The sequence below is a fragment of the Amblyomma maculatum genome, chromosome 6 (assembly GCF_055883805.1).
Source record: "Amblyomma maculatum isolate TAMU_Amacu chromosome 6, ASM5588380v1, whole genome shotgun sequence".
Lineage (NCBI taxonomy): Eukaryota > Metazoa > Arthropoda > Arachnida > Ixodida > Ixodidae > Amblyomma > Amblyomma maculatum.
Genome location: NC_139349.1, coordinates 32911047 through 33041283, shown reverse-complemented (window position 1 = coordinate 33041283; position 130237 = coordinate 32911047). Strand labels below are relative to the sequence as shown.

The 130237-nt window shown below is 43.5% G+C and overlaps 4 protein-coding genes and 2 long non-coding RNA genes across 27 annotated transcripts; 1 reads left to right on the top strand and 5 right to left on the bottom strand.

The window, feature by feature from the left end:
• Window positions 1–5157: 5157 nt before the first annotated feature.
• LOC146185432 (uncharacterized) lies at window positions 5158–8434 on the bottom strand. The gene is made up of 3 exons (XR_014707799.1): window positions 8336–8434; window positions 5468–5540; window positions 5158–5351 (listed from the first exon to the last, which is right to left on the bottom strand). It is a non-coding gene; the product is annotated as an uncharacterized LOC146185432 (long non-coding RNA).
• Window positions 8435–12556: 4122 nt separating this feature from the next.
• LOC146185431 (aminopeptidase Ey-like) lies at window positions 12557–30316 on the bottom strand. The gene is made up of 12 exons (XM_084607820.1): window positions 29349–30316; window positions 27490–27645; window positions 26516–26618; window positions 25996–26119; window positions 25710–25867; window positions 18802–18915; window positions 17077–17211; window positions 16115–16180; window positions 14204–14367; window positions 13024–13118; window positions 12790–12920; window positions 12557–12616 (listed from the first exon to the last, which is right to left on the bottom strand). The coding sequence occupies exons 1-12, from the start codon at window positions 30314–30316 to the stop codon at window positions 12557–12559; spliced, it is 2274 nt and encodes a 757-aa protein (XP_084463946.1).
• Window positions 30317–32425: 2109 nt separating this feature from the next.
• LOC146185430 (inositol hexakisphosphate and diphosphoinositol-pentakisphosphate kinase 2-like) lies at window positions 32426–97213 on the top strand. 17 transcript variants are annotated; one of them, XM_084606380.1, is made up of 34 exons: window positions 32501–32874; window positions 33005–33122; window positions 33585–33884; window positions 37304–37480; window positions 40510–40655; window positions 43536–43621; window positions 44035–44189; window positions 47562–47663; window positions 47980–48141; window positions 49094–49317; window positions 50102–50188; window positions 50269–50344; window positions 50509–50618; window positions 50685–50770; window positions 53606–53728; window positions 60842–60886; window positions 63921–64042; window positions 66288–66400; window positions 67464–67539; window positions 70510–70651; window positions 71683–71906; window positions 73460–73602; window positions 75229–75343; window positions 75439–75546; window positions 77386–77505; window positions 79599–79736; window positions 81212–81359; window positions 81599–81664; window positions 82302–82412; window positions 94613–94714; window positions 94807–94863; window positions 95321–95410; window positions 96050–96253; window positions 96770–97213. In XM_084606380.1, exons 3-34 carry the CDS (start codon window positions 33777–33779, stop codon window positions 96994–96996), a joined length of 3993 nt encoding a protein of 1330 aa, XP_084462506.1. In that variant the 5' UTR covers window positions 32501–32874; window positions 33005–33122; window positions 33585–33776; the 3' UTR covers window positions 96997–97213. The 17 variants fall into 17 exon arrangements, with proteins under 17 accessions (XP_084462492.1, XP_084462506.1, XP_084462496.1 ...); XM_084606370.1 differs by lacking the exon at window positions 94613–94714 and having other exon boundaries at window positions 53606–53707; window positions 71659–71906; window positions 94774–94863; XM_084606373.1 differs by lacking the exon at window positions 94613–94714 and having other exon boundaries at window positions 67473–67539; window positions 94774–94863.
• A 4795-nt stretch (window positions 97214–102008) lies between these two features.
• Window positions 102009–104599, bottom strand: LOC146185429 (uncharacterized). The gene is made up of 2 exons (XR_014707798.1): window positions 104041–104599; window positions 102009–102316 (listed from the first exon to the last, which is right to left on the bottom strand). It is a non-coding gene; the product is annotated as an uncharacterized LOC146185429 (long non-coding RNA).
• A 6270-nt stretch (window positions 104600–110869) lies between these two features.
• On the bottom strand, window positions 110870–119716 carry LOC146185428 (interferon alpha-inducible protein 27, mitochondrial-like). 5 transcript variants are annotated; one of them, XM_084606361.1, is made up of 3 exons: window positions 119496–119716; window positions 112528–112570; window positions 110870–111177 (listed from the first exon to the last, which is right to left on the bottom strand). In XM_084606361.1, the coding sequence occupies exons 2-3, from the start codon at window positions 112559–112561 to the stop codon at window positions 110939–110941; spliced, it is 273 nt and encodes a 90-aa protein (XP_084462487.1). In that variant the 5' UTR covers window positions 112562–112570; window positions 119496–119716; the 3' UTR covers window positions 110870–110938. The 5 variants fall into 5 exon arrangements, with proteins under 5 accessions (XP_084462487.1, XP_084462486.1, XP_084462485.1 ...); XM_084606360.1 differs by having other exon boundaries at window positions 112528–112563; XM_084606359.1 differs by lacking the exon at window positions 119496–119716 and adding an exon at window positions 114014–114344.
• A 2781-nt stretch (window positions 119717–122497) lies between these two features.
• Window positions 122498–127513, bottom strand: LOC146185427 (uncharacterized). 2 transcript variants are annotated; one of them, XM_084606355.1, is made up of 3 exons: window positions 127336–127513; window positions 123836–123871; window positions 122498–122805 (listed from the first exon to the last, which is right to left on the bottom strand). In XM_084606355.1, the coding sequence occupies exons 2-3, from the start codon at window positions 123867–123869 to the stop codon at window positions 122567–122569; spliced, it is 273 nt and encodes a 90-aa protein (XP_084462481.1). In that variant the 5' UTR covers window positions 123870–123871; window positions 127336–127513; the 3' UTR covers window positions 122498–122566. The 2 variants fall into 2 exon arrangements, with proteins under 2 accessions (XP_084462481.1, XP_084462482.1); XM_084606356.1 differs by lacking the exon at window positions 127336–127513 and adding an exon at window positions 125114–125254.
• Window positions 127514–130237: the final 2724 nt, after the last annotated feature.

The window sequence follows — 130237 nt, the reverse complement described above, 5'->3', positions numbered from 1 at the left end:
AAGTCGGTGATATTCTATTGGAAATCAAGAAATGTGCATTGGCAGGACATGTAGCGCGAAGAAAGGATAACCGATGGTCGCTTAGGGCAACAAACTGGATTCCAATGGAAGGAAAGCGTAGCAGGGGGCGGCAAAAAATTAGGTGGGCGGATGAGATTAAGAAGTTCGCAGGGATCAAGTGGATGCAGCTAGCACAGGACCGGGTTAATTGGAGGAATATGGGAGAGGCCTTCGCCCTGCAGAGGGTATAGTCAGGCTGAGGATGATGATGATGATGATGATGATGATGATGATGATGATGATGATGATGATGAGGAGGAGGAGGAGGAGGAGGAGGAGGAGGAGGAGGAGGAGGAGGAGGAGGAGGAGGAGGAGGAGGAGGAGGAGGAGGAGGAGGAGGAGGAGGAGGAAAGAAAACTGCGCAGTAACAGCATACCTCCACTCGTTAGGCCGCTCAACCACGCTGTGAGAAAATGGAGTAAGGAGTAAGGAGGAAGGAGTAAGAGGACAGAAGCACCGTGGGGAAGGGGTACCTGAATGCTTAGCATACCAGTAGGCTGCGATAGGGTTTAAAGCCCCTGTGGCGGTGTGGAGGCCTCTGGCGAGCTTTTGACAGACATCGAGCCACTTTTGCCAAAAGACGCACCTTTATTTCTTTTCCTTTTTTTATATTCCTACCATGCAATATGACAAACACACGGCATCGCCTTAACCAAGTTGAACAGATGTGCATCAGAGGCCAAGGTGTACTATGTCTTACTGGGGATCCAAGGCTTCGGGGCATCTATTCCAACATGATATGGCCTTATGTTCATTCAGTCGAGTAAATGATTTACACTACCATGTGACTTAATGACACTTAAGATGCGTTAAAACCTCATAATTGCAACTTATGTAATCTTTCAATTGATGCAGCCCCCCCCCCCCCCCCCCCTGTCACGTCACGCCTGCCAGCCATATTCCTGGTGCGACGAGGACGAGAGCACATTTTTTTGTTGAAAGGGACCTATAACACTATCACGTTAGTAATCTAGTATACCTTAATATGCACCCAAATAGCAAGAGCAGGGTATCCAGTGCTGAAGCATTCATCGTCGACGGACGCGGTTGTTTCAACGCGTGTTCTCCTTGAAAACTTTTTTTATCGAGCAATGAACAGGTGGGGATGGTAAAAGAATTCACTTAGCGTTAGTATAAACAGTCCATAGCAGGTGGGGTTCTCAGTCCCGAGACTCTGAAGGCTGACGCAATCCGCCACGTCCACTCGATCGGCAATTGCTGGTCGCCTGAGCCAACACCGGACAGGGCAGCCTCCTAGGAGAATAATGAGGGGCGGGATAGAGACGAATGTTTTGTTCCCTTGGGGACTTGAGCACTACCAGACAGAGCGATAGGGTTTTGACTGGTAGCGGTCGACAGGTCCGTGCATTCTCCTATTCATGCTTCGTTTAGCCATAATGCGGCCGCCTCTGCCGGCTGTTGAACCAAGCTCCTCTGGTTCAGAGTTGATTTCTCTAACTACTGAGTTACCGGAGCTAGTATATGAATGAAGGATGAAGGCGACGCATTCACAAAACAAATGCAAACGCTTCCAAACAACGAGCCACGAGAGGCTATGGCGATGGCCGGGAGCTGGCTAAGTGGGTGAAAAATTGCGGTCATGGCCGAGTGGTTTAAGGCACGGGGAGTGCAACTGACAGCAGCGGCTCAAATCCCGCTATTAGCTCTAAGTGGGCTATGTTTCTTTCTTTCATTTACTTTACCGATGAAAAATTTCGGAATGTTTCGAATCAGTTCGGCTTCATGTTTTTTTTGTTCGAATTCATGTCGTTCTTAGGTACGGCTCCACGTTCTCCTCCAACTTCGGAAGTCGACGATGATAATGATGATGTCTTCAGTCAAAATGGCTATGTTGATGGAAGATATGTTCGCCTTGGTTTGCGGATTTGATTGGTTTCGTTTGTATTTATGGTTTTTAACCTACTAAAGTGACTGGAACCATGGGAGACGGCATAGTGGAGGGCTCCGGATAATTTCCACCACCTGGGATTCTTTAACGAGCTCTATAGTAAAGTAACGAGCTCGAAACCCAGAAGCCGCAGCTCGGTTCGAAACCGAGACCCTGACTCAGTGAGAGAGAGAAACAAATTTTATTGCCAAAAGAGTGTAGAGTGTAATCATTAAGGCATGTCGGCCTGGCGTGGGTCCCAGGTGGGGGCGACGCTCTGGGCCCACGAGACAAGTGTCAGCTGCGTCTTCTTGTCTGAGCAGGTAAGAAGTTGGTCCCAGCTTTCCTCGGAGGGAGCTGGCAGTAAGGTACGAGGGGTGGTCTTCCCCTATACATCCCAAAAGGGTGTGTGCCAATGTGGCCGTTACTGCACAGTCGCAATTGGGGCAAATAGGGTCATAATCCCCGTCCGTAATCAGTGGCAATCTCGAATAGCTGAGAATGGAATCTGAAGTTTACGCAGCATGGGGGCCTACGCTCTGTCAAGGTCAGGATAGGGAGGCGGGAAGCGTCGTCTCGTCTCTCTGTGTAGGTTAGTGATTTCGGCAAAAGTTAAGGGGGCCTCAGCGAAGGCCTCTGGATCCGCGGAGCCGCCCGCCCGGTTTGTTAGACCTCGGGCTAGTCGGTCGACCCCTTCGTTCCCAGAGTTCCCCGCGTGGGCGGGTACCCAGACTAAGTGGATTTTGTGATCAGGAGTGCGGTCGCGGAGTATGCGCGCGGCAGTTGGGCAGATAAGGCCTTTCGAATAATTTTGAATCGTACGTTTAGAGTCACTAATGACTGTGTGCGTACGCGGATCGGCGATGGCCAACGCGATCGCAGTTTCCTCCGCCGCGGTGGGAAAGGGAGCGCTAACCGTGGCAGCAGTAACACGTGTGGAGTGTGGCGTGGCTATGCATGCGACATAAAGATTGTCACTTTGTCTAGCTATATCCACGTATCATGCGTGGTCGTCTGTAAGGTAAGTGGTGTCAAGTTTATCGGCCTTGATTCGACGGCGTCCTTCGTGGCGCCCAGCCAGCTTATTCTTGGGAATGGGTTTAACCGTGAGGCGGCTATAGACCCCTATAGAAAGGGGAGCTTCGTGATATGTATCCCCGATAGGAGTTAGTGTAGGCGGTCAAGTATAAGGCGACCATACCTGGTCCGTGAGAGGCGGTGAATTTGGGCAATTTTATGTGCTTCGATGAGTAGTAGTCCGCCCTAACCACTGGGCCACCGCAGCATAATAAATAATGGAAGGTAAAAAAAGTTATGACGTTTTGTGAGTAGAGAAGTCGGTATGTACTAGTACATGAGTTGGGTACACATGTAGGGAATTCCTGCTTCTTTTCAACACAAATTATAGCAACAGCTATTGAAAGAAATGCCGCTGTACTCCAAAGAAGGCTGTTGTTGCGCCCTTGGATGCTGAAAACATATCACAGAAGAAAATGACTAGGATGCACAGGTTCGGCTCGCAATAATTGTCACGATTCTTTGGCGCGCCATCCATTGGTCACAGCCTTGAAGAAGTCAAGCATGCGCCGGTACTGTGGCTTTTTTGCTTGCTTTACTGCGACCAGATAATGCGCTCAGCTTGCGCGCTCAATCCCAGACGCTTGCTCCACGCATTTCGTTCCTTCGCGTTTGATTAGCTGCAGCGCGCTCGCTCAATTGGCCTTGGCTCGCCTCAGAGACGCCAGCGCTGCTGCTCGGACGCGCTGGGGCCCATACGTTTTTTCTCGTCTCGGAATAGCAGTTTGCGTTCGACTCTCGCACCCTCCGTCTGAACTCGATATGCTTCTTCCGGAAGACCGTCCCTGCTGCGGGATAGAAACCTAATTTTGTTGCGGATGCAAAAACGGAGGCACCTTCTACGCAGAAAAGCAACCTGATAAAAGCAAGAAAGCGAAAGGTGAGTGGAGAGGTGGTGCCATATGATGTGTTGAACCATTTCAGCTAACGGCCCTGACTTGTTTGTGCGTTGAAAAGGATTTACAGTGAGCGCACCTGTAGGCCACGTTTTACCCTCAAATCAAATTACTCGCAATCATCGAAATGAATAAATTAGAAAAGGGGCAGGGAGGAAACTTGATCCGTTTCAACTTTTTTGAAACCATTCGCGCCGTCAACTAAAAGGTCGCCATTTGAGTATTTGTGAAGTAAAAGTAATTGCTGAGCTTGTTGGTGCATTGCTCTTAAAAGGAAAGATTAACAGCGCTAACAAATACACTCAGCGCCTGTCCTGTGTGCCTATTTGTGAGTGTCTATTTGTTAGCGCTGTTAATCTTTCTTTTTATGAATGTTTGTGTTCGCTCGTACTTGTGCGACCGCGTTTGATCTATTCGGAACCGAAGGCAGCGCAGCAACGCGGCCTGTTAGAGACGGGCATCCATTCGTGACTGTTTTTTCCTGAATACATTTATAGTGTTGATTCGATTTAGCAATTACTCTGCGCCATTTCCGCCCCGGGGATCCGAAGCGGTGCGTGTACAAGGTCGGCAGCGGCAGAGGGGGAGACGCATCGTCTCTTGGGGGCTGGGCGATCCTGACAGACCCCAGTAATCGATGTTAGAAGCGGCGAGTTAACGAGGACGCCGCATACGAACCACAGAGGTGCAGCGTAGGATTACGTTTGCCGCCGCCGCAGCAGGCACATGAAACGATTTGCTTTGTTTTCATGCTTCACTTTCCTCCACCGTGAAACGCAAAAGACCGGGGTGCACTTCACCCGCCCGTGCATTGAAATATTATAGAAAGGAAGCAATCGGTGAAGGAGAGAGGGAGTACTGCCGTCTTTACGGTTATTCAGAGGACACATTGTTAGCGTTTGCCCCGCCGGGGTGGCGCAGTGGTTACGGCGATATCGGCTACTGTTCTCGAGGACGCGGGATCGAATCCCGGCCTCAGCAGCCGCTTTTCGATGGAGGCGAAAAGCAAGGTGCCCGTGTGCTGTGTGATGTCAGTGCACGTTAAACAACCCCAAGTGGTTGAAATTTCCAGGGTCCTCCACTACGGCGTCTCTCACAGCCTGAGTCGCTTTGGGACGGTAAACCCCACAAACCAACCAACCAACATTGTTAGCGTTTGTGTTATGCTTAGAAGGTACAAGCAACGAATACAGACGCAGCATTGAAGTGGATTCGTAGAAAACACTTTTACTCTTGCGTACGCGACGATGCCTCGTGCATTCGAGCACCTTAGTGCACCACTAGTAGTCATTTTCAGCCAGCCATTTGGCGATCTGCTTGTACTGCGACGCCATCCACGCAGAGCTCCGGGCAGAGTTTCTGTCCAGTTGCTGAAAGGCCCAGGTCACTTCAGCTGACGTGCCGTTGAAGTTGTAGAACAAATTGCGCACCTTTCCGGAGAAAAGGAACACCGGTAAGAATTAGTACAGACTGTGTCACAGGATTGTGAGAAAAAGGATGATGCACCCAGCCTTCCGACATCATACAATGTAACTGTATTGCGCACCTGATCGAGCTCCTGGTCGTTCACGATTTTCGCGGCAACGCGGATGAGTATCTGCAGAAACCGAGCTCGCCACCTGCGTGAAATAGTCGTAAATTAATGTCCATGGTTTACCTTCCCGTAAAAGGAACATAACGTATCGTACATGAAACGAAACTTTACGTAGCCAAAGAAGAAAAAAATGGTGGCCGATTTAGTGTGGTTACGCTGAATGCAAATTAGATGCACTGGCATTTATACTTTCACTTTGGTTTCAGTCTTGGCTCGCGCATACTTATTAGTGTAAACTCTTAATCTATTACATTCTGTGAAACACCAACTGACATAGCTATAAAGCCCTGTTTAACCAGGCCGTGCAAGCGGGCCTGCATACCATAGGAGGAGCGTGTCTAACTCGAGATGCCAAGGTCCTTTTATGTTTGATTCCAATCTCAATAGTGTTGCGAAAGTTATCATGTCCTACGAATTCGGCCATGACATGTGGGCTTGTAACGCCACAACCGCCAATCAGTGTACGGCCATGTCACCTGTCAGCAATCACCTGCCATAGCTATGCTCGTGAGGATGAGATGCCAAACCGAAAAGGTTTAATTTGGTGAAGAAGGATTTTTCTTACCTTATACATATTGAGTGCTTAAGAAAGTACTTGGCTCCACTGCCAAGAAACTAATTTCGCTGCCAGTGTTTTGTGCCGCCGTTACAGCGAGAAACGCGCAATCCAACAGCAACGTTTTACGTATGCGTCACGCCTTATGAAAGTTTGAGCACACACCGCTTCTGCTGCAAGAGGTTGAGTATGAAGGATGGGAATGTTTATACGTTCTACTTTTTTGAATCCTCCAACTTCCACACTTCCTTATGAGTTTGCCATAAATCCATAGTTTCAGTCATTTTCCTTTCGCGGCATTACGAAAGTCTGTTTTTAAGTTTCTTGAAGGTAGTAAATGGCAGTAGAAATTTCACGATCTAAGAGGCTGCATACGCGCTGTTGTGAGCGACCTCGCGAGAACTGATGATGCCTCGTTGATCGTATGCGAGTATCGCGGTGCTCGAGCACAGCGAATATCCCGGTATTGTTACATGTTCCGTCGATTAAAATTGGCAGTACCTGTCATTCCAAATCGGGCATGTTTTGGCGTTGACACCAACCATTTTGCCGCGTTTATTTTAGAGCGCAGCTCTTTGGCGCCCGTTCCGGCGTCGGCGTCAGCGTCGGCCTCGTAACCAGTTCCCCCCCCTTTCAGCCCCCCTCTTCCTGCGTAGCGCCGACCGCGTGTGTTATCTGATTGCTGCGCGCGCTCCCCCGTTCGCCGCTGCTTATACACCGCCTCCCTCCCCCCTCTTCCTGCGTGGCGGCGAGAGTGCTCTCGGGTTGCCGAAACGCCGGCTCGCTATCAGCGGATCACGGTGCGTGCATCCCAAGCCGACACGCAGAGTCACGTTCTCTTCACTCGCTAGCGTGCATCAGTCAGTCGCTGCTATCCGTCGCACAACGTTCCTATGGGCCCACGCGCTGCCTCCCGCCACCTCCCGTTAACTTAATTGCTCTCTTCCTTTCTTCGACCACAAAGCTTCTTTCATGACAGCCAAGAACTGTTAGTGGAGTATTTCTTGAAGGAATAAGTGCGAAAAATTTAAAAAAGTCTCTAATTGTACATACGTGTCTTGCTCGAAATCTCTCAATCCATCGAAAAGGTGAAACAGCTGATGAGCTGCGCTCAAAATTCGCATTAGGAAGTAACGTAATCACCGGCATTTTTTTTTGTTCCCCGCGGGAAAGCAGACACCGTAGTACGTCCTCGAAGATGAGGGGGGGAGGAGAAGGGGTATATTCATATACTAGAATAGACAAGCAAGAGAAGCTTTGAAGTGTTATTTATAAATTTTCGACAATGTAAACAGAATTCGAGCACCGCCTTCAAAATATTTGGTACTGAGTTAGGTCATTTCACTATTTATTTCTCATTATAACTGACAGCAAAATTACGCTATTCGGAAAAGTGCTGTGTGCTCAACCACATATTCAAGTAAAAGTGCCATAGCGCTGTCAGATGCGCTTCTACAACAGGCAGCTGACGTCGCCAGGGGCAGGAAACTCTCGCTAGCTTGTGTTTCAACTACTTCAGCGCGGCGCTGAAGTAGTTTTGTGACTGGAAGGGACCTCATGTTCAAAAAGGAATTACTCCTCCGAAGGCATGCGACGCGATAAGCAGCGGCGTTAGATGGGCTGTAAAGGAGCTGTAAAGGCGCCGGAATTCGGAAGTTCCTTTTCGCCCATGGCTCCGCCGGGGTGGTACAGTGGTAAGACGCCTTACTACTGTCCGGAGTTCCCGGGTTCGAACGCGACCTCGGCGGCTGAGTTTCGATGGAGGCGAAACGAAGTGGCGTCCGTGTGTTGTGCGACGTCAGATCACGTTAAATATCCCCAGGTGGTCGAAATTACTCCGCAGCCCTCCACTACGGCTTCCCTTTCTCTCTTTCCACTTTCACTCCCACCTTCATCCCTTCCCTTACGGCGCGGTTCAGGTGTCCACATAGCAAGTGTGACAGATACTGCGCCTTTCTCTTTCTGTGAACAAATTATTATTATTATTATGATTTTCGCCCATGACGGTTCGAAGCACACTCGAAGACGTAGTATATTTTTTCCCTGCTTTATACCGTTGCCATGAGAACAATACACCCCTTCAGTATATAGCTTTCTTCCGGCCATTATAAAAGGATTTGGCGCTGGTGTCTCAAATGAGAGGGGGGGGGGGGGGGGGGGGGCATGGTTTCTATCAAAGTTTCCTACCTCTGACGTCGCCATCAAGTACTACGTTGAGAATGCGGTCACTAGCTTTCGCAGGAGAGAGTGAAGTGATTTCGTACATGAAGAACATAGATGGCCAATTCTTGCGAATGAAATCCAGCGTTAGGTTCCTTCCCTCAGTGCTTCGCTCCGCTACAAGGCTGAATATACGAACGCAGTCATTCACGTTGAACACCTTCTCGTTCAGGGCCTTCCTCAGGAGCCTGCGAGTAAATAACAGCATTGTCGGCCGGTTGCCCACATTTGCACTGGAAAGGAAATATGCTATCAATGAGAAATATGAGTTCCACCCTGTTATTCAGTGCGAATTTATTTCAGAAAAGGCTCATTATTTAAAAAGCACAAAATCTTACTCGCTATCATGCACCTCTCATGGCACACTATAATCATGCCTCGGCTGCGTCTTCAATCCCCAACTGAAGAAAACGTGGTAAATGTCAACTGTATATTTATATGTAAGGAGAGCTCACTTATTCTTGCATAGAAGTTTTGTTACGAGCGGGCTCTACAAGTGGACTAGGTGGATGGGCTATATTGTATAATCGTATTATACAGCCAGACGTTGCAAACAGTACATAATAGGAGTGGTCTTTTAGGCACCTATTTACAAGTGGCTCGAGATTATGTGAGATCTACATTCAAGTGTATGTTTCTGTACTGACTTAATCTTGAGGTTAACACGTGAGTGGGTGCCGAGTTTTAAACATCGAATGTAGCAAAACAAAATGGACACTGACGTCCTGGTGATCCTCTGGTTAGACGAGCAGGTCAGGGCCCAGACGAGCTCTGAGCGTTCATGCCCAGGCTCGTGCGCGTGCTCCAAGAAGCGGTCCCAGACAAATTTCCAGTCGGAGTAATCGCCCCGCTGCACCGCGGTGCAGTACACGAAGCCGCGCTGGTTCCGAGGTATCCTGCATGTGGAGCACATACGCACGCACGCATCCTTTAGTAGCAAAGTTATTTCACCCTACTATACTACACGTCATTGGTACCAGCCCAAAAAATGCTCTTGCACGGTATGCTTTCAGCTGGAGCTTAGCAATGTCATCATTTCAGTGTTCTTGAGAATTGGGTGTTTGGGGCGTTCAAGTAACAATGGCGGTGCTTGGGTGTTAATCCCACCAATAATAAGAATTATAAATCCAACGTGTGGTGTGGTACTTATATTTTATTACAGTCAGTCACTTATATTCGAATGTAGTCACCAGTGGAAAAATCGCCTTCCATCCGACTTTAGCGACAGCAAAATAAAGTTGAGTTTTGTTTTATACTTTATATTCCAACCAAAGTAAGTTACCTATAATATTTTGAGCTCGCGTGCCTGTGTCCGAGAGCGTAACAACTCGAAAACTTTCTTGCGAATGTCGCCGCGCAGGCAGTGCAAACAGCGCAGCACACATTGGAAGTTGGAATTGGAATTGTCAACTCGAACGGCAGGCGAACACAGTTTGGCAACAACGCCAGTTCTTCGCGTTACTCAACTTGTTCTGCTGCCGAGTGGCGCTCTTGAACGCCTTGAAGTAGTTCAGCGCCGCTGACACGCATGGGGCGTAGTCGTAACGGCACGCCAGGGAGTAGATCTCGGTCCGGAGTAGCCTGCGATACGATGCAGCGGTTACCGCCGCGCGTGCTCATGTACGGCTTCTAAGGATGGAATCAATTTTTACAAGTAATCTGCGTTTAGACAAATCTCATCCAAGTATATGAATTTTGAGGTCATAACAGCCCCATGATTTTGTAGCATTGGAAGGCGTTTTGAGTTGTCACAGGGTCCATTCTTTTACGTCTGCTATAGCTGTAGGCATGCTAGCTATGGATGCAGAATGGATGCTAAGCACAGTTTTTCAGGCTTTCCTTACAATCGTCATCATCATCCTTAGCTGAACTATACCCACTGCGGGGCGAAGGCCTCTTCCATATTTCTCCAATTGACTTGGCCTTGTGCTAGCTGCATCCACTTGACCCCAGCGAACTTCTTAACCCCATCCGCCCACTTAACTTTCTGCCACCCTCTGCTGAGCTTTCCTTCCCTTTGAATTCAATTTGTTACCCTTTTCGACCATCGGTTATCCTCTCTTCGTACGACATGCCCTGCCCATGGCCATTACTTCTTCTTGATTTTCATTAGAATGTCATCAACTCGAGTTATTTCTCTGAGCCACTCTGCACGCTTCCTATCTCTTAACGTTACCTCTACCATTTTTCGCTCCATAGCCATCTGCGTTGTCTTCACCTTAAACGGAACCCTTTTTGTTAGCCTCCACGTTTCAGCCCCATAGGTGAGTACGGGTAAGATGCAATTGTTACATACTTTCCACTTGAGCGATACCGGTAAGCTGCTAGTCATAATCTGCGAGTACTTACCAAATGCGCTCCATCCCAATCGTATTCTCCTAGTTATTTCTCTTTCATGGTCCAGGTCTGCGGTTACTACCTGTCTTAAGTAGACATATTTGCCCACCACTTCCAGTATTTTGCTATCTGTTGTAAACTGCTGTTCGTTCCCGAGGCTGTTCAACATACCTTAGTATTCTGCCTATTAATTTTAAGCCTATCTTTCTGCTTTTACAGCGTAGGTCATCATTCTTTGCTATTCATCCCCTAAGTTACTTATCAAGACGATGCCATCAGCGAATCGCAGATTATGAGGTATTCTCCATCAACCCTTATTCTTAACTGCTCCTATTTCAAGTGTCTGAATACCTACTCTAAGCATGCTGGGAATAGTACTGGGGAGATTGCGTCTCGTTTCCTAACGCCTTTCCCTATGGAAATGTTATTGCTTTCTTTATGCATTACTATGGTTTCTGTGCAGTCACTGTAAATATCTTCCAGTTTTTTTTACATACGGCTCATCTGCATCCTGATTTCGCAATGCCTGCATGATTGCCGAGGTTTCAACTGAGTGAAATGCTTTTTCGTAACCAATGAATGCTATGTATAGGGGCTGGTTATATTCTAAGCATATTTGTATCACCTGGTTGATAGTATGCATATGATCGATTGTAGAGTACCCTTTCCAAAAATCTGCTTGATTCTTTGGTTGATTGAAGTCTAAGGTTGCCCTGATTCTGTTAGCGATTGATTACCTTAGTAAATACCTTGTACGTAACAGATAGTAAGCTGACTGGTCAATAACTAGTCTTTAGTGTCCCCTTTCTTGTAAATTAAAATAATTTTAGCGTTTTTCCATGATTCCGGCACCGTCGATGTCACAATGCATTGCGCATACAGGATGGCCAGTTTTGACAGCACGATATTCCTCCGCCCGTCCTTCGACAAATCTGTAGTTACCTGAGCAGCTTCCCAGCTGCTTTTCATCTTTTCATATATAGCTTTTAAAGCTTTCTTAACCTCGTCCTTAATTACTGGCAGAACGTCTGACTCCTCTTCACTACTGTCAATCTGGTTATTGTCCTAACTACTTTGGCTGCTGAATAGGTCAGTATAGAACTCCTCGGTTACATTGACTACAATATGTGTCTTACGGTATCTTTACAGTTTTCTTACAGTATAATCACACAAGTAAATGCTCCAACCTCTTACATTTTCGACCATGAAGCTGTCAATGTATTCACCTTGACTGAAACTGTCTTACACAGGAAAAAGCAAGCAAGCAATAGAGAGAGATATTGAACTTGCGTCTTTTGAACGTCGTCGGATGGCTTCTCTTCCCAGTTCAATGCAGTGTAGGCGGAAGTAATGAGGCGCACGACGAAAGCCTGCGTTTAAATATAAGAAATAAAAGTCATTTTGTGAAAAATTGTACGTCTGACTCATTTGCACTTGTAATGCATAACTGTAAAAGGTTCGTTTGCGACAGAATTCTGATCGTTTGTTGCTGCATGTGGTATCCTACCTTCCAGGACGGGAATATGTTGGTGCCCAGCAGGAGATTCTCAATGTTCTTCCACGCGTTCAAGACTGCTTTCCACGGGAGGAACTCTCTTTCTTTGGTCAAATAGCGACTGGCAGAGAAGGCCAAGCTCATTTGAAGGGCACCAGATCTGCGAACAACGACGAAGATATTCATGCAAACCTGAATTGATTTCAATGTCAACAAGAGGCCGAAGCACGATCTGCGCACTAACATTCTGGCGCGGGTTTGGCACTCGTGTCGAGCTTGGGGTTATGGAAATTGCCTTCATTCCCGAAAAGAAATGTAGATATTTGTTTTTCTTTTTTTTTTCATTAATATTCAAGTTTCTCTTTTGATCTTTTTTTTTTTTTCAAGACTATGCAACAAAGAACTAAAATATCCCGTGTCAAGAAAGGTCATTTTACCGGGCCAGGTCGTAGACGTCGCTCAGAATCTGTGCCCTGTTCGGGTGTGGTATAGCCTGCAAGGAAGATTGGAATATTTAAAAAGAAAACGAACACTTGAAAAAACTTAATTAGTCGTCTCGGCGCTATTAGCTGAAGAATTTTGAAAGTAGCAACTTATCACATGGTATGTAACAGATGGTAGCCCGGATGTAGTTTATATGCGCCAAAATAGCATCCGTTTCCTCACTGTGTGGTCTTTCTTGAGCTGTTCAATGAGCATCATCCAGTTCTTTCTGTCGTAGTTGACGCGGTAGAATCCCTTGGCCTTGAGATTTAGCAGGAGCCACGTTGCATTGAAGGGGATGTCCGTTAGTTTGCCTGCACCAGCAGAAGAGGCGGCACCCACCCAGTACTATCTGTCAGGACCCTGCTTTGGTTTCTCGAGGCCACACAGGCAGAGACAAAAGAAGCTCTTGTTCACCGTCAGCATTTGAGAGCCAGACGACAGGAGGGTGGTCCCTGAACTGCGAGAACGGGCCTCCGTTGGAAAAAGTGATGGGGATGTGCCACTGGTTGCTGAAAACGAAAAAAAAAAAAAAAGGAAACTGGCTGAGGTTTAGCTCTGCTAATTCTAGTAAGGCGAAGTGAAAGCTTCGTTCTGCTTGGTTTTGATTTGGTCAAGCTTAAGTTTAGACATCGGAAGACATGATTTTGCAGCGATTGTCGAGGCTATGGAGTTGGGGCCGCCGTCAACTACGAGAGAAAACGCATGATGCCGCCGTCAAATTCAAAGGTCAAGTGATGGTACACCATAGGTGGTGCCATGGTTAAACAGTATAGCCGTACTGTGACCTCCAATTGTTCAAGCTCAAGCGGCCACCCAAGTTGATATTGGCTTATACATGGCGTAGTGAAACTTTCGCTCGAAAAAGAAAGATGAGTTGTCAAGCGAAAAGACAAATAGAAATCACTAAACCAGGAACCTGCGTGTCACGCGTCTTTTTATTTAGGAGAGCAGAAAGTTGGGCAAGTTGGTTGACATTCATGGCTGAAAAAGCGCGAACTGGAAACAAGGACAGAGAAAAAAAAACAAGGACAGGTGCTATCCTTGTCATTTGTCGTTAACCAATTGATGTACACGCCAATAACCACCTCGCGTATGCATGGGAAGCCGCGTTCTGTGACAATAAGCTAAACTCGTTGAACTTGAATTTAGCACCAATGAGCAACTATACGTCATACAGACGATGATCTTCATATAAAAGATGGCAAAGAAGTATAATTGTGCGAAAAACACTTTCTCTGGACCGAATCACATATGAATAGCGTTAACGTTCGTTAAAGAATCGGATGCGAATATTCCATCTTCCCTACCAAATCGAACGCGAATCTATTGTTGGTATAGCACAATCGCCGAAAAATCGAATATTTGTACTAACTTTGGCAACTTTTTCGAATCTTACAAAATGGTCAATAGTGTCAAACGCCAAAGTTGAGCGCTGCGTTATGGTAATAGCTTTGAAATTAAATCTATGGCTGTTAAAACGTGACATTTTTTTTTTTTTTTTTTATGACGGCGGGGAAGCTGTGGTTAGTGCGACCGATATGGAATAGGCTGATACGCAGCCTATATTATTGTACATGTAAAGGTATTCAATTACCTGTTTTCAATGCGGGGTTCGTTCAGGTAGTAACGGCATTGGGAAACCTTTGCGGTTCCCGAGGCGTAGAACCTCTTGACGGTCACTAGGGGGTAGCCGTCTTGCCTCGTCCACGAGTGCATCACCGAGTTGAGGTCCATAGGAGTGCCCGACATGTTTTCAACCTGCCGGGACATCGGGGAGCGCATACGTATTTCAGACAGCGCATGTGTGTTTGCTTTCGCGTCGGCCTGTTTACACCTCGGATACAACTTCAGGATATCTTGCAGGCGACGTCGTCAGCTCGAGCGTTGTGCGAGGCCACAGTCGATAAAGGCGACGGTAAGTCCGTACAAGCCAAGTGTCATTTATGCGCTAAGAACATGGTATAAAAGTATCGATAATTTGGAATTTGCCCTCAGGAATTTTTCACTACAGTGATTTGTTCCGCGTGACGCAGCGCATGATCAATAATGACCTTTAAGTTTAGTACTGCTTTTTTATGACGAGCTCACTCCTGAAGTTGTGGGCACCGGGAATCGCGGACGATGCTGGGTTCATAACCTCATAGAGAACTAAACTTGAGGTTAAATTAATTCAGCCAGAATAGCTTTAACGAAACATTTGCTTTCTTAACAGCCATTCGGTTTATATTGTGACTGAATCATAATGTCATATGTCCAGCCTAGCGCATCGGCTGCTACATTTCGGTGGCAGTTGACGTCTGTACATGGGTCATGTGTACACGTAAACAAGTAATTCAACGGTTTACAATGCATATGGCTGGGCTTATTGGTTCAGATTTCGAATGATGCTGATAAAGCGTTATCTTTTGTGTCCCTTGCAAATGCGCTGTGCCCTCCTCAACTCCTCGAGTCCCGCAAAGCCGTGTCTAGGCTTCTGCTGTGCTTTACGACGGATGTTGTACAGGTATTGTTTAGCGGAAACTTGGCGTCGTCGTCCACGCGAGATTCATCCTTAAACCCTTGGATTCCCAATCATCCGACCCATGACTGCTTACATACATCAGCCGCTGCAACGCTCTCAACGCCGCACCCCCACAGCCTCACCCCAACCTTACACCTTCCTGCTGCCTCGGTCACTCCGGACGCCGCCAGATGCATGGGCGACCGTGTGTAACCGTGAGTGATGCTCCCCTACACAACTACCTCTCATGCCGCCGTGAAATCCAAATCCCCACATCGACATTCCATGACTTGATATACGGTAACCGGCTTAACAAAACTCCCAGCTAAGACGAAAGCTTACCTGTGGCGATAACACGCATGCTGAAGCGCAAACGCGGCACAGAACCGCATATTGACAATTGCTGAACAGCCCGACTGGACGTTTACCGCAACAGTAATCGATCAGTCGCCTTTAACGCCATAGCGCTAAAGACCCCGTTCACCAGAAAATCCGGCGTTGGCGTAGTCGGCGTTGTGAACCAAAAATCATGAGCATGACGCTGACACGTGGTAGCTGGCAGATGGCACGGCCACGCACTGACTGGCCGTAGGGTTGCCTGCCATTAGGTTTCGCAGGAGCTGACAACTCGGGTCTTTCCTTTCACATGGGAGAGTGATATAATAATCAGCCTGCCAGTACGTTTGAATACACGTGCCCTCTAGACGACGCAGGCACGTTCACACGGCTAGCCTACGCTATCGAATCATGCCCTTAAAGGCAGAGCTTATGTGTCCACCATAATTTTTATATATATTTAAGTGTAAAAAGCAGCGTTCAATGGAAAATCTTTCTGCATTCAGAAGCAAGCGCGTCGACCAAGGTACAATATACCTTTTCGAATGCCCTCCAGATGTCGTCTTCGTGTATGCGCTCGTGCCTGTATGTCTGCAAAAACTCCTGAAACAACAAAACCGCCGGTGTGGGTTAATACTCTAGTAATAGCTTTTATGCATCAGTACTCACGCTCAACCCTCTTCGGAAGCTATTGTTGCTTAGAGAGGCTTCCACCATCCTTATTAGAGCGATTCCCTGAAAATAAGTGCAAAGCAACATTTACCCTGTTTGCTAAGTGTTCGGTAAAAACTAGCTAATATAAAACGAGTATTTATGGTTTCTAATAACACTGACTTAATTTGTGGCGATTTGTGCTTTCTTCGAACTTTAATGTTTTTCGCTTCAAACTTCAAATGAAGTAGCATCAGTACAGGCATTTTTCTCCTTTTTAGAAACTTGCAAATTTATGACTGCCCAATTGAAATGCAGAAACTTTATAAAGTTACAGCCGACATTCTTTTACTTCGTTTACAGCTATTTTTCCCTTCTATATGAGTGCATAATACATTTACTTCCTATGTGCACTCGTTTGCGTGCCTCTCCTCTTGTCAATGAGTACCAATGCTAGACTAAGAAGCATTGTAAACGATATTCCGGTTGCCGTTTCCCTCCATGATGCTTGACTTATCCACGCATTCGAGAAATATTAAGTTTAATATAGATGAAGTAAAAGGCTACGTTCATTTCCGCACAAAACCATGCAAGATTAAGTACAGATAAGGGTATATTTGAAGAATGAGGTGGTATGCATGTTGGTACTAACTGTATGTACAAGCCGAATCAGGTTTTATTTGGTTTAGTTCGTAGGATTTGACGTCCAAAAATGGCATCGGCTGTGAGGAACTCCATGGTGGAAGGCTCCGGAAATTGAATATACCTGGGGTTCTGTTCTTCAACGCGAACTGAGATCGCACAGTACACGAGCGCCTTGCATTTCGCCTCTCCACCTATACGCAACCGCCGTCGCTACCATGTGTACCCGGGTTCAGCGGTTGACCGCCCTAACCACTGAGCTCCCACGGCCAAACTACCGTAGTAAGGACGCCTGTGGCGATAATTTTGATCAGACTGGTCGAATAAAAAAACCGTACCTTCTTCAAATTGATGTTCACAAGAGGGTTTTCAGCATGCGTTTCGATTGCGTCTTCGTCTGACATCGCATATTGAGTTCCGAGACTGTCCAAGTACATCGCATCGTGCACGTCGTAGACGAGATCCAGGTCGGCCTGTTGATAAACAAAAAGCGAAAAAAATTTAAAGCACCTTATGCGGGGAAATTCAAAAGCATTGCGAATTCTGGGCCTAAAGTTCCGTTATAGCTCGTCTTGTTTCTCTGCTTTTCCGATGTCTAGAGTTTATTTTTACTTTTAATACTGTCGTATTAAAATTCGCAGCCTGCGATCTCGAAGCTCAATTTTCGGCTCTCTGGTGAGATCCGTACGAAACTGCTGTGCTGTGTTGTTTTATGTCAACCTCGTTTGATGGCGCCACGCGTCTCTCTAACGGCAGACTCTTTGTCCTTGTTTTGTTTCGAACTTTGTATGCGCTGATTTCGAAGCGCTTTCGTTACCCTCCATAACCTATACTCGGGAATAACTTTTTAAATTTTATTCCTTTTTTTTTTTGAAGCATAAGCTTCTCTACGCCATATATCAGCCAAGGTCAACCTGGTAGGCCACTTGACCTTCAATGATCCAGAGGCCACCGTGTGGCTATATAGCTTAACCATGGTACCACCTATGATGTGTCACCCCTTGACATTTGACCTTAACCTTTGACGGCAGATACAGCTTCATGTGTTCCCTTTTGTAGTTTACGGTGTCCTCGATTCCATAGTCTCGGCAATTTAATCGCTTCTATGTCTGCCCATGTCTAAACCTATGTCTAACCAAAGCAAAACCAAGCAACACGATGCTTTCTCCTCGCCTAAATTTAGCAGGGTTAAACGTGAGCCATTTTTATCTTGCTGGTACCGCTGTCATTTCCCTCAGCGCCCTTCGGCGCCCTTACGCTAGACGAGAATTGCGGACTCGTGCTTAGGAAGTTGGCGTATAGTAGTGGTTCGCACGCTCGCCTGCAGAAGGGAAGAATGGTGGTACGATTTTTGGTTTGGACACAATTTTTTTGTTCTTATTATTTACTGGCAGTTCGTTCGGACACGCTCTGCTGGCATATCCTGTCCACGCCACTCATTGGGCAAGGCATGCTTTAGCATTAATAAAGGCAAATTGAGCTGTTGTTTGTTTGTTTGTTTGTTTGTTTGTTTGTTTGTTTGTTTGTTTGTTTGTTTGTTTGTTTGTTTGTTTGTTTGTTTGTTTGTTTGTTTGTTTTTAATGCGCGAGCATTCGTAGGCGACTGCCAGAGCAAATTCGATTAGATTCCAGCAGGGGATCAAACAGGCAAGGAGGAAAACAAAGAAATGTCTAAAAGCTTTTGTGTACAAGCTTAACAGCCTCAAAATAATGCGCAAGCGTATCTAGAATAAAAGAAAACTGCAACATTCCGATAGGTTCATTCACTATCCGGCGAAAAACAAGAAGTTCGTTGTCCTTAGGCTTCAGTATCGCAGTTATGACCTTACTGAAGCGCTTCTAGCCGCTTTCTAGCCGCGTCCGTAAATAAGTCAAGCTATAGTATAGAGGTTGCTTTTCTGCGACGTGGGAGCGCCTGATGTAGGGTTCGAGCATTCTTTCAGCGACTGCTGCTGCATAAATCGCAACTGCATTCATGATGTATTGCTTGCTAGACAGATACACGATTTCCATATTTGTAGGCTTATATAGTGAGAGAGAGTGGGATAACTTCATACAACTTACGGAGTCCCAGTAAGAGTCGACTTTCTTCAGTGCTGAGTACTTGTTGAACCCAGCCAAAGCTCGACTCAACCAGATGTTGTTCCATCCAGACAGAGTCACGTGATTTCCAAACCACTTTAACGAGAGAAAGAGACAAATTTAACTTGATTGTGACATTTAGTTCCATGAAATAAAGGTCGCAGTGTTTCTAACACGGCATTAACTAGTTCGAAGGATAGTAACCTGTCTCTTTTATTGAGCACTGCATCAGTCAATGGAAACAGGCAACAACGAATTATTCCAATATTTATGGTGCGAGGAAAAAAATGAAAACTTGAATACATCCGCCCGTACAAAATAGTATGTTAGTGAATTCGGATGATGGTGTCGAGTAAGCCTAGGCGTTGAACGAGAGACAGACAGGATGAAAGGCCAATAGCCAAATAGAAAGTAACCGCAATCGCAAGTTTTTCCTTCGCTGTGCAAGAAGTTCAAAGCCATTATCCTACATTATTTGTATGGGGGAGTCGTATCGAGAGAATTTTGAATAGATAAATCGCACACTTTTCTTCTGTACCTTTTCAAGACATTTTATATTTTGTTTAGTAAACGCGTCTCAAACAATGCTTGCATATTCAAGTTTACGTCAGATTAATGAACAATTTAAGCGAGCAATTTTACGTTAGGTGAAGAATTGCCACACAACAAAATATATTTACGCAAGGCCGAACAGCAGATATTATCAGCATGTAAATTGCATGAAGAATAGCAATTGTGGTATTCAAATCTTTATATTTGTTTTTGTCTTTCATGAGCGATATTTATTGCTACTTTGGTTTGTTGGGTTTAACGTACCAAAGCGACTCAGGCTATGAGAGACGCCGTAGTGGAGGGCTCCGAGAATTTCCGACCACCTGGTGTTTTTTTTTTAACGCACAGCACAAGGACGCCATTTCATTCCGCCTCCATCGAGAAGCGGCCGCCGCGGCCGAAATTAATAATAATTGGTTAACAAGAAAGGAAAAATGCAGTATCAGTCACACTTAATTGTTGGCCCTGATTCGCGGCCGCTTCTCGATGGAGGCGAAACGAAATGGCGTCCTTGTGCCGTGCCGGAATAGGCGGACCACCCACAAATCCGAGAACTCCCATGCACTCAATAAAGTTTTCAATCAATCAATCACACTTGTTCTGTGGACACCTGAACCGCGCCGTAAAGGAAGGGGGGAAGGTGGGAGTGAAAGTGGAAAGAGAGAAAGAGGAGCCATAGTGGAGGGCTCCGGAGTAATTTCGGCCACCTGGGGATCCTTAACGTGCAATGAAATCGAACAGCACACGGACGCCATTCACCTCCATCGAAACGAAGTGGCGTCCGTGTGCTGTGCGATTTCAATGCATTTTAAAGATCCTTAAAAATCACTCCGATCCGGCATCTTCATGCCCAGAAGTCGAGCACCCTAACCATTTCGCCACTGTGGTGGGGCGATATTCACTGCCTCAGGACGTCAGGGGGTTATATAATGAGCTATATAATGATTAAATTATAAGGGGTTTGCTGATTTTATGAAGTTCAGGAGTGAGCGATGGTGTGGTTCCAATGTATGCAGCATGATTCCAAGTTGAAAGACCCGCTACCGTGAGGCGCCTAATTCTAGTCGGTCTCAATGCTGGGCAGTCTCACATAAGTGGAGAATGTCGGCTTCAATGTACTCGCATTTGCATAGCGGACGCTCTGGGCGGGGATATAAATGCCAGAAATGAGGTCATGTCCCTCCTGGAAAGGCGACAAACCTAACGTGTACGTATAGGATAGCGGAGCTTTCTGACGAGAGAAGCGAAGAAAAGGCGTCTTTTCGGTGTTAAGCCGCATCCCCCAACTTATTCACCAATCAAAAATGCCAACAAGAAAATCATTAAAATTGATTTCACCGTTTGTTAAGTGATTTCACGAAAGAGCACACGATCGCGCGCAAACAACTTGGTTTGCACAGTGGAATTAACTGCAGCAGTAATAACATTAATCTAGAGTAAAGAAAGCAGTAACTTTCCTTGAGGGACTCCCGAGTTGAGCGGAAGAGAGTCATACAGTTGTTTATTAATTGCCACGAACTGGTGGCAATTTTGTTACATAGTTTGTTTCCCGGGCGGTCAAAATTTCTGATAGCTCGAGATGTCAAGTTTTAATATTAATTTGTCATGTGGGAACATATCGAAAGCTTTGTTAAAATGAAGGAATGTAGCATCAATCGATCGTTTTTATCAAGGCATGAGGTGAGGGAACGTATTACTGTGACTAGTTCTGTAACTGTTGAGTAGCATTAAATCACGGTTGAAAATTAGATAGTACTGAGTGTTTATTCAGAAACTCGTTAATCTCATTGAAAACAATATATTTAATTAGCCTAAAAGATGAGAATGTCAGCGATTTTGGACGATAATTTCCTAACAATGAACGGTCGCCCTTCTTGAATACCGGCACAGCACTGACAACCTTCAGTCATCCGGTAATTTTCCAGCAAGCAATGAAGCACGAAATCATATACAAGAAACTGCAATAGAATCAGCATGTCGTTGCAAAAAAAAATGTTTGCAAGGTTCTCATGATCCCATGAAGATTTAGTTTTTAAGTTTAATAGCATCGAAACTATGCCATGGTATGAAATAAAATTCGCTTCAGGTTGGCGAAGCATTTTTTCCTTGGATAAGCAAATACCAAAATTAGAAGATACATATAAAAATAGTAATTTCAATGACACGCAATATCTGATGATCGGGAACGATGTATCTATCAATGAAAATGTGTGATAGATTCTTTTTTTTTGTCCTTCAAATAATTCCAGAACTTTTTGGGCTGTTCAACAATAAAGTTTGGTAACACTGTAATGAAGTAGCGTTCTTTCGGGGCCAGTACTGCCCGTGCAAGGTTTCCTTTCATTTAGCGTGATCGAGTTGTAAGGCGTTTTTCCTTCAATCTTTTCACCTTCCTGGTCATGTGAATAATTTCACGTGTCAACCACGCCGTTTGTGAACTATTTTGAATATATCAAGCGCAAACTTATCAATACAGAACTGGCACATGTCTTTAAAACGGCGTCAAAGTGTTATCACGGCATTGTCGTTGAAGTCTGCGCGGCACGTTTCCATATATTCTATTATGGCTGCAACATTTCCACATTAGTAGCCCCTGCAGAAAAATTTCACAGGTTTCTCAGATGGGGCGAAAGCGACTGTAGGTACACAGACACTGACAAGCCGGTGATCAGGTACACCTACAACTGCAACAGTAGAGAGATTTAACTTACCGTGATCAGCGATCCGCCACCGTGACCCGCTACCATGCGTGGGCGGGGCGCACAAGCTGATTGGTCCCGACGCGGCAGGTCTATGTGCCGACATCTAAAGTCCCTCGATAATTTGAAAGTAGCGACACTCTCCTCCACTCCGGCACTTTCCTCCTCGAATATCCTCGCCCGCCGCCTGCGCGCGCTGCACACGGCACGCTTTTTTGGGCAGCGCTCCTTCGCCGTCCGGAAATTGGCTGGCACGCGCGCGCGCTCTTAAGTTTGCGCTTTTTCCACGCTCTGTTATCGAATAAAGACACGAATAAGACATACGACTTGCTTGACTGTACCGCGAGCCGCATAAATTAGCGTCTCGTACGCGCATGAAAGTGGAAATTACGAGCGCTTGCCGTATGAAGAAAAACCGCTGGCTGCATACACCTCTCATTCCTTTTGACTTTTCATTACCGTGTGTCTCAACCCGTCATAATATGTTAAGCATAATATTTACTATATATTTGAACATTCCTGAATATTCTCAGCATACCGATGCTGAGTTAAATGTATTTTCAACTCAAACTAATTTTAGCAGAAGTGAAGTTTATGCAGTTGTTAACGAGCGGAGGTTTATTAATGCGATGGTTGCTAGCAAGAGGCTGGAACAAATGCTTTGATGGTCATCCTAAAATTTTTTAATAAAGTTTAGACTGAGTTTGGTACCACGCAGTGCACATGCAGCTGCTTAGTTGTTTTCGTAGTTAAAAATTTTCGCGGCTGCTTGAAAACGATCGAATATCAACTTTTTTTCTGTTAAGAATGAAACGGATCTAGCTCCTGCTGTCGGCAGCCTTGAAGTGACGTCGAGCCGAAACCGAGAGCCAAGATCAGCGCACCGATTTCCCGTCTTCCGTACCCCAAAATTTGGCCCTGTCGACCACCGATACTTCACCTTGTCGGAAGTTCATCCACACTGGTGTCAACTCTAATTTTAGTATGACCAATATTTTTTTTTTCTTTTGCTTTGACTAGACTAAAAAAACGTGACCCACAACGCTTTCAACTCTTTAGTGACAAAATGTGGAAGAAGTACAGGCCTTATGTCGATAACTGCGACAGGATGCGCACGTACAAAATACTCCTATGTCAACTCAAGACCAAACAGCATTGTTTTCTTTGTATACACTAGACCTCCCGGGTCCAAGGCCGACGGCAGGCTAAGCAGTGTACGAGTGGGTACTTTCATTTTTTTTTTTTGCCTAGAAACCTTCTTTTAGTAGTGATTATTATTGCGCATGTCTCGTTAAATTATTGCATGTAAAGCAACTTTCATAGACATATGCTGATAGTTCTTGTATGCTGTTCCTTCTATCAGCTGCCATCATTATTGCTACAAATGTTCAAAGACACGCCACGCTCTGCAAGCCTTCAATACCTAAACCTCATGTAAAGGTATACTTGCAAGGCCATTCAGACTAGCGCGGCAAAATTTAGAACAAATTGCATGCTTATATAAAAAAAAAACCTTCGTATCTTTTTCTGATATGTTCTCACAACATAACCTGCGAGAAAAACTTCTGGTGCTACCTCATCGTGTTCATCTCATCAGGCTAAGCAGTGTACGAGCGGGTACTTTCATTTTTTTGCCTAGAAACCTTCTTTTAGTAGCGATTATTATTGCGCATGTCTCGTTAAATTATTGCATGTAAAGCAACTTTCATAGACATATGCTGATAGTTCTTGTATGCTGTTCCTTCTATCAGCTGCCATCATTATTGCTACAAATGTTCAAAGACACGCCACGCTCTGCAAGCCTTCAATACCTAAACCTCATGTAAAGGTATGAAGTTAAATACACTCAACTCTTACTCTACGCTACGAAAATGGACATGACGCCCGTTAACTAGGCAAATAATTAAGCAGGCCCACCTAAATTCGGAAGTCAAGACTGAGTTGGCCATACGCAAATTAGGTTATAGACACCAATTTCCGGTCAGACTCGGACCAGGTCAAATTTTGGGGATTCAGAGGGCCACATTTCGGGGGTGGCCCTCCTAGATTGGTAAATAACCACTGAATTTCCCATACTCAAATAGGTCGGACACCAATTTTGGTCAAATTCGGGCGAGGGCAAATTTCGGGGGTTCAGACAGCTAAATTTTTGGAATAGGCCACCTAGGTTTGGAGGCCACCACTCAATTCGCCATACGCAAATTAGGTTGGACACCAATTTTGGTCATATCGGACGAGGTCAAACTTCGGGGGTCCAGAGAGCTAAATTGTGGCAATGGCCCACCTAGGTTTGGAGGTAATCCCTGAATTCGCACTACGCAAATGAGATCGGTCATTATTCTGCCACCTTTTGAAGTGGTCAAATTTAAGGGGTTTCTGGGGCTACATTCTGAGGGAGGCCCAGCGAAATTTGGACGTAACCAGTAAATATTCAAATTAGGTTGAACATCAATTTTTGCCAGATTAGGACGAGGTCTAATTTCGAGGGTATAAAGAGACAAAATTTTGATGTGCGGATATATATACACTCTTTGGACAAGTTCTGCGAAAGAGTCCTCTACACGCTCCTGCGACATAAACCTACTAACGAATTAACAATCTCCCTCATTGCACTCGTTAGCGCTGAAAAGCGAGACATTTAGTTCAGAAATTAAAGCGGCTATTGTATGCGCATTGTATGCACCCGCTGTCGCTATTATATAGCACGTTGAGCGGAATCATGAAGTCAAAACAATAACACGTATAACGGCGCAAAATGATCAGTGAAATAAGTGAGACTATCAGCTTTGTGATGCGCTTGCAAGCAGTTTCATGTCGCTTGGAACAAATGCACAGTACGTCGCAGAGGCAGCAGAGGTGACTAGTCTTCGTCGGGGTGAAGTGCTTGCGGCCGATGTTGTTGAACCACTTTTTTATTCGAATGGTGGCCTTCTTTCCGCTCGGAATTGCGAAAAGAATGAAGCCTTTTTCACGACAGCTTGTGCAAATAAATATGCAGCAGCTCGGTATAGCGCTGCATTAAAACAGCGCGAATAGCGCGAAGTGCAAGCGCGGAATGCTAGGGAGCTCGCTCCTACAAACAGCGGCTGCCTAAAAAATGGCGCCAGCTAAAAATGAAAACACAAAAAGAGCGAACTTTTCGCGCGCTTTTCCCGGCGACGGCCCGCGGAGCCAATCACCGTTGAGAAGAGCGCCGATGGGAGAGTTGAGAGAGGAGGACCTGCGAGGGGGCGCGGAGCGGCGGCAAAGTTCACAGAAAGTCGCTACTTTCGTTTTATCAAGGGACTTTACCGACATCCAGTATATGGCGCCATCTATCGGCGTCAAGGGATCAGGGCATGCGCAGTGGAACGTGCGGTGGCGGATCACAATAGCGGATCGCGGATCACGGTAAGCTAAAACTCTCTTATATATGCGATTATCGCAAATTTGGTTACCGCCGTACAAAACGTGTAGCGCTATTGTTTCGGGAAGCTATGTGGGTAATTATCGAATTAAGCGGCAGAGTGACAGCAAGCGTCAAAAGACTCTTTTTTTTTTTTTTTTTTTGAGCCCGCAGCTTGGCAAAGCATCATAATTGCGCAAGGCTATGGAACCAGGTATCTACTCGTGCGCCAGTCGCCTAGACGTCTTCCTCACCTGGCCTGATATGGCCTGTGCCAAGGAAGACAGCCTTTGAATAGCGTCCTTGACCATCGTCGTCCGGGGGTTGTGGAGCACGAAAGTGGGCTCCTTCATGAAGATCAGCCCGAAGTACCCGGATGTGAGTATGGAGCAATTGGCGAGGATCACAATATCTGTAAAGCAAAAAAAAAAGGGGAGAAAACGGCTATTTATTAGGCGTCTAGCACAATGAAAAACAGTACATCACAAGGCAGCATTCGCAAATTTAACGTGCGGCCAAGTGCATAATCCAGGTGATCACCGAGTTTTGGCATGGGGTACTTTGTCTCGTAGTAATCCTCGTAGTGCTCGAGTAACTTCGGCACGATGTCCAGGGCTAACTTTTGGGCCAGGGTTGTTGCGGACGCTCTAATCCATACCCGCATCTGAAGACAAGCGGAAATAATGGAAAGTCATATAACAAAGCTGTTTCTTGCTCATAAATTGGTTCTGAAATGTACACTACATATACACAACCTGCCTCAAGAACAAGAAATGCCATCTTCCTTGATTTGCTTCCAAGGACACTAGACCGTATAGAATCTTTATAAATTATGATATCTGCATTCTGATATTTGCAATCTATTTTTTGTACCTGACACACTTGCTTAAGCAAGGATGTCATGCTTCTGCCTGATATGTGATTCCATATGTCCTTGAGGCCAGTTCAGCCTGAGGCAAACCTGAAATGATCGGGCTCGTTGTGGGTCTTTATATTTATAAAAGAAGGAAAAATGTAGCGCAGAATACTATTCCGAACTGTAGTCAGGATCGCAGCTCACCGTGCCTTTGCCGAAAGACGGAAAGTCGTTGAGGGTCAGCGCAATCAACAGTGTCGGTATCTTCGGCGTCCTGGCGAAGGTGTCGGCCACAAGATCTGACGTCCTAAAGATATGCAAGAGCACCCCTTAAGATTTTGAAATCTCACATGCGGTGCTCACTTGTGTACAGATAGAGCATGTCATCGACATCCCAAGCTGACGACCATGTATACATTTGTGACCAAAAAGGGGCAAGAGTCCCTTTGCTGCACTGTTTTTGTCATAAATGGATAACCAACTTTCCCACGCTGCTGTCCTTACCATATGCATGGCTTTACAATGTGAAAACATGCATGTAGCATTGAAAGAAGAGGGAAGGGGTGTTTTGTTAATTTTAATCGTTGCGGCATATTCTAGCGGTGAAGTTTGTTCAGCTTTACACCAGATGAAAAACGCTCTTCTAGCTTTTGGTAACCAATCTGACGAGACACGACAGCCAGCTACTTAAATGGGGACTATTAATTGCGAGTGGTCTAGTTTGAGGATGTAAGCCATCCCCAACTACGGGATTTAAACCCATACTGTCACGATCGACCACCATTCACATGAAGCCAAAAGACGTTGCCCGTGCGATGTTTTCTACCGCATTCTTGTGGCTATGACAGAGAGATCGTATGTCTAGAGTAATGGTCCCGGTTATATCGAATGAATTTAAAGCGATACACCAAACGGCAAAACCATCCTCTTTTCTGGGCTAGTTCCTCGATCCTACATTGGGTTCTTCTTAATCGATAACCTGTCGAGTCATGTGCTAACGCCTGTTTACTCGCTAGAGCGCTAATCCATTTCAAGTGAAAAATTTCGAGTCTGGGTTCGACCAGCGGTGCATCATTTCCTTTCTCCTTATACTTAACCGCTGTTTAGAGTGCGTTTTTCATCGGAACATTAGTATGATAACGTCTACTGAGTTCAACGGCATGCAGAGCGTAATATACCTTCTCTCTGTCCTGTAGACTGGCATGTTCGACACGGCGTTTAGTCCCTTCCTGTGCACGATGGTGATGTCGAAGCTGGCCGTCGCAGCAGGGTCGTCGAAGCAAGGGAACATCCTCCGGGCATACTTAGGGCGCATTTTTGTCAGCAAGACCCACCTGCACACGACAAGAGCGCCTATCTATTGGCGGCGCGCGCTCACTGTCGGCTGCTCGTGGCCCGGGGAAAGACGGGTACGCCACGGTCTACCACGGAATTGTGTGATTCCGGTGCAGTGTCGACATGAGAGCTCATGCTTCTTCGCTGTACCACCTCCGAAGAGTCGAGTCGCGAAATGCTCGCTGCCCACAGGGCGCTTGGAATCATACCGGACGGCCTTGAGGCGCTGCTATGACCGCGGGACAGCGTGCGCACCCGTGACAAAACAATGGTGAGCCTCTATGCGTTAGTCGAGCAGGCGAACTTGAAGTCCCTTTTGCTCTTCGGCAGGTAGTGCGCGCGTGATATGAACGCTCCGTGTGTGCATCCTCGGACCTATAAAACCCCCTAACAGACCTATGCTGTGGCGGCTTGTATATCGAGCGCGCGCGATCAGTCTGCTACAAGACGCAATGTGCGCGCTGTTATTCATATGTAGACTATATTTGTTACATTGTGCAAATAATTACAATGGCCACTCTCGCTCAGCCCTTTTTAGACAATGCTTGGACACTTCGAGTGCGAGGGACGTGATCTCTTCTACCTTTCATATGTCTCAAATAATGTACAGAGATGGCTCCCTTCTGTACTTCTCTGTATACCCTCTGCCTGTCCCTTTTATTTCGGCCGGCCGTGGCTTGGGTTCTTAAAAACTTCCAAGCAATTAACGTGACCGGCAATACTTTTTCTTTCCTTTTTGATTATTTTTACCAAAACATTACCACACGCAACCAGGCTTGTAGACCTAAACCACGTGATTAAATTTTCGCGCGCCCCCTCGTGTCACTGTTATCATACATGCAGTATGTTAATCTTGTAAAAGTGGCTGATGGGACAGTGTCTGGGAAGCTAATATAGTTATGGTCTTCAATCTACATTCCACGAGTGCGGATTTTCTTCAGTAAGATTGTCAAAGCAACTGCTTAAGAACACGACACCTAGTAAAACGGACCTCATTATAGCGAAGAGGAGAGAGTCAACAGTAGTGAAATATTTTGCTAATAAGTAACATGTGTAAAGTCCATCACATCTCTGATAGGGAGAGGGTTAGCAGTGGCAGATTAATTTGATAATGTGTGTCATGTGTAATTTTCGCCGAACTGCTTAACCTTCTTATATTGACAGCGGGCCACTTCGTACGCTTCGAGTAAAAGACAAATGTACGACTTTTCTGTTCCCAAAAAGAATTCTCTATCACTGTGCTTGCATCACAGTCGGCTCATGACTCAGCCATCCGTGCTTCTTCCTTTTAAGAAATCGCGGAATGGAATATCAGTAAAGGCAAATATTTCGGTGACATAAGCACTCTGCGCACCTGCTGAGGACAATAAGGTGCAGAAAGAAAATACGATTCCTCCATGGAGCGAAAGCTTGGAGAAAGAAAAACAAATTTTCAATGGCTGCACAATCGTTTGCAGAAGCTTATATCAGCTTATGTCCGCTTTCGTTCTGAGCAAGAAATTCTTTCTTTTTTTTTTTTCATAGCCTCATAGTTTAATTTAAGATGTCTTATAGTATAGTTGTTTTTGTTTTGTTTTTTCGAAGCTTATAGTTGCAGGAAGTCAAAGAGGAACGCTCGTGCCAAGACTATCTGATCATGCTTGTTCACCAACATGCTTGGGCATGATCCTGTAAAGGTTTCACTGCTGATGTCGAAACCAACCTGACTCGTTTGGCAACTGCGTCGACGTAGCTCACGCGGTAGAGGCCCTTCGGCTCGGTACCGATCATTCCGGAAAAGCGAAGAGTGAGATTGTAGCGCTCGTTTCTGTGGAGCTGTTCTTTCAACCGTATGAGGTACAGATCCTCGATGACATTTCGAGACGTGTTGTCGATGCGTAGAGGCTTTTGTACGCTCCTGAAGGTGGCTACGATGTTCAGCACGTCCACTGTCAGGCTGGCGGCGGCGTGCAGGGCGATCTTGTCCGTTCGTCTCCTGCACACGAAAGTGACGGTCACAGTTCCGTTGAAGGTGAAGTTGCTCGCCTCCTCCAGGCTGGGTTCGATTTCCAGGACGTAGTGGACGGGGGTAGAACCTTCCATGAATACGCGGCGTCCACGCGTGGTCGACGTCTTGCGAACGTCGGAAGAGCCGCTGGTGGCATCTGCGGTACTGTCTGTGGCCTGCGCTTGTGGGGCAGCCTGAGGCACCGGCCCTTTCAACCCGACGTTTGCGGGCTCGGTAGGCAGCAGGATGACTCTGAAAAGGCGGTCCCTCTGGGGCAGGAGGCTGCCGGAGAACTCGGAGTCGGCGTCGTCCTCCCCGGAACGGAGTTTAGGCAGGATAAAATTGCCGGCGGTCGCATTCGTCGTCGTCGTCGCCACCGCTGCTTTGGTTCGAGTGGCTGGCCCGAGGTACCACCACGTGATCGCACGGTCTCGGCCACTGCTGTGGTGGGGCCCCGGTGGCGACGGGTGCTGCGGGGAGCCAGCGACGGACGCGGCGCCGAAGCCCATCATGATGACCACGCTGATCACGAAACACGAGGCCAGGCAGACGAGCTGCCAGGGCTGGTGTTTGACTACCGGTGCTTGCTCGATGTCGCTATCAGTAGAACGAAAGAGCTTGTTGCTCAGGTCGTGGGCGGTCGCGTTACTTGACTCAACCATACGCTGCACCGACGAAGACATTACGGAGCTGCGTTTGTTGACAAACTTGTAAGCACCTGCGTGCGAAATTTTTGCCGGGAGCCGTAAATCTTAGTACCAAATAAACAGCAAAACACATAGCGGAGTTTTTGCTGTAGCCCCCATCTGTTTTTATGCAGAGTGCGGAAGATCTACATATTAACTGAGTGCGTGCAATTAAAGATGAAAAGTGAGGGGTCGTCAGCTGCCATTTGCTTTGGGCATAAAGTTGAGACAAAGCTGGAGTGATCATGCCCTCGAGTTGGCAACTTTAAAGGCGGGGCATTAGGGCAGGGCGACGACGTGAAACAGGGACGACTATAGGCGAATTACAGCTAACAATCTAAAATAAAAGACCGTGAAACTAAATAACGCTTGCGGAAACCGACCTTCACTGAGTGGCGAGCAGGGACATCAGATTGGACTTGATTTCCTTTCATAAATTACGGTTTGGTTTGGTTTGGTTTGGTTTGTGGGGTTTAACGTCCCAAAGCAACTAAGGCTATTAGAGACGCCGTAGTGGAGGACTCCGGAAATTTCGACCACCTGGGGTTCTTTAACGTGCACTGACATCGCACAGCACACGGGCGCCTTGCTTTTCACCTCCATCGAAAAGCTGCCGCCGAGGCCGGGATTCGATCCCGCAACCTTGGGAACGGCTGCTATGCAAATTCTATTTTCGATTTACCGTGCTCTGTGGCGTTATTTAAATGCCTGATTCCTGTTTAATAGACTCAAACGCCCCCGGACTCCAAAATAAGCAATAGTTCGTCACTAACCTCAGGTCGATGCTGCACCTTCGTCGTTTGCTTGCTTCTTCTTCTTACACGAGAGCACGCGCACGCACGTGGGGTCACGGCTAAGCGCGCGTAGCTATGTCAAGGCAGAAGATCGGGCAATTTTTCTTCTTTTGTAACGATATTTCTTGCCTCAGGGCATCAGTAAAATATGAGATGAAGGAAGAATAAATGATTAAATGAATGTACAACATCATTAAAGATGTGTAAAGAAAGATGTGTGTTACGCTGGTTCACCTTTATTTAATATGTAACAGTGAGATGAAATTTTCGACAGGCCTCCGTGAAAGAAATTATGAAGTGATGCAAGAACCAAATTATTTTCGTATATTTCCCTTTCAAGGCATCTTTAGCACGAAGATATATATGTATATATATATATATATATATATATATATATATATATATATATATATATATATATATATATATACACACGCCACGGCCGGGACTAGATTCCGCCTCCTTGGGCACAGTAGTCGAGCGTTCTAGCCATTGCACCACTGAAAATCCTAACTGGTCCAACTGGTTTAAGGAACAAATTTCCAGTTTATCCCTGTTGGTTCTCAGTTGGATAGCAATATAGATCCCCAACTGGAATTCAACTCGGATCAACTGGGAATTTGTTCCTTAAACCAGTTAGACCAGTAAAGATTTTCACCTGGCCAAAGCATGCAGACATTATATTGGCTGCAGACATGCTTACAACGCATTCATTCGTCGCATTTCTTACATCAGCTAAAAAAAAAAAAAAAAAAGCGAACACGTTTACGCAAAAGCTTCTAAATTTGCTTACAACACGTATTTTAAATCTAGCTGGGAAGCGTTCAAGACTTTTTCGTGCCCCGCTTCATCACTGCACGTGCGCCTTCACCGATCACTATCTAAACTCAGTGCTCAGGTATCCTGGCTCGCATGACCAGCTACGGGAATGGGGGAATGGGATATACCTTGGAATGGGGACAGGGAACGCGCCAAGCAAAGACCGGCCAGAATAACAGGGGTTTATGTGCTTGAGGGCCGTCTCTTTTTGGCGGATATGAGAACGTGATTTTTCCAGTCTGCGCTGTGGAAGCCATTTAATTGAGTGTTATAATGGCACATATGTTTATTTAAAATTTATGTAGTCGCTTGTCTTTCAACAAAATCTTGATTGTTAGTTCAGGTTTTGCCTTTTGCTGTTCTGATCGCTTTTGTTTTAACTACTTTCTCAGTGGTCCTTCAGCATCAACTTAATTTCGGTTCCGGTTTCGAAACATTTTAAGCCGTATTGCGGCGTTACGATCGTGCAGCAATGGCGGCTGCCGGTAGTGGCCGCTTCGCGACTGCGCGATGAGAACCAAGAGCGGCTAGAGGACACTTCTTTTTTTTCTTTCCCCTCTGTGTGCGTGTGTGTGTGTGTGGTGTTGCGCAGTGTAACTGTTGCAATATTTTGTACATTTGTAGTTGTTCTTTGTGGTCGTTTTGTGTCGTAGGAAGGCGGAAAGAGTAGCCTCATTTGCTTTTAAAGCGTTAGCGAACACGGCCCCCTGTAACGACACGAATAGCGATCGATCATTTTGAGAGGGTAGCTAGCCTCATACGGCTGTACCTCTGCATTTGCCGGTATTTGCCCTTGCAATTTAGTCCGCTGTACCTTGGTTCTAGGAAGGCGGATCCGTTCTCTCGTGAGGTACGCCGTAATTCGACTATGCTTAGCTGACACCATGCAATATGACTTGAATCCATCGCGCGAATCCATCGGGCTGCAAGATTTCAGGAAAGGTATGCTCACTTTTGCCGCCCTTTAGTAGTAGGAAACTCCCAGCCGTGCCGAGACGAGTACTTTACCCCTGATATTTTTCCGGTTGTGTTGCTATTTCTGTGTCTGATATGTTTGTTGATATCCTTCCAGGCGATGACCGATAATGTCGTACAATGAATTGGAGCAAGGCTATCTGGGCCTGACAAGTCAACCTCTTTTCTACGTTGGAGATGACTGTGGTTATATTAACTGGAACAAGATAGAAAAGGTATACTTACATGCTGTTATCTGCATGCGTCGCTTGTCCGTGTGCAGTAGGTCTTTGTAAATGGTTATGAAACTTGCTCAATGAGCACAAGTGCACAATAGAGCGAGTCTCATTCATTGCATGTTATTAGAGCGCTTGTTGCATAGCATAACCCGTCCAGGGCTGCAGCGTTTATCCGCAATTATTTGATAAGTGGCTGTTTCCGTCACATTAAAACAGCAGTAATTGGAATTGGCGGGCTGCACCGCCTCATTAGGTTTTTTACCACACCATCGCAGATTAATGCAGATTAATGCTCAGCGGAAAGATACATATGGCAGAAAGCATGGACCTATTGAACATCCTCTTTGAACATGTTATCCTAAGCTTTGAAATGATTTTGAGCATGAAACGCATCTGCATATCGTTGCACAGCTGCCAGGAAGTTGCACAACACTGTGTGGAGCTCAATACATGTTTCAGCTGAGCACACAGGCTGGACACGTACAACCGTGCAGGCCCATTGGTGTTATATGAAACCCAAGATTGCAGCAGTGCAGCCTCAAGCCATCTGAACACTTTGAGGAAGCAGGAAACGTTGCTTGCTCCCTTCCCCGAGTTTCCTGCCACCCCTGCTGCCATCTGCCGTGCATCTGGCCGTCTCCAGGCTCTTCAATGTCTTACTATGGCTTTCCCTTGAACCTCTCGACAAATGTGTCCATTTTTCATCCATGGAACAGGCCTGCAGTGGATATTGCAGCTTATTGGAGGGCATTGAGATGTGTATGTATGCTTTCCTTTTGCTTATGTTCTCTTTGCTTTGTGTTTGTTTAAATGAAATTAATTTGTGCCCCCTCCTTTTTTGATTTTGCCTTGCCATGAGCCGATTTTGTTTTTCGGACCAATTATAAAGGGTCTGACTATGCATTTCTGAGATGCTTTCTTTATATTTGGTTCTTATTATACGTGATTTTTTAGCATTGCTTTGTCTTACTGATTCTTGCCGTATTGAGGTTTGTATTGGCTTTTTGCTTCTGTTAATATCTTAATGCCTTTGTTGCTCTCCTTTAGTGTCTGGCATTCACAGGCTCATGAAAATGCTGCATGTTATTGAAGCTAACTGCAGTTGTCATGCTTAGTGCTGTGCGTAGTAGTGTTACACAGGTGCTAGATCTTCTGAAATGCTTTCATCGACACAGCAGCCAAGCGCATCATCACCAGCATTGGAATTTGCTTCAAGCGGTGACTCTACCAAATGTAATGCGCTAGTGCCAGGTGCTTAGATGAGTAATACCTAGGAATCTATTCTACTACATCTGTGACCATCACATATTTAAATTTTTATTTTACTTTGTTATTGGTGGTGGTTATAACATTGGTTATAATAGGCTTGTGAAAGGCTATTATTGGGCATTTATAACTGTGAGTCGTGTGTAGATCGCCTTGACATGAAATGAAACCCTTACATACTATTACTTAAAAGTTGCATAGAAAATTCAATAGGCTGCATGACTGTACCACACAGGGCACCTCGTGGTAAATTTGGGGATTCGTGAAGAAGTAGGGAACTTTGCTTGGAATGCTGGCTTGCGGTTTCCTGTGATATTGAACTCCATTGCACGTTACTATGTTTGCATTAAAGTGCCATCAACAACATTGCGTGTGGATGCAGATGTATGATTTCTGGTCGCAAAGTGCATGAAACAAAACTTTGTAATGCTGATGGACATGGTAGGTGCTAGTTTGGGCTTATTAATCTTGTTCAAAGATATTCATTTGCAAGATTATCTCTGCTCTGAAATTGCTTCTCTTATGGCCTTATTTCTTGAGTTCTCAGTAACATTGTGCAAACATTGACAGTGCTGTGGCTGCTCGTATTGGGATGTTTGGGACATAACTTGGCACATATTTTACAACAATATACTGAAATTGCTTGCAAACATGAAACAGGGATGTAGGTACAAAAATATTGGCACTTCTTCGGCTCAAAGAAAGGGCATTATGGGACAGGCACCATAGTTGTGTTTAATGTAAACAAAGATGATTGGTGCTGCGTATAATAGTTTTGTGTAGGGACCATAAAATTTTGGAATTAAATTATGTTAAAATCTGAACATTATGTTGTTGTGAATGCCAGTATTTTGTGTGCTTGTCTACACAGTGTAAATTGATTTTCTTGAGTATGCCCCCCCGTGCCGAGGCACACATTTACTTTATTATTTCTAAATCTTGGAACAAAAACCTTTCTTCTTTGCACTTGGGTGTTCTCATAAAGTTTCCTGTTTAATGTGCAAATACAGGTTCAAGCCACAAAGTTTTTCTTTCTGATGTTCCATTTGTTAAAATCATGGAACTGCATTTATCTGACTAAATGTTACATTGTTTACATTGTTTCTCATACAACATATATCCTGTGTTTGGCTCTAGATTGTTTTAGAAAATATCTTGGAACTAATTTTGTTCTTTAATGGTAAATTTCTTACCTTGGGAGTTGTCATAATCTGTTGATAGGCCTAATGTTTGTTTTCCAGAACTTAACTCTTTCTCTCACGTGACTAAACTGAAGTGCTGTTTCCTTTCAGATCCTTTAGACATCTCTCACACACTTGTCTACTTGATGATCAGACAGTGAAGGCTGCTTGCCTACTGAGCTCTATATGGTATACAGACTGCTACAAGACTATGCACCTTTGACTTACATAGCCACAGCAATCCCTCACCTTCCCATCAGCCTTATAGAATAGTGATGCAGTATTAACACTTTGGAAAGAAAAAGAAAGTCTTTCAGCAACATTTCTTGTTTAGGACTAGTTGGTTCATGTGTTTAAAGTTGAATCCTTGTAAGCACTTCTCCCCTTTGTCTTGCACTAAGAAAGATCTTGCCTAGGAAAAAAAATAAGAAGGCTTATCCTTGAAAGTGGGGTGGAGTGATAGTTATTATTATGGCTTGCACTGGGGGGGGGGGGGGGGGTGCTTATCGGAGATAAGCATCCTAGTGCTGACAGGGCAGCATTCATGATGAAAATATTTTATCAGGAAGGTCAAAGTAGCTTTGAATTCAAGGCTGTAGTGAACAGGAGGAGGGCAGTTGGTACCACATTACTGATGCCTGGTGTTATGTTCCCACATTGTCTGTCTTGTAGGATTTGGTGACTAATAGCTATCGTGAACGTAGAAAGAAGCACTTAAAAGTGTAGTGCCTACTGATTAGAAAAAAAAGAAGAAAGAAGTTTGTGTACTGATGTTGCTGTGCATGATGTGTAGCCCCTAGCCATCAGGTTTTCGGTCTATCCTGTGCTGTGGGACAAACTCTTGAGTGTTTCCACTTCTCATTGTAGCATGATGTTATTATTGCCGTCTATCTTGTGCAGCTTCCAGACACTTGTGGGACGAGATCGCAGCACTAAGTTGTTCCTCTTCCGAACATCAAAACCACCAAAAACAGACATTCCCTTTCGCCAGTCCAAGTGTGCTTGTTAGCATGCACGTAGGAATGCATTAGCATTGCATCACTCATGTGTTTTCTAATTGCATTTTTTTTTTTTTTTGCCATAGCTAGTAGCTGTGCATGATAGAATATAGACTTGGCATAGTATCCTGATGTAGAGACTGTATCTTCCAAATGGTCACATATCTTGGCTTGTGGTAGTCGCTTAACTAGTGACATGTTCTTTAATTGTATGCAGAGGAACCCTTCCCATGAACTCTACTGCGCACCATATGTGGAAAATGCATTGCATCTTGTAAAATTTTACAAATTTAGGTTGTTTCCTGGCTCAGTTCTGGGACATATCAGTATTGCTTTCTTTTTGTATTATTCCCTTTAAAGCCTTAATTAATGATAGAAGCTTTGAGAAACTGTATGGCTTACATTACATTTTTTGTTGATCAGCTAACATATGCTTACAACAGTTTTGACTGGACACTTGAATCAATGCTAACTTTAAAAGGCTAAGCAAGTTCAGCTTAGTTTTTGTTAAATTGCATTGAATTTTAATACTTTGCAATCCTACAGAGCCACCTCCTTTTTTTAGCACAAAAAAGTATGCACTCGTAATTTGGGCTCTGACATTTTTGGTTGCCATAGTTTCTTTTGGTTATGCAGAAGACAAAGAACTGTGAAAGCTTGTGCATTGATTCGGGCACAGAAGAGTTCCCGGGTGTTAGTCGCTAAAGCTATTTCTTGGCCACTTTTGTTTTAGGATCCCGAACATGCAGACTCTGAAGATGAGAGTCTTGCTCCAGGGAAGCAAGTCCTCGTTGGCATTTGTGCCATGGCCAAGAAGTCTCAGTCCAAGCCAATGAAAGAGATCCTCACAAGGCTTGAAGAGTTTGAGTATATCAAAACTGTCGTGTTCCCCGAGGAAGTTATCCTCAATGTAAGTCCAGAAGAACAATGGGGAACCTGAACATGGTGTTTGTAGCCTCAGGCACCCCCTTTTTGAAGTTGTGTAAAGTGTGCAATCCATGTTAATTGCCTTTTGTGTGTTTGGTTGCCATTTCTAAGCTGGCTAGATTGCCAGGTTTTCTCATTGCCCCACTAAGGCTATGCTTAAATGCCATGATGAGTTTAGTTTTGTGTCATATTTTCCACATCACATGTTTTACTGTGCAGAGCAAAGGCAACTGACAACCTTTCGTTTAGCAAAGTGTTTAAAGGGCTACCCTCTTTCTTTATGTTCGTAAGGTTTAGCAAAACATTTACTCAAGGTTCTTATTTATTTATTACTAATGCACACTGTGTCATAAAGCATTGCAGGGGAAATGGCGAGGGGTGCAATACACAGAAGGAGAACTAATAAAAAGCAGGTTTTCTCCACTCACATCACTTCCAGTTTTAAAGGGACGCTATAAGGAAATGTCAAATTAAGCAAGATGATTGGATTGTTGCTTAGAGTCACTCCTGACTAACTGCCAAAAGTTGTTGCGTTGCTAAGAAACTTGCTAGCGAAAGTTCTGAAACTTTTCGGTGTCCAAAGCACCAAAAAAAAAGTAAGCACAGTTGCGTCATTTCTATGACATATTTGTGGTATGAACTTTTGTCTAACCTGACGAATCATATCCAAAGACCAGAAATACTTCCAAAAACTGAAACCAGCCCAAGAACAGAGTCAGTTGTCACTGCAGCAGGGGGCTAGTTGTGCTAGCCAAGTCAATGCTCCGTTTCAAGACAGATGCCCTCTGCTGCATTGCCTGTAGCTTCATTTCCTTGCAATGGACATGTGGGATAGAGGAGAGTAGTTGCAGACTGGAGAACAACTGCTGATTGCACTCACGCACGCATATGTCATGATTAACGATTTGAGTGTGCGGTCTTCATTGTCTTGTGCTGTTGTGAAGATTGCATGTTAGTTTTGAGGAGCGACATAACCAAACCATTGCAAAAGCTACAACGACAAGATAGCTATAAAAGTCAACTCAGTATATTACAGTAGAATTCTGAATTCTTAAAGTAGTATTAGATTGCAATAGAAACTTTTTTTATGAATTCATTGTACTCTTCACATAGTTCCTTAATTTTGAACAACTTTTCTTCCATGAATAGAGAATGAGATTGTGTCAGTTATCTTCTGAAGTTGGAGTTACGCTGGATAACTGCTGGTACTGAAACAACTTCAGGAATCTAGGGCCCATATTTTGTTAGAAAAAGGTGTAATAAAGAAAACAAACAAAAAAAAACTGTCTTTAGAGTAAGCTTCCCGCTGTCCACCGTCTCCTGCAGTGCAGCCCTATTCTCCCTCTCTCTCTCTCTTTTTGTTTTTGTCATTTTTTATGCTACTATCATACTGAATCAATAGATAAGGTTTTTTTTTTTTTTTTTTTTTTTTTTTTAGTGTGCATCTGAAGCAGTCAGGGTAAATTTGCTGAGTGGTTTACGAGGGAGGTCAAACTCATTGAGTCTTGCTTTGATTATTCTGCACTTCTCATCATTAAAATGTGAACTGGTGTAAATAATGTGAAGAATAGGAATGCCTGGCCTGAATTATTTAGTTTATTGCATATTTTGCATTTTGTGTATTGCTAAGCAAAGTCTAAAACAATACACCTAACATTAAGTAAGTACATTAGTTCCAAAAGAAAAGATAGAACGCTATTTTATTGGTTATTGCGTGATGAAAAAATTAACCTTTTGGTATAAAACAATGCTAATTGGAGAAAATTTAAGGCCACATCAAGGCCGTGCCTATCTCACTTGAACTTTGAGGAAGAAATCAATGAAACTTAACGTGTGGGAAATCCTTGCATGTTATACATAAGAGTTGAACACCTACCGGTACTTTCCGATGGGACAGAGATGTGGAGGTTAACAAAAAGGGTTCAATTTAAATTTAAGATAATGCAGAAAGCTACTGAACAGACAGTGATAGGCATAATGTTAAGAGACAGGAAACGTGCGAGGTGGATCAGGGAATAATGAGTTAATAGCATTCCAGTCAAAATGAAGAAGGAAAAATGAGTATGGGCAGGGCATGTAACATGAAAGCAAGATAACTGATGGATTATGGGTAACAGACTGGATCATAAGGGAAGGAAAGCACAGCAGGGGCCGGCAGAGAGGTAGATTGGTGGATGAGGTTAGGAATTTTTCAGATGTGGATGAAGCTGGTACAGGATTGGGTTAATTGGTGTTATATGGGAGACGCCTTTGCCCTGCAGTGGGTGTAGTCAAACTGATGATGATAATGCATTTATGAAAGCTAAGAAAACATGCTATCCAATGAGCCTAAAATTTTAAAATATATCACTCTTTTGCATGAAGCAGTCTCGCCTCAACTTATAGTGCTGTAGAAGTAGATGCCTGCTGTTTCAGGCCCAGGAAATTTTCCAGTATCCCCATTACCTGTTTTTAAAACATTGAAGTGACTTTCTAGTGCAGCACGAGGCCAGAGGAGGAGAACGAACGGGACACAGCGCTGAGTCTGTCTCGTCCACTGGCCTTATGCCATTGCACCGTTGCACTAGAAATCATGTCTGACCAACATACCCATCAGTTCTTGTCTTAATGAAGTAACATACTGTGGTCAGTACTCATCAAATATATTTGTTGCCTATCTGTGTGTTTATGAATTGCACAGTACCATACCTACTGTGTTGCGCATTTCGAACTGTCTTGAATCCACTTGCAGCAACTTTGCATCTGAAATTATAGGCTGGGATTTGTGTATGGAAGAATTGTCTGCAGTACTGCCTGGGTCATGATAACTGTTGAACATTCTTAACATGAAAAAGTCTCGCAGATGAAAAGGAGATGGGCATGGAGCACTGTGGTGTGCTGAGGGATCAGGTTAAAGGCAGAATCTGTGGTGTTTACGTATGTTATTGACTAACTGTGGTATCTATGCTGATGTCTAGATTATGGAGTGATATTTATCTGTTTTTTGTGTGTGTGTGTGTGTTTTTTTTGCAGGAACCAGTTGAGGACTGGCCACTCTGCGATTGTCTCGTTTCTTTTCATTCCAAAGGGTTTCCCTTGAACAAGGCCATCGAGTATGCTGAGCTCAGGAGTCCATTCATTGTCAATGATCTTTTCATGCAGTATGACATACAAGACAGGTAAGGTCTTGGACAGGCACTTTTGAATGCTCAGCAGTGATTTGTCCACACCTTTAAAATAAGATTGCTGCATGAAAGACAAAAGGAATGAAAGAGGTGGTTTAGTAAGGTTCTGCTTCTATCTTGAAAAATGTTGATTAGTAAGTTTCTGCTCGTCGGCGGTTTGCGTGGCTCCAAGCCAGAGGTCTCAAACTCATGACCCCCATCAAGGTTTTGCCTCATAGCTCACTGGCAATGAAAGTTTTAGTCCTTTTACCAGAATAATCTAGGCGTGCTTTTTTTACAATACCAGCTTACAATAGATAGCGAAGCATTGGAAGTAGTAGGTGAATATGTTTACTTAGGACAGGTAGTAACCGCAGATCCGGACGATGAAAAGGAAATAACTAGGAGAACAAGACTGGGAACGAGTGTATTTGGCAAGTTCTCGCAGATTATGACTAGCAGCTTACCGGTATCGCTCAAGAGGAAAGCAATAAACAGTTGCATCTTACCTGTACTCACCCATGGGGCTGAAACTTGGAGGCTAACGAAAAGGGTTCTACTTAAGTTTAGAAAAACGGAGGGCTATGGAACAGAGAATGGGAAGTGTAACATTGTGATGGGAAGCATGCAGAGTGGATCAGAGAAAAAAATGGGCATGCGCAGGACATGTAGCGCGAAGAGAGGACAACCGATGGTCTCGTAAGAGTAATCAGCTGGGTTCCAAGGGTAGGAAAGCGTAGCAGGGGGTGGCAAGAAGTCAGGTGGGCGGATGAGGTTAAGAAGTTCGCAGGGGTAAAGTGGATGCAGCTAGCACAGGACCAGGTTAATAGGAAAAATATGGGAGAAGCCGTTGCCCTGCAGTGGGTATAGTCCGAATGATGATGATGATCTTTGTTAATGTGATAGTATTATGAGTGTCATGAACGCAGAAAGTGTCCATCGTCTGCATGGAGCCTCCACCTATTAACCAAGAGGTGGTGTTTAGAATTTTCTCCTCTCCACTTGCCAAGGTCTGCAGGTGGGGAGCAGAGGGAAATTTTTCTCTCCACTTGTTGGAGGGACAGGCTGACCTAAGAAGAGAAAGAATACTCTTTATTATTATTAACCAATAGCTTAGAATGACTCAACAGAAACGAATCTGGCTAAGAAGGACCAGTTGTGATACCGGCCACGCCGCGTTTTGATGAAGGGGAAACACAAGGTGTCCATGCTACTTTGCGATATCGGTTCACGGTAAAGAGCCCTGGATGGCTGAAATTGTCTGGAGCCTTCCACTAAAGCATCCTTCATAGCCTTAGTTGCTTTGGACATTTAATCCCTTAGGCTGTAGGTCATAAAGAATAAGAATGGCTCAGAAAAAAATTAATAAAAGAGGTGGAGTGGAATAAGGCTAGAATTAAGATTGGAATAAATTGGTGAGTGAAAGAAACACACTTCTCATTTCCTCTGCATTAGTCAGATTTATCATCTCTAAACATTTCTTTTTTGCCTCTGATAACCTACAGTCATAAATAACAATACCTTGATGTCTGAACTTATCTTAATACCTACCTTTTCTTGAGACAAAGCTGTAAACATAAAGGTATATGGATGCATAATTTTTGGCTGTGTTTTTTTTTTCTTTGTAATGGCGTGTAAGACAATGCTACACACGGAACACCGCACGCTATTTGCCTATGGCTACTGAGTAATTTGTAGTTGATTTTCTTTTCCACTTTGTTTCAGTTTCAACAGATTAGAGATAGTAGTGATGTCAGAGTTTTGAAAGGCCGCATGAGGAATAAGAATTGAAATTTAATTGTTCCTTCATTGTTTTAGTTCACTGCAATACTAAAGTCAGCCTGCCTCAAAAACAGCAACCAGAGCTTTTGAAAAAGCAGCGACTATATGGGAATTTTATTGTGCTTCACGGAACATATAGTACATAACTTTGCCGTCATAGCCACCTTTTGCTACTGAACCAAGTGAGAAAAAAAATTCACTTTTAAATTATTTAGCAATCATAGGCAGATGCATCATGGTCATCATGCATTTCAACAAGAAATAAAATTACACCAAAAATTGGTGCTTTTGGGTTACAAATAACTAAAGGAACAAATGTGGCTGTGGAGTTACCTATTTTGTTTGTGCTTAACCTTACTTCTGTTTTTTGTTTTCTTTCTCACTGTTTCTCCCCCTTTTTTTCCTAACTGTCCTTAGGCAGTGAGCAGCTATTCAGTGCACCCCACATTGGCAGGGTGTGTTTGAAACTTGCTGTTAAGTATTACACCAGTGATGGTAGGAAAAAAAAGAAAATGAACAGTTTTGCTTCACAGTTGTCTTTGCGACAGAAATTTGTGCATGTGACCTTAAGTGTCATAAGCTTGGATCTGCTCTTTTCACCCAGAATACATCCCAGGAGGCAATGTTTCTGCACATATGATTTTGTTGTGTATGCTGCTCATGGCTACTGTCCACAAATGATTGGCTGCATGTGTAGTCAGTACCATCAAGATACACTGAGCAATAATTCTGAGTAAAAAAAAAAAAAAGACTACGCTGAGCAATAATGTTGAGTGCAAAAAACGACACAGAACTTTTAAGTAAGGGCGTCAGGAAAGAAAAGACACTGTTGCGTAGGTTTTCAACATTTTTTTGTATTGTTTTTTGCTGCCGGGACCAGCCAACTAGTTACCCAGTCAGCCGCACTTGCAATTTTGTGTAGTACCGACCAAACAGTTCTTTCTGTATTACATTGAATAATGTGGCGTTACAATTAGTAAGCCCTCGAATCATGTGACAAAATATATCGCACGCCTGAGGCTGAACTTTTTTTCTTTTCTTATTGTTGAGTTTAGTAAAATGTAGCCTCTTCATTAAAATAATGTTTATAAGGTTGCATATTTTTTCACGCAGGAGAAAAGTGTACAGCATCCTTGAAGATGCAGGCATAGAGCTACCAAGATATGCTGTCTTGGACAGAGAATCTGCTGATGAGAAACGTATGGCCCTTGTGACTTTTGTTATGCTTTGCATGTCTGTTGGGGATTTTATTGGCAGTTTTATCACTTTATTGGTGGCAGGTAACTAGTAGCACGCATGCATAGGTGCTCTTTGTACTCTGCACAATTTTGAGTAAATGGTATTGCTTCTGAATTCCTTTGTCCTAGCAGCATGCCACAGTAATGCTTTCTATAAGAAAAAAAAAAAAAAGCACTTCTCTGTGCTTCTTGTAAGGAGTATAATGAGAAATGTATTTATTTTGAATGGTATGTTTTAGTATAATGTTTTTTTCACAACTAATGCTCACTATAAGACTTGTGATTGTGAGTATCTTGTCGTACTCAGTTTTTATCAGAATATTTTTTTTGTCTTTTGTGAGTGAATTAAGTGCTGTTAATTTCGTGTCATTCAGAACGGGAACTTGTTGAAGGTGAAGATCATGTTGAAGTCAACGGTGTGACATTCAACAAGCCCTTTGTGGAAAAGCCAATTTCAGCCGAAGATCACAACATCTACATCTATTACCCAACGAGTGCAGGTGGTGGCAGTCAACGCCTGTTTCGCAAAGTCAGTCACATATTTATTTATTTTTTTTTTCTAAATTTTAAAAGCTACTAATTGTGGTAAATTAGCGATTACATTAGTCTTGAGCAGTTTTCTGCTAGTGTTAAGCCAGAGTGCATCATGTATAATAGGTCTACTAGATAGATACCTTTTGTGTGGTGTGATCTCACTGTGGTGAGTTCTGTTGTCCTTACCTGCTTTCCTCAGCTCGGGAAGTTGGCACATGTTTCACTGATTAGAGTTTTCGCAACTAATGATATGAGTACACATCCATATCTAGACGTGAATGGTCATGACTTGGGAGAGTTCACCAAGATGGAGTAAGGGGAAGAAAGATTTGATGCTGTGGGGGCAATCATGCCCGCTTTAGTCCACAAGCAAGCTGCAATAAAATTAGGCTTGTTGGGTGTGGGATGGGCAGCGCATAAACGATGTAGCTCTGAAGAGCAGTGACGATTAGTGGCTTGGGAAAAGCTACACCGGCGCTTAAGAGCAACAACAGGAAGAAGGTTTGAGCAACATGAAATTCATTATATGTATGTATACTATGACACTGTTTGTATTAAACCAAATATAAACAAACTGATAGTGTTTAATGGAGAATATGAAGGCAAAGAAGGAGCCACGAGCACTTCAGGCTGAAGGAAAACATTGAAGGGCTCAAGTGAAAACACAAAAACCAACAGTATATGTATGCATTGTTCTCAGGTACAACAGTAGTATCAATTGGATGCCGAAATAGATGTAGACAAATTCGCATATGCATGAGTAGTCCGCATAATAGAACCCCTCTATAGTAATTGTTATTGAGCATACATTTCTTTTCCTATTTAATATTTTTTCTTTCTTTGTATCCACTCTTGCATGGGCCCGATAAGGGTCTGTAGTATTTTTAAATAAATAAATATATAGTGGACTCACTCGGACAGCCAAAAATTTTTGCTTTGTTGATTGTTGGTGATGGCATGGCTCTAAGGATTCTCTCTGATAAATAATTGGCTACTTAGTAGACACGTAGTGTTGGCTTATAATGGAAACACAGTGAAATAGCATTCACTCAATTCTTATCACTTCTTTGTGAAGTAATTGTGTAACTTCTTCACAATTTATGTTTAAGTCTTGTTTAAAGGTACTGCATTTACACGAGTACAACATGGTCATGAATATAATATGAGTTTGATTCCATATGAAAACCAAAGCTTTGTGGGAACACAGCACTACATTCTATGCCGTCAGCGTCATTTTAAAGACAGTACTTAGTATAGGTGAAAAATTTTTGACTGCACATTTTATTGTTTGTAATGAGGCGTAATGCATTGTTATACACGAATCACGATGTGATATTCGCCTATTACGACTACATAATTTCAGATTTTTTCTCTCACTTGTTTCGTTTTTCATTTTCAACGAGTGATTGCTGTGGCATAAAATATAGGTCGCGTGACGGAGAGAGAGAATGGTCCTTTATTGAATGGGAAGGTTCATGGCCATGGATGGGGGTAAAGGGAAGTAGACAGAATCTTCATTGTTTAAGTCGTCACTCAAATCATATTGCTCTAACCAGGCCACTAAGGGAGCCATACTTGGCAAATATCATCTGTGTAGCATCAGTTTCTAGAAGGGAATGGTAGTTCAGGCGGTAGGGTTCGATCTCGGAGCTTCCAGTAAAAAAAGCATGGCAATCCCAGAGTAGATGAGATATGCCGCCGCGTGTTAGAGTCGTACAGTGGAGGCACGTAATCATTTCCTCTGTATACTGACGCCAGCGGGCCGTAATACGTGGTGTGTAAGCCGCATGGGCGATGAGCTTATTCAAAAACACTTCTTGACTTTGGGTGAGGTGGGTTTTTCGCGTAAAAGGTGGGTCTGGTGTAGCCACCTGCATGCAATGCTGACTGAGGCTACGAAGACTGGTCCGAGTATAGTGCATAAAGGCAAGAGAAGGGGTGTGTTGCCCACCCTGACGAATGGAAAAACTTCAGTATAATTGCTGCTTCTTTATTTTTTGTTATTCCAGCTTTTGAGGCAGGCTAGCTTTTATTTTTTTGCTAGGTCAAAATGACAGTGAAGTGGTTATATCTATATCAGATTTTTCATCCCTCTCGTGGCCCATATGCTACTTTGACCCCACAGCCATTGCTCAGCTGTTGAAACCGAAACAAGTGGGAGGATAAACCTCAGTTATAAATCACTTAGTTGTCAGAGGTGAATACCACAGGTTGATCCTATGTACTTAAAGCAACTAGTAATGTCTTGCATGTCATTAACAGGAAGAAAACGTGCCACCAAAATTTTGAGTCTGCACTCCTTTCTCTCTTTCTGCTTTCAATCCCATCTTCCTCCCTTTTCTTATGGTGAGGTTCAGGTGTCCACAAAAACAAGTGTGACAGATACTGTGCCTTTCCTTTCCTGTGAACTAATTATTATTAATATTATTATTATACTCCTTTAAAAAACACATATTACGCAGACAAGTGTGGCACAACCTTCCTCGTAGTGGTTCCGCACCTCTTTTTGCTGCCACTGCCCAGTGTTGTGAATGTTTGCCCTCTTTCTGCTCACTGCACTTTTAGCCATGCTGCTGCCTTTCGACGTTCACTGCTAGCTTTACGTTCTGTTTTTCCATGTGCACCACTCACTCTGTTTCACGGTCCCTAGACCTTTCAAAAGTTGGCTTCTCTTCATTGTTTATTAGCGTGGTGGTTAATTCATTGTCTTCGGTATGCATTTGCCCCCAACTGTCGGCCTCGCAATTTCACCGTTACATGTCCGTGGCTCTGAGAACGCCTAGACTGTGTGTATGTCACAATATCATCATTCCGCTGGAAGTATGTTGCCTCTTCAGTGCAATACTTTTTATAGTAAAGTTGTCTTTACTATAAGTGACAAAAAAAAAAAGTGCAGCCATCTGTAGAAGATTAAATGGGACTGCACTTTCGCTTCACTCTTTCAAAGTTTACCATATTGGCTTGCTACTGTATTAACTGCTGAAGAAGCCACGCAGTTTTTTTTTGTGTGTGTTGTCCTGAATATTCAGCAAGTCCATGAAATTGATGACTGTTGATGTACAAGACTTCTGATAGCAACCTTGGGCAAATTTGTTCAAAGTAATCATTAATATATCTTGGTTGGAGATATTTCCTTTTCTACCTTTTTCTCAGGCCGAGACCTGAACATCTACTTCAGCCCATTCTAAACCAATTCAAGAAAACCCAAATAGTTGTAGTTGCTCCATAGTGGCAGCTTTTATCTCATCTGCTGCTATGTTTTTGAGCTCTCCGTAGTCGCACAAACTTTTGCAGAATGTCCAAAGGTGTATCTAGCATGGTGCGTTTGAATGTGATCAATTGACTGCCATTTTCTTTTCCATTCAAGATTGGTAGCCGGAGCAGTGTCTACTCTCCTGAGAGTAGAGTAAGAAAAACAGGATCGTTCATCTACGAGGAGTTTATGCCCACAGATGGCACCGATGTCAAGGTAAGCATTGTTGCAAGCATGATTTATATTGCGGGAGTCAGTATGATTGCATGGTTGACTGCTTTATTTTCTTGTCATGCGGCCTCGAATATAGTAAATGCAGGTTTGCAGAGGTTCTGTTGTTGTGCTCATTTTTCTTGCTGCTTAACCACGCTACTAATTTAACATTACATGCTTCAGTGGGAGCTCCATTGCTCAGAAGTGCGCGCTAATCAGCACAGGCATTTTAAGTGCTTTAGAGTCCTTTTTCTCTCTGGGTCGTACTGCTCAGCTGTCCAACATGTTCTGGTGGTACACTGTAGTGGTCGCCTTGCAGGTGTATACAGTGGGGCCAGACTATGCACATGCAGAGGCACGCAAGTCCCCTGCGCTGGACGGGAAAGTGGAGCGTGACAAGGAAGGCAAAGAAGTGCGCTACCCTGTCATCTTGACCAACACTGAGAAGCTGATTGCTCGCAAGGTCTGCTTGGCCTTTAAGGTAACTCCTTTTTCCCCTACTACTGTGCCTTGACATTGGGCACGTGCTTTCCTTCTTTTTTGTGTTATTCCTTATGTTACTTAAAGCGTTCATGGAAACTTTGTGGCCACATGCTGATACCAGTGTTGGGTTGCTTTGTTCCTTTATAGCAGTATACCCGGCTCTGAGCTGCAGCAACAGCATTAATTGTGCAAGGTTCGATCATATAACTCATGATTATATTTCATGAGACAAATGCTTATAATGCTTATTTGTTATTGTAATATGATTCACTCTTGAAATGAATTTTGTTTTTGAGGGAGGGGGGAGCAGCCTATATGTGCAGGCATTTATGCACTTTTGAGGAAGCCAGTGCCGGTTGTTTTTGTATCACTGTCGACAGTGATACAAAAAATCGCTGCGTGCTGCAGTGTTTTGTGACTTGGCCTGTTTTTGCTGCAAAATGAGAAGTTATTTCGAAATCTCTATCTTGCAGCTATTTTACTACTATGATTTTTCTCCAGTATGGTGCGGTGAGCACTCGCATGTATGTCCAAGAGTGCACACTGCCACCTGTTAAAAGCCTTTGAAATATTGGTGGAATTCCGCACTGCTTTGTTGGCCTAATAGACTGTTGGCATGATGTCCGTTGATGGTGTCCTTGTAGCAGTGTTCAGTTGGTCATTTAAATCATGACCTATCGATTTTAAGGCATTCGAAATGGTCTAGTGACAAGGGTGTTAGACACTATAATTACGACGTGCGAAATATGAGTTCTAGCATGAGCAATAAATTTGCTTCTGAAATTTTTGATATTCAGTCTGAATACAGAATTTCAGTTTATTGTTTTGAATTGTTCAGACTTATTCTTTATTTTTCAGTACAGCTGGGCGTAGTCAGTTTATTCCATCAATGTTCCTGGTTGTGTACCATATTCTCGTAATGAGCGAGATCCTTTGCTACCCTGGTGCAGCAAACCGTTTGTGGCTTTGACCTGCTGAGGGCCAATGGCAAGTCATACGTGTGTGATGTGAACGGGTTCAGCTTTGTGAAGAACTCGATGAAGTACTACGACGACTGTGCCAAGATCTTGGGCAACATGATTCTGCGGGAGCTGGCCCCTCAGCTCCACATCCCCTGGTCCATGCCGTTCCAGCTGGATGATCCCCCAATCGTGCCCACTACCTTCGGGAAAATGTGCGTGCACTCCTGGCCTTTGGCCCCGCCTTCTTTCTGCAATGAGTCCTCGTTTAATCGAACTCGTATAACCCCTGAATGGTTATAGTTCTAATTTGTATGAACCCTACCTTGCATGTAAACTAGATTGTGGTTCTAAAATGCCGGTACTCCTACTGTTTGCTTTCACAGCTGTATTTCGGAACTAATGTACTGGATGTTTTAGCGAACAGACAAAATGGTGCCATATCAGTTTTTGAAGCAAAGGTAGAGTCTTTATGATCGAGCTGTTTTTCGAGATGAACTACAGCTTTTGTATTTGCACTTTGTTCAATGCAATAATCAAAAAGTTATCAATTTTGTAGTCTTTACTAATTAATAAAGTTTGGAGAACTGAAAAATACTGCAGACTAGGCCACATGACTCTCAGCAGCCTTCAATTGATTTCACTAGGCTAGGACACAGTCCTTTAAAAGCCATGGTTACATTTAGCTGGGACATGTGGTATATATGCACATATAGTTTCACTTTGCAGTCATTACTAATTGAATTAGGGATGTTTATTTAAGGACTAAGCGTCTGTATGCTGTTTTGCTCCAGTCAAGGCCAAACTGGAGGGAAACAAGACGTGCAATTTATCTCAACACCTTTTCAACAACCATGCATTTTTCTGAGGCTAAAAACGTTGAGGATCTGTGGTGTGAGTAGGAATTACAGAATGTTATCAAGCTTTGGTTTACTCATAGTAGTATGTACTATGCAGAGAGTCATTTTTATGATTTCTCTCTTTTTGCCCTGCATTCAGGATGGAACTCAGATGTGTCATTGCTGTTATTCGTCATGGTGACCGCACGCCTAAGCAAAAGATGAAAATGGAGGTGAAACACCCAAAGTAAGCACGGGGCTCTAAGGCTAGCTCAATAAGCGATATGCACGATGCAAGTTGCTTACTTATTTCACACTTTCTCACAGGTTCTTTGAGCTTTTCGAGCATTACGGAGGCTTCAAGGATGGTCACATCAAACTGAAGAAACCAAAACAGTTGCAGGCACGTGATATGCTCATTGCTGTGCCACTGCATGTTTATAGTTTTCAAAGCATTCTAGGAAGGACATTTGCTCTTTTCTTTACGTTAGAGCACCATCACAGTTGCTGCTGAACTGTGTACAGAAAGCATACATTACCTTTTCTTTGTCTATGGAAACCTTGCAGGAAATCCTGGACATCTCACGCTTCCTTCTGAGTGAGATAGAGCACAAGTCTGACCCGGAAGTTGAGGAAAACAAAGTTAAGCTTGAGCAGCTGAAATCAGTTTTGGAAATGTAAGGCTGTTTTTTTATTCTTTGTATTTGCTGCCTCATGCTGACCGCTCCTGTTGTGCTGTACAGGTATGGACATTTTTCTGGCATCAACCGCAAAGTGCAGCTAAAGTACCAGCCGAAAGGGAGACCTCGGCATTCAAGCAGTGATGAAGGTGAGCCATAACCAGTGTTACTCTATAACAGTAACAGAACTGTTCATTGCTGATAAAAACTTAACAAACACCCACTTCTGAGAAATGTTGTTGGGCATATTTCTTGGTAAGTGCTTTAAATTTTTACGGCTTCTAAACTGTAAAAATGTTTTATTGCATGTACAGAGAGAAAAATTACCCATCCTCTTGCTTTGATTCCCGAGTATGAGTGCAGTACGACAAAAACTCGATTAGCAACACACATGGCACCTTAGGGTCACGGCATGGAGGTCACACGTTTAATCCCAGCCGTGGAAGTCATACTTATATGGAGGTGAAATATTAAAATATCCATAGTGCTGCGCGCCGTCGTCACACGTTAAAAAAACCCAGGTGGTCTGAATGAATCTGGAACCCTTGGCTATAGGGCATCCGTGTTGCCAGTATGTCACGTTGGGGCATTACACACCACAGTTTACAATTTACTCGGGAACTGGTAAGTGGCAAGTGCATCACCATAGGTTTCAGCTCATTTACAGCCTCTTTTTGCATCACCTCCATTTCTTTTTTGTGCCTCCTCGAAGGCTGCTGGAACGCCATCTGATGAAAATGGCCTTACGCAGGGTTTCTCTGCAGAGTGGTGTAGCTGGTCCTGGGTAGTGGCTGCTCGCTTTTCGAATGGGGTCGTCTTCAGGGGCTGCAGCTGCTGCGGAATCGAGCTGCTTCTTGCCCACTTTGTCAAGGGAAGACTTATACTAAACCATGCGGTATCAATTTTTGACAGCAACGAGAGAAATAACCTTTCCTTCCTTGCCTCCTAGTCTGGGAAACAAAAGCTACAGTTGTGAGTCAGCAGCTCTGTAGGCTTGCCTACCATCTATTCTTCAGCTGCATTCACCTCTGTGAGCTGTGGATTCTGCACAATTTATCATTGATACGTTGGGACCCCAACTGCATTTCAAATGTCCAGTCCTTTCCTGTAATTGGGCAAAACTGGTAACCCGTTGTACGTGACTTTGTCTCACAAGAGTAGCATGTTGTGGCAGTTCTTACGAGGCATATATGCGCTCTTAAGCGGGTGAAGCTATGGTGGTGACACAAAGTGGACATAAGGAACTGAGGTAACTGAATTAGGAGGACTGATGCTTTTGCCAGCATCGCCAGTGTGGGGAGCGAGAAGTGCTTGGGTCCAAGCATTTTGGTCGAGCAAGTCAGAATAAAGTATGTAATATTATTAAGAACTTTTCTAGAACCAGACGTACCTAGCTGGTCAGAGGTTGTTGTGTGCCACTGTAAATTAAAGAACCTGTCAACAAATTCTTGTGAGCACGGCCGCAAAGAATGTCCCCTGAAACTTCTGAGCGCTGTACTTTACAAGGTTTTCTTGGAGTCAGTTCAGGTGAAGTATACGTTTCACATCCCTTGTCAAACAACGCGCCGGGAGGTGGAAGTAGCAGGACTAAAAGCTGAGCACGCCAAGGTATGCTCTTTTTAAGTGTTAATGAGATAAGAATCCTGCAATAACTTCACTATAATGAGCAAGTAGAGAAATTCGTTTGTGAGGGACGTCGGCCTGCGAAGCAACATGGAATAAAGAGCCAGTGGATCCTGTTTTAGCCGACTCACTGTTGTGTTTTACGCTAGCAGGACTGTTAGCTCGTACGTACCTGAATACATATAATGCTTGCATGTTCTGTTCAGAATGCATGTTTTGTACAAAGCAGCTCATTAATAATAAATAAATTAGACAGTGTAGTCGAAAACCAAGCAAAACCGCCGCTTCCATAATTTGGTTAGCAACATGCTTTCTGTTCAAGCATATGTGCACATAGGTTAAGGAAAAATCTTACCATGTTCAATCTCGCAATTGCGCGTGCCTATCACGCATGCTGTACTAAATAAAATGAGGATAACGCACAGTAAGAGAACGGAGTGCCGCATTTTGCGCTGCATGCGGTCCCTTCCACATCGTTGGCACCACCCGGGGCTGCGTGCGCCACATGTCGGCAGCTTTGCATACTAGCGTCGGCGGCCCCCAACAATGTCCTTGCCGTCGTTGAGCCAGCAATAAAAATACCTATAGAGGAGGCTATGCCTTGTGAAAGGAGGAGCCTACTGAACAAGCTGACTTGGCTAATATCATTGCTACTTTTTTTGCAGCTTAGTTTGATCCCACTGTATAATGCCTCTTAAACGTTTTTGCACTCTTTGCTTCATAGATGCAGAGAAAATTCTTTCATGTTCTTTATTCTTAATAAAATGAGACAGCCTTTTCAAAGTTCTGTTGACATCGGGAATAAAATTTTCATACCTTTTCCCTGCCACTCCAGTTTAAATTTGGGGTGTTGGAGAGAATATCGTGTCGTGAGTTTGCTGTAATTAGGTAAATCACTTTTCCAGCTTTTTTCTTCTTTTGCGTTGTTGTGCAGTCTGTTACTGGCAGTGGTGTACAAAGGCCACCGAGCAGTGGGATGTTTAATCCAATGCTGTTTTTGTTTTTGTTTTTTTTTGTTTTGTTTTCTGTATTACGATCCACAAAATTATTACAAAGAGTGTACTATCAGGGACAAAAGTCTGCGGACCACGTAAACTACAACCAAAGCACATAACTTTCGTATCGGCCAGTAGTTTCAGACCATACTTGTTAATGCGAAAGTTTGACTTTAGTTCTTTCATGTGTGCTAGAGAAATAAGGTGATAATTCGTTTACATCATGCTTCTAATCCAAAGTCGCCAGACATGCGTTCCAGAGACCTTTGTCCCTGATAGTACATGCAGGAATGGCTGATGGTTTCACCACTTGTCTAGGCTAACTAAAAGCACTGGCCTTTAGTAACATTTGCTTCTATTGTACAGACTACCCAAGGGAGCCATCACTGGTGCTCATCCTCAAGTGGGGTGGTGAGCTGACGCCAGCCGGCCGGGTACAGGCCGAGGAACTGGGCCGAGTCTTCAGATGTATGTACCCTGGCGGACAAGGTACGCTTGGCAGCGCGGTCTCGTTGGTACTGGCACATGCGACTGCTCCCAGCACGAAGCCCCCCTCCTCGGTTGATCCCACTGCATGTGGAAACCGGTAATGCACCCAGGTCACATAGTAGCGTTTGGCACATGCCCGAGATAGCTTTAAGGTAGCATTGCCTCTCAAAATCGCAGCCCTCTGATTCACATCGCCAAGGTTCATTTTTGCCATTGTTTGTAGCACTTTCCTCCTGGGAAGTCCTTTGTGGGATGCGTGAGCAATAAAAACAGTAAAAAATGTAAGAAACATTGATCGAAGCTAGAGCCTCCGTTATTGAATGTAGTGCCTGCAAACACCTCTTTCAGAAGGTTTGGCATATTGATTAGTAATTGCATAACCATCATGTTGAACATTCTGAGTTTTTCTAGTGCTTTAATTTTCACCTTCTTTTTTGTAACTTTTACTGCTCTTAGTACTTTTGTTATTACTCTTACCTGCAGCATATTACACTTAAACACCCTAAAATATGCCTGGTTTACTTCATACCATAGGGATAGCTCAGAGGAGCCTAATGCGAAAATCCTAATTGCGCAACAAAATGACCTCGCTTCAGCCCTTAAATCTGAAGCTGCTGGAAGCCTACCTGCAGATGCGATGCCGCTTTTGAAGCTTACGTTAGGGCAATGCACCTTTTACGCAACAACATACACAGCTCTTTTGGTACCCTGGTTTTGAGAAAAACGTGTTAAAAAATATGCTCTCATTATTTTGTATCAAAATTGTGATATTACCGTTCTTTGTGCAGCGTTCAGGGTGGCAATATCATTTCGATTCTCATTTAGCATCCATCTGCTAATCAGGTTGGAGGTTAGTTTGTGATAGTGATTCAAACCGATGACATACGTCGTTAATTGTAAATGTAGGTGTCCGTGGAGAAGTGAAACAAATACTTCACCTTCCTTTCCCCAAAAACGACCCTATACAAAAAGCAAAATATTTTGAAAAAAAATAAAACATGGAATGAAAAGGCGGTGTTAAAGCTACTATTGCATCTACTGTTTAAATTTTTTTCTTGTTGCAAAAGTGTTCTCCACTGCTTGGCCGAGTTTTCACAATGTTACGTTCCAAATTTGACTAAAATGTAAAAAAAACGCTATATTTCTGTTGCAACTGGCCCTCTGTAGGTCCAGACCATCATACTCGAATGGAATGCACCCCCACACCCCCCTCTCACCCCCTTTTTTTTTTTTCCCTATCCCTGCATGCAGTTCATTAGTAGGAGTCTTCAAGTAGCTGTATGAAGATAGACAGCGGTTTGTTTAAAACTGCATTCCAAGCGTTTCAAGAAGCGCTTCAATATGTGATCCTGGGTGCTGTTGACTAAATGTTTCCATTCTGGCCTTCGTAGTTGCAACTCACGTAGTCGTTGCTACCTCTGCAACCATGCCTCTAGGACTGCTCTTAATGCTACTGTTCCAACCTTGGAAATGGTTCGAGTGCTGTTTCTGCAACCCTAGGCGAGGTGCAACCAACTTTTGTTTTATTGCTGAGTGTGCCAGTGCCACAAGACCATTCTGTTTGCTTTGCTCCATCTGTTGTTCATCAGACCCATTCAGACTATACTGTATTTACCACTTATTGAAGTTCCTTTACTATCTGAGATGCGGACATAGTACAGTGGAATCTTGCTAACTCAAAACTGCTTTATTTTGCCTTTTCACTTGGACTGGTACTCGGGTACTGTCCCAGTCTATCTTTTTAAAGTGGAAAAAAAGTATCAGTCAGCGAAACATTAAATATCAAGCAAGTGATTATAAAACTTTGCTCTCTGCAGATTTCTTGCAAAAAATCACTTGGCAAAGCAGCACATACCGGATAGCTATGCAAAATATATATATATATATATATATATATATATATATATATATATAGTATAAAAAGCAGCCTTATGTCATATCCAGCACTGTCTTTGTTAAGCACTATTGGGGTTTTAGATAGTCACCTTTATCGTTAAATTCAGCGACATCCAATGAAAGTTTGTATGAACAGTTAAGGAACCAGCTAGAAGCACGGTTTGGTTTGACGGATCCCATCTTATTTGCAATAGCTTGAGTTATGTTTTTGAACTTCAAGATTCTTGCTGTTTTCTTTTTGTTTGAGGACCTGTAACTAAGGGCGTCCTAAGTGACTGTATAGTTTACGAGACTTTGCAGCTCATGTGAGAAGAAAATAAGGGAAGAGCGCATTTTATTATTTCATACCTACACCAGCTTCGGACACATAAGCAGCCCTGTTTTGCAGCTTGCGCTTCTTTGCACTTCTCAGATGCACTTTTCCACACAAGTCACTTGCCTGTATACCTATGTGTGGCAGATTAATTAGTTGCAGCTTATGACCCTGTGTTTCACATTTGGCTACGATGCACTGGGAAGGTTGGACACTAGCTCCAATTTTAGGGTGGTTTTTTTCAAGGTTGGACATTATTTTTAAATTTTATCCAAGTTGAATTAGCAAGATTGCATCGCGTAATGGTGCTCAGTCAACTAATAGATGGTTTCTGCTGAAAACAGCAGTTGTTTTGCATCTTTGAAGAGACGGAACTGTTCGTTGCACTTTGTCAAGTACTCATTACAACTGCTTTGTCAACTCTCATTTTGTCTTTCCAAGCTAACCAACATATACCTAACCAAGTTTCCTTTGCTTGCTGAACAAGACAAATGGGAAGAAATATTGCATTTTTTTGCTGCTTTTGCTGTGTTTGATTGCTCCTTAAATTTATGATTTTCTCACTGTCTTTGCTGCACAATACTTGTTTAATTGGCTGAAAAGTTCAACTCTGATGCAGAACAAATGAGTAAATACAGTACTGCATGGGTCCTTGTTAAGTGCATTGTAAACTTGTGAAATTGTGACGTTTCTCTTTTTTTTTTTTATTTCTTGTGGTTATTTTTGTTTGTTTGTTCCAGAGTGTTGTCAACCTTCCTTGCAATTGCTGCTCCAGCTTGTGTTGCTGCTGGTGTTGTTGGCATTTTGCCACCCTTAAGTGTTCTCTTTCTGCTTGTAGTGCTTCTGCAAGGCTTTCACTACTCACCTAGCTAACGCACATGCAAACTTAATGTTATATTTACATCATTTATGGCATATATTTGTTGACTAATACGTCTGTAGCCACCAACCAAGTGAAATAATTACGGGAACATATTTAAAGTAATATCCGTGAACTTCGACTGAAACTTCACATCGTTGGCATCTGAAATCAGTTACATGTTAAGAAAATGTTTATATAAAAGGGGGACATACGTTTAGTTACTTAAACTGTCTTAGGCTTGAGTCTAACCATGAGCCTGTAACTTACCTAACCCTGAGCCAAGCCTAACATTTTACACCTAAGCCTAACGGTTCCTTTACTGTTCTTTGAAAATAGACAAAAACAAAATAAATGGCATATGCTTTGCAGGCTACTATTCATTATGCCAATACTTATTACCTGGAGATATACCTTACATACTCTTGTTGTTCATGGTATCTATGAGATGTTTTATATAAACTGTGTTTACTTGTTACAGTTGAATCCCGCTATAACGAAATTCACGGTGCACGAAAAAAAATTCGTTCTCGCGGAACTTCGTTATCGCAAAAATTTGACGTGAAACGCAGAAAGAATTGCCCAAGCAGCAGCAAAGGCGTTTAATGCCAAAAATCTGTAAGCTTGGTTTGCTTACGCTTCACGGCGAGCAACGCCGTCACGCGATTTTCGCACTCGGTCAGCAAACCCATTGCAACATCGTCGTCTCGGACAGCAACGAAATTCCTGATGACATCAAAAGCGTCCATCACCTGTACGGCGGTTGCCGCAGCCGGCGCTTCCTGTACGTCGTCGTCTTCTTCATCGGAAGAGTCCTTATCATTCCGGGCAGCTTTTATGATCTGCTCATCACTCACATCTTCGTGAACAACAACACAAGCGTCAGCGCCGATGTATTCGTCGAGCTCGAGATTAGGCGGCACGGTTCCTATTTCTCCCAGCGTTTTCCAGGCGGCCGCGATCCCCGGAGCCGGTGACGCCTCTTCGTCGTCGTCTGTAACGCCTGGTGTTAGGCCAGCAGAGTGTACGGGTCGACCTTCGGCAAATCCGGCGTGCCTGAAACAGTTCACAATTACTGAGCGCCCCAGTGTGCTCCAGGCAGCAGACATAATCTGCAGTGCCACGTACAAGTCCACCTTCGTGTCTCGGCCGGTTTCAGTGTTAAAAAGCAGCCGCTGAATTAACCTCCCGCGGTAAGCGCGCTTCAGGCTAAGAATCACGCCCTGATCGAGAGGCTGTAAGACAGACGTGCAATTGGGAGGGAAAAACCTCAGCTCCGTGTTAGTGAGCTTGACTTCGTCGGAGTGATGCGCTGAACAATTGTCCAAAAGCAAGCAAACTTTACGGCCCTGCCGCTTCATGTCGCGATCGAATGCCATCATCCACTCGGTGAAAATAGCGCGGGTCATCCATGACTTGTTGTTCGCCTTGTACTGCACAGGTAGGCTACGAGTTCCCTTAAAACAGCGCGGCTTGGCACTTTTGCCTATGACTAACGGCGGACGCTTGTCCGAGCCATCCATGTTTGTGCAAAGCAGCACTGTGATGCGTTTTTTGCTGTGTTTGCCGCCGTGACAGCGCTGCCCCTTGAAGTCGAGCGTCCTAGCCGGCAACATCTCGTAGAATAGCCCGGTCTCGTCGGCGTTGTAAATGTCTGCAGGCGCGAAGTTGCTTAAAATTCCGGCCATGTTACTCGCCTTCCAAGCAGCTGCTCCGTCCACGTCTGCTGACATTGACTCGCCGCACAACACTTTTCCAACGATGTTATGGCGGGCCTTGAAACGGTTTAGCCAGCCAATGCTGGCTTTAAAATCATCAATGCCAAGTAGGCATGCATAGTTCAAGGCTTTCTGCTGGACGATGCTTCCGGACAGGGGGACGTTGGTGGCTCGTGCTTCCACAAACCACGCATGCACTGCTTTGTCCAACTCTTCATGGAGGGGCCGCGTCACCTTTTTGTGCTTCGAGGATGTGCCTGAAGCAAGTGCCATTCTCACGCTGTCCTTATTGCCTAGAATCGTTGACAGCGAACTTGCAGGAATTCCGAAGTCTTCAGCAATTGCCGCTTTCTTCCTTCCGCTTTCTGCTTGGGCGATTATTTGAGCTTTTTGCTCAAGGGAAAGAGTTTTGCGTTTTTTCACTTGCGTTGCCATCGTGTCCTGCGGATGAAAACTCGTCGTTGTCGAAGAGAAAGGCAGCGAGTGAACAACGCGACCACGACACAAAGCCAAAATGGCGGAACTGCAATCACGTGATTTCATGCTTAATGTGGCTTTGGATTTGACTTGGACTTCTCGCCAATAAAACTAGTTTCGGTTTCGATTTTGAACGCGAAAATTTCGTTGAAGCGGAAACGCTCTGCAAAAATGGTTCGTTGTGCAGAGAAATTTAGGCCATTAATTCTTATAGGATACTCGCGGGGAATAAAAAATTATTCGTTGTCGCGGAAATTTCGTTGTGGCGGTATTCGTTGTGGCGGGATTCAACTGTAGTATTTCTTCCTGTTTCCTTATTATTCTATTTGCATTGACACATACATACTATTATAACAACCGGTTCTTGTATGAGATTTAGTAACTGTTACATATGAGATCTTTCTTGTGTACACGGGGTACCGTTATGTATCAATCAAATTGTTACTACTACAGTCGAACCCGGTTATATCGAACCCGGATATATCGAATTTTGGTTATATCGAACTCACGAAATATCCCCTTGAAAATCCCATGTAAAAGTATAGGAAAGCCGCGTCATATATAGAACTTAATTGTGCCTTCCCCAAAGACGATTGCATCACCCTTGGCCGTTTGCGGCGTGACGTTTTCAAGCCATGCGCGGAAGGAATGAGAAGGAACAGTTCGGCGACGGCTGGTCTGGGCAGCGCCGCGGCAGCGCCGCGCCCATTCCCCAAAGGCGCACCCATCTGCAGTTATGGTTTCCGGCGCGCCAACACATGACGTTTGCAAGCCATGTGCGTGGGTGTGCCCATTCTTTTGCCGAGCTATCTCTCTCCTTCAGCAGGCGCTACACATGCGCCAAGCCAGCTCAGCCCGTTTTCAGGCAGACGTCGGACGCTTTCTCCAGCGTGTGTTGCGAACCCTCTGCGCGTGGCTATGGCACCTTGGCACCTGCGGAAGTTAAAAAGCGGCAGCTGTCTTTTTTTTTTTTTAGAGTTATCCTTTCTTATCGTGCTGTTCGAACGTTAAGCGGTGGCAGTTTCTTTCTTTTTTTTCTCTCTCTTTTTTTCCTTTTTTTTTTTTTTTTTCGGGAGTCTTCTCCTGCATGTATGAATCAACGAAAGCACGCGGTCAGCTGCTGTGATCATGACGCCCGTGGCTTGTGCAATCAAGCCATCACGGGCACTCTGCCAAGTTCGCTCCCGACCACCGCAGGAGCTATCAAAAGATACAAAAGATAAACGCACCTGGACGTTATCGCTGCGCGGCATCTTGGCACGCTGCCAAGAAATGAGCTGTGGATGAGACCACCGAAACGGAGCAACGCGCGCCATCGACAAGCAAGCGAAAACGCTGGCGATTGCAGTGACACAGAAACGTTGTTTTGAGCTACCGCGTGCGGCGAGTGTGAAATGTTTCGCTCTGTCGCTGCCCCTCCTCCCTGAGATAGATCGCTTAATCGCTTGCATGTGAGCGAGCTGGCCTTAACGCTTTTTTTTTTTTTTTTAAATTCTCGGGTGCAAAAGTAGAGGGTGGGTTCATTATGCAAGTGGGTTGATTACGCTACAAATACGGTATCGTTTTTTTCGCATCGTAAGTGCCGTCACAAGCCAATTTCTGTATATCGAATTATCGATATATCGAACTATTTCGCGATCCCCTTCGAATTCGATATATCCGGGTTCGACTGTACTACATTGCACTGCTAGCATTTCTCACTGCCTGACTGCCTTAGCGACATTAATGTTAGTTGGATGGTGAGTCAGTGACGGCCTTGCATTGCGCATTACACATTTTTTCGTTTTTGCCAGCATTTTGTTTTGACACCTTATTCAGCTGCTTGTTCTTCGCACGCCCTTCGTGAATAGTGGAATGCCATCAACCATTCTCAACGGCTTCAATCGAAGAAACGAGTGAGCATGACAAAAGGCCTTTCTCCTCGTGCTTCCCTGTGCTCATTAATGCTGAGAACATTAATGCACCTAATTTGAGCTCGTTTTCCAAAGAGGTGCTTACAGATTGTCCTTTCAGTGCAATGTAATTTTTAATTTCTTTCTACCCTTTTCACTTTTTTAGTGTAAAGACCTGATGGTCACATATAGATGGCTTATGCATAACGACTTTGGTTTTGAAGTTAATTTTCGGCAGTAGATGCTATTAGGTTTTTCCACTGCATCATGCTTGTCACTAAAAGACTTCTTAAAAAGTCTTTTATTACATTTATAGGAACTGCTCGTCTCTCTTTTTTGGTATTTATATCCCAGCCGTGCGCATTTTACTATGTTATTGCATAGTATGAATATACGGTATGTTGCCACCTTACTGTTTCTTTTCTTGTTTTGTTTTTGCAGAATTTGAATTCTTGTTTTTATATGTCTTAATCACTTTGCAGTATTGAGCAGGCTGTTGCAGCAAAAATTATCTCTGTCATCATCCATTCAAAAGTTGTATGGTTTTTTTAATTGCCATCACTTCATCTTAACGGATGAAATTTCGACACAGCTTTCTTGGTTGTTCTAAAAGTTGGCATACATCTAACTGAAAGCGCTGTATACATTAATTACATGCAGAAGGGAGGTCTTCCATATGACATCCTCAACAAAGAGAAGGCATTGTATGATAGCCTGTTCAGACAAACTTTTATCCAAGTGCTTGCCTGGGAAAACCACAAAGCTCAGGCCAGCTTGTGAAAACTAAAAAGGGACACGATCTATGAACCTGGGGGGTTTTAACTATTCATGATCTTGCATGTATGCCAGTAGGATGATTGAGGAAACTTATTTTAATTTTTCTTGGGACCTTATTTTTTGATGTTTCCTCATTACAGAAACACTTGTAACTTCTTATTTTACGCGTGGAAGTACTATAATAAAATGAAGCTTAGTGGGCTTTTCGCTTACACATTATAAACTAAGGTATTTGGAAACCATGAATAAGTTTGATATTACTGTATTTACTCATGTAATGATCGCACTTTTAAAAAAACATATCTCAGTTTGGAAGAAGGCTTTGTTACAGCACTTTCTGTGATGTCACCTGTCTCAAAGTTACTTCTTTTTGTGTTTACTTACACTAAATATGTGTTTGACATTGGCAGTGACATGTGGGTCACATGGTTGAGCTCTCGTATGAGCCGTATGAGGAGGTTGGGCTCCCGTATAAACTCCCATGATTAGCCTGGTGAGTTCAGTTTGCTTGGAATGGATAAGGAGCTTGGTCCTTTATGCATTTTGTTGGATGCTGAGATATGCCGTGCCAAATGGTACAAACAACAGCTGAGAAAGACAGTTTATCTTCTAAGATAAACTACTCCAAACAAGTACTTTTGTGCAATATATACACGATTTAGCTATGGTGAACGTTTAATATTTTTTTTAAGGTAAACTTTCAGTGACGAAAGTAGGCTAGGTTCATTTACTGAATGGGCTCATTACACGAGTAACTACAGTATGATGCTTCAACTCAAACACATCCACCTAAAATGACACAATTTTCTTTTTACACTCGTGACAACGCGGAAATCTTAGTTCGCTGCACAGGCTACCTATGCATAGTCTCCCATTAGTTTGCGGCAACTGAAAGTCATGATGTCGGTGTTACGAATATATTTGGGGTCATTTCACTGATAAACCAAATTTTAAACATTTTTTTGACTGGCTAGCATGCTTGAACAACTCTCGAAACTGCCCTTCACAAGCCAGGTATGAAAAAGAAAGTTTAGGATAAAAAAAATATATATATATTTCAGAAAGGTGGCGACAAACCTTAAAGGGACCAGGAAATGCAATTTACTGAGGTTAAGTAAAGAAGACAAGCAATAGGTATTTCGTCACACACACTTGATCGCAAGAATTTCGAGCTTGGTTTATTAACGCCGTAGATTAAAAATGACGCTCCTGCTTTCTCCGTCAACTCATACAGTCCTAGTCAAAAGAAAAAGATTCAGTTCTAGTCAGAAGAAAAAGAAAAGCTCGGGGACTGCACCCCGCCCATGAATACGTCATCGGTAGACATTTGGTTTGCCAACTTCTACTTGACATGTCTCTTTTCTCGGGCTTGCGTTTTCTCCCTCCCGCACATTCCTCGGTCAGTGCCTCGCTCTTCTTGTCTATACTGTTTGCAATAATGGACCTGGATCTCGCAGTACAGCAAGTCATAATCATCTTGAGCAGATGCAGAAGATGTGGTGAATGATTCCAGGCCGCCAACAGAAAGATATGACAGTGCTTAATCACAATCATATGTCGAAAGACAATGACCTCAATGGTATGCACATGGCTCAAGGGGCTCACACTCCAGCAAGAACAGACGATCTTCACAGCTGCCGGAAGTGTGTCCATGACGTGGCCATCAAGGCTGCAGCGGATGGCAACTCGTGGGGGCCTTTCACTCACTATGACTCCTTGATAGTTATGACATATGCCTCGTTGAAGAATAGTCCTAAGAATCACCACTATGCACCGACGAATCGGCCTGCAAATTTAGAAAAACATATTTTCTTTTTAAATTGATAATTAAATCACTGGCTTCGTTTCAAAGAGTTATATTTTGGACGAATGCTAAAAGACACTCTACACGCAGAACACATTTACCAGTAATCTTTAAACCCATTTCCTGGTCCCTTTGTTCGAGGCATGTAGTATGGTGACTATACCAGCTATGTTTTGTTGTTTTCTTTAATACCTTAAGCGTACGGCCTTGATTTTGTGGGGCCAGAACTCTGCACTCGCGTCTGCGCCACAGTGCAGTTCAGCATAGTATGCGTGTGTCCGTGTGCACAGTCAGCATTCCTTCCCAGACTGTACATTTTGCAAAAACCTGTGAATGCCAGCAAAGAAACAGAAAAAAAGTGTGCGGCTTTGACGTTGAGAATGGTTTATGCCAGGACAAGCCACGATGGGGCTACATTGTGCTGTTATTATTTTATGATGCGCTGACCAACTTTAGGTGAATACGCTGGCACTCGAGGACTGGGATTACTGCGCCTACACAGCACGTTCCGCCACGACCTCAAGATTTATGCCTCGGACGAGGGCAGAGTACAAATGACAGCTGCAGCTTTTGCCAAGGCAAGTGGGCAGACGTTTTTTGGTTTGGACTGCTGTGATAAGTTGGTATTTGTCAGGGGCTTCAGGGGCCACTCTCCCATAATGAATATGCTATGAACCAAGTTCTGGTGAACAATAAAATAATGTATGAATTCGAAGTGTACGATGCAGCTCAGCACATATTGTTTAGAGTAATGCGTATGTCAGACCAGGCGAATGCCCGTAGAATATGCATACATCTGCAAATCTCTTACGAAATAGCTTTGAAAGGTCTTTGTGATGTGTGACGTCTTGATGATTAAGTGTTTTCTTGAATTGCTACTAACGTCCTGGCTGGATGCTTTTGTTTTTTTTTATTGGTTTGGTTCGGTTTGCGGTAATGTCTCAATGCGACTCAGGCTATGAGAGATGCTGTAGTGGAGGGCTCTGGAAATTTCGACCACTTGGGGTTCTTTAACGTGCACAGCACACGGGCGCCTTGCTTTTCGCCTCCATCAAAAACCGGTCGCCGCGGCCGGGACTGAAAAGCAGGTAGGGATGCCATCAGGCAGTACACTATTGGTGTAACACAGGTAATTGAACACTAATCAGAACTACCCAATCATCTATTGTGAACGGGAACAAGACTTCTTAAATGTAGTTTTACATCTGAAATATTTGCCATCGAGTCTTCAGTGGTGAATGTACAGTCGTGACCAAAAGTGGTATACAACACTTAACCAATGACGGAAATCGAGAAAATTGCATTGCAACACCATCAAGCAACAACTATCTAGGATGAAGACAATAGTGGCAGTGCTCCATATTATTGACATGCAATTGTCACTGTCGCTGCCCCTGTTGCTGTCACTAGATAGCGTTCCGGTGCAGTTTTCTTGAGCTGTGTCACCGGTTAAGTGTTGTATACCACATTTGCTCATGACTGTACATGTGCACACAAAGTCATTGAAATTCACCTTCACCTGTCGGAACGATGTTGTCTCTCTGATTGATGCTCAGAAATGCCAATCAGAGTCATGTACCTCTAACTTGTGCCACAAAACTATCAGTTTTAGTAAGAAACGTTTTACATTGACATCAAAATGAGGTGACCTTGGAAATTGATTTCCAACACAGTAATTTTTAATGCCCAGCTGGTGTTGAAAATCAGTTTTAATTAACACTGCATCATTCTGATGTAACTCAAAAGGTGGCCTTTCCTAGCCTGACTGTTTCACGCCACAAGTTTGAAACACACGACCTGATTGACACTTTTGACAGCAAATAAGAGAGGGAATATGGTGCTGGCAAGCAAATGTACATTTTTAAAATCAGGCCCCTAATTAAGACAAATGGTATTTCCCCATATTTTCTCTCTTTCATATTTATAAATACTGCTACTTATACATGCTCTGGCTAGTTTAGTAATTTTGTGCTGTGCAGTCAAGGAGGCTTACTTGTAATTTTTTGTCGACTTAAAGGCTTGATTACAGCATAAAAAGATAAACTGAAGACAAGGAAGTATTCTGGCATGCCTGTGGCATTCACCTTCTTTAACATAAACTTACGCACTCTTCGCTTTCCGTGAAAGGTTCCCGACGTAAATAAGTACTAGTAGTCTAAAATATGTCTTCTCATTGTCTGCACTGACTGCCAAAAAAGGAAGGTGCCACTTACACCTAACACTTCTTTATAACTTGAAATGCAAGAGGCTCATCTTTTACTTGTTGACAAAATACATTCTAGCCGGATTAATCCCTTTAGATGTCTTTTCAAGTTCATTCTGGAAACTTTGTAGAAATGATATCATCCGCAAACATAAGCATATTTATTCGGTCGCACTGAAGAGATAAAAACTTAGAATTTGAGTTATTAATTCTCTTGGCTCGTGCAATCATTTACACCATTGCCTCCAAATGGTTCGCAGATTTTTATTCTTGAGTAACTCCCTTGATATGAGCCTGGTGCTAGGTCTGTTTTTTATGTGGGGGGTTTATGTTGCTTCATTGAAAAGAAGCAAAGCACATCCCGACCGCCGGCAGCTGCGTTTCGATGGAGGCGAAACAAAGAGGCGTCCATGTGCTGTGCGATGTCAGCACACGTTAAAGATCCCCAGGTGGCTGAAATTACTCCGTAGCCCTCTACTACGGCCCCTCTTTCTCTCTTTCCACTTTCACTTCCCCTTCCTTCTTTTAGGGCGCGGTTCAGGTGTCCACAGAAACAAGTGTGACAGATACTGCGCCTTTCCCTTCCTGCGAACCAGTTATTATTAGTACTACTTTTTCAGGGTCTTCTGGCTCTGGAAGGTGAATTGACGCCCATTCTCGTCCAAATGGTTAAATCTGCAAACACTAATGGGTTGCTGGACAATGACTGCGACTCGAGCAAATATCAGAACATGTGAGTTCCCTTTACATGTTTTGTAGAAAGGAGAACTACATTTTAGACAACTGGAGTTGTATATCGCACCAGGTGGCCTTGTTCTCTGCAATGATGGCTCAGAGGAGGGACCTTTTACTTGTTGGGCATTTATCTGAATCTAGCGGGTTAAAATATTATGTTCTTCCTGCATGCTTTATATTTAATTTATAATTAGGAAAAGTTGTTTGATTTGTGCATTCTGCAATTGATTGAGATGTTTGCATGTTAAACTAATGGTTGTACTAGCCAGGTGCCCACCTGCAAGTAACGTTTCAACATCTGGCATGCATAAATTGCCTTGTACAATTGGCAGTTTATATTGAAGCTCACTGTACTGAAGAAAATGGGGATGTATGTGATCATTGCTTGTAATAATAAATTGATTAGTAACGGAGGACTTACATGTCTTCTGTTGCATGCTTGCTTTGGAAAGCTGTACCAGTATTTGCTTTTCCGTCATCTAAAGCAATCGTGGCGTAGTATGTGAGGGGTTTAAATGCACTTTCGAGAGATAGCCTGACGGTATTGCTGTACTCAGTCTCCTTATATCTAAGCTTAAATTTATTGAGGAATAGTTTCCTGCATCACAAGGGCATAATCAGTTTATATCTTTATTTTATTTCGTTTTTGCCCGTTAGTGCACCTTGATAATGTCGAATTTGTTGATGCTTATTTTCACCTATTATTTATGAAGCACTTAGTATATGTTTTGAAAACAGGATTGGCAAAAAACCGAAATGAAAGCAAATAATACTGACTAGGGGGTGTATATCCAGGTGAATAATAAACTTCAAGGAGACTTCAAATGATCCACGTCTGTAGATTTTGTGTTATGTGGATTGGCAAGAGAGGTGCAGTGGTGTGAATTTCTGAATTTGCCTGGAGTCTGTTGTTCCATTTTTGACACCTTGTTGTTCCTTGTGCATGTTTGTGTGCCGTAGGTGAATTTGGGCTGCATATCCCTGACGTCTCTGTACGTTTTCGGGCCGCTGACAGCCCCAGAAAACGCATGCTTTTGACAGTGTTCTTTAAACATTGAAAGTCATTACAGGGTGAAACAAAGACTGCATGAAGCATTCCAGGTGGACCATGAATTTACAGAAGAAGACTTTGAAAAGGTAAGAAAGTGTAATTCTGAATAAAGGTTGCAAAAGTTGGTGGTTTGGCTTGATGCTGAGAGATGCTGCCCTTGCACCAAATGTACCAAACCTGATAGGCTGTGCTATCTTGATAAGTTGTCACCACCATTTCGTAATGTTGAGGTCAGTTGTAGACCACCTATAACAAACATGTATGTCAAGCAGCATTCGTTCCTTACATCCTTATGTCCTGAGGTTTACAATAAATGGACTAATAAAAAAAAGTCTGAACTCTGGACTTTCCATGGTATAGTTTCTATGCCACATCTGTGAGCCACCTTCGGCTCAGAAAAATGTTTTTAATGTGTTTCGAGCTGCTGTCTGTCTGCCTCTCACTTAGAATACACAAGTACTGCACATAATAAGATTGAGGTCGAACTGAATTCCGAGGCTTGTGTTGCTTTAGATTCTACATTTCCTCTGCATGATTCCAACTGGCTGGCTGATTAGGCCTGGTGGAAGTCAAATGATAGAAGGTTGCATTTAATTATGACACTAATATCATTTGGTGGCTGTTATTTATACATGCAAATATGGCTGTTTCTGAATATAAGGCATACCACATAGTTCGGAATGTCATCTTTATTGAGTGCTGAATAACGACAGCTTGTTGGAAAAACTAGTGCCACCGCTGTGCATGGATAGAACAGCGATGTATAGGCAGTGTTGTCCATCATTTTTTTGCTAAGAGAAACTGACAGTTACTCATGCAAAACACAGTTTGTTAAAATCATACAGGTGGCGTGGCTGAGGATGAAAAATGGCTACAAGGAACGATCCACGAGTGCACCGTAGGTTAAGAGCCATGCAATTGTACTGGTTTGGCAGCAAGCTTGTCAGCCGTATCAGGCGTCATCTAAGTTCAAAAAAACTTGTGATTGGTATGTGCAGCTCGGGTGATAACTATCAGTGGACCGTCAGGGGACGGTAACCGTCAGGGGACGGTAACCGTCAGGGGACGGTAACTGTCAGGGGACGATAGCTATCAATGATATTATGACACTTCCCACAATACGGTTGCAGTGCGGTGAAATCTTTATCCACTCTGGAATAGGATGCATATCTGTTTTAAGAGTGATGGGGCATTGAATGAAAGGCCAAGTTGTGTTGTCAACACATTTCTGTCTCGCTTCACTCTGCATGCTTTTTGCGAGATTTACGCCAAAGTCAATTGAGTAGCCTCACAGGAGGCTCCCAGTTTCTGCTAGACAAGGCAATGTTGATCTCATATGGATTATATTTTTTTTCTGCTTTTTGTTATATACAAGTAACAAACATTATTCAGTGCCATAGTTGTAATGCACATTTTGTTCTAAGCCAATGTTTGTTTGGGTGTAACTGCGTGGAGCTGCTTTTTTTTTTTTTTTTTAACTTTGTTGCCCCCACCACAGTTGCGTTGAAATGCTGCATCAACAGTCAGAGACGGAGAGTTGGTTTAGCACCTCAGTAGACAGGTTATGAATTGGCCGACATAGATGAAGAACTGGAGAGGTTGTAGTGTGGAGGCTTTTTAATCTTACATTCTCTGAAGGAAAGTGGAAAGCGACACATGAGCACGTTTGAAATGGTGTGCTCCTGGGCATATGCCAAGTATGTGCTGTTCAAGTAAACACTATGTGGCATATTTCGCAAAGGTGTCTCCTCTTCAATCGTATAGTATAAATCTTAAAATTCAGAACCTTTCTGGCGCAACTGACCTCGCCTGGGTGGAGCAGTGGTTACGGCGCTGCTCGACTACTGTTCCCAAGGACGTGGGATGGAATCCCGGCCTCGGCGGCCGCCTTTCGATGGAGGCAAAAAGCAAGGTGCCCGTGTGCTGTGCGATGTCAGTGCACGTTAAAGAACCCCAGGTGGTCAAAATTTCTGGAGTTCTCCACTACGGCGTCTCTCATAGCCCAAGTCACTTTGGGTCGTTGAACCGCACAAACCAACCAACCTTTCTGGTGCAACTCTGTGCCCTCTTAATGACAAACTTAATGGTGTGGCACATCTTTACATCTCACTCGAGCTTTTCCAGAATTGTCCGCCAACCTAAGTGATAGAGGAAAAATGCTGTATCTTCCAGAGGGCTTCTAACGCAATGCTTTATTGCCTTACTAGTGCCATGTTTTAAATATCACACTGTGCACTTGTTGCCGACAATAATGGTGGTAGGGCATTATGGCAATTTGCGTAAAAGGTAAGCTCTTGATAGTGTTTTTGGAGTCGCTCAGTTGTGTGTTATACATACTTCAATCCCTGCATAACTGTCCCATTGAGGCTGATATGCATTCCACTCTCAACAGTCAGTTATTTTTTAAGTATAGTTTTTTTTTCTGCTGTGTCGCTGCTATTTTGCAGCAGGTAGTTTCTAACCACTGTAATTATTAGCGGAGCTCTGTAATCGCCATATTTTTGCTTGAGAAATGGTTATTCGCTAACAAAAATGTGCTGGTATACATCATTTTAACATTTGTCACGGTTTTCATGTAAATTTTTTCCCCTTGGTATCTATGGTGCACATGTTGTCATGGATGAAAAAAAAGGTAGCAGATTTTATTTCTTGACTTTTGGTTATCATGAACTGTACTTATGATAAGCTGTCAAGGCGCTGATTTTTGTAACCTGAGTCACTTTGGCATGTTAAAGCCCACAAACCAAACTTTATTTATATGTGATGCTCTTCATGCTCTTGAAAACTAGATTCCAAGTTAGAAGAAAACAAAGCACAAGCAAGAATACATGTTTCTAAATATGTTTTGCAGAGCAGGCAAAACCGTCAATACTTGCTGCAAGTAAACCATCTCGCTTAATCCAATGGTCAAGCAAAAAAAAAAAAAAAGCACTGTCAGCACTGGTGGTTTCACTTTTTCTTTTTGTTTGCCCCTTGTCCCTTAGTGCAGCCATACGTAATCATCAAATTTCTACCAGCCGCTGACACGGCCATATTTTTCTTTTGTTCTCTCGCAGCTTAACCCTACTCATGCACGATCCATTCAGAATGCTCTGCAGTTCATCAAGAATCCCGTTAAGGCATGTCAGCACGTGTACGAGATCATTCAGGAGCTGATCAAGGTGATTAAGTGCCGCAGAGATGAGAGCAAGACTCACGGTAAGTTGAACTTGATGCCGTCGACTAAGGACTAATGTAAAATTTGCCCTTGTTGTTTGCTCTTGGCATCTGTCAGGCGTCCAGCCTCATGAATTGGATGTATTTATTTTTGCCTTAGGCGAGGAAAGAGCTAGTGAGGGTCTCAAGTTGAGGAATATTACACGTGTATAATAAAGGCCTTACCTGTACTAACCTATGGGGCTGAAAAGTGGAGGCTAACGAAAGGGTTCTACTTAAGTTGAGGACAACGCAGAGGGCTATGGAACGAAAAATGGTAGGCGATAGGAAGCATGCAGAGTGGGTCAGAGAAATAACTCGAGTTAATGTCATTCTAGTGGAAATCAAGAAGAAGAAATGGGCATGGGCAGGGCATGTAGTGCGTCGAGAGGACAACTGAAGGTCGCTTTGGGTAACAAATTGGATTCCAGAGGAAGGAAAGCGTAGCAGTGGGCGACGGAAAGTTAGGTCGGCGGATGAAGTTAAGAAGTTCGCAGGGGCCAAGTGGAGGCAGCTAGCACAGGACCAGGTTAATTAGAGGAATATGGGAGAGGCCTTTGCCCTGCAGTGACTATAGCCTGGCTGATGATGATGATGGAGGCTACCCTAAAGGTCATTAGGATCGTCTGTCGTTTTTGTTACACAAGTCCCCACCTGCACAGGTGAAGCACGCTTTGTTATTGTAAGTGCCCTGTTTGCTGAACATAGTACTTTCTACAGCAGCTCTCGAGAATAGGCTATTAGGCCAATGTCTTATTTTTGTTACATTCGTGCAAGTAAAACGAGGTGATGACGGTTGCAGGGCATGTAATTTTGGCATAGCGTCATCTAGGCCGTGTTCTTGATACTGCCCTGTTTAATTTATACAAACCAGAATTTTAGAATCAAGTTTAGGCCTGGAGTGCTGTGCTGGCGAGATGCTGTAGTTTTACGACCGCACCCCGACGCCGTGGTGGTGTGTGCGTGTGATATGCCTGTGAATCATCTCCGTTTCTTTGGTGGTGGGAAAGGTGAGGGCGGCCTTCTCCTTCCAGTTCCCCTGTATCACGGGGAGACGTGGGAGCTTATGCTGCGGCGCTGGGCCAAGCTGGAGAAGGACTTCAAGCTGAAGAACGGCAAGTTTGACATCAGCAAGATTCCCGATGTCTACGACTGCATCAAGTACGACCTGCAGCACAACCAGCACACGTTGCAGTTTGTGCACGCAGAGGAGCTGTACCTGTATGCCAAGGCTCTGGCCGATGTTGTCATACCCCAGGTAAACCAGCGGATGCCATCCTGTCGTTCTTGAGCATCATACAGAGCTAGCTTGCACACGCACATGGCTGCATTCTTTTATTAGTATTACTTTATTTATTGATACAGTCAGTCCTGTGTGGGGCTTGTACAAGGGTAGGAAAAGAAAAAAATTGATGAACAAGTAGCACATCTTAATGCAGGTATATTTGAAATAATGATAAAGCATGCTTTTAACAACGCTTTGGGTTATGTGCAAAATATTTGCAGTTGGCATGCAATAAATTAAAGATTGCATAGCAGGCATAGTACGACGCTGGATGCACTTGCAAATGATACAAACTTATTGGCTGGAAAAAAAAACATGACCATCTGTGATGCTTATGAATTCTTGGATAGACATGCACGTTACAGCAGTGTCAGGTATTAATTATTATTAAAATATATGTGCATTGCCACTGTATATATATTTTCTTCATATCAATGCTAGTTTTTAATTGTGTGTTTTAGAGATTTTTCATCTTCTATGCCATTCTTGTTGTTTAACAACGACCACTTTATCATCACTGTTTTAATTGTGCCTTGATAAGTAAAGCGTTGCGCGTCTGTTTGAGAGACGTGCCTTAGGTAAACCTTAGGAAAAGTTACAGATGTCTACCTTAAATGAAATCAAAACTGGCACAGATTGTTCTCAAGCCCAGGAGAAATTAATCCATATTCTAAAAGTTTCTGCTTATAAGTTTACTCCTAAACCTGTAAAACACAAAATTAAGCAGCTGTTAGCATGTTGTTACATGGGCCTAGTACCGGTGATGCTTGGAAGATATATAACATGCATCGCATATGCGCATTGCTTGGTTTGGTGTCAGAGCCGTAATGGAGGTCAGAAAGAGTTTGTAGAGGTGCTGCCTACAGCCTGAAGTTGGCCGAACTATAATCGTGTTTGCCAAAAATATTTTGCTATGTTCATTAGCCAAATACATAGTTACTTCTGGCATCTATGTAGTGGAAATATCGCCACGAAAATGAGGTTGGGGGGTTCATTTTAGATTTCTAATATCTAAGTACCCTCCCTCCCCCCCGCCGCCCCCTCCTCCCAACTTTGTGCATCGCAATCATGAAAAAAAAAAAGGAAGGGCTTAGAATCGAGTAAACGTGGTAGGTTTCAAATATTGTGAGGTGCACACATTTCAGAAGACCAAAACGAAATTTTTGGAGTAATATTCAGTCTCATAAAGCCCAGTCTCTTCTTCTCAATGCGTAACTTACTTGCCATTGATATAGCACTGTAAGAGACCTAAAGTACCTTGCAAGAGTCATGCCAGCATATATATATATATAATCTAGTGTCATCAGGATTCAGTATGTTAATGACGCAACTTGCAATGTATTTAATTTGTCTAGCTCATATGTGTCAGATTCTTACATGGAAGCAGCTTTGCAGCAGTATGTTTATTGCATGCCGAAGGTAATATGTGATTTTCAGCACCTGAAATTTGTTGATGCTGTTATTCAAGGTTGTTTGCTGGAGGGTAATGTAAATGAAGCACTCAGTCAGGGCGATCTTTCTTGCAGGAGTATGGTCTGACCCTCCAGGAAAAGCTTACGATTGGTCTGGGCATCTGCACTCCGCTGCTGAAGAAGATCAGAGCAGATCTGCATAGAAACATAGACCCTGCTGCAGATGAGACTGAGAGTGTTAATCGACTCAACCCTCAGTAAGATTGTGTTGTTGAGCCTGAACAGTGAAAAGCTTTCAGCTGGTGGAGAAAAACTTGCCAAACTTACAGTCAAGTGTAAAGAAAGTGGTTGTTGCCATTTTCATGTTTGAATGTAATCAGTCATAAAGCCATCAAACAAGTTTTAAGTGACATAATTCAGCAGATGACAAATTTCTCTCATTTCTCTTGTAGTATTGTAAATGTAGCATTTGCTTCATGGCAAATTCCCAACCATACTGCTTGTTGCCCTGATTAACCTATTGATGGATTTGTTATTAATTCGTAGGTTTCCAACATTGTGTTTGGCACAAGGTTTGATGCAAATATTTCTATAGCGGACATCACCTTAAGTATTAATGTTTTTATCAAAGCTGAGTTGGTGACGTGCTATGAGGATGCCATTATGGAAGGCTCGAGATTGATTTTGACAACCTGCGCTTGTTCAACATGCACTACTGGCATTGTATAGTGTGCAAGTGTATTGCATTTCAAACGCAAGGCACTCGTGCACGTTGGAGAACCACAGGTGGTCGAAATTATCTGCAGCCCTTCACTATAACATTCCTCAAAGCCTGAGTCACCTTCGGACATTAAGCCTTACAAACCGTTGAACTATTCCGAACATCCAACTTTTTTCAGCTTTTTGGGAGTTGTGCATCTTCAAAGCTAGACATACATGTCAGTTGCGATTTCTCCGCTGAATTCTCTGGCATGAAGCATGTTTTTCTGCTATCGTTCCTTATGCAGTAGACAGTACCTTATTCACATCTCACTGGACTTCATTTCCTCACTATAGCCTTTATTGTTCTCCTTCATTGCATCATATACCTAAGATCTTATTCTGTACTCGAATCAACATAATCTTCTCCGTTGCAGATATTGGTAGGGGATCAGGGAACTGCTAGGAAGTTGCTCTTGCTCAGCAAGAAATTTTGTGTGGAAAAAAAAAAAAAAGAAACAAAGAAAGAAAAGAAACCATGAGAAATGTCATTTTTTTAATGATGAAAGGCCAAAAAATGCATTATGCAGATTTGCCTTATCGAAGAGTCACCTATAAATCTGCCCCGCCCAGATGACTTCACTGATGCTCTCTTGCATTGCTGAGTAAGATATACTAAAAGTGTATGCACCATTTTCATCATGTGGCTTGAGTACTCTGGCCTAACGAGCTACCAGGGCCATTAGCTAAGTTCGTGTGACTTATTCAAAACAAACAGATAGCCACTGTCACAATAAACATAAGCGCAACCTTACTTGTTCATTTATTGCCACTTTGTAGCCGACATTAGGAGTTGTATAGCATGTAAACGTAAACAGCATTGCTACGGACTGACGCCTTTCCCGCCAGGAACATGTCTGAATTGGCTTACTCAAGGAACGCGTTCTGGGAGCTGTGAATATGGTTTTCAGCATGAGTTGATCTTTAACGAGCTCTTCAGTGCTACCTTGTTTTGATACATACGTGAGTCAATATAACTGCATTGGCTAGTCATGAGACATAACTAGTCATCAGAGAAATTGGATGTCAAAATTCTGGGTTAGGTACGGTCAAAGTTACACAACTTTGACTGTACCCAACCCAGAGCTGGGAGATTAAGGCTCTCCACTGCTACTCTCACCCAGGTACTCGCACGGGGTTTCATCGCCCGGCCGACACGTCCGCACGAGGCTGTATTTCACCAGTGAAAGCCACATCCACTCATTGCTGACTGTGCTCAGATATGGAGGTCTGCTAGATGTAAGCAGGCTGTCTCGATGATTCTGCAGGCTTGAAGCGAATCAGCGCCGTGACGCATCAATTGATTCTGTGCCCGCCCTCCTTTCCTTCTGTAGGAGACCAAGGATGAACAGTGGCGCAGAGCCATGGAATACGTGAACGCAGTCACCGAACTAAACTACATGACTCAGATTGTGATCATGCTGTATGAAGACCCCACAAAGGTGATGAAGTAAAATTTCATTTCAAGGGCATTCGGCTTTTTACTGTCCTGAAGCTGTCTCCTCAGGATCTTAATTTATTTCTCTCTGCTGCTTTGGAGAGTCCATAACGAGTTTCTCAGCTTTGTTTTGTTTCATATAACATCCTTTTATTTCCTGGATCCTTTCTGTATCAGTACTTTCTGTTTTGGGGAAAAAAGCCTGGCATTGAGGCACAGCTTTACTTATTTATGCATCTTGTTTCGTAATGTAAGCCCCTTTAACGTGTGGAGTTCTCGAAAAAGCTGACAACTATTTATTGAGAATAATGGTGCAGATGAAAAAATCTTGGTAAAAATTCATTGGAGGCACTCAAGTTTCTCGGTAAGGCCTTTCCTGAGAACCTGCACTCATTGGCTTCTTTTTCTCCTCTTTTTTTTTTTTTTCTTTCGTGCTCTTTTTTACATTTCTTTTTCCAAATTTTCACCTTTCTTTTTGCACAGTTTTGATGTGTTTTGCACAATTTCGACGTCAATGGCTGTTTTGAATGTCTGTACACTATATTGACGTCCTTGGCTATTTTGATATTAATTGACTTTCTTTAGCTCTAGTTACATACAACCATTCTTTTACTCATCAATCGATTTATTTCTCGACAATGACGGTGTGACGCCCTCCACGGACGCACAAATCCTGTTCACACTCATGAGCCTATAAAGGCTTTAGCCTTAATGTCAGCCAGAATGGTACAGCATGTATTTGTAATATTTAACTTTAAGTTTAGATGCGAAACTTTCATTTTCATCCAGCAGTCAGTGTAAACTGTCAGTCTGGAATGATTTTAAATGAATACACAACATTGCATAAAATAAATTCAGCAACCCTATCCAGTAAAATTTTGTTCTAGTACACCACATTGCTGTGTGCTGTTTGCAGTCAGTTGGTAGCAGTCATATATATAAAGTCATAGCACAACTTGTTACATTTTGTTGCTACTTGCCTTCTCCCATCGCCGTTTTATGCAATTCTCTGACGTTGCGAAAATTAGTGCATGAAATTGGGCTTTGTGTGGTCATATAGAATGCTGGGAAGAGGCTATCTTGGTAAGATGATAATGCTGATCTTTGCTAAAGATGCAGTGTGTCTTTGAATATTTTATTTTAATATATAAAATTAGTCGTAGGCTGCGCACTGAAAACATTTGCCAGCGTGATATTTTTTTTGCTCGTCATGGTCACTTTTGTTTTCACTTTTGCCGGTATGCGGTCATCGCTTCTCTCATTTACCATCGTTTTCAGCACTGGGTGCATTTGAACGAAAGTTCAGATATAAAAAATTTCGGGCCGTCAGTCTAGATGTCATGATATTTGCTCGTGTTATACGCGTGTCTGCAACTTTTTCAGTACTCGGAGCAGATTAAAGGCTTATTTGTTAAAATTTTCTTGCAGAGCAACGCAGGTAATTAATGTAACATAAAAAGGCAGTACCACTGTTAAAGGAAATTCGCTCTAAAAATAAAATGACGGGAGACCAGCAGTGCCTGCTTTCAAAGCACGTGTTCAAAAGTATGTTCAGTGTCATCTTAGCAGTTTCTTTCCTGAGTATAATTCTCTAGGGACCAGATTCTTTTCTCAAATTTCGCGATACCCGCTGTTCGAAACCTGCCAAATGCCACACCTGTAAGTATGTCATACTCAGAGAAAGATCCAGATATTTTGGCAAAACAGAAAACCACCTTGACACTGGAACGGTGCAAAAGAAAGCTGTCAATGCAGGCAGACCTTTCAGCAGGCGTTGCTTGCAGACTTGGTGGCCTTGTATGGCCTGCACAGACCATTGACTCCTCATCGTTGTTGCACCCAGGACCAGCACTCGGAAGAGCGTTTCCATGTGGAGCTTCACTTCAGCCCTGGGGTCGTCTGCTGTGTCCAGAAGAACCTGCCACCAGGCCCTGGGTTCCGCCCTCAAAGCCGCAGTGGGCCGGTAACTAATTTTATTCCTTCATGTACAGCAGTCATTAGCTTGCATCCCTTTGGTTTAACTGCGCCTAACAGCTTCTTCAATTTTAAAACGGCTCTTAAGAAGTCCCATTGGCAATCCATTAGTATGCCACTTTTGTTTTGTTATACACAATGTGTTATACGAGGTTCATGTGTGTTTAACTGTTTATTTATCGGCAATATGGCCAAACACAGCTTAAATGCTTGTTTTCAGTGTTACAGCTGCTTTCATTTTAGTTGTATGAGCATCCTCATTGTCTTACTTAGTATACCTCGATTCGAGAGCTACCATTCAGGATGAAGACGATCGTTTTCAAAGTGAAGCCATTTTGGAAAAGTTGAAAGCTTGTCCTATTGCTATATGTGTGGTCATGTTGAATAAAACCAGCACTATGGAATACAGTCAAACCTCATTATAATGAAGTTGTACGGGGTGCGAAAATTTGTTCGTTATATCTGATATTTGTTATAAATGTGCGCGCCCAAATTCCTGTAAATAAGTTTGTTAATAAAACGAAACAAAATGCACACTAATATAGACAACACAAAGATACGAAAATGCGCAATTCTTTTTAATCAAAAGTTTGGTATAAGAATGAACTCGTTCTGCATTGGACAGCAAAAATGAATATATTAAGAAGAAATGTTAACTCCGCGCACAGGTCAGTCGCAGTGGCAGAGGCAATGGTGATGACATGTCAGCCACATGCCTGTCGGTCGTTGCATAGCCGGACTCGAGCAGCAGCGGTGGCAGCGCCGCTGCTCGACCCTGGCCATGGCCGTTCATGACCTCCGAGATCACTGCGCACGCGGAGGTGTGATCTTGGAAGCCATGGGCCGTTACTGCTAGTTTTTGGCACCGTCGCTGGATGACGCGGCAAGCGAATGCGCAGGTGATTTAAACACACTTGGCGGCGCTGCTTGAGTTCGGCCATGGCTGTTCATGACCTCTAAGATCACACCCCCGCGCGCGGTGATCTCGGCCGTTGCCAGTAGTTTGCATTGCCACCTCTAAATGACTTCTGCGGCGGCTGATTCGATTCATTGAAAAATTTGCGTTTTTTGATGCTTTTTCCGGCTCCTTTTACGCATTTTTTCTTGTTTTAATGCAAAAAACTGCTTCGTTATAACCGATATAGCGTCAAATTTTGAAACTTTTCTTTCGTTATACAGAAAGAACTCTCATAGAAATAAACCATAGATCAACCAAACTTTGATTTTAGTTCATTTTATCCAATAATTCGCTATATCTGTGTTCATTACAGCGAGGTTCGACTGTAACACCAACAGAGTCGTTGTTGTCGGTTCACCACAGTGTTTGCGTCTTTTTCACTGATTTTCTTCTGTGCTAATATGCCATTTTGGGCCTAGCACATTTGCTGTGCGAGCGTGTGGCGCAAACGTAAAGATTTCTTCCTTGAGTGTAGGGGTTCAACGTGTGTCAACAGTATTGTATAATCAGGGGCAAAAATGGTGTATGCATACTAAATAGTACGTATTTACCCAAAGAGCCAGATACCATATTCAAGTATAATGTCAAGCTGTGCCTCAGCCCTAGAGTGGCATTCCGGTTGCATGAGTTGTAGTAAACAAACAATTGTGTAATAAAGTAAAAGCAAACAAAAGCACCTTTGGTCAAGATGCCATGCAATCTTCGGATTGCATGCAAGCGGGCGGTTTATCAACGTATCAATAATTTGCCCCCCCCCTTTTTGCTTTTTTAGCACGAGCTTCATGACCCTGATCGAAAATATCAATTGATGTTCAGGGACCTGTTTGATTTTTGATGCAACATTGAAATTCGCTGTGTTGGAATCCCAGATCTGCCTTGAGCCCTAATTGACTTGTCAAAGTTACAAAGTGCTGATATGACAATGGTATCGCATCTGCTCCTTGAAATATTTTTAATTCTGGATCTAAGCCTACTATTATGCCCTGATTGAAGCGGTTGAAAAATGCAAACTGATTGTGGGGTTCACGGCATGTATTGTTAACTTCCTGTTGGTCTTTTCGAGCAGAAACCTCTGCATAGTATGGCCTTTCTTCAAAAGGGTTCCTTTGTTATTCATTTGCCAGCGAGAAAAGTCGTCTGAGAAAGGTATGCACGGAGCAACCTCTCATGACCAAGGAGAGAAACCAAGCTGCATTGAGGAAGAGGAGGACGAGCTTACATTTGAAGATGAGGGGAAATACGAGGAAGTATGGTCTGATCATGTAAGTAGGCTTCTCGGAACATATGTAGTAACTTTCTTTCGGCACACAAAAGAGGTTAAATGGTGGAATAGTAGGCGATTTTAAAGCCTTGTATTTTTTAACACACGACAACACTGCATAGAAAAAGAAAGAAGAAAGGAGAGAGCATTGAAGCTCTACCACTTGACTTCAGAATCCTAAAACAGGGCTGTGCTTGGTGCATCATAGCCCTGGTCGCTTTTGCGCCATAAAGCTTAACACAGTAAATTCTCAGTGATACAAATCTGAAGCAGCTGAACCTTGTATGTTTAATTTCAGCAGTCTTGTGGCATGCTGTTATTTCTTTTGACAGCATTGCTTTAATGCCTCACCTATTTTATTGTGCTGAGCAGTATACTATACTAGGATCACCCAAGCCGAGCATTCGATTTGCGTGGGCCATTGCTCCAATTGGCTGGTTCGGGATGTCGCATCCATGCGGCCTCACATAGGCAATTGAAACTATGACCAGTATTGCTTGGCCCATGACTGACCTTGACTTGACCTTCGACCTTTGCCTCTATGTGTGCCATGTCTAGCTACTACACTAGCTTTGAGACTGTCTTGGTCAATTTGAAAGTACCTGAGGTTGCAATGAACGATGGTTAGATACAGAAGCATCTTTTTTTTTGTAAATTGCAATCAAACCCACTTATAACAATAGCGTTTTGAATAACTTATTGGATATAACAATGGGCAGCCGTATTGTTGTTGTATGGTAAAATAGCCCACATATAACAATGCTATAACAGTAGATTATTGGTTATAACAATTACATTTGGTCACTGAGTGCGAAACCTTACAAAAAAAAAAAAAAAATTCTCATGACACTGCGACCATGCCAGCCAAACCGCATCACAAAGTCCTAAGAATGGTGAATTCCCTGCGGGACGTCATTTGTGCTAAAAATCTTTCACTCAGCTTTGTACACCAGTTGGACACCCTGCAAAGAGATGTCAACAATATTAGCGTGAAGCAGTCAAATTAAATTTAGGCTGATTGATTATATATTTTGCCTGCAAATAGGTGAAAAGTGTAAGCTACTAGCTCTTTAATAAAATTTCTCAAGTTTCTCATGTTTTCTTTGTTGTTTTGGCTTAGCCCAGTTATAACAATTATTGGTTATAAGAATGGTATTTTGGTGGCACTTCTATATTGTTATAAGTGAGTTTGTACTTCTAAACAGTAGAAAAAAAAAGCCATAAGCCAAACCAGTGCTTCTCAACACACTGCCACTGGTGTAACTAGGTTAAGCCTTTGTTAACTTTTTATTTTAAGGTTTTTTCAGTGACTGACAACAGTGTTTTATGGCTGGATTTCGTTTGAGTCTTCGCTGTTCCAGTGTGTTGAAATAAAAGAACGTGTGATTTCATGGAGAAAGATTATCTTTTTCTATGTTATTAGGTGTTCTTTTTGCACACTAGTGTAAACTTACTTTTTTGTTTGCATGCATGCAGGAATCTCCCACCATCCTAGATGATGATGCCAGCTCTAGGGCAAGGGCATCTCCTTCAAGAAGTGCTGTGTCTGTGGTCCCTCTGTTCCTCTCATCACAGCCAATACCGATTGGAAAGGTGTTACAGTGCACCGCTATGGAGGGTGAATGTGAGTTCGCCTGTCATGCACTCCTTGTGAACAGAGCAATCCATTTTTGGTGGCGCATACTTTTGGCCCCGCCTGCTATTGAGAAAAGTTCCAATAAGTGTACATATTTTGGCATTAAGGATTTTTTTAGACCAAACCAGTGAGGACCTTTATAGAATTTTCATTGTGCTTTATGGCATGTACTACATTGTTTTCTTTGCAACGTGTGTTGCAACTTGTAGCCATGTGTTTTATTGTAGTGCACGCTAAAGCTGTCACCACCACACCCAAACCTGCAGCTACCCATTCTGTTGCCACTTCAAAAGGTAAAGAGTCTGACGTTGCTTCAAAAGATGTGTATCTGTATGTATGTGTGCTTCTGTGTGTGACCTCGATTCGTATATGTCCCGGTGTGCCTTAAATGTGTGTAGCACGTTAAAATGCCATTATAGCTGCAAAATTGGAGCATTTAAAACTGAAGCATGTGGAATGTGTTACTGACGCTTACTGAATAACTCTTTGCCGCTGTTTTATACGAGTTGTGCTGCAAAACCAGTGTGGAAGATATTTTTTCAGATTCTGAGCAAGGGTTAATGTAGTATACTCAAGCTTTTGCATGATTACCCGTACTCATGTGTCTGAAAGGATTGGTTTCTTCCACTTCTATTCCGTCTGCCCCACACAGCAGTCAATTTCGGTGGTAGTGGGCACGTTGGTTTGTCCGGCCAGGCTACAGTGGGTGGAAATCGAAATTAGGATGAAAGAAAATTTAGATAAAATGATTGTATTTTTCTAGCTCTGAGCTACACATGTTACTCATTCTAATGCATGGTACTACTGCGAGCTTTGCCGTGTGAATGGTAATCACTGTTCATGTAGGGCAGCTTAGCGCGCTGTGAGGCGATAACGGCGCATTACCATAACACAGTCGTCGTTCGTCTGCGCGCACTTGCCTCTAATCAGTGCCGGGAGACGAGCGTCTGAAGCTGTACCCAATTGTACGATGCAACTCGGACAGCCAGCGACCGAGAAGTTTGGACAGTGATGCCGCTGAGCCTCCGAAGGTGGACAAAGGTGAGCCAGATGGGTGGCCTCGTCGTATTTGCTGTCGGTGTGTGCACTGAAACTGTCCAGTGTTTGATACAGTTTGTGCTAAAGTTGTTGCTTTTCGAGTACTGTATCTGTTCCAGAACTTAAGTCTGGTTTTTCACGAGGCATTGTACTGTCCCCTAAATGACGTTTTATTCCCTGATTTTTCTCTGACAGTTTTAGATTTAAAAAAAATGTATCATAGTTATCTTGAACAGTTTTCTAGCAACTCTAAATGCAACAGCATTTAGGTTGCAGTCTTCCAAGAATTGTACCTCTGTAATGAAATTCCCTATTGATCAAGAGGGCGATTATGTCATCAAGGCCACATGATTCCAAGGAGCCAATCGAAGGGTGCTGCCAAATTTGAAAATGCCAAGAGCCCCCAAAATTCAGCGTGGTACGTTAACTGCCAGATTATACTAACCAAAGCCACTAATCTTCCAAGTCTGCCTTAATGTGTATTGATGGATTAGTGATATGGATTAAGGTAGATTATTGTGGAGTAGAGGGCTGGAGTAATGTAATCTTGTCGGTTGATTCAGTGAGAGATACTTGAACAGTCTAGAAGGGGGATAATTCGTGCACTGCATATGGATTGTGGAACTGAAATCCAAAACTGGAAAATTGGCAGGAGAAAATCCGGATCTAACCAGCTCCTAGCAGGGAACAATAGTAATCTCATTCCAACCCAAGCCAGTGTAGTAGACATAAGTAAAAATTTTAGCGAGAAAAAAAAATCCATTCAAATCAAAACCATTTGCACGGCTTCCGCAAAAGACGAGCAATGTTTTAATCAAGATTTTTTTTTTTTTTTTTGCAACTTTTTCTTGAACACCAAACAGCACAGAGGTGCAGCGTGTGGAGTTCTTATGTATGAATAATTATTTAGAATTTCTTAGTGCAGTTCCTGCAAATAAACTTATGCGAGTTAACTACACTCCCAATCTGGCTTAAAACGTCACTTTTTTAGTAAGCAGAGAAGATTGTTCGCAGCAGCTAGTTAATGAATCCCAGTGTAAGTATGCTGGACATAATTTGTGTCGATTTTGTCACCTGTTAACAGCTTCCCTAGTGGAACGAAGAGATGGGAAGGCTTGTTTCACTCTGCAAAAGCTTCTGAGGACAGAAAGGAACGAAAGTAGCAGCAGTAGCTCGGATGGAGAGAACCCGCTTCTCAGTGTATGGAATACTGTGCAGCCATACGAATACATAAAATTGCAGAGAACCCAGAATTTATTGCAGGAAAGGCATTAGGTGACTAGGGCAAATACGTACAGCAACAACCTAAATGCTGTAGCATTTCCTTCATTTAGGATGCTCTGAATTAGGCCTTCGAGTTTTATAGAGCTGTAATTTTTTTTTGTTTATCTTCATTATGTATGTTACTCAAATTTTTTTCCTGAAAGTTATGGCATAGAACTGCCCTCATGTTATGGCTTTTTTTTTTTTTTTTTTCATACATGCTTGCATTTGATTCTGCCTTTTTAACTGGCATGCCCACTGCTGCTGCCACTTTTGCTGCTCACTTATTTATTATTGGGCTTCTTTTTTGTGCATTTTGGCTGCCAAACTTAAGACATATTGCGTATGGCTTTGTGAATGCGAACAGTAGCATGCTTGATGCTTTTTAGTAGGATGAATTAGCATCCCTTTGTGTAGGGATTTTGCATCGCTTTCAGTTAATCTTTACTTTAGTTGACTAGCCTTTATTTACTTTTTTTTTCAATTACTGATGTTGTTCAAAGGTTTGTGCACTTCCAGTCTCAGAGTGATCCACGCCAGAAGCTCGAACTGCTCAGCTTGAAATTCTTTCATTTCTACGACGGTCTTTGCAATCTTCTCATTGCTAGCTATTCCCTAATTTCTAGTCTCACTGTAGAGCAAAGTATTATTTATGATGCTCACTAGTTAACCTAAAAGGCACCCAATTGAAATTGCAAAAGTGCTGAATGGGTCTGAAATAAGGAGGTCACTGTAAGGCATAGGACACTAGAGAGGACTGTGAGCTCACTTTATTTTCAGTGATGCACATTAACATCCAAAAAGTTAAAGGGGTCATGACAGCTAACCTTTGAGCATAAACTGATTATTGCATTTCACTCCGCACACGTTAAATTATAAGTCCTCGAAATTTGATTTCATTCGGTGCAGTAGGTAGTTTTAAAATGAATGTTTATTATTAGTATTGAAAGCAGTTTTCTGATCTGGCAACCATTAGCCGCTGACGTCGCAACGAGATCTCATCCCCACGTCGTCTGCTAATCGCGATATCGGCAGCACTCTTGCATGCATGCCGTGGACAGTGGTCACTGAGAGCTTTTTTTGGGGGGGAAGGGGGGGGGGGGGGGGCAGAAATAATTTATTCACATATTTTTTTCTTTGACAAGCCTTCACAATAATATTCGACCTTAATGATCCTCGAACTTGTTTTGGGCTTCGTCTAGTGATTGCCAAGGAGGCCGAAATCAATTACCTTAAGCTGTATTATTTAAGCATGCAATCAGAAGCATATTATTCTTACATTATGAGAGTTAACTTGTTTAGCAACAAAATGCCTCCGTATATAAAAGGGTGCATGTCCAATGTTTCCTTCCACCGTGTGCGCGGCGAAAGGGGGGAGAGGTTAGCATTGTGTTGCTGACTGCTGAGCTATTGCCCATCGCTCTTTCAGTCCAGAACTAAGAGGAAATACCAAACAAGCATGCCTTGCGACATTAGAGAAGCAGGCAATACTTTTGAATGAAGCGGTACTAATTGACTTGCTGTTATATGCGCATGCTAGTCAAACTTATTTTCGGCTGGTAAAGCTTTTTTTTTTTTTTTTTTTTTTCTGAAAAATTATGTTCAGTCTGGCCACGGCCTGTGCACGAAAGCATACGCCACCACCGCCGCTTTAGTCCCATCATCGCAAAACCCAATGCAATTCGAATGTGCTTCACTGCCTGCCCCGAACAAGACCCTCCCATCTGCCACAGTCTCCTCCTCGCCTCCCCCGCAGCCGCGCGCTCAAACAACTCCCGAGCCAAATGACGTCTTGTGAGTGCTTCAATGCAAACACAGTAAACATACACCATTTAGTATTTAGCGTGTAAGCCCTAAATCCCCACAGGAATGTGCCGATTCACAGATTACGACTGTGCCCCCAGAGTGTTTACCCACAAGCGACGCCGACAGCTGCCGGCTGCGCTCGTCAGACATGGTCATATCGACGCTTCTCACTCAATGTGCACATGCTTTGTGATGTAAGCAGTTGTCAGTTTGCGGTCACTACTGCCAGAACTACACTCGATCACCACATATGTAAGCGCTAAAGCGCGCTCCGTAATCGCCGAAACTCAAGGCCCGAACCCTGCTTACTCGCGCTAGGCCTACTCGCGGGGAACGGCAGTTCAACACCGACTAACATATCTGGCGAAGGTCATTGTTGATGAGAAGGTGGAACATATAAAGTGTAGCTGCTTGTTTTCCTTTTTCTAACACAGTTAAGCTACAGACAAGTGCAGCCGTTCAAGCCGTTAACTCATCAGGTGTCAAGTTCTCGCTTGGCTTCTGATCTGACCAAAACAGATCGGGCGACCGTCCGCTGATCAGTTTCATCGACATCGCGGGGCCATAGGCAATCATAGTGCTCGCTTCGTAGCCGGTCAGTGTAATGCAACAGATCAGTGCGTTGGTAAGCTAAGGAATCTAACCGCGCAGCCCACTGACTGTGACCATGCCCTATGCTGAAGAAAACATATTTTACTTTATATCGCCTTCGTGCAGTAACATTTCTTCATCGAGCACATATGCATGAGGGACGACCACTGTGTCAATCGTCCACAAAAGAAAGAGAGACGTTTCATTTGATATTGCAGCCTGCATTGAAGACGACGCTCTGCCGCATATCTTCTGGGACGTCACATGAGCATTTCAAAATGGCGGTCACTCTCGATGGGAGGAGCTTCTCGATTCCGATTTTTATCACGCTTTTTAGTGATATGCACCGCGCTAGGCACTAAAACTTTACGTGCATAATCACAGGCCTGTTTATTACTCACAGAAGTATAAAACGCCAATACATTGACGGACCCTGTCATCGCCCCTGCGCATCTCGCCGATAGGCCCGGAAGTCGGAATACCCAGTGTGCTTTGCGGCTCGTTCAGATTCGACACCACCTATTAGTTTCACATGTACATTTTGGTGTACCGCCCGCAGCCACAGTGCCTGCTTTGGAGCTGCATGGATAGTTTTCTCCTCATGGAAGTTTACAGTCGATGAGTGTTCTGTTTGGTTTATGGGGTTTAATGTTCCAAAGCGATACTGACTATGAGGTATGCTGTAGTGGACAGCTCCAGAAAATTTTGACCACCTGGGGTTCTTTAATGTGCACTGACATCACACAGTACAAAGCCACCTTGCATTTCGCCTCCATCAGTTGCCACCGCGGCTGAGGGTAAACTTGTATCCTCGGGATCAGAAATCAAGCTCTCTAACCACCAAGCCACCGTAGCAGGGTATAGGCGGACATGGCTGAAAACAGATCTACTGCATGAAGCAGTTTTTGCAGCTGGTGTACATGTAGGCATAAGTTAGGGCGCAGAAACATTTTCTACAAAATTTTGCCTTGCAAGCAAGCAGCATTTGTGTACAACCTGTGCTGTGTGCAAGGAGGCTGAAGCGCCAAAGCTGGCACCTATTTTCAAAACTAAGGTAAAGCTTGACCACAAAGCTGCACATGGAAAAAAAAAAAAAGAAATGATGCATTTTGAAAAATCTGTTAAACATGCTTACATACCTTAGTATGCGAGGCAGTTTGAAGAAGCCAGATGCTCAGCTTTCTTTCAAAGATGTGTACAGAGCCAAAATTTGTTTTGCCAAACCCAAAATTTAGGTTTTCTGCACAGCTGTTGTGCATAAGCTGCCCATCTGAAAACTGATGATAAAAAGCCTTGCTTAGCTGTGAGGAATCCATTTTTATCACATGCTTCAAGCCTACTCAAGCTGCTGGGCACTTTAACAATTAAAGGGTGCACAAGATAAATCCACTTTTTTACATAAACCCATTTCATTAGCATTGCACAAACGAATAATTGCAGTGCAAGCTTACCTGCTGGCTAATGCGCATCATTTAAAATAATGTACACTAGCCCGCAACCAAGCTTGAAGCATGCATACAAAACTAGCCAGAGTTTTTCCATAAATTTCTATTTTGGAAACACCCTAGAGCCTGAAAGTTATAAAGAATGGAGATTGCTAAATGGCCTTTTTTTCAGCTGCATAGTGCCTTCAATAAGCTCAAGCTTAGGACACTATTTGGCAGATAGTCAGCTACTGGTCCGATTATTGCACTGTCCACAAAAAAGCATTGGCACTCGTGCTGAGCAGGTCTAGAATTGGAGCTGCTAAGTAAATGCAACATTTCAGAGATGAAACTACTCAAATTAAACGGTTCGCAGGGCAGAGTACAGGCTGGTTTATTTTAGGTGTATAATTAGAAACATTGCAAAATGGAGTGAGGGTACGTACGAAGGACAGGAAAGGAAATGGCTGATTAATTATTCTCAGCCTGTGGAGTCTTCATCTGTCTCCCTGTTGGATCAAACGCTATGCAACCACTAGATAATTTCATTCTTAAGAAAGGGCTAATAATGGTGCATTAAAATTGCAGACTTGGGCTCGCCTAAGCAGAGGTATTAATACTTCCCTCTTTTGCTACATTAAATAGCCGTATTGCTGACACAAGCTGCAAGTATGCTACGTATTCACTAGACAAACTGCTGTAAACTGTGAATGCCACCACTCCTTCATAAATACTGTCCTACTAGCATAGGCAGCAAGCATCGGTACCAGGGAGCTTCCAGCAAACGTCTCAGAACTTTCTCGGAACTTTTTTGCACTCCCGATATTGAAGACACACTTGGGTCTCCCAAAGCAAAACTGTAAAGGTGACCATTTCTTGCTATAACACTTCCAGAGCACCTCTCTTAGGAAGTACTGGCTGAAAGATATACCTCATCATTTATTTCTTGTGATAATTTTAAATACCTTTTTTATATTATGTAAACTTAACTTTGCCATCGGGGCTTTATTAGAAGTAGTTTATGTGAGTCCACAAAACTGTTACAGACCTGCCGGGGTGGCTCATTGGTTAGGGCACCCAACTACTATCCCCAAGGATGCGGGATTGGATCCCGGCCTCGGCAGCTGCTTTTTGGTGGAGGTGAAAAGCTAGGCGCTCGTGTGCTGTGCAATGTCAGTACACGCTAAGAACCCCAGGTGGTCGAAATTTCCGGAGCCCTCCACTGCGGCGTCTCTCATAACCCGGGTCGCTTTGGGACTTTAAACCCCACAAACCAAAACCAACACTGCTGTTACAGAAAACTGCTTTGCATTAAGCAGCTGAAATGACACGTGGTTTCTTTCAGTTTGAATATCTCCAATGGTGCATGGAGCACCAGTCAAAATAAGAGGTAGAAATCGAGTGGAGTGAGGTGCAGGACGTTACATCTATTGGGAGTAACGGTGATAAGACGAATAGCATAAATGGTCACGTGATGTTACTTAAGGAAGCATTGCAAGCAGTTGCCTGCCTAGTGTCACATCACACAGACATTGCTGCATAATGTCCAATTTCTGCACTTGGAGTAGCGCATACATGGGTATTCAACATGTCAAATTCAACCTTTAAGGAATCATTAGCTCATAACTTGGCAACTTTTGTACAAATCTGGTAACCTTGGGAACAGATATTTTACTTTTCACCGCAAACTTTCATCTAATTTCATTGAATTCTTTATTTGATCCATGTTGTACTTCAGTTCTAAATTCTAAGAGGTTGTCCGCTTGAGAAGCAAGCTCTTTTTTGTATGTGTTATAATTGGGGATGTGCGAATATTTGAAATTTCAAATAGGAATTGAATGTGTTTGTTATTCATTCGTGTTGTTCGGGATTGCCGAATGTTCTAAAATTACCAAGTACGCCGAAAATTCACTGCATATTCCCCCGCACTGCGTGCTTCACTACAGTGCTTGACTGTGTGGGTGGTGCAGTGAAGTATCTTTAAAACGCGATGGGTCCGTTAGGAGCTTTCAATTAATTCAGACATTTTTTCCAGTCCCTTGAAGGCCAAATTGGTGAGAGTTTACTGTATTCCACAGCGATATGACAGCTCCACATATATCTCCAATGGTGTCATGCAGGCCTTTCTGGTACAGGAAACTGGTGTACGGAAAAATTTGTACAGGATATTTCTGTAGAGTATATCCTTATTTGCATTGGTAGTTTAATTTTGTTTGCAAATACCAAGTGAATTTTGAAACAAAACAAAATGAAATGTTTGCTATTTTGAAATTTTTTGCTTTTCTCACTGATTAAATATTCTATTCAATATTGGAAGGCATTTTTTTCACATATTAGAAAATTTCAATATTTGCAAACGCTCCTAGTTATAATTCTTCACCTTGTGAAATTGTGAGGTTCTTAGTTAATAAACATATACCCTTATAAAATTCCAGTCTCAGTATAATGTTGGCGGGATAGCCAGTTTGCCACCTTGAGAACTTCACCTTTGTGCAAAGACTTTACGGTTTCATCAACGTGTCTTTGCTGGAAAGACCTTTGAGGAAGTCTGTTTGTATAGGCACGGCCGGTCTCGAGGGAGAGAGCGCGCGCTCTTTCTTACGGCCTTCTCAATCGCCGCGTGAACAATGGGAATTTTTCTCCTTGAGTCACGTTCTCCGCCGCCGCAAGGGGCGCGACCTGCTCACTGTTCGCTCCGCATCTGCTTCAGTGGCTGCGGTTGGCTTTTGCCTGGTTTCGCGCTGTCGCCCACGGGTTTCGTGGCGAGTGCAGCCCCTAAATGAAAGATTACAGAAGGTAGATGCTGCAGCAGCATCCTGTCAACGGGCTACACACGTGAATGGAGTCTTTATATTAAAAAAAAAAAACTGTCGCTCAGCAAACGTTCGACAAGCATATGACATGTATTGCGGCATGGTATCTACTTTTGTTCATTTTAATCTGAATTTTTTCCCAAGCCTGTACAAGAAGATGAAAAAAAAAAATGAATGAGCAGTGATCACATCGAAGCTTCTTCAAGGCAAACATAACAGCAACAATAGCAAAAATGTCTTTCAGCGCTAGATGAGAAACTATCGAGGTAACACCGAAGATGAAAATAATTTTATAAAAAGGTAATGTAAGTTGCACAATGCTTACATGACATAAAGTATTAGTATAAAGTCAGAGTAAACGCTTTTAAGTTTTGTTATCAATTTTGCTATAATTTATAGACCAGCAAATGTTTTATGTTGTATTATAAACATTATTTTAATTTTGCAAATAAACGTTGGTTTAATGAAATGTTTACATGGTATGATTATTTAATGAGAAAAAAAAAAGGAAATCTATTTCAAGCACTAATTCCTACCGATATTTTCTTTCTTTTTCTAGTATGTTTTTGAACTAATAGTTCCTTGTAACTATCTGTGCAGTAATGCCTGCCTTAGAGAGCAATCGCTGCCCCATTATTTTGGTAGAATGCTTTGCTTATTACACATTCGCCACTGTTACTCAAGGGACACTCCTCAATAATGGATATAAAAACTTCTCTGTGCTATTTATTCAGAGGTGACTATAGGAGTTGTATGTCGCGCTGTATTGCGTAGTTGTGTACCGTCACCAATGGTAGGCTACATGCTCGTGCAGGGTTGTTTTATCATTTTCAAGAACGCTAGTATAATGCTGCATATATATTAGATATGTTTTTAAAATGTTTATAGAAAGGTTATGCTAACGTTTATTTATAGCTCTATTAGGCGTTAAAAAAAAAAGAACGTTAGGAACACCGAAATAACATTTGACCAAAACTGAAATTGAACACTACTGTAATATTTTGAGCGATAGCTGGGCCGAAATGGAGGAGAACAAAAAAAATTAATTACAGTCGTGCCTCATTAATATGGACAGTTTTGTTCCCGAGCAAATTTGTCCTTAAAACGAGTTGTCCGTAATAACAAATCGCGAATAAAAATTTCTCAAATATTATGCCATGATAGGATCTGCTTCTGCGCATAGTGGGGTTCATTGAAGTTGGAATTAGACAATATTTTTGCCGCTCCAATCTCATTATCCTCGTTGTATTTATGCCTGAAATAACATAGTTCCGCTTCACTCGCCTGGATATTTATACGCTTGTTGGCATATCTTATATCTAGATGACTTACTCTTACCACGGCTGTTCATGCGATTCAATAGCTTGGTCCCCAGAAAAACTGCCCAAAATTCGAGTTGTCCATATCAACACGGCTTATGTTAACGATCGAGGAACTTTAGCTGGTGTAGATAAATTTCCGGTCTGACCTATATGTACACGGTCTTGCGGAATATTCATGTCTGCCTCTTTTCTTTTTTTTAACAAACCCACTTGAGTGGCGCCGGGTAGGCCGCTACACGATTGTTACAGGGTTGTGGCGGCCACCCGTGCCCTGGGGCACCTGAGGAGGGCACGGGCAGCGGCGTCCAGAAAGCACTGCACACGTGGTAAACAGATTGGGACTTTTCTTTTTCTTTCTTTTTTCCCCCGCTTCTTGCCCGTGCACACAGATGGACTCGGGTGCCATCAAGAAAGCACTCACAGGAACCATCTGGGACGCTGCTTTAAAGTCATGAACGCGTGCGCTAAAGCGCGCCAACCTAACTTCCATTTCCTTCCATTCGCTTGAGCGCAAAGCGATCGGCAGCCCATGCTTTGCCAGCTTTTTCTCGAGACTCGCGTTTTGTTCCCTTGGACTTGGTGCACACGCCGCGTGCTCTCATCGCACTATGCCGCTGCAGCCAGCGTTGTGCTTTGTGCCGTGAATTTTGGTGTGGATTTCGACCCGTTCCAAGCTTGCTCTGATTACGTGTTGTGTGGCGGTGTGGACTGCTCACCGCCGGCTCTTCGACACTCCGATGGTGTACTGTTGCGTACCACGAAGAGCGAGCGCGCGTTTCCCTTGCGCGTGAACGGCTGTAGCGGAGGAGCAGCAGTGGGGCGGTGGCGACCCCACCGAGGCGCGGCGGGCGGTGGAAACAGACCCCATTGGAGAGGCCGTAAGAGAAGAGAGAAACGCGCTCTCCCTCGAGACCGGCCGTGGTATAGGAAGGCTAGGTCTTACACCACATAAGATGCGTTTGCTGAAAAGTGCAAAAACGTGCGAGGAAATGCATTTGCTGAAACTAATGAATAGGGCATTTTCTATATGTATAATCTCATTCAAAAATTGCTGCAGCTGGATTGAATTGTTGCATAACCATTGAAACCTTCAAGTTTTAATTAATGCACACTCCATTGGTGCTTTCCTGGTAGTATAGGCCTTTATTTTTGTAAGTTTATTTAATTTCATTTTGACATCTTCCTTCTTTCTGAACTGCCTGTGAAAAAGTTTAAGCATTCCTTTTTCAAAAGTAATGCAACTTAGATAGCCAGCTAATGCATACACATAACTTGCTTTTGCTCTTTTCATTTATTCTGAGCGCAGAAAGCAATTCTTCAATTCATATAGTGTACAGCTTTCAGGCACATACTTTTGTTACTGAGCGCATTTGCCTTTGTAATGTCCAAGTGTCTGCCGTCCAATAAATTAGCTTTTTGTAATCATTACTTACTGGTCTTAATAAGTAGTGATTCGTGCAAGTTGCACCCTTAGCTCTTTTCATTTGCAGAACTTTTAAGTTAGAAATTGCTGGACGAGAGCCCAGCTTTGCAGTCATTCTTCATTATATATTGCATGATGCTGAAGAATCTTTACTGGGACATGTGCTTGTTTTCTACGGTACGCTTGCATCTGGATGAGAGTAGATAAATGCATTTAGTGCTTATTGCCCGACAGGCAGACTAGCATCTTCTGAATCCATGCGCCTACTGTAGCACTGTGAATGGGGACAGGGCTCTCTCTCTGTTTGCACTCAAATTTTGCATATTCAAATTAGCAGCATTTAGTGGCATTCTTAGTTGTATTACATGCCGGATTTTTTCTAGGGGAATTAAACGGTTTGTGTGCTTTGTCGTAAGGCAGCAAGATGCAAAACTTTCACTCCCTTTTCAAACCAAGTGCCATGTTGGGAAGGCATGAAAACCTTCTTTCAGTTTCCCCATGCCTTGCTTTGCCCAGCATCTCCCTATGACTATTGATGGCAGGTAATGATGGAGATACTTCTTTGTAAATGGATGCATTGCCAACTTAGTTGTCAGCACAAGTTACACCATCTGGATGTGTGGCAAAAAAAAATTATTTCTGTACAGTGAAGCTAGCAAATCACTTGATATGCCGCCAAGTATGAAGTGACGTGTATGCTTCGTCAGCTGGTATCAATATCATGCAACTGGGTCACGAGGTGGGGCTGCAAAAAATGGGTTCAGAAGGCACGTTCCAAAAGCCATACCTGCTTCCCACAGGCATTTGCTGCCAAGTGTAGTACCTGCAGACAGCAGTGCACAGTTTCAGTTGCTTCACACGACCCAAACCAAGTATACAACACTAGACTTGTTGCTACCAAATGCTGCCCCTCAACGATGTTTTGAGTCGAGAAACCTAAGTAGGAGAGGCATTCAGGCCCATCACCGTGTACATTCAGAAAGTTCTCTGTTATCATTTTGTGCTTGACACAAAGTTGTTGCATTACAGGTGCTCAGGGGACGTTCACTTTGTTGACTCTGGTGTGGTATTTTTTTGTCCCCTACCACCGTGTGACAACGCGTGCTGCTGACAATTCACGGCTTGCTGTGCCCAGCAGAGCACCATACACCGCCGCTGTACTCCAGAAGATACAGTTCTTGTCCAAGTTCTTTTACTGTCCTTTCCCAGCTTTGCTGCACTAATTTTTTGTATTATGTCTGCTTGCTTGGCCTGTTCTTCAGCCTTTTTCTTGCTGTACTCACTCTCTTCGTTGCATGCTTTTTCCTTGCTTTCATCTGCTGAGCTCGCTGCATGGTCATTAGTGGTACTTTTGTTTGTCTGTCTGTATTTCTGTTTCTTCTGCAGCTGAGGTAACACTTGCTGCAGGTCATTCTTCTAATGGTTGGTTCTGGTCATTCACTTCTAATTTGCCTTCTCACTGCTCAATATTTGCTTTCAGCATCTTTTTCTCTTCATCTCTCTTGCTTGCAAAGGGTATTCTGTCAGACGTGACTTCTTTTTCTTTTGGTCTCGAGGTTAGAGCGCCTCTCCCGCAACGACGACACGCTAGTGCATGTCCGGGGCTTTCTTTCCTCATCTTCTGTTCTCCATCACTGCTTCGTTTCTGGATACTTGGTGAGAGGTGTGTGGTGTTCTTCTGGTTGACCAAGACTGTGTGCCTTTGTTGGTTTTGTGCTTTAGATGGCTTTCACAGGCACCGTCATTCTGTCCCAGGGCAATTGAGCTCCTATCTGAGGATTTGCAGCGTCGCTGACCTCCCTAAGGTCTTTGGTGAGTGTGTTTCCAACTGTTCATTTCTTGTTCTTTTTTGCTGCATCAGTTGCTTGATGTGCTTGGCTCTTGCATCCATCACGTTTGCTGTTTTTGTGCTGTTTGACTTACGATGGGTGGTCTGCCGGTTTACGTTGTTCTTTGTTGAGCCAGCTTAGAGGCACTGCTTGACGCGAAGGAAGTATGTTATATACACTGTGCCCATCTGTTTGAACAGAAATCTGGTAGCTTTTGTCCCAGCAACAGTGACTTCTAAAAATGTTCCGATTCTTGATTGTGGTTTAGACTTCAGATTGTAGCATATTAGCATTTTAATGATGCCACTTTAATTTCTTGCATGAATGGCTCTCTGGTGGCATTGGAAGGGCATGCCTTCTTGCTTTGCACTATTCCAGTTTTTAGGGTTGCGAAGTGAAAGCAAAGGCCTGGAAGCATTCTTGTCTGAATTCATTTCTAGGTTCTTCTGGGAGCCTGTTTAGTACAGCAGTGATCAGTGGCTCATCCAGTGCTCCAGACTTGAAAAACCTCTTTCCCACTGCTGTTGCTGGTGAGGACATTGTCACACAATCTTAGGGTCTGAGAAAGTGGATGCTGTAGCAGTAGCCTCGTTAAGGTGGCATACTTTCTCTCTGTAGTCTGAAAGGAAGGCTTGGAGACCAATTTGTTTTAAATTTTCAATTGTACTTCAATAACCAAGCAACCATGTCCTTATATAGTATGTCAGTACGCTTGTCATAGAAGTCAGAGGACTCACCTAACATGACTAAACTTTTTGGCAGGTGCCGATTTTGTCTTGTAATTAGCACTAGCACGACAGTTACGATCAACCTCAGTACTTCTTATCAGCGATTCCCCCGAAAGCATGCCGTAGAGGTTTATTTGTATTTGCTGATGCTGAACATAAAATGAGAAAGAAAAATGCTCAAACTGGTAAGGCAGTGCTGTGGGCTGACGTTAAATTGAAACTTTTGCAGAGTCCACTAGCTTGGTTAATGCCCCATTTTCGCAAGCAACTTTGCACCATCTTGTGAGCACAGGGTTTGCGCTGTATGCATGGCTTGCTTGCGAGGCTAGGAGTGTGTGAAAGGTCTGAGAAAGGACTTTTACTGGTGCACTTTTTGCACCAGTATCTTTGCAAGAAGATACACACACGCGCACCATAACCGTGCACACACATGCATTGCAGATGGCATAGTGAGCGTACCTTCCATCCGGCCCTTGGAAACACTGCACAACGCACTTTCCCTGCATCAGTTGGACCAGTTTCTGGGCAAGGTGACTAGTACAACGTACAGACTGCTCCTGAGCTCTGTTCCCAAGGTGCCTACGGCTGGTTCCTCGTTCAGCAACAACCAGTATTCTGCCCTGCCAGTTGCTTCACCCTCGAACAGTAAGTCTGCTCTTTAGCATATATTTCTTTTTACCTTTCCTTCCTCATTCCTTTCCTGCCCTTGTGAAAGCGCTATGCTTGTTGGTTGGCTGAGGAAGGGTTCAAGAACACAGGTAGCATGCACTCTGGCTTCAGATGGTTTACCTACACAGGGCCATTCAAGTGTAATTTTACATGAGCTTTTATGGACCCTAGCATGTCTGGTGATGTCTTTGCAGTTCTCAATGGACTGAAGTATAATTGAGCATGCACGAGTCCAAAAGCATGATCGAACTCAAGCATATGCTTTCTGATGTTTTGAAAGCAAAATGAGGCTCCATTGTATGAAAGCCACTAGGACAGCCTGACACCATGAAGAAATAGTGCACACGAAAGACCTCATTTGATTAATTTTTTTCTGTATCATGCTGCTGTTGTCATCTGTCATATGCCCGCAAGTAACAGTGGATGATATAGCAGGTTTCAGAGAGAGAAAAAAAAGGATTGTACGTGCTGCACGATGAAAGCATGTTTCAGGGAATCCTGGGGTGCTTCCAGGTATGATATGGAGTGGGCCACCATCGTTTGTGTCTAGCAGTGGACCATCAACACCAACATCATCAACCCTGGATATCTGGACAAAGCTGCGACAGATGACCGAGAACGAGTCCAGCGCAGCAGATTCATCGGGCACTACCAGCAGAAATAGCTACAGCACGCCACCTTCACCGCACGACCCACGATACTACAACAACAGTCTCTGAACCCCTCCATTTTCACCGTACAGTGGTTGGCATGGCCCTGTAAATAATCAAGACAGAAAGGCACCTATTTTTTGTAACTGCAGGATTGAAAATGTACCATAAGTTGCTTCGTGCAATCAGAATACCGCCTTAATCTAACGATAGCATCTCTCCATTTTTTTTCCCCCTCTCTTTGGTATGTTTTATTTTGCTTTGTTGAATAAATAGCTGTACAGAACAGATGAGTACTGTGTGCATATTTCTCAGTATACACTGCTGTTTGGGAGAAAAAAAAGAAAAACAAGCAATTGGAAGCAACCAAGCTATTGCTTTGGCTGCTTTGGTTGCAGCTATGCAAGTGTAACATTTATAGCAGGCCACAGTATGTGTGCATCATTTAAATACATCTGTTTCTGTGGTATTAAAACAGCTTCACATGCATGTATTGAACCACATTGTTGGTTCACAAGATGATGTACTACAAATTGTTAAGAATAATGGAGAGGTGGGAGGTGGGAACTTTTGAACTGTCGCACAAATTTCGATAAGATTTAAGGGAGGAAACTCGGAATATATTCCAAGTTCCATCAACTTAGCACAAATAAAAAAAGTTGTAGCTGCCATAATGCGTAATTAAGTGTGTCAGCTTAGGAAAACTATCATTTGAAAAATAACCGTTCGTGCTTGGATAACTTCTCGGCAGTTTTTTGTGCAGGATAAGGCCGATTACAGGATCTTTACAATTTTGTTAAAATTTGCGCCCATTAAAAACTAACTTTAATTTTTGGGTTGTCATTATATGTCACATATTTAACACTTTATTTTCTTAGAGAATAATTAGAAATTTGAAAGAAATTTGAATTAGAAACCACCTTGAAAGCAGCCTTTGGAAAAAGAGTCTGAAAGTCTTAGTTTTCCTTTACGGTTGTGTTCTTGCGAAAAGTGCAAACTCAGGAAAATGAGTTCAAAGATTTCAGAACATTGTATTTAGGGCCTAAATTAATAATTCAGTGGCCTGGTGCATATGCTGGGCCATCTTCAGGGGTGGAAGTGCTGCTCCATTTTCTCCATTCTGCTCCAAACTGTTTTTCCAGCTCCATCCTGCACCAAAATGCAATATTGCACCAAAACTGCTCCAGGGGCTATTAATGATATTTCCTCCAAAAACTTGATTCGAGACAATATGATTAAGTGGCAGTGAGAAGCACATGGGGCAGTGACATGCTGCGAGCTCTATGTACACGCTCTAGCAGCCGCTTTAGTCGAAACAAAGGCAGCACAACGGTAGCATAATGTACCTCACGCTGAACTTAATACATATAAACATTTCATAAACTAAAAAAGTATAGAGCACAACAAATTTGCAAGTAAATTAAAATCGCAACAAGCGATTGGAGGGAAATAATTACAAAAACACGTTTTGTGCACTTCACATAGCTTCTTTTCCAAGCCTTTTGAATTGCCGGTGGTGAGAAGTGAGCGAGCGAAGCAGTCATGGCGGGTACCTCGAGCTGTTAGGAAAGTTGTTAGGAAAGTTGTCCAACAGCACAGAACAACTCAAGTTCTTCTAAGGGTTCAGCTTTGAAAACAAACAGGTACTTTGCCACCACGCCTCTTTGCTAGTATGTACCAAGCGTGTCAAGCCGTCGGGAAAAAACATACTTGAAGCATAAAGGGCTGACACCACAAAGGTGCCATTAACTAGACATATTTTCAAGAGTGTTGTAAAACCATACAGGGCCTATTGCTAACGTGTTGAAATTAAGGACTTGCCACTGTTGCTCAGGTGCAAACAGAAGCCACTGACAGAAGGCTGCGAAGCAAAAGAATCTGGAGGAGGAAAAGGCTACCATTGAGGAAAATGTATCCTGTCTGAAGGTACTATTTACCAGTGCTGTAATTTTTCAGCGTAGGTATAAGATCAAAAAGGATATGCACAAGGAGAATGGAAATGTGCTGGTCATTGATGTGAAATCCAAACTACTAGTGATGGTGCTCGAGCATATCAAAGTGATAGACTTCACATTTTAATCTGCATGTCAAATAGTTATAATGTATAGAAGCAAGGATTTGGTTTGCTGCTGGTCTTTTCCAAATTGTTCCACAGGTCAATTGTGTTACTTTAAATATCTGTACATGTTTAAGATGTTTGTCTTGTCTTGTCAGAGATGCAGATGTAGTCAGCAAAGCATTGAACATTGAATAGGAAGGAATCAGATTGGGCATTTTTGTTTGTCAGAAACAAAACCTTTCGATTATTCAAAGCGTTTGACCCTAGAAACACACTCCAAAACATGATTTTAATGCTCCATACTCTAACTTTATTGCTCCAAAGCTACTTCAAATTGGCTTTATTACTGCTCCCAAAGCTGCTCCAAAATGCTTGAGCCTGCTTCCACCCCTGCATTCTTTCAACATGACACTGCTTTGTGGCGATTGCTTCAAGTTGCTTTTTTTTTTTTTTTTTTTTCACCTTAACGGCTGTCCAACACCCTTGCCTGCACTCATAAAAGGCTTTCTTTGTTTGCTTGCTGGGCGCGCCTCTTCGTCTGGGCTCCATATTCTATCTCCAGCTTGTTGAGCTCTCTGGTTAGCTAGGCTCCCAGCGGTGCGAAATTAGCGTTCGAAGGTTATGTGGTGTGTTTTAGTCAGTCCAAGCTTGTATTTCGGTTTACCAGCCCATCCGCTGTTGCCACAGTTCAAAATTTGCCTTTTCTTTTTCTGTTCTTTCTTGTATCTGTCTGCTGTACTCTTGATAGCAGGTCCTTTTCAAGCATTCAACAAGCATTCTAGCTTGGCGATACGCTCCGCGTTCAGCTTCTTGCCCACTGTGCAGCTGTATTTTTAAATCTGCGCTCATAGGCACTTTCGGTGGCGAGCGCACCCCATCTCGCAAGAAAATGACTTTTAATTTTTCAATTGGGCAGATGACAGCCATACTTGGTGAGAAGTTTCATTAATACGTACACAATCGAAAACAAATTTAAAAACACGTTTTTGGGCAAAAATTTGATTTTAGCTTCGCATCCTCCCTTAATGCTGATTAACTACGAAGTAGGTCCGTACCTTATTAGTGCTAGCTACAGATGATATCCTCACTTGACAGGCAGGTAGTGCTACGTCTTGTTCAAAATATGAACATATCTTACCAATAAGTAAGGAAGATGGGCGTGACAATGTTTTTGCATCGCGCTGAGTGCAGTCAATTTTCATTTTGTTTGGGTAGTGCAATGTGTTAGCAAAGGTTGGTTTGCATGTTTTAGTAGCAAAAAGATGCTAGATTACAATGAAACTGAATATTTGTTACAAGTATATATTATTTAGTGAATCAATTTGTGAATTCATGTGCATGTACAGTTGTGCACATCATGCTTCGAATTCACTAAAATACGGCTTTGTCCACAGCACTTTCTCAGTAACCCACTCAATCTTTTCAGATATCTAAATTAAGTATGTTTTTGTAATCATTTGGGAATATGGTAATTATAGCAAATTAAGGTTTAATATTCACCTTTTGACTTTCTTTCTATGTCAATAATGCATGTATATTCAGATTCAGATATTTCTGGTGATGACACTGAAATTGGTAGTATAGCAGAGGTAACTAAATATTCAGTTTTTTTCTTTTTTTTAACTGCAGTTTTCTATACTTCTTTTAGTAAATGATGATGCAGTGGCAGGCTATGTTCCGCTGTAACCACTGATAATACCACCAATGCTGCACCGGCGTCGCCTTTCTCTGTACTCTCCCTTCAGTTCTCCTTTATTTTACCAACACACCATTCTTCACACTTTTTCTCAGCTACTTTCACACTACTGACCTTACACATACCTCTGTCCATAGTTCACTTTGCCCATTAATGCGTTTTATAAACAAACCAGCCTTGTATAATCGAGACCGCTTCCAGCACCTCTGGACCTACTTTGAGCCTAAGCCTCTTAATGTATCCAACATGGCAGACTGTGAAGACATGTAAGTGAGGTGTGTAAAGTTTATTGAATTCGCAATCAGCGATGAAGCGCAATTACATGGTTGGATGCATGTTGGATGCCTGAAATCGTTGCTGTGTGTGTCCAAGAACCCTGAACATTTTTTAGGTGCAATAGGCACACCATGATGCGACACATGGGTAGAGGTTCCTTCATTCTGTAGCGTTTCCAGCTTCCAGACCCGCTCTGCCTTAGGATTTTGATGGCTAACTTCACAAGTGCTCTTAAGTTAACTTTGCTTATTTGTTGTCGTCCGACTGCGGAAACATTGTTTTCACAAGTGTGTGTGTGTGTGTCTAAGCCTAGTGAAGCGATAGATGTGGTGTGTCGGAAGAAACTCGGATGCTCGTGATATTGAAACGTTTGCATAGCTGGTAGTAAAGGTAAAGAAATGTGCTTTAAAAATTTTCCGCGTGCAAGTGTGATGACCATTATCGATTTAAGTAGCCTACACTGTAACCACTTGGATGTTCACTCATGTCGACCCAGGCTCAGTATGTTATTATGACTCCTCTCATAATCGATTCCATTTTTTAATTTCCCGCCATCTACTGAAGCGACACATGTGCCGAGCACAAGCTTCAGCCAATAAAGAAGAGAAAACGCAAGACGTCAGTTGAGCCAAATGGCATGGAGTCGATTGCAGGGGTGAATTGAGCACAGAGGGCAAGAAACAGGATAAAGTGGGGTCTAAGTTGACGAACAGGACAGAAGGGTCAGATTTGAGTGCGCTGCGGGGCGAGATGCTCGCATATCAATACGCGTTTACAGTGGGACCAGAAATGAAGCTGCAGTAGGTTTTAAAGGGATATGGACAAAGTATCGTCCTTCAGACTTCTGCACTATATTTATTCATTGGAATTCACAACCCCAGCATTGTGGATGTATTATATAGTTGAATTATTCATGCAGGAAAAAGGTTATTTGCAGCGCAGTGACATTCTGTTACCAGTTGTCAGAGTAGTACCCATGGTATCTACTTCAGGTAGGAGGCCACCTTTACAGCTGAAACAGCTGTTGCTTCCATATTAGTACACTCAAGCTGTAGCTGCTGTAATAAGATTTATTGCCCTCAAACCCGAAATCCAGGTCAGGGGTTTGCAGTCGATGGCTTAGTCAGCGGCGTTGTAGCCGAGAGCTGCTCCTGCCGTCGCTACAGCAGTCTGTGCAATGGCCGGAATTCCTGCAGCTCCCCAGCTCTGGCAGATGGCACACACACTGCCTTTGGCCACGATGCCACCCATGGTGGACTGGATGGCGGCAGCCAGCGAACCGGATGCAACACCAGCAGTGCCGAATCCTGCGGCGGCCAGCAGAGCAGGTGCTGCAGCACTTGCCGCCACCGCACCCGCTGCATATGGGGCACAGAATTCTGTGTATGCGCTGTTCTGTTCTCTTGGCACATTTGAAGAAAACGTGAAAAGAATTTACTATCCTGCATATGTGTATCACTTCCAAGCTTATTTCTCAATGCACACACACTCACTGTGATTCAAGTCCTGGCCAAGGCCAGCTGGAGGCCTCATGATAGTCCCAACTAATGAAACAATTCAGAGCAACATCTCATTACGGCTGAAGCACGAGGTCAAGGCTTGCTCAGTAAATATGGGTATGTATTAAAGGGAAGTGAACGGTAAAATTTGAAAAATTATAGTAAGCAGAAATACCTGATGGTCAACTAAATTCGGTACAATCTCTAGGAATCCTCAGTTAATTTCCTCACATATTACAAAGGCATGTAGCCTTGTGGCTTATTGCACTCGTTTAGGAACCAAGAAGACAAAGATCTGTTGTGCGATGACAAATGTAAAAAAGCAATACGCATCTACTGATGCACCGATAGTGTACAGGTAATCCACACTTTGCAACTATAAGAAATTACATGTAGACAATTCAGTAACGCTTACGCAGATATGAAGCATCAGCAAAATTCCTTGAATTGTTTAAGTAAAATACCAAAATTGAGCTGTTTCCCATTCTAAGTGCCAAGTTGCCAAGGATTATTGGAGGTAGTGGACAACAGCAGATATTTGCTGGTGTGTATTAGAGTAGTTTTCTTGTTGAGAACATTTTCATTATTGTCTGCTGTTTGGCCAAGTTCAGGTATTTTTCCCTCCTGTACTAAATATTCTACCAGCAAAATCAATAGCTTGTTTGCTTACCGACACACAATTAGCCAAACAAGAAGTTCGTCAAATATAAAGTGACTGAAATTAAGATGCTGTGATGTTGAGTAACAACATCTGCAGGACTAACACTGGCACAGTACAGAGGTTTCAATTTGATGCTTTATTATTATTATTATTATTATTATTATTATTATTATTAGCATTAAAACTGTTACTCATGCACTTCCTGTCTTCATTGCACATATAAGCCCCTCTGAACAGTGCACCCATAAGTACTGCTGGCTATTTGTTGACCATTGAGGCTGTTTAAGTAAATATTTAAGATTAAGGTAAACTACATCCTGTGAGGCTGCTATGTACAGCAAATAGGCATTGGTGCCATTAAAATTACTGATTCACATTTGAGGGATCCCAAAGAAAAGAATCGCATTTTTATGTTGCTATTTTCCATGCGCTTAAAACTTTTCTTCGAGGATATTTTCACTACTCTTCCGCGATGTCAAGTTTCCGGGATTTTTCTTTTAAAAACCCGAGGCCTAAACGAAAACTTTACTCCTCTAAACGGGTCGCAAAACTGTTATGACGGAGCGGAGTGCGTGAGAAATAGTCGTAATTGTTACCACCACTATCCCCAAAATGGACATCCGTTCTATAGTTTCGAATTCGGGTCTACACAAAAATGGGGCTCCGTTCTGTAGTTTCGCATTCGGGTCTACTGTATATTAGGCCCGCCTTGCGTGTCCTCCTGACCTCAGGGTAGTTCGCTTCTTCCAGACAACACACGGTTTGATTAAGGTCAGGTAAATGAACTACTCAACTTTGTTTCGCTTCTTTCTAAACCTCGCAGCACAGAAGGCGTGGCGCGGAACACAAAATAAGGGAAATGAAAACATTTAAGCTTTTCTCGGACTCTGAATGATTGAAGTAAGAATCATATAAGCCTTGCCTTTTAGACTTTGGCCTTAGCGTCAGTGTGAAGACAAAGTGCCGCAGCTTGTGTGACTCTCCGAACTGTGCCTTGCAACTGCCTGCTGCCTGCGCCGCAATCGCTCAAAGGCTCAATCATTCGGCCAAGACAGCCGGAACGGAAGAGGTAGAGAGAGAGAACGTGCGTGGATATGGTTGCCGGAAGTGACAGATTTTGCTCGCATGTAGGCAACCAGAAATGTGTAGGAAACGTGCAGTCAGTGAACTGAATAAGAATTTAGTAGCATTTTTTATGCCATCTGCACAGGCTCGTCGAGAAAAGCCTTCCGGTATAGATATCCGCACTTAAAGTCGAAACTGTACTCCACATGAAATTCGTGTATTAAGTATGATATAGCAAGCAGTCTTGCGAGTACTGCTCTGTACGTGCCTAGGCGTTATGTATTTTGCCTCTTCGAAACAAATTTGTGTCTCGTTTGGTAAGTGTCTACGTTTGCATGTGTACAGGGTACGCAGGGTACGTCTGTACAGTTGTTGCGGCAGATAGCAGTTCGATCATAATGCGTAATGACTGATGTTCAGTGATTTTCCTTCCAGGGGATATTTGTATTAGTAAATGACAGCATATAGAAAAAAATGGAGGGGGGGGGGGGGGGGGGATAACCTGTAAATGTATGTGTTGCGTTCGGGCACCGCGTTGTATAGAGATCTCTTCGATTTGGCTGCACCAGTTCACGTAGTGCAGCACCGCCATCCTCGTTTTGCCAGTGCCACGCGTGCCGTCTGCACTTCTCTCCTCGTTTTGTCAAGGTGCAGGACTAGCTCTGCACGAGTTCTCGCCCATCGTGCACTCGCTGTAGAGAAGGTGCAGAGAAAAGTGCAGCATAGTGGAAACAACCTGGGCCAGGGGGCGCTGCGCCGCTCTGTGCGTCAGCACCTTCCACGGAGAAAGTACTTTCCTTCCTCTATGCACGGAGACCTCGGCAAAAACTCCGCGCAGCGTGGCCGCGTCGTCTGCTTCGCGCTGCATAGGGGAGAAAACCTGGGCTAGGGGGCGCTGCGCCACTCTGTGCATTTTTTTTTTCTTCTTTCTTACGACTGGGGCACCAGCACGGTGCCCACCCGATGCAAAAGGTATGGTCAATAAATCATCATCACCATCGTCAGCACCCTCCATGGTTCGACTACTTCGACACTTTCTCTATTGAAAAGGAGTATGGGGAGGGTACGACATCTGAGAAATGCTCTTCGTTTTCCGCACTGGAGGTTTTACTTTCGACAGTGATGGTGAGTCCCCGGGTCTCCACTTTCGTTATAACCGAGTGGTGCGGCAACGTTTCTTCGTTTTCTTATATTTAGCGCCACGGTCCTAATTCATACATTTAGACGGTAGCTCCCTCTTCGTTCGTAATGAGCGGTCATTAGTTAACTCGACTGTAAGTGGGCTCAACAGAAATTAAAAAAAAGCAATGAAACTTACATAAGATCTAGTTTAGACTGGACATAAAGATGTTTTCTGGCAATATAATCCCAGATAGCACCCAAGCATTTCATTATTTGATACTCTTGTTTCATTCAAACGTTATTCCGACGTTCATATGTTAACGTCGAATTTTTTCCCAACGTTCAGCAACATTACAATTAAACGTTAAAATAATAGGTTTATAATATTTAAATAGGCGAAATATAACATGCATTGAATATAAATGTAACATTCTTCGTGATGGTCTTCACTCTCTCGGTACATAACTTGAACGCTTTGCAAAGGCCGAAAATGACGGTGACACTTGAGCTCCGCAATGCAGCACATGCAACTCGTACACTCACCTCTGAACAAATGGCATAGAGCCAAGCTTTTATATACATCACTGATGGGTGTCCCATGATTGTTGGTGGCGAATGGATACAAAGCTTCTAAGCAAATAATACGGCTGTGCACGCGCACTCTATGGCAGGCATCATAGAGATTTAGTTGCTAAGAAGTTAAAAATGTCTTTACTAGACGAAAAAGAGCAAAAGGTCTGAGACACGGTACTTAAAATAGATTTGCTGCGTTGTTTGTTAATTATGATTCAAACGGTATTTTGCCGTGTAGGTTATATTACAGTATTTGTAACATAAGACAATGTTTATAACACAGCATGAAACAGTATACAACATCATACTGACATTGAAAAAAAAAATATTAGAATAATTTTTATTTTCAATGTTATGCTAATGTTTTCTCACACAATTGTTACTGCTAACATTTTTATAACATCATTTTGATATTCGGTGGTATCTGGATGTGACTATATAGGCCTGCCATCTAAGCACACTTTAAGAAGTTTGCTACAAACTACTCCTGCTACTCCTATCTTGAAGAACAACTGGATTGTCTGAATAATGAAAAAGGTCCCTAATAGAATCTCCTTCTCCTCTCAACTGCGAGAGAAGAGGTGACAGCAGCGCCTCCACTCGGTAGCAGCGCGGCTCCAGCTGCAGCGTGCCGTGCCTATACCGACTGCCGCCACCCGATGATGATGATGATGATGATGATGATAAACTCTTTATTTACTCCCAAAGAAGGGGAACCAGCCGAAAGACTAGTTGCACTGCTTAGAGAAGGTCAGCAGGGATCCTTTGGGACTCTGCGGCCTCCAATGCGCGCAAAATGAGCTGGCGCTGTTGGGCGAGCTCGGTGGTACGCAGGAGGGACTCCCACGCATCCACTGTAGCTGTATTGTCTGCGTTGTGTCGTATACATGTCCACACCATGTGAATGAACGTGTCCGGTTGTGAGCAGTGTTTGCAGCTAGGTGCAGTAAGATTTGGGAAAATTTTGCCGTAAAATAAAAACAGGAACCTTTCCAAACCCATGGCTATATAGCAAAATTTTTGCCGCCACCCGACGACTCGACTTGGTAGCCCATCTCTCGCAGCTGGTATGACGTCACAGGACGTCATCATCTCATCCGCGGCGCGCCGTGCCTCCGACCGCCCCCACCAGACGACTTGACTTGGTAGCCCATCTCTCGCAGCTGGTATGACGTCGCAGCCATCTGGGGTCATTAAAGGTCAAACGTGCCTACCGACCGTGGCTACGCGAAGGGCTGAAAATGGTAGTAGTATTGCTTTCGCAATAAAATAATAATTGGTTCGCGGGAAAGAAAGGGCGCAGTATCTTTCACACTGCAAGTAATCTTTAACAGTGATTTGCATCTGGTCTGGTTTGGTTTTGTGGGGTTTAACGTCCTAAAGCGACTATGGCTATGAGGCCGTAGTGGAGGACTCTGGAAATTTCGACCTCCTGGGGTTCTTTAACGTGCACTGACATCGCACAACACACGGACGCCACTCCGTTTCGCCTCCATTGAAACGCAACCGCCGAGGTCGGGTTCGAACCCAGGTAACGACATTCCGTTTCCAGCCCAGATGAGAGCAGACACTATCATCATCGTCGCCATCGCCAAGACGTCACATTATATCAGTTCCTTCGTTCTCGGTTGCCGCTGGTTCAACCAACCATATTCATATAAGAATATGGAATTTTTTTGTAGCTGCAAAGGCACCCTGATCTAGCTTCAAAAAGTAGAACACTGCCTCTTGAGTTATCAAAGAAAGCTTCCTTCCTGATCTAATAATAATAATAATTGGTTCATCGGAAGGGAAAGGCGCAGTATGTCACACTTGTTTCTGTGGACACCTGAACCGCGTCGTACGGGAAGGGGGGAGTGAAGAGAGAAAGAGGGGCCGCCGTGGAGGACTACGGAGTAATTTCGGCCACCTGGAGATCTTTAACGTGCGCTGACATCGCACAGCACCCGGACGCCTCTTCGCTTCGCCTGATTTGCCTTGTCCACTTTCGGTATAGTTCTACACCGTTTTTTTTTTCCACAGAATTTATCCAATTTTTTTGTTGCTGTTGTTCTCCTCTAATTGGATGGCACATACCTACACAGGGGGATCGGCCAAGAATTGGGGTGCAGAGATATTAGATTTTGAGATGTATAATTACATCGCAAAAAATAGAAATAATTGCTAGGGAACAGAGAAGGAAATGTAAATATGAAAAACCAAAATAAAAAATGGTAATTACTAACGCACGCAGTAGGAGAATACTGAGATTTATATGTACAGGTTAAAAATTCAAAGCATATTAGCAAGGCAGACGTTTTTTTTCTATTAAGAAGTTTTGAATGGCGTTAAAAACAGACCTGTGGCTGTACCTAAGCATGGTAGCACCGAACGATAATAAAATCTGGCTGCTCAAATTAAGACCCAGCTGTTGTAACGGCTTCTCCAAATACCGTTTTCTCATCATGGTAAACCGGCGGCAAAATAGCAAGAAATGATCTATTGTTTCCGGTTCCCCGCAGAATGCGCAGGCGGGAGAAAGCGCCAAACGAGACCTGTGCATATAGAAATTTGGGGGCGGAATACGACAGCGCAGCCTGGTTAGAAAGACCTCTGTCTGCCTTGATTGAAATGATTTCCTACTCCAGGTATACTTGAGATGCAGGTAGTCGTCCGATGACAAAATAGATCCAGACTGCGTACTTAATAAGGAACGCCTACGAAATCGTGCTGCTGTTATGAACGCAGTTGCCGGGAGGATAGGCAACACAGGGCCATTCTGAGGTTCTTTAGCTAGTCTATCAGCAACCTCATTGGCTGTCATATTACTGTGGCCTGGTACCCACACTATATGTATGAGGCTGAAATGTGATGGGAGCAATGAAAGAAAGGTGTTTAATATTGGCGAATCCATGTTCGAAGAAAGCGTCAAGCACAAGGAATAAGAGTCTGTAATTATGTCGATGCAGGCGGAGTCACTCTTCCTGAGGCCTGGGGTTTGGAGATACCAGTGGTCGCGGGTGAATGAATCTGCGCTGCAAGCTAGCAAAAAGCGATTGGAAAAGCAGAAAATTTACATAACGTTGTTAATGTGGAAGTAAAAATTCAATAAATGGAATGGTGGTATGTTAACCCATCTAAATCAATACTCAAGGTATAGGAAAAAAAAAAAAATGACCATGATAGCAACTGCTACTCCCCGTTTCAAAGGGGATGCTCCTATATTCCATCCATCCAGCACATGAGATAAGTCCGTTCCTGGAACGTCGGAAAGAGGTCCTTCAGCCGACACATCCCACGTCTATTTCGCTTACCGCGTAAACTGAGATACACGTCCATTTCTAGAAATTGCCCCATGGAGTGGGTTTGTATAGCGACATGCCCATATTTCACCTCGCAAAAAAATATTGATATATAATGGTTTCGTAAGTAACAATAACCTTGCAAATTGCATTAATTATTATATAGAATTAAAATATAACGCTGTATGAGGCACCTTAAACATTACTAACATTTGTGAACACTGCGCTAATCCATGTAGATTTATGAGAGCCTTAGTTACGTACGCACCATTAAACAGATCACAAAAACACTGAAAACGCTATACGTTCCGCCGCAGTGGTTAGGGTGCTCGACTGCTGTGCATGCCCAATGATTTGATGAAGGCGAAAATCAAGACGCCCGTGTGTTGTGTGGCGTCAGTGCACGTAAAAGAACCCCGGGTGGTCGAAAACCCTGTGCACCAGCTTCCTATAGGAATAGTGAATTTTTGGCCGTTTACTACTATAAGGGAGTACGGATCCGCTAACCGCCGCCTCATCGGGATCTAAAACAACAAGAGGCAGTGTACTGGCGAAGACTGCAGACATGAACATTCCCTAACCTGCATACCCTAAGCAAAATTTACCCGTCATAATATCGGGACACTTGCCCATGGTGTGGTAGCAAACCTTCGTTATACCACATCACGTGGCAATGTAAAAATAACGACAGCTTTCGTAAAGACCCGAGTGCGGAACAGTGGGAGAGCCGGCTCTCCAGCGGCGATTTGGATTGCCAGCTAGGTCTAATCCAGCCCGCCCAGCGAGCAGCGAAGCTCAGCGGAGCCCTGGAATAGGGGCACCGACCCTGTGAGAAAACGGAAGATGGAACTCTTCTGCGACTAGCACAAGACCCTCCTAGAGAAACTAACGTATTTCCTATCCTATCCTACTTGTATTAAAAAAAAAAAAAAAAAATACGCGACATGTCTGTGTAGGCGTTTTACAGCGAGGCGGACATCATATACGTGATAGAGCTTGATCATGCGTTAACTTTTTTTATGTATTATTTAAGGGGCAATATTGTGTTGCGAAAATAAGGTCACCATCAACGGTGCGCCACGTTTCTAAATGTTCTCCGCAGACAGCGTGGTTCGAAATATCAAACGAAAATATTTACATTTGAAAGCTCCACGAGTTGGCTTTCCGGCATTGCACATTCAGAAAACTGCATTTAATGCATTTCTTATGCAAAATAGTTGCCTTTTGTGCAATTAATGACGTAGTATATAGTACAGCAGTTCGCAAGGTTTTGGCGACTTTACCAAGCGTAACGACGACATAAAATTATGCGATGAGGTCACATGTTGTATCATGGATATTATTGGTTCAATTCTGAACGGAAATTTGCTTATGTCGCGTCATTTTATATTAAAATTTAACAATTAATGCTTACGTTGTATCGTAGTCATTAGTTCAATGATTAAACAAAATATGGTTGTTTTCTAAATGTTATGTACGAATTACAACTGTAAAACTATAGGGACACATAAGCTCCGCCTTTGAGGGTACGACGATCATCAGAATAGCGTCCACAGAATACACGCTAAAATGAAACGATCGAAAATCTCCAAAGCACTTACTCAAAGTACACAAAGGTGAGCACGTTGAAAATTGAGCCGTTATAATTACCGCACTGTTCATATAGGCGTTTCCACGAATGAAACAGCAGTTGCTGCCAATATACCCATAGGCCTTATAGCAACAAACTTTATTGATATTAACCCTGCAAGTCTAGGCCAAGGGCGCACAGTCGGTGGCTCAGTCGGCGGCGTTGTAACCCAGTACGGCTCCTGCCGTCGCCGCAACAGCCTTTGCAGCGACTGGGATACCTGCGGCACCCCAGCTTTGGCAGAGGGCGAAAACACTGCCCTTGACCACCACTCCACCCATGGTGGACTGGACGGCCGCGGCCAAGGAACCGGCTGCAACACCAGCGGCGCCAAATCCTGCGGCGGTCAGCACAGCAGGCGCTGCGACAACTGCCACCGCTGCTCCCGCTGCATATGAGGCACATAAGTTTATTCAGGCTTTTCTTTGTTCCCTGGTACATCCGTTGCAAGTGTTCGAATAATTCACTGTGCTCCAGACGCGAGCTCACGAATATCTGCGATTCGCATATTATTCAGAGTCAAGGCCACCAGGAGGTCTGCACGGCAGTTCGACTGATCAGGCTATTCAAGACAATGTGCATAGGTCACTGCTTGAAGCACGGGAGGTGAATGTCAAGATCAGTATGAGCAGAAAAGTGATTGAAGAGTCAATAGGCAGAGAAAGTTTGAATTTTTCAGGTACTTAAGCACCTGTGGCTGGAGCTTATTACTTTTCAATCCTTTAGGCAGCCTAAATTAACTGACAGTCGGTATTTTCTGGTTCATCAGTAAACACATATCTCAATGGAAATAGGACGAGAAAGCAGGATACCAACATATATATATATATATATATATATATATATATATATATATATATATATATTGTGCTTGATTTTAGATAATGTTAACTGGGGAATGCTTGTGTTTGACAATGAAATGCTGAACGTTTGGGAACATATGAATGGCCTTTTGCTGCTTCATGCAACATACAAAAAGCAATTTAATATACTCTGATGCCAGGGGCTCCGAAACTCGGTAAATCCGTCACATAAGCCAGAGATGCTTATGGGTTTAATAACTACCAGGATGGAGATAGTTTTCAGAAACCAAGGACGATAGACAGAGATATATTTATTTAAGGATATTTACATAATTATGTATTCACGATGGAGCAGGTCTTTTATTTTGTTATCATGTGGCAAGTCATAATTACAAAATCCAAGATTTTTATTGCGTCTGCTGGCTGCCCTGTGTGTACCATTGTTGCCGGCAGCCAGGTTTTGTAACTGAAGCTAAATGTCACAAGCCTGCATACTTGACAGTACAGAGATTACATGAACAGCAGCAAATTACGGTGGCAACAAAAAACATGACATGAAATAGAAAAACCACTTACTATACTACTACTCACATGAATTGCTAGAATTTTACACCTGAAGAGATCATGAGAGCAGTGACGTGACCTCACTGCTGCAAATCTATTTTTTATTGTGCACCCACAATGTGCCAATATTCGAGCCTATAGCTGCCACCCTGGAAAGATGTCGAGGCCGGGAGAGAGCATGAAAATTGGACAATTAAAAAGGAGACAATAAAACGCAGGATAATCAAAATCCTCACTTGATTTCCTTAGATGTATATAAACATGTGGCCCACATTGTGCATATTTACTTCTAATTCGCTTCAATCATTTAGCACCCAATACCACGAAGAAATTCCCTTATATATTTAGAAATTAAAAACAGGGATGCTCACCTATTGAAGCACCAATGGTGAACAGGTCTGCCATTTCTTGCGACTGAAAAAAACAAAAAACAAAAATTAAGCATACAGTATGATTCACAATGAGTACTGCAATCACAAAGAAAATTCTAATAAGCGCTGGGCTTTCCTTTGTAGCCGAATGGCGGCGCTCGGGTTGATGACAATGAGAAGGCTTTCTTTTGTAGCCGTATGGCTGCGCTTGGGTGGATGACAATGAGTATAATTATTCCCTTATTACAAATCTACTACACCTTGGGGGTTTCCCCTAAATATTTGACCACAAAGAAAATTGTTCGAATGGCGACAAACAGGAACATTTCAAAGAAGGTGAGTCATTACTTGACACACTGAACAGAAAATTATCAAGGTACTTTTTTTTAGTGGGGAGGGAAGGGGGGGGGGGGAAGCGAAGCATAGGAGGTTTAACTTTTTCTAACCTAACATTATGTTGCCCCTGAAAATAGCTGCCTTCTTGCTTATCGGCCGCAATACAAGTGAAGTGGAGCTGTGAACTGACAAGCAATGATCTTTGCTTCGATGGCAGCTGTGATGCGGCAGCGATATGTAATGCTATTTCGGCTTCACTCTGTTTCCGTGATTGGTAATTTATTAATCATACTTGCTGTTTATTTCCGTGACTGCTCGAATAGAAAATGTAATCAGCTGGGTAACGGGATACTTTCCATAAGAATTTCATTTGCAGGTCATTGAGTACAGGATTTACATTCTTTATTTAGCTTTTTCTGTGTGGACTAAACTGTCTTTACCTCATAGCCACAGCCGCTCTCTCACACCTTTGCAATACGAATATAAATGTTTCACGTATATCGCACACCTGTGACCACATTTCATGCAATATATACGCTACGTTTCTATCCTCCGCTCACTGATCCCTACCTGCACAGCTCTAAAGCGCGGCACTATATACTACCAAATTCTAATAGGATAAACCCGATCAACGAACACTCAGTTCTACGTTATTTACACTACCATGTCGCGCCTACACTCATTGCATCTGAACTGCGCGATAGTTGTGAGACGTTGATACGCCAAGTTATATTTCAATTCCGCGCTCGAATAGAAAACTATTTACTGCGCCAAAGGCACCGTTATAAGACAGGGCAGCGACGCAATGGGGCGCATGACAAATAGTCATGTCCTATATTTCGCAAAGCATCGCCATTGACGGATCTGCGCTTTTCCAAAGTTTCGCATTCTGATCTACCGCTACCTAGTTCGACCCGACGCGTCCTTATTAAGGTCGCTTCTTCAACCAGAGATCGACATATATATATAGTGTTGATGACAGACCAGAAAATGCAACGATTTAACTTAGCTGTTTTTTGCTGGTCGCAGCACGGAGTGAACACGTGGCAGGGACCAATCACTTGCCACTGAGAGTAATAATCGAAAACTATAAGAACGAATCGCTGCATTTACCGGCCCGACAGCGAATCAAGTAAGAACATTGCCTTACCTTTTTGACGGTGGATCTTCTAAGGGGAAGTCAAAGTGTAGCGACTGTCGAAGTCCTTCTAAGCTGCTTCAGCAGCTTGCGCCGAACTGGCTCAACGGCTCAACTATGAGACCCGCTGACGCACGTTGTTACCGGCTCGCTGTGGCTTTATTTGGCTCGACCGCTCTACGCCGGGGAAGACCAATGCAACGAAAACTAGATATATTATTTTTATTTTTCAGAAGGGGCAAAGGTAGGCCTGTGTGAGAGGGATTACTACCTAAACTGCAATGGAAGAAATTTGGCAACAGTTTCTACGGCATTTTCACAGTTCCATCGCGCGCATGTGCTCTCTCGAAGTAGAAACCGAAACTCGAAGCAATTTTGCATATCCGCGGGTCCATAGCTTTCTTTTATAAGAGTGTTGAAACGGAGAGTGACTGTTGAAATTGATCGTGCACTCCGATAACAGTGGTGTACATTGTTCAAGTGTGCGTGACAAAACAGAACAGCTGAACATATAGCTGCCTCTTATCAGTAACTCTTTTGTCTCTTTGAGACGGCTGCGTATAGACTTTGATAACACACAATATCGTCACTGTCAAATAATAGCGATTGTTCTACTCTCGTCACCTGACAATTGCGTACCCGAGATTACACTGCCCCTGCCCCTCCCTTAAGAAAAAAAGAAGTTTTTTTTTTCTTTACTGACGTGTGCGCGCTGCCCTCCTACACAACGAAGAAAACTGCCGCCCGACCAAAGTGTGATTTCTCACATGTGTCTTCAGCTTCTTTCAGGGAAAACAGTTCAATTATTGGACTATGCAATACCCTCAAATATATTTCCCTTGGATGTCTTGCAGATGTAGTTGTGTAGTCTGGGTAAAGATGCTTCGGAAACATTACGAGTGCACGGTTCCACGAATAATTCTGCACTGTTAATTAGGTACATCCTGGAGAATATAAATGTTCTACTTGATTGCTTTGAAAGGAGATGGGCTAGGTTTCTTGTGTACTGGATTTCATAGATGTGGTTATTACGGAGTACAGAAAATGAGCATAATTAAGTGGAGCTCTCGTAAACTTGAAGTTTGCTATCAAATGTGAGGAAGATCCTTGGGAATGAGAAGGCTGTGATTGTATCGTCCCGACGCATTGCGGTAACAATGTTCCGTGACACGGGGGCATGGAGGAGGGGGTTAGCTTTATGGCTCTCACGTCGTTGAGGTGAGAGGCGCAGCCTGCCTGGATATAAAGTCGGCGTTCACACATCAAGTGGCAATTAGGACAAATTTCGCATATATGCACTGAAAGTGGCCTCTAGTTAAAGCGCAGCAGCCAGTTGAACTGTAGGAAACACCCAAGCTAATTTCACCTAACTGCTTGCATACGTAGAATGTGCTTAAATAAGTCAGTCTAGCTATGAAAAATGCGTCAAGAAATCTAACTATGACAAAAAGATTGAATAAGTTCGCGACACCTGAAAGTTGCGCATGCTATAGATTCATTTGTCTGGAGTGATGTAATCTGTAAGGTTCGTTTTCTCATGTTCCACGCTACGCATCTTTCAGAGGCTAATTAAATGAAGTACATCTGTCATATCTAGTGAAGCAGCGCAACGGCACAAGGCCAGAGGAAGAAAGGGACAAACACAGCGGAACACCTCTGGCCTTGAGCCGTTGCGCTGCTTCACTAGATATGTCAGACCAACTCGCCCACCAGTTCTTAAAGTACATCTGCGCTATCGAAAACGTTCTTGAATGAATTCCCAGCAGCGTGCACTGGCACCATCTTTCTAATGTCATTACTACACCTGCACAAGAAAGACATTATAATAATGTAATGAAATTATTTGTATATGCCCGAATGACTACATGTCACGAGGCGCGTCATAGTGAAGTGCTCCAGGATAATTTCTGCTACCTCGGGCTTCTTAACGTGCACTACAATTCAAGCACTCGAGAATGTTTTCATTGCGATTGCCTGCGGTTGCTGTTTAGCTCGAACAAACGATCGACCACAGACTCGTCCAGTCAGTTCCTCGTTCGCTAGACAAAAGACGGATATCATAAGAATTCTAAATTTTATGACTGCATTCAGAGGTCAAAGCAAGAGAGGAACGTCTACACTCAACTACGAGAGAGAAAGAGAGAGAGGGGAACACTTTATTTGGCAACAAATTAAGCGTATAGCAAGTCTTCGGCTTTGAATTGTTCATTTGAACTAATCTTTCTCTGCGTCTACAGATTAACATCTAACAGCCGCAAAGAGCCGGATTTATCTTAGACATCTCCGACACACGACGATAGGCCATTTTGTAGGTCTTTGACAATGTATATAAAATATGCGCTAGTGGAGCCGAGGTCAGAAAAGTTTATTTCAGCAGAAATGATCGTTATTGTTAACAAGCATGATGCCCTGTAAAAGTTCTTAAAGCGCTGCGGATAAGCCGAGTTGCGCTCCACGAGCTGCTGCCTTATAATTCACGGTGAGCCCGGTGAGCTCAAGCTCGGGGTTTTCAGAAAATTTCGACCACCGTCAAAAGTGGCGAGACTTGTCCCAATGGCATAAACTATGGCTGGTAAGTGACTTGCGATCCCTTTTGCGGCCGAAGCGAGCTATATGAGAGCGGCGAGAAAGGCTCCTGCCGTCGCCACAGCAGTCTGTGCAGCGACTGGGATTCCTGCGGCCCCCCAGCTCTGGCAGATGGCGAACAAGCTGCCCTTGGCCACGAAGCCACCCATGGTGGACTGGACAGCGGCAGCCACTGATCCAGCTGTGACTCCAGCGGCGCCAAATCCCAAGGTGCTCAGCACGGCCGGAGCTGTGGCCACCAACACCGCCGCTCCAACTGCACATGAATAAAGATCTACACACGCCTGTATGCCAAGAGGTTAGTTCTACAGTTCTAAATTTATCGGAAATTTATAGGCGAGCGCTGTGAAAGTGCGAAGCAAGGAATATCAGATTTAACACAACTCAAAAGCGCGCGAACGCTATGGTGGATCCTTCAGACACACTAGCAAGCGCTTCAACTCTCTTAGTTTAAACATAAAATTCGTAGTCCTAACCTTGGATATAGTCGGACCACTTTACTAAGTGGTTTCTCGTACCAGAATTTGGCATGGTGACGGCCACCCTGTAAGACCACAGCAAACGACTAAGCGATTCCAAAACTGATGTCCGCAAGGGGCAGGGCTAAATGAACATTCTTGTACGTATGCAAAAGTTTATTTCCATCTGTAAGGTGATCATAAACAATACTTCGCTAGATGATATTCGGGAAGCATTTTCTAATATGAGCCTGCAATCCGTATGTTTGGAACACCGACTGTATATAACAACGAAATCTGAGAATAGCAAACTTTTGGGAGAAGGCAAAGTGAATCTGTGAAGTTCAGAAGTTCAAGATGCCGGGCTAGTTGGTACTGCATAATGAAATAAAACAGCCCAAGAAACGGGACGAAACACGAAGGAAAGGAAACAAATACACAGGCGCTGCTTTGCGCCTTTGCTCTGCGCTGTTTTATTTCATTATGCAGTACCAACTAGCCCGGCATCTTGCACTTCTCTTTCCCACATTGCTAGACAGTATGTGCGAAAAACTGCGCGGCAGCAAACCTCGGGTTGGGCCGGAACGCAATTATGAGGTGAATGCAAACTAATTAGATAATTTTTGCAACTCCAAAGCAGGGCGAGATGGTTTTTACAACCCGTACAATTGTAATTAAAATTTATTGGAATTGGCGGATTGTAGAACAGCAGCCTGCATCGTCCCATGCCGTTGACATTAGAGAAGGAAACTACAAGTGCATCAGTGCGGAAGAAAAAAAAAAAGGCGACTTATACCATCCACAAAAATTTGTTAGGGCTAGTTCGCATATGATATAGTAAAAAAAAAAAAAATAGCAGTAGCTGCTAAGCTGCTTGTAGACCAGTGAACTGCAAGAAACGAGAAAAACAATTAAGCACAGAAGAGCATCATATTCGTTTCCATTTCTTCCAAATTTTTCTGGCAGCCAGTCTGGCTCGGATATTTCAGAAGAGCCACATTTGCGTCGTTTGTCCAGATTATTAAAAAGCTGTGGTTTTTATACTTCGAGTCAGTATTTCGCGGTTGGTTTCCGAACTAATACTGAAGATCACGGCAGTTCTTGTGCAGAACAGTGAACACAGAATAAAGAAGCGCACCTGCTACTTTGCCCAAGGTGTAAAGGACAACTGGGTTCGCCATGTCTCGCACCTGCAATCAATGACACAATAATTTAAGCAAATTTTTCTTATTTTTACAAGTTTTAGACAGCATCAAGCACTGAGTGACTCCTGTGAATATTTAAAAAAATGAGTCGTTATTTGCACAGTCTGCGTTTGTAGGAATGCCTGCGGACAGGCAAGTACGAAAGGCATTTTGTTTTTAACAGTTACAGTAAATAGCCGTGTCCGACGTAACGTGCACGCAGCCAATAGTGCTGCCTCAAAGTATAATTTACACATAATTTTCCGCGTATGCCGTGCTCTACAATCACGATTTATTGAGTGGACACATATAATTATGTATATCCAGCGATGCCAACATTCACTTACGTGTAGGGCTGCCGGAATATATTCCTAGAACAATCTGACGAATGTATTAACAAAATTTAATTCGGCATAACTTTCAGGTTATCGCTTGCAAGTTTATTCCAAGACCACTTTGGATCCGCAGCTAGTCGATCAGTAAAGTCCAAAATATCCTTTGCATCTGATCGATATGCCGCGCAAAGAGGCAATGACATAAGCAAACGCGTTTCAAATCACCACTGCTCATAATGAGACGGAAAACCCAGAAATTTAAGGGGTGTTTTACGTTCCGTGCAATTACAGTACTGCAGAGTCAAAGCTGCCATGAAAAGGACCATCGCTGTTCTATAGTTTCGGGTCCAGGAGCAACACCCCCCCCAGCGCTTCGTGTCAACGGACGGCCGCTGATATATAGTTTCGGATTGATTGAGCTCAACGCCGACCCAGCACCTTGTGAAAACGGATAGCCGCTGCTCTATAGTTTCGGGATCAGATTCAGGTCCAACGCCGCCCCAGCGCATCGTGCAAACGTACTGTCGCCGATATAGTTTCGGATTCGGGCTCAACACGATCCAGCGCATTGTGGAAGGACTGTCGCTACTCTATAGTTTCGGGTTCAGGCACAACACCGGACCAACGCACTGTGAAAACGGACCACCGCTGTTTTATAGTTTCGGGTCGAGGTTCAACACCGACCCGGTTCTTCGTCTTTGCCTACAGTTCGTGCGTTTCTTAGACAAAATAGGACGTTAACATGCGGTCAGCCACCACTACTTTTCTTTACATTTCGCTTATTTTTAGGTGTCCCTGCAATGAATTCGATGCTCCGAACCGGGGTGGTATGAGCTGATAACAGCTGCTAGTTACCGGAAGCAAGGAAAATGGGCAATACAGATTGTTACATTACTCGTCCTAACGATGAGCCAAGAACAATGAGCCTTACCTTTTCGCTTCCAGACACAGGCGTAGCTTCGCAGTTTCCAGCAGTCCTCACACCTAAGCCCTGCTACTGCTTGCAGCTGACTGATTACAGCAATCCGTCGCCGACTCCCCTGACTAAACGCGTACTCAGCGCATTCGGTTGTTACGGCTTGAAGGTCGACGAGTCGACTGTGCCGAGACTCGAGAGCCTCTTCATGCGTGCGGCGTACAGCAGGAGAGGGAGGTGCATGGTGGGAGGGGGAAGAATGAGAGAGAAAAAAGCGCACTTCCAGCTTTTGAGCGGAAGTGACGACACTCAGCGGCTGCACAGATCCAGCAATCTCTTGCAGAATTTGACTGAAATGCAGTTATTTAAATTTGATTACATATTTTGAGGCCTGTATGTAGTTTTGGCGTGCTATGCGCACCCGTACATGTGCATTTTCGCAAGCCGAAACCGAAACTTATATCCAACGTGGCCAAGAAGCGCGTCTGCAGTGCACACATAAGCGCAGCTTGAATGCTGGCTAGAAAGAACGCAGACTCTGATAAGAACGCTACGCATATGTCTCAAGCGTGAGTGATAAACAGGTCCACACTACTGTGTATTAGGCGCCAGTCATCAATCCTTATCGCATTTTTTTTTTTTTTTTTGCGTGGTTGCTTGCTGACATTGACAGTGCACATCATAACTTAGGTAACAAATATGCAATATTTGCATAATCTCGTCCAATTGTATGCTGCCATTATGTTCAGGTAAACTGTAGTGCTATTAGAAAAAAAAAAAATTCTTCATCACCATCAACATGTATGTTATAGTACTCTGAACATTACCTCGGCATTCAAAGTGCTAGCTGCAAGACCCAGCTGTTGTAACGGATTTTCCAAATACCGTTTTCTCATCATGGTAAACTGGCGGCAAAATAGCAAGAAATTATCTATCGTTTCCGGTTCCCCGCAGAATGCGCAGGCGGAAGAAAGCGCCAAACCAGACCTGTGCATATAGAAATTTAGGAGCAGAATACGACAGCGCAGACTGGTTAGAGAGACCTCATTCTGCTTTGACATGATTTACTACTCCAGGTATACTTGAGATGCAGGTAGTCTTCCGATGATAAAATAGATCCAGACTGCATACTTAATAAGGAACGCCTACGAAATCGTGCTGCTGTTATGAACGCTGTGTTGCCGGGAGGATAGGCAACACAGGGCCATTCGGTGATCCTTTAGCTAGTCTATCAGCGACCTCATTGGCTGTCACATTGCTGTGGCCTGGTACCCACACTATATGTATGAGGCTGAAATGTGAGGGGAGCGATGAAAGAAAGGTGCTTAATATTGGCGAATCCATATTCGAAGAAAGCGTCAAGCACAAGGAATAAGTCTGTAATTATGTCGATGCAGGCGGAGTCACTCTTCCTGAGGCCTGGGGTTTAGAGATACCAGTGGTCGCGGGTGAATGAATCTGTGCTGAAAGCTAGCAAAAAGCGATTGGAAAAACGGAAAATTTACATAACGTTGGTAATGTGGAAGTAAAAATTCAATAAATGGAATGGTGGTATGTTAACCCATCTAAAACAATATTCAAGGTATAGGAAAAAAAAAAAAAACCGACCATGATAGCAACTGCTACCCCCCGTTTCAAAGGGGATGCTCCTATATTCCATCCATCCAGCACATAAGATAGGTCTGTTCCTGGAATGTCGGCTACTCTGATGCCTCACCCCTGAAAGAGGTTCTTCAGCCAATACATCCCACGTCTATTTCGCTTACCCCCGAGACACGTCCATTTCTAGAAATTGCCCCATGGAGTGGGTTTGTATAGCGACATGCTCATATTGCATCTGGCGATAAAATATTGATATATAATGTTTACGTAAGTAGCAGTAACCTTGCAAATTGCATTATAATGTTATACAGAATTAGAATATAACGCTATATGAGGCACCTTAAACCTTACTAACATTTGTGAACACTGCGCTAACCCAGGTTCGTGTACGACAGCCTTGTTACGTACGCACCATTAAACACAAAACAAAAACACTGAAAACGCTATACGTCCCGCCGCAGTGGCGCAGTGGTTAGGGTGCTCGACTGCTGTGCATGCCCAAGGATTCGATGGAGGCGAAAATCAAGACGCCCGTGTGCTGTGTGACGCCAGTGCACGTAAAACAACCCCAGGTGGTCGAAAATCCTGTGCAGCAGCTTCCTCCAGTTTTTTGGCCGTTTACTACTTGCATTAAAAAAAAAAAAAATGCGGACATGTCTCTGTAAGCGCGTTTTCAGCAAGGCGGACATCATATACGTGATAGAGCTTGATCGTATACGTTTAGCTAAACTTTGTTTATGTATTATTTTAAGGGGCAATATTGTGTTGCGAAAATAAGGTCGTCAACATCAACGGTGAGCCACGTTTCTAAATGTTCTCCGCAGACAGTGTGGTTCGAAATATCAAAAGAAAATATTTACATTTGAAAGCTCCACGAGTTGGCTTTCCGGCATTGCACATTCAGAAAACTGCATTTAATACATTTCTTATGCAAAATAGTTGTCTTTTGTGCAATTAATGACGTAGCAAGGTTTTGGCGACTTTACCATTTACCAAGCGTAAGCGAAATACGACATAAAATTATGCGATGAGGTCACATGTTGTATCATGGATATTATTGGTTCAATTCAGAACGGAAATTTGCTTATGTCGCGTCATTTTATATTAAAATTTAACAATTAATGCTTACGTTGTATCGTAGTCATTAGTTCAGTGTATAAACAAAATATGGTTGTTTTCTAAATGTTATGTATGAATTAAAACTGTAAAACTATAGGGACACATAAGCTCCGCCTTTGAGGGTACGACGATCATCAGAATAGCGTCAACAGAATACACGCTAAAATGAAACGATCGAAAATCTCCAAAGCACTTATTCAAAGTACACAAAGGTGAGCACGTTGAAAATTGAGCCGTTATAATTACCGCACTGTTCATATAGGCGTTTCCACGAAGTTGCTGCCAGTATACCCATAGGCCTTACAGCAACAAACTTTATTAATATTGACCTTGCAAGTCTAGGCCAAGGGCGCACAGTCGGTGGCTTAGTCGGCGGCGTTGTAACCCAGTACGGCTCCTGCCGTCGCTGCAACAGCCTTTGCAGCGACTGGGATACCTGCAGCACCCCAGCTTTGGCAGAGGGCGAAAGCACTGCCCTTGACCACCACACCACCCATGGTGGACTGGACGGCCGCGGCCAAGGAACCGGCTGCAACACCAGCGGCGCCAAATCCTGCGGCGGTCAGCACAGCAGGCGCTGCGACAACTGCGACCGCTGCTCCCGCTGCATATGAGGCACAGAGGTTTATTCAGGCTTTTCTTTGTTCCCTGGTACATCCGTTGCAAATGTTCGAATAATTCACTGCGCTCCAGACGCGAGCTCACGCATATCTGCGATTTGCATATCCTTCAGGGTCAAGGCCACCAGGAGGTCTGCACGGCAGTTCGACAGATCAGTCTATTCAAGACAATGTGCATAGGTGACTGCTTGAAGCACGGGAGGTGAATGTCAAGATCAGTATGAGCAGAAAAGTGATTGGAGAGTCAATAGGCAGAGAAAGTTTGAAATTTTCAGGTACTTAAAGCCCCTGTGACTGGAGCTTATTATTTTTCAATTCTTTAGGCAGCCTAAATTTATTGATGGTCGGTATTTTCTGGTTCAGCAGTAAACATATATCTCAATGGAAACAGGACGAGAAAGCAGGATACCAATATATATATATATATATAAATTTTAGGGGAAATGACGGTGCTCGTTATAATACATGAAGGAAAGAAGCCAACAGTCGGCGAGGCCAAGGAAAGCATTTGGGGATTGTACCTTCGTTTTTCTTTTTTTTTTTTTTACTTCTGTAATCACATGAATTAGTAATGTATTCTGTTTAGGCGAAAGATAATTAAACACACAGTAGAATGAAAAACAACGTGCCGATGGTTGGAACCGAACCCACGACCTCCGACTGAGCTACATCGGCCGCTGTCCCACCTGCTACTTTCTTGGGTATTAATGTCTGTATACGACCCTTGAGAGTGTTCACCAGCGCCACCCTCAACCATAGCGGTGGACGTCCACCGCTATGGTTGAGCGTGGCTGGAACGATGTCGAGGCCAGGAAGAGAGCATCAAAATTGGACAGTTAAAAAGGAAACAATAAAACGCAGGATAATCAAAATTCTCACTTGATTTCCTTAGATTTATATAAACATGTGGCCCACATTGTGCATATATACTTCTAATTCGCTTCAATCATTTAGCACCCAATACCACGAAGAAATCCCCTTATATATTTATAAATTAAAAACAGCGATGCTCACCTATTGAAGCACCAATGGTGAACAGGTCTGCCATTTCTTGCGACAGAAAAAAAAAAGATTCACAATGAGTACTGCAATCACAAAGAAAATTGTTCGAATTGGGACAAACAGGAACATTTCAAAGTGGAGTCATTACTTGACATGCTGAGCAGAAAATTATCAAGGTACTTTTTTTAGTGGGGAGGGAGGGAGGGGGGGGGGGGGGAAGCGAAGCATAGGAGGTTTAACCTTTTCTAACTTAACGCTATGTTGCCCCTGAAAATAGCTACCTCTTGTTTATCGGTCGCAGTACAAGTGCAGCTGTGAACTGACAAGCAATGATCTTTGCTTCGATGGCAGCTGTGATGCGGCAGCGACTCAGCTATTTCGGTTCCACTCTGTTTCCGTGATTGGTAATTTATTAATCATACTTGCTGTTTATTTGTGTGACTGCTCGAATACAAAATGTTAGCTGGGTAACGGGATACTGTCAATAAGAATTCCATCTGCACCTCATTGAGTACAGGATTTACATTCTTTATTTAGCTTTTTTCTGTGTGGACTAAACTGTCGTTATCTCATAGCCACAGTCGCTCTCTCACACCTTTGCAATACGAATATAAATGTTTCACGTATATCGCACACCTGTGACCATATTTCATGCAATATATACGCTACGTTTCTATCCTCCGCTCACTGATCCCTACCTGCACAGCTATAAAGCGCGGCACTATATACTGCCAATAGGAAAAATCCGATCAACGTACGCTTCACATCCGACACAGTCAGTAAACAAATAGGATTCAACAAAACCGCATCTTTTAAGCTGTCAGTTCTACGTTATTTACACTACCGTGTCGCGCCTACACTCATTGCACCTGAACTGCGCGATAGTTGTGGGACGTTGATACGCCAAGTGTTATTTCAATTCCGCGCTCGAATAGAAAACTATTCACTGCTCCAAAGGCACTGTAATAAGACAAGGCAGCGACGCAACGGGGCGCATGACAAATAGTCATGTCCTATATTGCGCAAAACATCTCCATAAACGGATCTGCGCTTTTCCTAAGTTTCGCATTCTGATCTACCGCTACCTAGTTCGACCCGACGCGTGCTCCTAAGTTCGCTTCTTACCAGAAAATGCAACGATTTAACTTAGCTATTTTTTTGCTGGTCGCAGCACGGAGGGAACATGTGGCAGGGACCAATCACTGGCCGCTGAGAGTAATAACCGAAATCTACCAGAACGAATCGCTGCATTTATCGGCCCGATCGAATCAAGTAATAACTTTGCCTTACCTTTTCTGACGGTGGATCTTCTAAGGGGAAGTCAAAATGTAGCGACTGCCGAAGTTATTCGATGGTTGCCTAACTACTGCTTCAGCAGCTTGCGCCGAACTGGCTCAACGGCTCAACCGCTCAACTGAGACCATGTATGAGACTATGACGCGACACCCGCTGACGCACGTGGTTACCGGCTCGCTGTGGCTTTATTTGGCTCGACCGCTCTACGCCGGAGAAGACCCCAATGCAAGAAAAACTAGATATATTATCCTTTTTTTTTTTTTTTTTTTTTTTAGAATGGCCAAAGGTAGGCCCGGGAGAAAGGGACTACACCATAAACTGCATCGGAAGAAATTTGGCGACAATTTCTACGAAACCGAAACTCGAAGCAATTTTGCATATCCGCGGGTCCATAGCTTTCTGTTATAGGAGTGCTGAAACGGAGAGCGAGTGTTGAAATGAGGGATCGTGCATTCTGATAACAGTGGTGCACATTGTTCAAGTGTGCGTGACAAAACGGAACAACTGAACATATAGTGGTCTCTTATCAGTAACTCTTTTCTTTGAGACGGCTGCGTGTAGACATTCATAACCCACAATATCTTCACTGTCAAATAATAGTCATTCTTCCACTCTCGTCACCTGACAACTGCGTTCCAGAGATTACACTGTCCCTGTACTTGATAGCTTTGAACGGGGATGGGCTAGGTTTCTTGTGTACTGGATTTCATAGATGTGGTTATTACGGAGTACAGAACAGGAGCATAATTAAGTGGAGCTCTCGTAAACTCGAACTTTGCTATCAAATGTGAGGAAGGACCTTGGGAATGAGAAGGCTGTGTTAGTATCGTCCCGACGCATTGCGGTGACAATGTTCCGTGACACGGGGGCATGGAGGAGGGGGTTAGCTTTATGGCTCTACGTCGTTGAGGTGAGCGGCGCAGCCTGCCTGGATATAAAGTCGACGTTCACACATCAAGTGGCAATTACGTTTACATCAGCTGATTGCAATGCCTTCTTATGAATTTTAAACGTGCATTTCTTAGTAAAAGAAAAAAAAAGTGACTCCTGTGAATATTTAAAAAATGAGTCGTTATTTGCATAGTCTGCGTTATGTAGGAATGCCTGCGGACAGGCAAGTACGAACGGCAGTTTTTTTTTTTTAAACTGTTACAGTAAATAGCCGTGTCAGTCGTAACGTGCACGCAGCCAATAGTGCTGCCTGAAAGTATAATTTACAAATAATTTTCCGCGTATGCCGTGCTCTACAATCACGATTTATTGAGTGGACACATATATTTATGTATATCCAGCGATGTCAACCTTCACTCACGTGAAGGCCTGCCGGAATATATACCTAGAACAACCTGACGAATGTATTAACAGAATTTAATTCGGCATAGCTTTCAGGTTAACGCTTGCAGATTTATTTCAAGACCATTTTGGATCCGCAGCTAGTTGACCAGTAAAGTCCAAAATATCCTTTGCATCTGATCGATATGCCGCGTAAAGAGGCAATGACATAAGCAAACGCGTTTCAAATCACCACTGCTCATACATGAGACGAAAGACCCATAAATTTAAGGGGTCTTTTACGTTCCGTGCAATTACAGTACTGCAGAGTCAAAGCTGCCATGAAAAGGACCATCGCTGTTCTATAGTTTCGGGTCCAGGCGCAACACCCCCCCAGCGCTTCGTGCCAACGGACGGCCGCTGATATATACGCCGACCCAGCACCTTGTGAAAACGGATAGCAGCTGTTCTATAGTTTCGGGATCAGTCCAACGCCGCCCCAGCGCATCGTGCAAACGTACTGTCGCCGATATATAGTTTTGGATTCTGGCTCAACAGCGACCCAGCGCATTGTGGAACGGACTGCCGCTACTCTATAGTTTCGGGTTCAGGCACAACACCGGACCAACGTACTGTGAAAACGGACCACCGCTGTTTTATAGTTTCGGGTCCAGCTTCAACACCGACCCAGTGGATCGTCTTTGCCTACAGTTCGCGGGTTTCTTAGACAAAATAGAGCGTAAACATGCGGTCAGCCACCACTACTTCCTTTTTTTTTAACATTTCGCTTATTTTTAGGTGTCCCAGCAATGAATTCGATGCTCCGAACCGGGGTAGTATGAGCTGATAGCAGCTGCGAGTCACGGGAAGCAAGGAAAATGAGCAATACAGATTGTTACATTACTCGATCGTCCTAACGATGAGCCAAGAACAATGGGCCTTACCGTTTCGCTTTCAGACACAGGCGTAGCTTCGCAGTTTCCAGCAGTCCTCACACCTAAGCCCTGCTACTGCTTGCAGCTGACTGATTAGAGCGATCCGTCGCAGACTCCACTGACGAGACGCTTACTCAGGGCATTCGGTTGTTACGGCTTGAAGGTCGACTGTGCCGGGGGCCTCTTCATGCGTGCGGCGTACAGCAGGAGAGGGAGGTGCATGGTGGGAGGGGGAAGAATGGGAGAGAAAAAAGCGCACTTCCTGCATTTGAGCGGAAGTGACGACACTCAGCGGCTGCACAGATCCCGCAATCTCTTGCAGAATTTGACTGAAATGCAGTTATTTAATTTTGTTTACATATTTTGAGGCCTGTATGTAGTTTTGTCGTGCTATGCGCACCCGTACATGTGCATTTTCGCAAGCCGAAACCGAAACTTATATCCAACGTGGCCAAGAAGCGCGTCTGCAGTGCATACATAAGCGCAGCTTGAATGCTGGCTAGAAAGAACGCGGACTCTGATAAGAACGCTACGCATATGTTTCAGGAGTGAGTGATAAACAGGTCCACACTACTGTGTATTAGGCGCCTAGTCATCAATCCTTATCGCATTTTTTTTTTTTGCGTGGTTGCTTGCTGACTTTGACAGGGCACATCATTATAACTTAGGTAACAAATATGAAATATTTGCATAATCTCATCCAATTGTGTGCTGCCATTATGTTCAGGTAAACTGTAGTGCTATTATAAAAAAAAAAAAAAATTCTTCACCACCACCATCAACATGCATGTTATAGTACCCTGAACATTACCTCGGCATTCAAAGTAAATGTAACGCCGTAGCTGTATCCTAAATGTGATACAATGATCAAATCACAGATTTCAAATGATAATATCGCTGTATTTGAAACTATCTGAACCGGGGGCTTTCTGCATATGTTTCGTTACGGCTTGTCCAAGGTGAGCGTACTAGTTGCGCGCATCAGTCGGGCTGCGATTTCTTGCTCTGTTATTGGCCTCATCATTCCTTCCTCTTGGTAGAGGGCTGGTTTAAGATGTGTGTTATCGTAATTAACGGATGCAGTTCTACATTGTTGCTTTGTTGCTGGTGTATGTCATTTAATTGTTGTGTGGATGCTTTGCAACAGTTAGGAAAATATTAATATGATGTTTATTTTTTTCTGTTTGATAAGCGCTGGAAAAAGCAAATTGAAGGCGATATATTAATTCTTAACCGAATTAAATAAACGAGATTGCTCTAGCTTTTCAATGTTACTTTGGTTGTGTAAATAACGGCGGCAGTGCACATCCTGCTGATACCCCCCCCCCCCCCAAAAAAAAAGAAAGAAAGAAAAAAAAAAACTGTCCATGATATATTTCTAACGGTAGGTCTGTGCGTGCAGCCTCTGGATGTTGTTGGAGGCTGAGTGTATGCAGTTGCCGAATAGTGTAGATTTGCTCAAGAGGCTTTAGCTTCTACAGCAGCTCTTTATGAAACCTCTTAGAAAAAGGGGATTGGTGATAATGGTGGGACTGAAAGCATTACGACTAGCGTCGTTTGCAACCCATCTCTGCTTTTTCGAACTCTCTTTTGGCAATGTTTTTTTTCTTTTTTTTTTTTTTTTTTTTTTTTTTTTTTTTTTTTACGGGGGATACATTAAAGGAAATGTTTGACTGGAGATTAACTACGTTTCCTTTCTTGCAGTTGCAAATAGCATATGCTTACGGCAAAACGACTACAAAAATGTTTGCTGCTGGTGCAGTACATATCGAGTACACAGAAACAATCAGAGAGGAAACCGGAGCTGTCGTCAACTGACAATCCACATCGGCGGGAAGGGGTAGGCCCTGGGCCCTTCCAGGGCTTAGCCTTTGCCTCTGCCACTTTCGTATGACAGGCCTTTAGATGGAAGTGGTAGCTCGTGTCTCACGATGGTGTGCCGCTGGTTCGATAATCGGCTCACATCGCTTTGTCTTTTTGCGGAACTACTTATTGGATCATGAATGTCGTGGAAAGAGACTGTAGACAGAAATTCCTGAAGGAACTGCCAATCATCAGTCATGGTATCTGGCTTCAATGCGGCGCCATCTGATGGCACCTTTTCGGTTATGAGATATAGGATATAGGTAAGCCCAGGCTGTACTTTTCAGTTACTATTTCCGAAAAAAATCGGCGCACTTTTCCGGTGTTTATTTCAGATGCAGGTCTCGATCGCCTCCTTTTTTTTTATGGTTATTTCTTATCAGGGAATTACAGTGTCTCTTTCTTTTTTTTCTGACATAATACGGTGTTCAGGCGTGGTCAAAGATGACTTGGAATTTGTTATGGCTTTTTCGCCAGCCGGAGATATCGATGTGCCGAAATTACGATCGTTTTTATGTCTTTTTACCAGATAGAAATATCGATGTGCCGGTATTTAACGCAATTATGATCGTTGATTGCTGGTAAATAAAACATCTAGCCAATTAATTAAGTATATAGTTATTCGATAGAACTATAAAAGAAACGCAAGTGAAAATTGATTTTGGAAAGCAGGTTGCTATGCTGTCACCAGTGTTAGCCGGTGGGGTTATCACACAGTAGCCCACCGTCAACAGGGTTGTGTCAAGGAGTTGGTTGCGTAGCGCTCGTCACCCGTTTCGTGAACGAGGGCTGTCAGCTCCCTGGGCGGTAGCGATGAATCCGAGTCGGCGCTAGTGAGATGAAGAAAAGGCTTTATATACTATTTACAGGCATATACACAACGAGATCGGCTCTGGGGCCGAAAGCTAACATGGCCATACGCAACTGTTCTCGCGCAGCGACGGCCGGGAAGATTCCGCCGCGTCCGCTCTCTCAGGGGGCGAACTGCTCCCGATGGACGCTAGTAACGAACTCACTCTCGAAGTCTCGAGCGGAAGCACTTGAGTCT

Bases quoted from the DNA above. Each gene is read 5' to 3' on its own strand.
- LOC146185431 (XM_084607820.1), bottom strand. From the start codon at position 30,316: ATGTCTTCGTCGGTGCAGCGTATGGTTGAGTCAAGTAACGCGACCGCC. The intron at 26,619-27,489 runs GTATATTACGCT...GCATATCTTTAG, and splicing joins GTCTACAGGACAGAGAGAAG to GACGTCAGATCTTGTGGCCG. The intron at 13,119-14,203 runs GTAATTGAATAC...TTTCGTTTTCAG, and splicing joins GAACCCCGCATTGAAAACAG to CAACCAGTGGCACATCCCCA.
- LOC146185430 (XM_084606380.1), top strand. From the start codon at position 33,777: ATGTCTTACTATGGCTTTCCCTTGAACCTCTCGACAAATGTGTCCATT. The intron at 66,401-67,463 runs GTGAGTTCCCTT...AAACATTGAAAG, and splicing joins TCGAGCAAATATCAGAACAT to TCATTACAGGGTGAAACAAA. The intron at 75,547-77,385 runs GTGATGAAGTAA...TGTTGCACCCAG, and splicing joins TGTATGAAGACCCCACAAAG to GACCAGCACTCGGAAGAGCG.
- LOC146185428 (XM_084606357.1), bottom strand. From the start codon at position 118,226: ATGGCGAACCCAGTTGTCCTTTACACCTTGGGCAAAGTAGCAG. The intron at 116,862-118,183 runs GTGCGCTTCTTT...AGGCGTGTGTAG, and splicing joins CACCTTGGGCAAAGTAGCAG to ATCTTTATTCATGTGCAGTT.
- LOC146185427 (XM_084606355.1), bottom strand. From the start codon at position 123,869: ATGGCAGACCTGTTCACCATTGGTGCTTCAATAG. The intron at 122,806-123,835 runs GTGAGCATCGCT...CCTCATATGCAG, and splicing joins CACCATTGGTGCTTCAATAG to CGGGAGCAGCGGTCGCAGTT.